Genomic DNA, 108,766 nt, shown 5'->3' with positions numbered 1-108,766 from the left:
CGTCTGTGTGACAGGCCTTATGCTATAAGCCCTGAGCATAGAGAGTAACTAGATACAAGGCCCATCTCCTAGGACTCTCTTTTCAGGGGCAAGAAGGAGTGTTAATATTGGGGCAGGGAGGATAAAAATTCAGTTCCTGCAATAACAGCAAGTGCTTCACTAGGGATGGGGCAGGGGGCCCAAGAGGGCTCTGATGGAAGGAGAGAGGGAGAGGGGGCTCTGGGAGGCAGAAGCAGCTGGCAGCCTTCAGGGGGTGGGATCGAGGCCTGGGCACTCTCAAAGCTGGAGCAGTGGATCCCAGAGGTTCAGGGCACAGGGCACTTCTGAGGAGCAGATAGAAGTGAGCATCTCTGGAGGACTGGGTGGCCCTGGACAGAGTTGCAGAGACCAGAACGTGGAACTGAGCCTCAGCTCTGACCCCCTGCTACCCCCCCACCCCCTACCACCTGGTGCCTGAGACATCCCACCTCAAACCCCTCCCTGTCTCATCTTCCAATCTTTTAATGCTACTCAGTCATTACCAACCATCTACTCTACACTTCCGCTGACAACCTGGCCCTCAAATGCCCTTCCAGGACTCCCTTTCCCAACCCTCCACTCTTGCCAGGCTGCCTGCCTACTCTTTTCCTCCAGGAGGCAGCAGGATGCTATGGGGAGGAACGGGTGAGGCCGTGGCCCTGGGGCAGAGGCCGAGGGTCACTCAGCAGCTCTGAGGTCTTGACCGAGTCCCCTACTTGGCACCTGCGTGGTGGCACATGTGGTCATAAGGCCCGAGTGAGATACTCTAAGTGCAGGGTGAGGAGCATGTTCCAAACCCACCCAAGTTCCACCTTTCCACCTGTCCTGGCAGGAACAGCACCCACCGTCCCCCACAGGATGTTTCTCTTTACAGAGTTGCAGCAACCTGGAGCCCTCTGTGGCCCCCAACCTGTGAGAGGCCTGCAGTCTGCTGGAAGAGGACATGTCCACATCCCACAACGGCTCCCTACCTGGGCCAACATGATGGCTCACCTGCATCTTCAGCAGGCAGATGCTGGAACCTCAGCCCCTTGGAAAGGGAAATCTTTTCTGTCCTCAGCACTCCTCCAGGAGGGGCTCCAGCCTGAAGGCCTCAGAGATGTGTTCGTTCACAGATCATACGTGGTCCCGGGCACTGCCCACCCCTCGAGCTCAACCCCGCCAAGGGAGGGAGGAGCCCAGGGATGTCTCTTCTCTCCAGCAGGTGGAGGCCAGGAACAAAGATGATGTCTCTTGTCATTTAAGAAGTGCTTTGTCATACAGAGTGAAGTAAGTCAATGAGAGAAAAATAAATGTCATATTAATGCATACATACGGAATCTAGAAAAACGGTACAGATGAACCTATTTGCAGGGCAGGAATAGAGACACAGGTGGAGAGAACAGACATGTAGACCTTGTCGGAGGGGAAGAGGGGGATGAACTGGGATTGACATATATATACACTACCACGTGTAAAATAGCTAGCTAGTGGGAAGCTGCCGTACAGCACACGGAGCTCAGCTCGGTGCTCTGTGACCTGGAGGGGTGGGATGAGGGGGTGGGGTGAGCCAAGAGGGAGGGGATATATGTGTATATACAGCTGATTCACTTCCTTGTATAGCAGAAACACAACACTGTAAAGTAACTATACCCCAGACAATTAAAAAACACAAAACAAAAACATTTTGCTTCTTACATCTTTTCTAAAGGACTGTAAGTTCCTCGAGGGGAAGTTTGGGTGCTTGGGGTTGTGTGTGGGAGGCCTGTATGGCCTGGGATCAAAAGACTGTGTCAGGTGGGGGAGTGGCCCCCTCCTTTATCAATATGAATCAGAAATGCTGAGACAGTTAGAAGGTCTCAGGCTGGGTGCAACGACGCAGAAATGGGGAATCGCAGAGTCCTGCACAGCACCACAGGGAAGAGAGTACAAGGCAGACAAGTGTGCTGTCATCCTTTGGGTACCATGTAATAGAACATCTACCAGACAGGGTGCTAAATACTATATGCAAGACCTCACCTGACCCCATTAAAGACAAACAAAAACCTTCCAAGGTCCTAAAGCTAATGCAAGTGCTTTCAAGAGTGAGGACAGTCGGGGAGGGGAGGTGAAGCCTCTGAACATCACACACCTAATAAATGAAAAGACCCATGATTTGAAACACAGTCTTTATGTTTTCATTTACTTCCTAGAAGAAGTAATTCACTTTCTGGAAAAGAAGCAATAAGAGACAGATGCAGAAGGAGACACCATGTTGTTTTTTCTTTTCCCCCAAATAATTATTTGTATACATTTCAAAGTAATCTCAAACATACAGAAATGTTGCAAGAACAAAGAACATTTTTTTCCTCTGAACTATCTGAGAGTAAACTGACATAATGTCGTATGGCTCTGACACATTTCAGTGTGTCTTCACTGAAAATAAGGACATTCTCCTACTTACCCACAATAAAACTGCTGACATCAGAAAATTACCATTGATCTCTTACTCCCATTTAAAAACTTTAGGTCCCATGCAATGAAGTTTTGCAAACTGTCCCAACAGTGTTTTTTCTTTTCTTTTTAATATATAACATCGAATCCAGAATCAGGTGTTACATTAAGTTGTTGTGTTCCCTCAAGTCTGGAATAAAATTTAATATAATGTAGGATAAAGAAAAATCAAGCCTTTGGAGGTCACTGGCTCTTCAAGCGTTCAGTGGAGAGGCCTGTGGTAAGTGGGCTGTTGCCTTGAATGTCTGGCCACAAAAAGCCACAGGGGCAGCCTCTGGAGCTTCTCCCTTGTGGTCCAAAGCAGACTGGGGACAACCAGTCATGATTTCCAGTGTAGGCCTTTCACTCAGCACTAGATAACCCCAGAGGAGGTTATTAAACCTTTTGACAAGGACCATCACAGTGGCTCACTGGCATACACAGGCAGAAATGCTTCTGGAAAATGGATTTCATCCATTGCCTACCGACTTTAGTCTTTTGTTTATTTTATGTTATGATGATGTTTAATAATCAGTAATACAGCCAATATTTATTGAGAAGATACCCTTTGTCAGGCACTGTGCTAAATGCTTTCATTTAATCATCCCATTCTTCCAACAATATGAGGTATGTATTATTATTAATCCTATCTTATGAAAGAGGACACTGAGACATGGAGAAATTAGATGAAGCTGTCCAAAATCACACAGATGGTAAGGCCTCCAGAGTTCACATACCTTATCACCTCGTATACATGCATGAACACTTTTGTTTAATTCCTAATGAAATAAAACGAGCTTCAATCTTCCAAAATCTGATCCTTCCCTCTCTAAAAGAAGCATCGGGAAAGTGGCTTTCAGTTTAACTGAGAGTGTGCATGTGTGCTACGTCGCTTCAGTTGTGTCTGACTCTTTGCGAACCATGGACTACAGCCCGCCAGGCTACTCTGTCCACGGGATTCACCAGGCAAGAATACTGGAGTGGACTGCCTTTTCCTTAGGAGAGGGAGACCCCCATCTCTAAAGTCTCTTGTGTTGGCAGATGGCTTCTTTACCACTAGTGCCACCTGGGAAGCCCTTGATTGAGAGGCTATGACCCGAGTCTACCTCAGGAGCATGTGAAGACTGTACCCCTCCTCCCCAACACACAGAGGTCAGGCCAGGCAAGATCATAAAGTGTGGGTAAAGTATTTCTTTTGAAAATTCATTTGGTGCTTAGATGATTAACAGGAATTACAAGCCAGTATCTTTTACTTTATCATTTTACTTATTATTTTTTAAGCTCTGGTAAACTTTTTACCAGAGCTTTATCAGATATACATTCATCAGATATAATTTCATATATGTGGACTTCTGAAACATGAAGTAACATTGTAAAATAAGACTAACAGAAACACTGGGCATGTTATTCTTGATTCTAGTAGCATGATTTACCTAGTTCTTGCTTAAGTGTTTCAGCATCTTATTGAGCATCTCCTGTATGCAAGGTACTTCAAAGCCCTGAGACCCAGCTCCTAACATTAGATTTCTAGAAGGCCTCTCCACACAGCTGCCAATAAGGACTTTATGTATGCAGCCTTCTGCCAATGGCTTATACATCTACTGGCCCCTTTCTGAGGCTGAGAGCACTGTTTGCCTGGATCTTGGCTCCTCCCCTCTGAGATGTCATTTGCTCTGATGTGGAAGCCAGGCCAAAGGATCATATCTCATTCGACATTCACCACTGGGTTGGCAGCATATCAGAGCTGAATCTTTCATCAGAGGGCTTTAGGTTTTGAGAAGAAGGACAACATCCCCTTGTCCTTATGAAATGATAACACCATGAGGGATTTCCTCCAGGAGGAAAAATGGAATGTTTCTATCTATCATCAACAATTTCTGCAGTCAGTGGGATTTACTGGCTAAGTAAATCCTAAGGTCCCAGGATTGAATCAATTTAGGGAAGGAAGCAATATTGTTAGCAAGCTCTAGGTCAGAGAACAAACTTCTTCGTTATTGGAACTCAAGGTGTCCGGAGAGGGTGAATTCACATAATTTAATGAGTGTTTTTTTTTGTTGTTGTTGTTCATTAGTAAAACAATTTCTTTCCAACTAACTGGAGAACTCATTTATGATGATCCTCTATTCAGCAATTTAAAGATGCCCTTTCAAAATATACTTCCTGGAAGATTTTCAGAAGAAAAGAATCATTAATGTAGCTAACAGTCTATCCTCAAGGTCTTTATAGTACTTGGCTCATTGCTGGTCTGCAGTGGAGTTTGACTGAAAAAAATCACAGTATGGGCAGTTGCCTGTGGCAGGTACGAGCTTCATCGAGGTCAGCTCAGTGTCACCCCATGCTGGTTCTGGAGAATGGAGGCCTGCAGGGAGCTCACCATCAGGACTTACTGGTTGGCTGTGGAGGAAGGTGTAGTCGAGATCCTTCAGTAATGCTTATTAGCTCTTAGTTGACCAGAGGAACGTCTGACGAGCTTTACTCGCTCATTACTGTGGGCACGTCTGGAAGTCACTCGCCTCAGTGCGCCCCCCCGCCCCTGGCTCTGCTGGGGCTTGTGCACCGGTGGCCAGACAGAAGGCTGACCTGGTGGTCTGAGACATGCTGCAAGGTAGTAAAAGGCAGGGTGTGCAGGCTGTCCTGGTATCCAGTCTGATTTTGGTGATTTCAGCCAAGATCTGTGCAAAGTTAGCTGGGCTGACCTTCAGCTTCTGTCCTTAAGACAGACCCGGGTCCACTGCCAAGCTCCACTGCTTGTTACTTCCTGGATGAGTGTATTCTTCTCATAATTTCACATGCTTCACATGTTTGACTATGCACTTGACATTCACTGGTCTTTTACATTTTCTAGTAGTTCTTTCATAATTTTCTCGGGGCGGGGGGCGATGCTATTCTACATTGTAAATTAAAACATTTAGATTTCCTTTTGTGCAATGATCTTGCCTATCAAAATTAAGTTGATGGTGCCACTGGGCATTTCGTGCACACGTGAAAGACTTTGTTTAGATTGCTGTGTTCCCTGAGTCTTGGGAATGTGTTGTTAATTCCAGGGAATATTGGTCAACTGTGTTTGTTGCAGTCTGTAGCATGGGGGAGCTGGGAACTGACAGTTTTTTAAGCCAAGAGGGTCTCACTTTTTTTCTCTTCTAACATCAAATATTAAAATTAGACAGTCACCTATTAAGTATACTACTTACTACTAAGAGGCTGTATACCTACTGCCTCTATGCACTAGCTGTTGGCACTTGCACCTTGTATCACTATTTACATTTTGGACAGATCATCCTTTAGCCAGTCAGCTACCATGTCGGCCATTTCCTGGAAAAAATCGAAGATAAAAGCATGAGGTATTTTTTTCTCACAGAGTCGAATATCTCCTTCTGGAAAATCTTTCTTCATGTCGTCATAGTACTCTTTTGGACACCAATTATCTGTAGTACCGTAGTAAAATATAAGCTAGAAGACAAGACAAAAACACTTTCTTAGAAAACACTCTCCCCTCCCAGCATGGATCTGACACAAGCAACCTACGATGCTTTGAAAACAGCCCCTGCACTTGGCCCTGTACACTAGTCCCAAAGCTTGCTGCAGAGGGCGGCTCTCTCAAGGCAGTGAGCCTTCATGGTTCATGGGAGTGAATCTTGGCATCTGAAGTTAAGAGACCCATGTAGGGAGAGCCTTGCGTGGTACATCACCCATGGTCCACTAAAAGGACTCGCCAGGAAAGTAGTGCACGTTGTGGTTGGGATGGACACTGGAAAGTGCACCGAAGGGGGCAAGGAAGAGTTATCGAGACATACGTGGTCACTGAGTGGCTTACAACCAGTCATTACGCATTCACGGTTTTCATACAGCCACATGGTAGGCACATGGGGCATGTTTATTGAGTGTACGCAAAGATGAACCAGATGGACTCAGGTTTCTCAGTGCAGCAGATGAACTGTGATCAGAACCCTGAGGGTGTCTATGACATTTCTACAAACAGGCTCCATGGAGCAGGGAGAGAATGCTGATTCGGGGGGAGGTGTTATAACCATCCTTCAGGTGACAGCAAGCAGGTGGGATGGAGAGAGAGCTTCCTTTGAGGACGCATTCCTAGGATGCTTACTGAATATTGATCTGCCCCAGCCTCTGATACACACACACACATGCATCCATGTATGTACACACATGCATGTGTGCAGTCATGGCCGACTCTTTGTGACCCCATGGACCGTAGTCCACCAGGCTCCTCTGTCCATGGAATTTTCCAGAATACTGGAGTGGGTTGCCATTTCCTTCTCCAACACATATGCATATACACATACATATGTGTATATATGCACACATATGTGCGTATGTTTACGGGCACTTAATCATATATACAGACATAAATATATATGTGTGTATGTATATGTATAGTCACATATACATTTATAAGTATATATATACACACATACATCTCTATCGTAACATCTAGCTCTAACCTGCTGTTCTTCACCAAAAAACTATATTCTACTTCTGCATTTTTGAAAAAAAAAAAAGCAACAAAAGTGAAATCTTATTCAGAAAGGTACATACAGGTAATTTCTACACACACACACACACACACACACACACACCCTAATTTTTTGGCCCCTCTGACATCTGTCATCACTGAAAAAAAAAGAGTTATGCCTCGCTCCAGCTCTTAAGTGGCTAGTTACAGTCACTTATATTTCCACACCAAATTTGCTCACTCATTCAAATGCTTAATCATTAATCTGTTGGGCAAATACTTATTGAGCCTCTTCTCTGTACTAGGAACCTGGAAAACAGGCAACGGGACGCAGTCTCTGGGGTAGGAAGGACTGGAGGCACCGTGCACACAAGGTGAGTAGCCCGAGTGAGGGCATCCGGTGGGAACCAGTGGGCAGGAAAGGTTCCCCAGGGCACTGATTCCCAAGCTGAGGCTTCAATCTGGGGGGGCACACTGTGCAGGGCACACCGAGCAAATAAAAAGGATGAAGGAGTATGGCACACTTGGAAATTGGAAGTAATTAGAAGTGGTTAGAATATGGGTGGTGGGAGAGGAGGTGGAGAGAAATGAAGTCCGGAACAGCCTCTGGGCCCCACTAAGGAGGTTGCACCTTGTTCTGAAGTCCACAGGAGCTAACAAAAGACTTCACACAATGAAGTGACATGACAGTCTGTGTGGTAGGAAACTTACTCTGGCTACGATGACGAAGAGAGACCTCTGGAGGGGATCAAGTAGAGGTGGGAGGAGGAAACGGGAAATAAGTGTTAGTGCCCACTGGGTTAATTTTCTCCTTGGACCATTAAATCCATTATCGGAATAAGGAGAGGTGAAGTCAATCTTATCAAAATACCAGCCTTTAGTAACTTTATGACATAACCAACATTCAAAGAGATGGTTAATTAAAAAACACTTTAAAGGGGAGAATATTTAATGTAGTACTCCAGAGAGTCAATTACTAACAACTCAACCTTGAGTTGTAGACTTATTCTGAATCACTTCACAGAGATTCTTCTGGCTGGGATTTAGTCTTGAAAGCTGCAGAGGATCTGTGGCTGATAGATTTCTCACTTAACTTACTTATCTTATTCTCCTATTTTTCTCACTATGACCATTTCTGGGCATGCCAAAGTACCAAAACCAGAATTCATTTTGCCAGGATTCTTAGCAGAGTATGAAGTGCTTTTTTTTTTTCCTAGAGAACAAGAGTTGCCAGGTTCATTTCCCCTGGTGCTGGTCTCTCTGTGGCTCTAAAATGCTGCACCTTCACAACCAGTGGGTGATGATTCTGGCCGGCTGTGGACAAATAAGTTCCTCAAAATTTCTCAGCAACCACCCTACCATAGCTTCCCCTTGAAATACTGTTGGGAGTACAAGCTGTCTGCAGGCATTAATGATCTACCAATATGGCTAATAACTTCAGGTTCTCTCTAAACCATTCCCTACTCTTAGCACCAAGAATCCTTTAAATTATATCCAGGAAACAGCATCTGGAACAGTCATTATGCACAGTTGTTCAGCACTTCCTCAGAGTATGAAACATACTTTTGTTAAACAGAGTATATTTAAACATACTGTGTTAAAAAATCTGGAAATTCAAAATTCAGGCTTGGGTTTGTGGCCATCAGGTCTGTCTGTTCCTCTGCTCCAGGGTGCTCTCTTCTCTCACCAAGAAGAGTACCTTGGGAGTCCTAATGCCAATGCAGGCTATGGTGGTGAGGTTGTGTGAAAAACCATAATACAAAAGGGTCAGTGAGAAGGAAAGCAAGGCAAAAAAGATCACTCCCAATGAAGTCTCTGACAAGGAGGACAGCATTACGGTGGCACCTGCTATTTGCTTTCCACCTAACTCTTCAAAGACTATTTCTATGATGCATTTACTTTTCAGTGAGGCAATTATAACTTGAAATGTCTCCATTGAGAAGTCCAGCACTGGGGAAACACCATCTCTTTCCTCATGCATGAAGGTGTCAGACCAGTTGAGCATAATAAATATGGGTTACAGGGACATACACCTACCTTCAGGTAGCAAGAGACAAGTCCTGTCCAAGTAGTTATGGAGCAAGCACTGTCCAAGGCATGTACTAGGAACCTCAACACAAAGTGATGTCAGTGTTGAAGACAGCGTTAACAATGAGGATCATAGATTCCTCATACGTTCATTTGATTTTATCTCTTAGTCCTCCATGACTATGATTATTTTGAGGGGGGTTGTATCTGGTTACATTTCTGAGTGATAGTGGGACAAGGTGTTTTTGCTTTTAAAGTTCTTCTCCAGGCTATATTCAATGAAGGGCTCTGTAAGAAAATCTTGGCTTATAAGTCAAACACATGGTTATTTGTAATGCCTTTACATATATTGGCTCAAGATACTTCCTGTTCCCTCTGGATTTTAAGTCACAGGCAATAGATCTGAACGGAGGACTCTGCACCTGTAGCCCTAAACAGGAAACTGGAAAAGTATGGGGTGTGTGAAGGTAGTACTGGGGGATGGGGAAGGACAGGTGAAGTAGAAAGAAAGAAATAACCAGACACCAAAGCATAGTGGTTAAGAGTGTATACCATTAATACACAGATATGTAAAAATGAATCGCAACAAGTAACGATGTCCTGAAGAAAACTGAGAATAATTTGCCAGGCTCTATGTTAAGTTTTGTGTTCAATGAGTTCTTACAATAATATTCTGAAGAAGGCATTTTAATCCTATTTTACAGAAAAGGAAATTTAGGCTTAGTGAGCCAACATGCTTAAGTTGAAACAATTAGTGAATATAACCCAATGAAAAATTCAGTTATAAATCCAGAGAGAGCATTACTAGTCAGAACCTTGTATCACTGTTTACGATTAAGAATAAAGAGAACCATGGTATGAAAACACAAACCTGAAAACTGAGAAATCTTAAACTGGTTATGAAAACTAACTGAATGTGGATGGTCTCCACAGGTTAAGTCTATGTAGGTCTTCTAGGGTGCTGCATGTCATGGGGGTGATTACCACTGTGAAAATACTGGAACTGTTAACTAAGAATCTCAGGCTATCACTAGGATATTTAAATCAAACGTTTACAAGAAAACACATTCTTTCCTATAGTATTCCTCCTTGGCACTTGCTTTGATATGCATAGGAATTGTTCAAGAGTATACATTATTATCCCCCATCTTCATTATTAGAGATGGAAATTATTATATTTCTAAATTGTTATGTTAAGTAGTCATTTCTCTATTAAATAGAAAGTTTAATTTTCTCAACTCTAGATTCTGATTGTCTAGGACTGTGCTTTTGCTTTTCTTTGGGTACCTTCCACAATAAGGTGGAATTATGGTTACTATCCGGAGAAGGCAATGGCACCCCACTCCAGAACTCTTGCCTGGAAAATCCCATGGATGGAGGAGCCTGGTAGGCTGCAGTCCATGGGGTCGCGAAGAGTTGGACACAACTGAGTGACTTCACTTTCACTTTTCCCTTTCATGCACTGGAGAAGGAAATGGCAACCCACTGCAGTGTTCTTGCCTGGAGAATCCCAGGGACGGGGGAGCCTGGTGGGCTGCCATCTATGGGGTCGCATAGAGTCGGACACGACTGAAGCGACTTAGCAGCGGCAGCAGCAGATGGTTACTGTCATTTCTGTACTCACAGACATATTTTCCTTTAACTCTTCTGTTGCCCCTAAGGAGATATGTTCCTGCTAAAATGTCCCTGTGAATTGTTGAAGCTTGCCCCCATATAGGAACCACAGTTGTCTTTTCTCATGTATTTTTTTCTTTTCACTTTTTGCTGCTGAATCTGACAGATTCGCAGCATTTCCACCCAAAATGACTCTAAATTTATATCCCACCTGGCACTGGCTAAGTGCTTGAAATTCAGAAGTAAGACAGCTCTGCCTTAGAGAAGTTTCAGAGTAGGGAAGAACACAGGCAGGTACAAGCTGCCCTTGAACATGACAGGCAGAGAGAGGCATGGACCAAGCACTGTAGGAGGAAAACCTGACTTCTGACCCGAGGGGTGCAGCAAAGTTTTGTTTTAGTATATAGGGAGATGCTGGCTTTTATGCATTACTAATAGAGGGGTTACTGTAAAAACAGAAGACATACGAAAAACCACCTTATGACACAAGTTTATATATCTAACTAAAAAAATCACTTGCAATGATATATCAACATCTTAAGATATTAAACACAAATAAAAGCCATACACACAAATCTCTATCTGGTGATAATAAATATTATTCAGCTATAAATAAAGAAGGAAATCCTGCCATTTGTGACAATATGGATGGACCCTGAGAGTATTATGCTAAGTGAAATCAGACATAGAAAGGCAAATATTGTATGATCTCACTTATATGTGGAGTCTGAAAAGGTTAGGAGCTGAAGGAAATGGGTGAAGGTTGTCAAAAGCTATAAACTTTAAGTTATAAGATAAACAAGTTGTGGGGATGTAATATACAACATGGTGACTACAGTTCACGCTATACTGTATATTTGAAAGTCAGTTGCCGGGGTCCAGCCCCGGTGGATCCAGGGAATTCGAAGGGTGGACGGCGTTGGCGTGGAAAGACTTGTTTGTTTATTAATGTAAGATTAGATTAAGAAACTATAGTGTAGTAAGAAGATTAAGTGGAGGAAGAGGGCTGAATAGCTTGGTTTATGCGGAAGGCCAATAAAATTCCAGACAAGGAATTTGCACCATCTACGTTGGGCCACCGGCGCCCGCTTGAATATCTAAGGGTGCCTCGCCTTAAGCTCCCTTTCGTGCGGGTCTTAACAGCCAGGGCAAGTAAGTAGACCTGGCGAGCCTCCGCGCCCCAGGTGGAGATTCAGCCTGAAGTTAAAGTAAAGAGAAGAGAGAGGGAAAGGGAGAGAAGAAGAAAGAGAGAGAAAGACACGGGGGGAGCCAGAGTCCCAAGAAACCAGGCCGAGAGACTAGTTCGAGAAGCTGGCCCGAGAAACTGGCCCCCGGCCCCTGGCCCCCGGCCCCCATCCTTTATTGTTCAGAAGGCCTTTTATACTTTTGATAAAATATGGAGATCAATGGGTAACACAGAATTATGTAGCGTTCGCAGCCCAGACTCTTTCTATACATCATTTTGTATACAAAAGGTCTCAGGTGATTTACATTATCTTCTGGCCAAGAGGCTTGTTAACACTTTTTGGCTCTCTTCTTTAATGAATGTTAATTTTGTTTCCCCTGAAGTGTTTTTCTTTAATCTGCATCTCCTTAAAGCATTAAAGTTACATCTCTATAGAACAAAGGTGCAGTGGGATATAACAAAGAAGGTACTTAACTCAAAGACCTAATGTTGCTAATACCAGGTCTACTACTTGTTTTTCTATATACCAACTATATCTAAAAATAAAGGATATGAAAATTTGGCAGCAAGCATTGACCCAAAAAATGAAACTTTTAATCAGTCCTATTCTAAAGATTTTGACTCCTCGGAAGCTCCTACATTCCTAGGATGTTTTAAGCTTCCTGTGCCTCCTGCGGTCAGGAGGCCTCAAACAATCACATGCACAGCTGTACGAGTCCTGCAGGCAGGCTAGAAAGCCATCAGAGGGTTTTTGGATTGAAACACTCTTTCAAATGCAGAAGACTAAAGCCCTGAATTGACTTTTTCCAGAAAATGTCAGAAGAGTGGAAAAGCAGAGCACAAAAGCCGGCAGATTTTTGTTGGGGTACATGCTTAGGAATTTCCAGAGGGGTCCCTGAAGTCTGAGCACGCCTTGCGTATGTCAGCTTCCTTCCTCATGACCTTGTCACGGGCGGGCTTCCTCACACTGGCTCCCGGCAGTCAGTTAGAGAGTAGACATTAAAAGCTCTCATCCCAAGAAAAAAACAGTAATTAAGGTAATGGATGTTAATGAAACCTGTGATAATCATTGTGCAATATATACATATATTAAATCATTATGTTGTACATTTTAATACAATGTTATGTGTCAATTCTATCTCAATAAAATCAGGAACAAAATCTATTCAAATTCCTTCTTTCTAAGCATTAATTCCCTAGGACTGCAGGCGTCATAGGAATTGCTGGACAAGAGCAACAGGCTCCTCTTTCTATCCTCCCTCCAAAGTCAGACACCTAAGCCTTGACCCTGCAGCGTTAAAGGAAACCTACTTTGTAATACAAGCATCTCCTTTCAGTTACTTAAAAATCCCATCCGTCTTGGGAACAGAAGAATAACAATCACAAAGGTTTAACTAATTCACTGTAGTCTTTCTGAGCAATAATTAAAAATTTTTTTCTAATTGGTGGAAAATTGCTTAAATATTGTGTTGGTTTCTGTCATACAAGAATGCAAATCACTCATAATTATTTATATATATATATATAACCCCCTCTCCCTTGAGCCTCCCTATCTTCCCCCCATCTCACCCCTCTAGGTCATCACAGAGTGCCAGGCTGTGTTATACAGCAGCTTCCCACCAACTAGCTATTTTGCATCTGACAGTGTATATATGTCAATGCTACTTTCCCAATTCATCTGACCCTCACCTTTCCCTGCTGAGTCCATAAGTCTATTCTCTACTAGGTTCATCAGTACCATTTTTCTAGGTTCCATATATATGCATTAATATACCATCCTTGTTTTCCTCTTTCTGACATATTTCACTCTGTATAAGAGGCTGAGCAACCGTTTTTAAGAACCTGAATAACCGCTGAAGAAAGGGAGAGTTTAGAAAATTCATTGTCCTATTTACCTTGTTTCCTTTCTTTCCTGCATCTAGAACTGGATCAATTATCATTCTTAAAAAAAATGAGAATTAAAATCCCTGAAGATTAAAAAATGTGGCCGAGGACAGAGGTGAACACACGATCCTTCAGGAGCACTGAGCCCTGCTCCCCCTGCAGGCACTGGAGGAGGTCCAAGCGGGTTATAGACTGGGCCACTCTCCAAGAAACTGGAAAAATCATGTGTCAAAAGCCCTGCAAAGTGGGGCTCTCTCCTCTCTGTATGACTCAGGTGTAAAGGGCCAGAGCCTGCTCGTTCCCAAGTGGAAGTCACTGGGGCATCGATATCTAGTTCCATCTTTTCCTTACGTGGGACTGGAGTGAGGAGCTGACCCAAGGCATCTATTTTCCTCTGGTGAAGCAACAGAGCATGCGGCACCAGCAGTAAACTTATCTCCCTGTGTGTCTGTTTCTCCCTGGTTATACAGCTCAGGAAACCGGCAGATGAGAAGGGTCTTGCTTAACTAACGGAGAGAACGGCCGAGGCCAGCTTACTTGAACCCTTGGCACCAGGGGACTGGAGGTTCTGGTAAGGATGAAGTAATACTGTGTTTTCCTTCACTGCTGCTCCCACACAGCACCTCCCTTAGGCATCTTTTAGGAAGAAATGGCCAGAATGGGACTGGCTACGTATTTAGTATTACAAAAATCTTTCATTACAGAATGAAAACATCTGAAGGGGTGGGTGAAAGTGAAAGTCACTCAGTCATGTCTGACTCTGTGACCCCATGGACTATACACAGTTCATGGAATTTTCTAGGTCAGAATACTGGAGTGGGTAGCCTTTCCCTCCTCCAGGGGATCTTCCCAACCCAGGGATTGAACCCAGGTCTCCCGCATTGCGGGTGGATTCTTACCAGCTGAGACACAAGGGAAGCCCAAGAATACTGGAGTTGATAGCTTATCCCTTCTGCAGCGGACCTTCCCAACCCAGGAACTGAACCGTGGTCTCCTGCACTGCAGCAGGATTCCTTACCAACTGAGCTATCAGGGAAGCCCTGAAGAGGGTGGGTAGGGAGAGGAAAAGTTAGGCAAAGTCTTTTTAAAGTACTCAGAGGCATACCTAGAAGATGACTAACTTTATAATAATAATACTTTTGTTCAATGCTTAGTACATGCTAGATACTCTTGCAAGGTCTTTATATGAATTATATGTAGCATTACAGGTTTGGAACAACTGTATGAGAATAGATACTATTATTAAACCATTTTATTGATGAAAAAAAGGGAACACAGTGAAGTCTAGTAACTTAACCAACGTCACCTAAGTAAGCAAGTGGTGGAGCTGGAGCATGAACCTCAGGCGGTGACTCTCAGGACTCTGCTTCCCATATGCTCATCCTCCTCTGGATCACGCTCCTCTAGAAAACTCCACCAGAAAAGCTCCAGGGTGTGCTGACAGAAAAGTGCTTCAGATGGAGGTCTCCAGGTCCAAATGACTGAGACCCAAACAGACTATCTATTTCTAGGATGATTATGGTATTCTGAACAGGCTTCAGACTGAACAGGCAGAACTAACACAATCAGTTTCAGGCCAAGGCTGGCGGAAAGGCAGTCTTGGTTAGCGGGGTCCAGGGAGAGCGTCCTATGCTTGGCTAAGCAGGACGTGGGCGTGTCTGAAGGATTTGCATGCCCAGGTCCACAGAGAACGGGCGCGAGGTTTGCTCCTTCCCAAAGGCAACATGCGCCTCTGGGCTTGGGCGGGTTAAGCAGGAGGGGGCGAGTGTAGCAGAGGTGGGTCCCTGTTCCTGAGGACCCTCTGCCCCTTTCCCAACCACATCGTGGCCCCAGGCTGGCCCTCTGGGGGCAGGGGCAGCCCCATTTGCAGGCAGTCCTCCCACCGCTGCCCACTGTGGTCAGAAAGCAGCATCTCGTGTGCTCTTGCTGGGAATGATTTCAGAGCCCTATTGACTGATAGTGATGCTCGAATTCTGTCTGGCAGTAGCACACACCAGCTGTTTCCATGAGCCTGGGCCAAGGATGGTCACGGCAGTTTAGAATTTCCCTCCTAAGTGAGTTTTAAATGAAAACTTCAAGTTTGTAAACCAAACACTAATTCACTTTTCTGTGAACGAGACATACATCCCCTTGTAGTTGAGAACAATGACAGAGCAAGGGAACTCTGACCTCCTGTTTGCCTCAGATACGCCAGGTGCCTCATAACGCAGAGCATACCCTGGGGGCTCCCAAAAGGATTGGGAGTGTGGTGGCAAAAATGTACAGTTGATGCTCTTGCTTTGGTTTACTCCATCCTGGCTCTCATTCCCGTCTCCCCCCACCACCACTCCCGTCTTAGTCATTAGCTCCTCTCTTTCCTCCCAGTTTTTTAGCTGTGTTCCCCAAGGATGAGCCTTTATATGTCTTTTCTTCTTATTCTACGTACTTCTTTGGGTTACTATTACCTGTGCTCATGACTCCAAAAATATCCTCATCATTCCCAAATCAAAGTTCAGCCCAGATTCCTCTTCTAGGCTTCCTATCTACATATATCCAGCTACCTGCCAGACACGTGTCCCCCAGATGTCCCACAGGTATATCAGACAAAAGGACCAGAAGGAACTACTTTCTCAAGCAGCTCTTGCAACTTGCTGGCACTTCTCCTCCCAATTCCCTATCTCGTTACAAAATCCAAATGCAGAGAAATAATCTTACTCCGTCGTCTCCATGCTTTCATGAACTATGAGCCCTAAGTGTCTTTGATTCTACTTCCTGGATCTTTCCAAATTCTACCCCCCTCTTTACCCCCAACTCCCTTGCCTTAGTTCTTATAAAAGTCTTCTAAACGGTTTTCCCACCTCAAATTTCATTCTTTTCCAACATTTTGATACGCATTTTTCCAAATAATTCCCCTCACTGGTTAATGTAGCCACATTCCTTGGGCTAACTGATATGAACCGGTACCTCTGAACTGACTCTTTGTTCACAGATGGCGTATGTTCTGATGGGTCAGTGGTTAAGGGATATGGTTGTTAAACCTCTTGAACATCACCTTGATTATTACCCTCCTTCTTAAACCCTTCAACTCCCCAACAACTCAAAATAGTCTCTTTAGTGTAGTACATCATGGCTTCCTGTTCACAGGCCAGTGCCCAAGCCAGAGTTAACACCATGTTGCCTAACCTTCTCCAGGACCTCAAAGCAAAACTTCTTCACCTGGGGTCCACGGGTCCACACACATTTATGGGTAGAGGCAGTGGCAGTTGTAGGGAGAGGGTAATGTGAACTTGGATAGGAAAAAGAATTTTTTGCTAACCTCTAACCATGATTTCAGAAGGATTAGAAATATCTATTGTTTGTCATCTATAAATTACTGAAATCTTCAAATTACAGTATACTGGTTGTAGGTAAACTAACAGTTTTTCTGCACATCACTACAAATTTACAACAGTAATTCTGACTGATGGTATATCACATTTATTTTGTTAGTAAAGATGCACATAATATACATCACAAATATGCTTTTATTGTATTTGGATAGTGATACTTCAATATAACTTTTTTGTGGTAAAAAATATACTTCACATACTTAAAAAAAGTATTATTCTGAGGAGTCCATCCATGACACAGTCAGAGAGATTCATGGCAGAAAAACGGCTTAGAATCTATACTCTCACAGCTTTCCTGTCCATCCATCTACTCTACATTAACTGATTGTTCACCAAATATGATGCACTGTGCTAGGCCAACTTCAGCTTCTTCAGCATTACTGGTTGGGGCATAGACTTGGATTACTGTGATATTGAATGGTTTGCCTTGGAAACGAACAGGGATCATTCTGTCGTTTTTGAGATTGCATCCAAGTACGGCATTTCAGACTCTTTCGTAGACCTACAAGACCTTTTAGAACTAATACCCAAAAAAGATGTCCTTTTCATTATAGGGGACTGGAATGCAAAAGTAGGAAGTCAAGAAACACCTGCAGTAACAGGCAAATTTGGCCTTGGAATGCGGAATGAAGCAGGGCAAAGACTAATAGAGTTTTGCCAAGAAAATGCACTGGTCATAGCAAACACCCTCTTCCAACAACACAAGAGAAGACTCTACACATGGACATCACCAGATGGTCAACACCAAAATCAGATTGATTATATTCTTTGCAGCCAAAGACGGAGAAGCTCTATACAGTCAACAAAAACAAGACCAGGAGCTGAGTGCGGCTCAGATCCTGAACTCCTTATTGCCAAATTCAGACTTAAATTGAAGAAAGTAGGGAAAACCACTAGACCATTCAGGTATGACCTAAATCAAATCCCTTATGATTATACAGTGGAAGTGAGAAATAGATTTAAGGGCCTAGATCTGATCGATAGAGTGCCTGATGAACTATGGAATGAGGTTCGTGACATTGTACAGGAGACAGGGATCAAGACCATCCCCATGGAAAAGAAATGCAAAAAAGCAAAATGGCTGTCTGGGGAGGCCTTACAAATAGCTGTGAAAAGAAGAGAGGTGAAAAGCAAAGGAGAAAAGGAAAGATAGAAGCATCTGAATGCAGAGTTCCAAAGAATAGCAAGAAGAGATAAGAAAGCCTTCTTCAGCGATTAATGCAAAGAAATAGAGGAAAAGAACAGAATGGGAAAGACTAGAGATCTCTTCAAGAAAATCAGAGATACCAAGGGAACATTTCATGCAAAGATGGGCTCGATAAAGGACAGAAATGGCCTGGACCTAACAGAAGCAAAAGATATTAAGAAGAGGTGGCAAGAATACACAGAAGAACTGTACAAAAAGATCTTCACGACCCAGATAATCACAATGGTGTAATCACTCATCTACAGCCAGACATCCTGGAATGTGAAGTCAAGTGGGCCTTAGAAAGCATCACTATGAACAAAGCTAGTGGAGGTGATGGAATTCCTACCGAGCTATTTCAAATCCTGAAAGATAATGCTGTGAAAGTGCTGCACTCAATATGCCAGCAAATTTGGAAAACTCAGCAGTGGCCACAGGACTGGAAAAGGTCAGTTTTCATTCCAATTCCAAAGAAAGGCAATGCCAAAGAATGCTCAAACTACCGCACAATTGCACTCATCTCACATGCTAGTAGTGTGGTGGGCTGCTGTCTATGGGGTCGCACAGAGTTGGACACGACTGAAGCGCCTGAGCAGCAGCAGCAGCAGCAGCACATGCTAGTAAAGTAATGCTCAAAATTCTCCAAGCCAGGCTTCAGCAATACGTGAACCATGAACTTCAGATGTTCAAGCTGGTTTTAGAAAAGGCAGAGGAACCAGAGATCAAACTGCCAACATCTGCTGGATCATCGAAAAAGCAAGAGAGTTCCAGAAAAACATCTATTTCTGCTTTATTGACTATGCCAAAGCCTTTGACTGTGTGGATCACAATAAACTGTGGAAAATTCTGAGATGGAGATACCAGACCACCTGACCTGTCTCTTGAGAAATCTGTATGCAGGTCAGGAAGCAAGAGTTAGAACTGGACATGGAACAACAGACTGGTTCCAAATAGGAAAAGGAGTACCTCAAGGCTATATATTGTCACCCTGCTTATTTAACTTATATGTAGAGTACATCATGAGAAACGCTGGACTGGAAGAAACACAAGCTGGAATCAAGATTGCCGGGAGAAATATCAGTAACCTCAGATATGCAGATGACACCACCCTTATGGCAGAAAGTGAAGAGGAGCTAAAAAGCCTCTTGATGAAAGTGAAAGTGGAGAGTGAAAAAGTTGGCTTAAAGCTCAACATTCAGAAAATGAAGATCATGGCATCTGGTCCCATCACTTCATGGGAAATAGATGGGGAAACAGTGTCAGACTTTATTTTTTGCGGCTCCAAAATCACTGCAGATGGTGACTGCAGCCATGAAATTAAAAGACGCTTACTCCTTGGAAGAAAAGTTATGACCAACCTAGATAGCATATTCAAAAGCAGAGACATTACTTTGCCGACTAAGGTCCGTCTAGTCAAGGTTATGGTTTCTCCTGCGGTCATGTATGGATGTGAGAGTTGGACTGTGAAGAAGGCTGAGCGCCGAATAATTGATGCTTTTGAACTGTGGTGATGGAGAAGACTCTTGAGAGTCCCTTGGACTGCAAGGTGATCCAGCCAGTCCATTCTGAAGGAGATCAGCCCTGATTTCTTTGGAAGGATTGATGCTGAAGCTGAAGCTCCAGTACTTTGGCCACCTCATGCGAAGAGGTGACTCATTGGAAAAGACTGATGCTGGGAGGGATTGCGGGCAGGAGAAGGGGACGACCGAGGATGAGATGGCTGGATGGCATCACTGACTCGATGGCCGTGAGTTTGAGTGAACTCTGGGAGATGGTGATGGACAGGGAGGCCTGGCGTGCTGCGATTTATGGGGTCGCAAAGAGTCACACACGATCGAGTGGCTGACCTGACCTGTGCTAGGCCACATGGACACCGAGATGAGAAAAACCTCCAAGGAGTGTGGGGGTGGGAACATACCATTTAAATACCATGTAAGAAATGCAGTATTATAGCTCTACATATGGAGCCAGGGGCGCTGAGGGGAGGGACTTCTAACCAGAATTTGGGTCTGGGGAAGGCCTCTTAAAGATGACAATGGGGCCAAGTCCTAAAGGGCAGGTAGAATTTAGTCAGGTGAGGAAAGAACACCACCTGTGATGCCACAGGCCCTGCTCCACTCTTTTGGAGACAACTGAGTCTGATATCTTTGCTTCAGGAAAAGGAAACCATCGTATGTAGTGCTGAAGCGCTGCTGACTCTGGGTGGAAAGTCTCCAGACCTTGGAAAGTAGGAAGACAGTCAGCTCTGGAGACTTTCAGAGTTTTAAACGCCCATTAGCTTCAAGAAGATTAAAAAGTTATCCTCATATGGAAATGCAGTGGTAAAAAGTTTGGATTTAGATACAAAGCCTGCTGATTATGACTGTTCTAGAGGAGGAGAAAGAATCCGAAGGCCGTCCACATGAGGCAGCAGAGTGACTGTTCTTAGACGACTGTGGCTTCCTGCCTGGATGGCACAAAGATATAATTTCCAGAACTGTTTTAAAAGTTGAATAACAGATAAATTGAATGATTTTTGCAACAAAATGTGTGGCTCAAAACACCCTCACAATGTGCAGTCCTGAACAGGAAAGAGGTTTCTGAATGCTTATGTTTGGGCTGAGATGGGACAGAGTATCTATGACTACCATTATCTAAAACAGGGGTATGGGGACTTCGCTGGTGGTTCAGCACTTAAGAATCCACCTTGCAATGCAGGGGATGCAGGTTCGATCCTTGGTCAGGTAACTAAGATCCCACGTGCCATGGAGCAACTAAAGCCCACATGCCATAACTAACAGAGTCTACATGCTGCAGTGAAAGATCCTGCCAAGTGTTGCAACTAAGATCTGATGCAGCCAAATAAACATTTAAAAAAATAAAATAGGGATATGTCTAGTCTTGGGAATTGATTTGGAAGGCGTGGGGAAATGCCCACTATTTTTCTAGAACCGTGTGCCCTTTCGTATCTTTACTTTCTCAAGCAGGCTGGGACATATGTTGATTCAGCTTTTTACCAATATTAAATTACAGCATGTTTCCTTTTTTTTTTCATTACAGAAACAAAAAATTGCAATAAACTTCTTGTCTTTTTATACCTTGTTTCACTTAGCAGTTGGAACTGTATTATTCTGGGGCAGAATTCAAATGTGGCTGGTAGAGAGGGTAGTCAATTAACTGCAGGTAGTCTTGCATCATTAAACTAAACATGCCTTGCTTTCCCAAGTTTCATGAATACATTCAATGCTATCTTAAAAACAAAATAAAACCATTCCCTCTAGCTGGAAAGGTTTAGCCCTGTGACTGTGCGTTAACATTAACCTTGAAATGCCTGCCATCTACCATACACCTCCATATTTCTCCCACAAAAGTTTCTGCAAAGTACAGTCCTGACACCGTTACCATGAGCGGCCCTCTATCTGGGAATGATTACACTTGCATATGGATTTAACTTAGGACAGGAATAAGTTAGCACCTTCCTTTGACCTCTCTCTGAGCACAACATACAAACAGAATCCAGGAATGATGAGTACTTCGCAGCAGCTGGCTTCCACAGGTGGTAAGACAGAATATGACACATGACGGGGCTAGTCATTCAGCAAGCGTCAATTTCGGAAATGAGCATCTGCCAGTCTTCTTAACTGGGAATTGGGTCGTTTTTATCAACTTCCAGCCTTGCGAACTTAAACGAGGCTTTGAAACTTTAATTTAATTTTCACTCACTTTAATTTAACTAAAACATAAAATACTGTTTTTCTTGCATTTTCACAGACATCAGGGACTGGAAACAGTTGCAAGCCCTGGAAAGTGGGTCCCTATGAGGCCCCAACCTCCCCACTCAGTTAGTGAGGGTATTCTCTGTCTTCAAAATTTCAATCTCCAGCCAACTGCTATTTTAGAAACATGATGACCACTGTGGTCATAAGACAAACACACTGGCACTTTCAAAAGTCCTCTCCGGGTGAAGCTACGATAGATCAATAGTCTAAAAATATTTTTTTAAGAATATATACATGTCTTGCTTTAAGATAACTTTATTGGGAGGTTATAGAAATATGAATTAACTATAGGCAAGTTTAAATCAAGTGTCTCAAAGATTCTAAACACAGCAGGGTATCTAAGGTTTTACTTGCAGATTGTAGGTTCCTGGGCCCTGTAAGAGTTGGTCACTCAGTGGGGCTCATTTCATTGCATCCAGCAGATGTCACAGTTCAGCACTGACTACAAAGTTCTATATTAGCACAGTCCAACAGAAATACAAAGGCACGCAGGTAATTACCAAAAAAACTCTTTAACTATATTTTACAAAAAAGTTTAGTGTATTTTCTAATAATTACATTTTTTAAACTGTCATATAAAGGAACGGATGAAATTACTTTTAATAATGTATTGGATTAGCCAAAATGTTCATTCGGCTTTTTCTGTGACATCACACGGAAAAATCTGAACAAAATTTTTGGCCAATCCAATATATTATTTAACCCAATGTATCTAAAATATTACCATTTTCAACATGTAATTAATACATAAACGTTAATGAAATATTTTACTTTTTTTTTTGGTACTAAATTTCTGAAATCCAATGTGTATTTTATACTTATGGCACAGGTCAATTCAGAGGAGCTGTGAATAAACCCCATGTGGCTAGTGGCTATAATGTTAGATGGCACAACTCTATCCTATTCAGAATGGACAGACAGGTAATCACTGCCATGGGAGTCCCAGGGCCACCTAAATTCTAGGGTGCTTTGACACATCCTAAACCATGGCCCCTCACAGTTTCAGAAACTGGTACTTCCAAATATGCTTGTATTAAGGTTTTATCACTTACAGCAGCAACTTAAAAGTGCTATTTCAATCGTTCTCTTTCTGCCCCTGCTTGTATAGAAAACTGGCCTTCATGTCAGAACTGGGCATTCCCACACTAATGCATTGGAGAATGAGAAAGATGGGCTCACTGAGTCATCAGATCACAGGAATGTCAGTTCTTTTCCAATGTTTTGCTTGTATTTTAAAATAACTTTTTTCCCCATAAATATTATTGTGAGTCTTTTCAGTACAGAGCTCTAAAGAAAAGTATTAATTCTAAAAATAAACCCAACAAAAACAGGTGGTAAAACATATTTAAGTAACTATGCAGTCAGCTTTACTTACTTTCTATGCAACTTTCAAGGACTATGTTAACGTTAACTAGAACATGATCTGAAATTTACAAACCCTTGAGGTCTTACAAATTCTAACCAACTCTAGCCTTTCATCCAGAGAAGGCGATGGCACCCCACTCCAGTCCTCTTGCCTGGAAAATCCCATGGACGGAGGAGCCTGGTGGGCTACAGTCCATGGGGTCGCAAAGAGTCAGACACGACTGAGCAACTTCCCTGTCACTTTTCACTTTCATGCATTGGAGAAGGCAATGGCAACCCACTCCAGTGTTCTTGCCTGGAGAATCCCAGGGACGGGGGAGCCTGGTGGGCTGCCATCTACGGGGTCACACAGAGTCAGACACGACTGAAGTGACTTAGCAGCAGCAGCAGCCTTTCATCCTCAGTAAGTACTGCAGCACTTAAGTGATTACCTTAGGTAAATGTTCTTTGATGGTTTCATTGTCTCTCTTCACTACCTCTCTCATTTCTTGGCTCCCAAGGTAGGCAGCGTTAACTACATTAAAAAAAAAAAAAAAGACAAACATTTAGAATATATAGAGCAAACACAAATGTCAAATTAATTGTAGCCAATTCCTGTTTCACCCTTTTCTTTTGGCAAGTGCTATGTGATGTAAGATGTCAGTGAGTCCAAGAGAGGCGTGTGAGTCAGTGACATGCAATGACTCTGGAAACAAGGGCATGCCCTATGTAAGGCGCTCTCTTACCTTCACCTGGCTTTCTCAGCAGCAACGTTTAGCTGTATGATGGCCTAATGTCAGATATCACAGCAGATGTGTGTCACTGTACCTGATCAAGGTATTTTTATGACTTAAGGATTAGAATCACACATTTTAACAGATAAATCATACATACCAGGGAAACCACACACAGTTGCAAACATTAAAACATCTTGGTAACCTGTTTTTTAGAAAGGACACAACTATAAAGAATGTCTATTTTAAAATAGGTTTAAATGATCTTGAAGAGTTAGTTGTTAATGAAGGTCAATCCTATTATACCTGTTATATGCAAAATAGGGAGAGTGACTCCCATTTTCAAGATGACAAATATCTGGAAAAGAGGAAGAAAGCCAGCGATAATCCAAATTTGTGGGCTTCCCTGGTAGCTCAGTGGTAAAGACTTTCTGGTACTGCTACACAAAATTTCATTTGATTCTCTGTGCCTTGAATTCCACTTTGGTTGGTATTATTACTGTTAATTTGCTTTCTTTTTGGCATCATCCTCCTATTTGTCTTTTATTTTTAATCTTTTGTCATTTTAAGTACGTCTCTTGAAATCATAAATGGGTCTTTTTAAAAACATAGTTTAAAGTCTCTCTCTCTTAAATATAGGACTTAACATACTTGTGTATATTGATATAAAAGATAGTTGGTCTGACTCCAATCAGTAGGCAGAATAAAGCAATAATAAGGTTCACAGCAGAAATTAATCAAATTGAGACCAGAAAAACAAATGAGAAACTAAATGAAACTAAAAACAAGTTCAATAAAGCTGATAAATCTCTATAGCCATACTGTTCAGAAAAAAATGTGAGAATACATAAAACATTACCAATATCAGGAATGAGAAATGATAACCCTTCAGATACTACCGACATCAAAAGGATCAGTTCAGTTCAGTCCCTCAGTCATGTCCAACTCTTTGCGACCCCATGGACCACAGCACGCCAGGCCTCCCTGTCCATCACTAACTCCCAGAGTTTACTCAAACTCATGTCCATCAAGTTGGTGATGCCATCCAACCATCTTATCCTCTGTCTTCCCGTTCTCCTCCTGCCCTCAATCTTTCCCAGCATCAGGGTCTTTTCAACGAGTCAGCTCTTTGCAGCAGATGGCTGAAGTATTGGAGTTTCAGCTTCAACATTAGTCCTTCCAATGAACACTCAAGACTGATCTCCTTTAGGATTGACTGGTTGGATCTCCTTGCTGTCCAAGGGACTCTCAAGAGTCTTCACCAACACCACAGTTCAAAAGCATCAATTCTGTGCTCAGCTATCTTTATAGTCCAACTCTCACATCCAAATATGACTACTGGAAAAACCATAGCCTTGACTAGACGGACCTTTGCTGGCAAAGTAATGATAATCAGGCAATTTTGTGGACTTTGCCATGAAATTTAAAAACTCAGATGAAACAGACAGTCTGTACACAGACACAAATTTGAAGCTCACTTGACAACAGATACAGGCTTCCCTGATGGCTCAGCAGTTAAGAATCTACCTGCAATGCAGGAGACGTGGGTTCGATCCCTGGGTTGGCAAGATCCCTTGGAGGAGAAAATGGCAACCCACTCCAGTATTCTTGCTTGGAAAAGAAATCCCATGGACAGAGGAGCCTGGCTGGCTACAGTCCAAGGGTTTGCAAAGAGTCAGACACGACTGAGTGACTAAGCATGCATGACAATAGGTAACCTCAATAGTTCTCCTATCTATTAAAGAAATTAAATTTGTAACTTAAAAGCCTCTCCACAAAGAAAACTCCAGGGCAAGATGAGTTCACTGGTCCATTCTATTAAATATTCAAAGAAGAAATAATATTGATTCTAAATAAATTCTTCCAGAAATGACTACACATATATGATTATTTAATTCTTGACAAAGGTGGCATTTCAGAACAGCAGAAAACAGGTGGTCTCTGGTAGGCAGAATTCTCAGATGACACAAACGATCCTTGCCCTTTTATAATCAATCCCCTCTGAGTGTGGGTGAAACCTGTGAGTAAGATGACATATTGCTCCCATGACTAGGTTATGTTATAAAATGGAGATGACTTTAAGGGAGATTATCCCAGTGGGCCTGACCTAATCACATGAGTCCTTAAAAATCTGAGTTCTCTCTGGCTAGTGGCAGAAAAGAAAGTCACAGATTCAAAGTCCTAAGAGGATGAAATGCACTGCTGTTGGTTTGAAGACAGAGCCCATGTGAGAAGGATATGAAACTAACCTCAAGGAGCTGAGAGGGACCCCTTGCTGACAAACAGCAAGAAGATAGGGACTACAATCAAAACGCCAAGTGAACTAGATTCAGCTGACAACCTGAATGAGCTCAGGAGTGGACTTGGGGTATGCAGGGGGCATAAAAGAGGCTTGTGATATCCAGGCAATGGTGATTCTTGAGCTGGGTGGAAGTTACATGGGAGTTTTCTTTCTGATCATTCATGGAGGTAAACATTTTTATATTTCCGGCACTTTTCTGCAGTGTTATTCTTGAATTAGTAAAATGTATAAAAATTCAAAAAACGTGTAAGGAATCTTTTATTTCTAAAAAGCAAAATTTTCATCGGGGGATGGGCTTCACCTTTATTCTCATTTTTGTTTTTCCTGGTAATTTCCCATCTAAGTACACTTTTTCATTGTTTGCTTTTAGAAAGTAGAATACAAGTTTCCTTTCCAGTAACTGCTCCAAGGAAGCCATCCTTTTCTTCCCTCAGAAATGCTTGTAACATAACACAGTGGTCAGAAACAATAATACCAGATAGAAGTGTAATTTCCTAAGGGGAAAACACATTTCTCCTGGCAATGACTGTTGACAGCATTCCTGGAAACCCAGCAGAAATCAGAGTTTCAAGCACCACAGTGAAGGAAATATCTAGCAGTAGGAGTAATGGAGAAGGACATGGCAACCCACTCCAGTGTTCTTGCCTGGAGAATCCCAGGGACGGGGGAGCCTGGTGGGCTGCCGTCTATGGGGCGCACAGAGTCGGACACGACTGAAGTGACTTAGCAGCAGCAGGAGTAATGGAAACAAAACATGAAGGGAAGAGAATGATTTAGAAGAATGGTACTTACTTACTTTCATTTCATAACAAATCTAAATACAGGTGTTAAAAAACCTCACTGAACCTAATGTTCTATTTTATTTGCTACCATCATCTTCTGAAATCTTCTTAGTGTTTAAGTATTATTACAGGACTTCAACTCACAGTGGAGTGGCAAAGGAATGAAATGAAGGCGGGCTAAAACCGGAAGACCAATAGGACATTCGTGTCACAGGCTAAATGCTATCACTAAATTCTCCAAGTAAACATAATCTACAACAGAAGGCTGCCTTCTGTTTAATTAACCTAATCACCTACCTTAATGCCATTTTGTCCATCTGGAAAATTCCCAAGTCATCTTCAAGTCCAAATTCATTTGTCTTCTCCCTTATTTACCTAGGTAGAACTAGTTTCTCCCTTTCTTGGTACCATTTCTGCCCTGTATCTGTGTTCATGTCAGTCTTAACTGTGATATATTAAAATTCCTCACACTGATTTCCTCTACCATGCTATATAAATATAAATGTAAATATAATGTTAGGGTGATTTTTTATATATATATATATATATCTCGACAGCTATATTACAATTATTATCTCCAGTGATTATCCAGGTCCTTGGTTCATGGCAAGTGTTAGTAAGGGTTGTTAAATAAAATAAATGGGTAGGGACTGAGCTGGTGTTTTTATTTTTAGGGGAAGGTTTGTGGGGAGGGTCAGGAGGAAAAACCTACTGCCTTCCTTGAGGTAGAGCAAGAGCTGGTGTCACAAGAGTCCAGACACTGACAAGGGGAAGCCAAGTTGGCAGATGATTCGTTGATCTGATTTGTAAACAGATAGTCTTATCAATGTGACAGAGTTCATCAAAGTAAAGCACACAACTCAAGGCATATGATTTTTAAAAAATAATACAACTTTTTAGAGGGGTAGATAATTTAAATACACACACACACACACACACACTTCCATAGAAAAAAATAACAAAACCTTCTTTGAGTCATTTAATTCTAAAGCAGAGGTGATATTCTATTATCATATCTAATTACCTTTTACCTAAATCCTAATACTGACCACACACACAAAAAATTTTTTTCCTTCACTGCTGAATTTAAGGCTAAACTTCCACGAATAATTAAAGCTGAAGTTGGCTTTTAATGGATTTTCCCAAGTTACACACAAAAATGAGAGACTAGGTAATGTGTGAGTCCAGTTTTGTCTTATTCAAAATATTATTCTGGGATTAAGTAAAAAATATTCTAAGAAGAATTTGTGATTCTTTAGTGAAGCTTATGTGTTATTGAATAGTTTTCAGTTCATATAACTGTACATGCTTTTAAAAGTTATTTCCATATTGATTAAGGAAAGGAAAGATTACAAAAGTCTCTTACAAGAACGCCTGCAACAAAAGTAATGTAATCTACCAGGAATGCCCTTTGTCTGCACTATGTTTTTCTAATTAGGTAAGTGAATGGAATTAAGACATCAATTTGGTCTAACTAACAAAAAGACTCTAGAATATTTTTTAATGTTAATTATCTTGACTTGTGATACTGCTAAGCTAAAATATATTTGCCTTTAGCTTTGATCAGAAAATCCAATTTAGCTGTCTCAGTGAGAAGTCTATTTCTCATGAAACAGAAGAACATCTATTATAAAGAAAATACATAGTAGCAACTATTACAGAATTAAAGGGAAAAAAAAAAACCCCATACATTTTCTTTAAAAGTAATATGCAAAACAATCTAGTTACATAAATTGAATTGATGAACACATGGTGAAGTTTATGAAGTACACTAACTGAATTAGGGCTACTCTACTCTATCTTGAATGCTGGATAGGAAAGGAGGTTTTACACAGTCTGGTAAAGAGGGCTAATACACAGACTCTAAGCCTATAAGAACTGCCATTTTTGCCAAAACGACAACAGCATTTGAAATATCTGAATAGTTTGGTTCCTTGAACTTTTCAGACCTTACTACCACAAAAAAATACATGTATAAACTAAAGGATACAGAAAATCTGTTTCTATCCAGATAGGTCAGGATTTATTATCCACCACTTGGACTGGCAAACTTCCTCCGTTTGTTTCCGTAAGATTTCTACTGAAGCACAGACATTACATAATGTGCAAACACTGCAAGTCCTCCTTTTAGGAGGTAAACTGGTCAGACTGGTATACTGGAGGTCATTGTCTGGATGATAGTCAAACCACAGAGAAGTAGGTCTGGAGGAGGGAGGTCTGCAGAGTATAGATTTCACCACTGTGAATGATCTCAGATCCGGTATTCCTTTCCCCCAATGAGCCCTCTCTTTCTGTAAAATGAAAATCATGTCATCAACTCAAGTGGTTGGTTGAAATATTGATTAACCTTCACTATTCATGGGGTAGAAGCTCAGGAGGAATACACTAATCATCTTCAAGGGCCAGGGATTTAAGAGTATCAGCCTCTCTCAGCTGGGACCTTCTTCCATTTGTCCTAAGCAAGGTAACAGGAATCACTAGTGGGATGGCCAGGGCAAGTCTGGGTAAAGGTACGTTCTGTGGTAGCCATTGCGAGAAGAGGCAAGGGTGAATTGGTATCCAAAGTGGAGAGGTAAAAAGATGCTGGCTAGGATGATGGAGATGCTTGGTTAAGGATTAGCCTACTGTCATGAGTAGAAGATTGAACATTCCTGTAGAGAATAAACCAAGAACACAAAGCAGAAAGAACACAGGTAATTCTTGCCTTCTTTCTCTTTACCCAAAGTTATTATAGATGGGGTGAGTAATGAGGGAAAAAAAGAGACTACTAAAGTATTGGTTACTTGGATGTTAGAAAGCCAGATCTATCAATAGAAGGAAGAGAACAGAAAATCAGAGAAGGAAGGGATGTCAGAGATACAAGGCCTGTGCTCCAAAAGTTTGTTTGCAAGTTGATTGTTTGGAGATGAAGCAACGTGGCTGAGTGTTTAGTCTGGTTTACAGTCTATTTTGTACATCGTGTAACTGTACTATGGGAAAGAAATTCCACAGCTCCCCCAAGCAACAACGCAGATGGAAGGCTCTGGTTGCCTTGAGTCACAGAGGGGAACATGTCCTGTGCCCAAACTGTCTTGCTCCTTGACGCCTGCATTCAGGGCTCCCAAAGACTCAGGAGGAGTCAATCACTGCAGCTGAAAGGAAGATTCCTTTCCCTTGAGCACAACGTATGGAGCCTACGTCTTCAAGAGGGAATTTATAATTCTGGTGTAGAAAAACTGAAAAAAATCTTTACATAAGTATCTGTTTTAATAGAAAAATATTAAACAGATCACATGTCATACGTAATGTGTTATACAATCACTAACTATATATATCGGAAAACAAAACTTTCTTAACATCCCATGTCTTGATTTGGGTTTAGAGAATACTGCTAAAGAGGCAGAAGGAAAGCACAAGTCTATCTAACGCCTATCAGAAACCCAGATGTTTGGGGTGAAGTGTTCTATGTGAGTGCATACTTAGCAGCTCAGTGTGTTAGTCATGTCCAACTTGTGGCAACCTCATGGACTGTAGCCCGCCAGACTCCCCTGCCCATGGGATTTCCCAGGCAAGAACACTGGAGTGAGTTGTCATTTTCTATAAATTAAATCCTGTTGGTTGATATGGTTGCTGAATTCACCTATATCCTTGCTAACTTTCTGTCCTATGATTCTACTGATTGTGGAGAAGGATATTTACGTATCCAGCTATAATTGTGGATCTGTCCATTACTCCTTTCAGTTGTATCAGTTTTTGCTTCATGTATTTTGCAGCACACTTGTTTTGTACATACACCTATTAGAATTACTATGACTCCTTAGTAGATTAACTCTTTTACTATTATCATTATGTAATGTCCCTTTCTGTTCCTGGTAATTTTCTCTGCTCTGAAGTCTACTTTATCTGATATTAATATAATCATTCCTGGTTCATTTTGATTAATATTTGCATGATATATCTTTTCATATTCTGTTACTTTCAACCTACCTATATGATAATGCTTTAACTACATTTTCTGAAGATAGCATATACTCAGGTTACGTTTTTAAATTCATGTTGTCAATCTTTATCTTTTAATTGGTGTATTTTGACCATTTACTTTAATGTAACTATTGGTAATGTTAGAGCTTGTTTGCCATTTTATTATTTGTTTTCTGATAGCTATCTGTTTTCTAGTTTTCTATGTTCTTTCTCTGACCTGTCTATGTGTTACTGAATGTTTTAGAATTCTATTTTGATTTACTTATAGTGTTTTTGTTTTTTTAAATATGTCTCCTTATGTAGATTTTAAAGTGGTAATTCTAGGTAATTCACTGAGGGTGTATGACTTACAGTCATTGCCATTTTCACTTACTAGGCTCTTTCTCTTCTATGAGGGGAAAAATAAGGGGCTGTACCAGCAGGTCCTCAAGGGACATCTCCAACTTCAGTCTTTGGTCATTTTTATGACTGTTCCAAGCCTGGCTTCCCTTCTCCCTATCTTATCTTCTTCCTCTCCCTTGCTAAGCCTATAATAAACAATAGGTGTTGGTAGAACATTGTTGAGGGGGAAGTCCATAAATACAGAAAATAGACTGAACTTTGTATTTGTGATGACTGCTTCTTGCTATTTAGAAAAACACGTCCTGCATAATCTGTGGCTGTATAACTATAAAGGCAGGGGTGTGACTTGTTTCTGAATTCACTATGCATATGAAATTGTGGGAATCAATGTAAGTGAGCACCATAAACTTTAGACAGTAGTCCTGCTTTTATGCTTGACTGGAGCAAAGAGACAGCAGCAGCAGCTACAGTAAAAGGAAGCTTAACACAGTGGCATACTGCTGGAATTTGAACACTACCCACTAGTTGTGTGACTTCAGGCAAACTATGTAACTTCTCTGAACCTCAGTATCTTCATCTGTAAAATGGGGACAGGAATACCTGAACTTCGTTAGTTCTTCTGAGGATTACAGGTAAAGCTTAGAACAGTGCTATTAGCTGCTGCTGCAACTGCTGCTATACCATTTATTGGAGGCTTATTATAAATAAAATACTAGATAGGCACTTTGCATAAATTATCACATTTAACCCTGTAATAATCTTTTGAGGTACAGGATATTATTATCTCCATTTTATAGACTATGGAGGTAGCATAATTTTATTATTAAAATCATTTATAAATATAGTATAAATTAGTACTAACTAAAAGATAAATTATATTTAAAAATAACATTTGAAGCCAAAAAGTAAAGTATCAAAAACATTCCCTGGCATATTCAGAAACTATAATTAGTAAAGCCTCCAATGTTATACTACCATGACTACTATTTATTACTTTTTAAAATCTCTCCAAAAACTTCTAAAGATCAAAGCAAAATCATAGTTTATTCACTCTATGGGGATATTAGGCCTGGTTTCCTTGTGCTGATTTTTGCAGTTTATACACTGAGCTTAACAGGGAACACTGTAGATTCCTGTAAGGGACTCCATATATAGTAGATAGAGAAGAATTCTTTCTCATTGTCCTACAGCTAGAGTAGAGAACCAGAAGGATAAGGTTTAAAATTAAAGCCTGATGAGCCTTCTCTGCCATTAAGAACATCCCTATTTTCATTTTGTTTCTAGTTTTAAACTTTTAGGAGAAAAATATAACAAATAATTACTTGTTTGAGACTCACCCACTGTCTGAGGTTATTTTCTTAACACTTTCTGATATAAGAATAAACATATACATTTTAAAATGTGCTTACCAAGGCAGAATGGTTCCAACATATTCAGACACAAAAATTCTCTTGGTATGTCCATCATTTGAAGGACCATTCTGGTCATCAAGGACTTGATTTTCTCAGGCCATGGTTTAAGCAATAAGTAGCAAGGAACATAGAGAGCATATCGAAGCCAGCACAAAAGAGGTGTGGCAAACTTGCCTTTGGGTGACTCAGATATTCGCTCAATTGTTGGAAAGAGCAGAATGGCGTGAATTACCTATAATGAAAAAAAAAATTTTGATGAGAAGTTTTCCTAAGGGATAAGTTACTGCTTTCTCATTTCTTCCATATAGTATCCACAAATGACTAGGTTTTAGAACATGGCTAATGATCTATTCAGACTGAGAAGTACCATCCACTGCCTTCTCAGCCCTCAACCAATCTGGGTAGGATATAAGGATGTCCCTCAAGTTGAAGGGGTTAATTTTCAGGATGAAGAGGAAATCAGATACATAAGTTTTTGAGTATGACAGCAACTCCCACTCCTTTTGAAAGATTGCTGAAAGTAGAAATGAATTTACCATGTTAGTGGATTACCAATTTGACTAATGATGCCCAAAGAGATTAAAACTACAAAAAATACTCTATTTCTAGTCAGAATTTCTTTTATTCATATTTGGAGATAGTTCACATTTGAAAAGCTCCTCTATTCTGTAACCTTACCAGCCAAAGATAATCTTTAACAGGACCATATGTATATATGCTGCTGCTGCTTCGTCACTTCAGTCATGTCCGACTCTGCACAACCCCATGGACTGTAGTCTGTCAGGTTCATATATGTGTGTGTGTGTATATATATATACACACACACACACACACACACATATAGGCTGTGCTGAGTCTTCTTGTTGCATGGATTTGTCTCTAGTTGTGGCACGTGGGGGCTACTCTCTAGTTGTGATGCGCAGGCTTCTCATTGTGGTGGCTTCTCTTGTTGCGGAGCACAGGCACTAGGGCACAAGGTTTCAATAGCTGAGGTTCCCCAGGCTCTAGAGCACCAGCCTAATAGCTGTGGCACAAGAACTCAGATGCTCCACAGCATATGGGATCTTCCCAGACCAGGGACCGAACCTGTGTCTCCTGCGTTGGCAGGTTGATTCTTTACCACTGAGTCACCAGGGCAGCCCAGGATGAAATGTATTCCTAACAACTGATTCAAAATCAATAAAGCATGCATGCTCAGTCATGTCTGACTCTTTGTTAGACATGGACTGTAGCCTGCCACACTCCTCTGTCCATGGAATTTTCCAGGCAAGAATACTGGAGCAAGCTGCCATTTCCTTCTCGAGGTGATCTTCCTGATCCAGGGATCGAACCTGTTTGTCTCCTGCACTGGCAGGCGGATTCTTTACCACTGAGCTCCTTGCAAAGCCATGGATAAGATTAGTGTCCTTATAAGGACAGACACCGGAGCTTGCACTCTTCCCAAGAGCACAAAGAAAAGAGCTCTGGAGAACACACAGAGAGAAGATGGCCATCTATAGGCCAGGAAGAAGTATCACCAGAAACTGACCATGTTAGAATGTTGATATTGGGCTTCCAAACTCCAGAAATAAGAAAATAAATGTCAATTGTTTAGGCCACCCAGTCTGTGACATTTTGTTAGGCAGTTCGAGCAGACTAATACCTATCTCTTAATACCATAGTTGATTTTTGTTTGTTAATGAATTTGATACAAATGTAATCATGCAGTGTGTTTTTATTTTACTTGCTTCAATCAATATTGTTTATAAGATCCATCCTTGTTGATGCATATAGAAATAGCTCATTACGTTTGCTATCTAGTTTTCCATTGTAAGAACACAACACAATTGATTTTATAGATAGATATCTGGGTTGTTACTACAAATATGCTGATATTTTTACACATGTCTCTTGTGCATGTATTTCTGTTGACTATGTCATCTCAAAGTAGAAATATGTGGACATATGGTTGCACATGTTAGCTGCAGTGTTAGTAGGTAGTTCCAAATAGTTTTCCAAAGAACTTGTACCAGTGTACTCCCCTACCATCAGACATGGGCTTCCCTGATAGCTCAGACGATAAAGAATCTGTCTGCAATGCAGGAGACCTGGGATCAATTCCTAGGATGGTAAGATCCCCTGGAGAAGGGAATGGCAACCCACTCCAATGTTCTTGCCTAGAGAATTCCATGGACAGAGGAACCTGTCAGGATACAGTCCATAGGGTAGCAGAGTCACACATGACTGAGGGACTAACTATACACACATACCATCAGACATTATGGTTCATAGTGTTATATATCCTCATACTTGGTTCTGGCAAACTTTGTAATTGTAATTGACTAACCTGTTATTTGGAGGTATTTCGTTATGGCTCTGACTTAAGGTTTTTATGTTTTGGGAACATTTTCTATACATCCTCTGAAAATGTCTTAAGTCTCACATTTTTCTATTAGAACTGTCTTTTAAATTATTGATTTGTAGAAGGTACTTTTTAGTCTAGATACCAGCCCTTTTTCATGTTGTAGTTCTTGACTTGCCTGTTCATTCCTTATTCTTATTTTTTTTTTTAATGGAGATAAACTCTTCTGTTTGATACAATTGAATTTAATAGTCTTTTCTTTTACAGCTATGGTTCTCTGTCCTTGGTTTAAGAAATTCGTCTACAACCTCAAATCATGCAGATATTATTTTTTTCATTTAAAAAATATTTTAGAAATTAGATTTTTCAGAAATTGGATAATGCTAACTTCTTATCTGTTCTACAATGTGGATTTAAGCCTTGGGCTGGGTTTAACTTTAGTTGTGAGTCTATTCCTTTGATTTCGGGCATCAGTGATTTACCATTTCCTGTAAGTATTTACATTCCTCCTTCTGGATGACCTGGATGTATTTCTCCCGGTAGGACCTGATAGCAAAGGTGGGGCTTTGTGGACTCAGTCTCTTTCTCACCTTCTACCATCGACGGTCCTTTTTCATAATAATCTATTTGATGGCACGGACCAAATGTTACATTGATCAGGTAACACCTGTCACTCTGCCTTCATGTCTCTCTCACTGATAGAGAACAGGGATTTGAGGGTAAAAACTGGGGAGGACCCTTCTTTCTAATCATATCTTCTTGTTCTTCCTTGGTCGTATCTAGCAGCTAAGGGCTTAGCTATTTCCTACAGGCTTTTCCTTTTCTCTCAACAATATCTGAGATCTTTTCGTTGTTTCTTTTTCAGTCACAATAATCTGATCTCTGCTACATGTCCTTCTCTGTCACGTAAGTAAGAATATACTGTTCCCTGAGGCCTGCATGATGACTAAATAAAAGACGTTCTTTGGGAGCTGAGAACCACAGCCTTTTCAGATGATTTTTAAAATGCTGGATTGGTAACAACACGTTGCAAAATGCTCATGATGTGCTTTCTGAATGAATGCTGAGTTTCTGCGACCTTGGCATCTTCTCAAGTACAAAGCAGAGGAGAAACTGGATGGACTGTACTGAATGAAGGCCTTATGGAGCATTCGTGGGTACTGGTGATGCAGATCATTGTGGGTTCCAGAACATCAGGGATGATCCAGAATCCTCCAGTCAGAGCCAGCTGCCTGCGTTTCAGTGAGATTACACAAAGGTTATATATAAAGAGTCACACAAAGGTTACGGGGTCTCTATGAAGTCTGACTGGACAAGAAAAGTCAGTTAATGGAATCATTCTCCCTGGATGCCACTTCCAGAGTGAATTCCAACTCAATGCATTTGAACACAGAGGAGGAATGAGATCAGCTTCGGAATCGCAGGGCTTTACGGGTGTTTGGTCACCTTCTTCGTCCCCTTCTAGCGTCACATAGGGATACAGCATTCCTGACCCACCCGTGATGACGATTCCATTGAAGACACAGGGTAAGCAGAGTACAGAGCACAAGCATCCCAGCGATAGTTACCATCAGTCTCGGGAAGCATCGGTAAAGAACCTGACAGCCTTCTGACATCTCCAGGGCTCCTGAACAGGTCTCCCTATTCTCACTGTTCACATATAGTAGGCAAGCTACTGCTTCACCTTCACTTTTCTGTCCAAAGATATTCTTCAGGACCGCTCCCAGTGGCTCAAACAGGGCTGCTGTCTCCCTTCGACATGTGGAAGATATCCTTCAGAGTGGCAAAAATTAAGAAATCTAACAATATACCAAGTACTACCAATGTGGATCAATAAGAACACTTATTATGGCATAATTGCTAGCCTTTCCGCTTCAGTTTTTGAAAGTACAGTCACTTTGGTGGGTGTCTGGAGCTCCACACAGAAAGTAAATTTGATCATGTTGTCTAACGTTAGCAGTTTGATTCAGGGCTCTAGCATTTCACTTGGATACCAAACAGCATGCTTTTTTAAGAGTCTGAGAGGGAGAAACAATAAAAAAATCTTTTAGCAACTGGAGAGGTGCTACAGTTAACCACTGACTTTATACCTTCAAATTCAGATTTCTTCCCCTGTCTTTTGGGTAATTTTAGTGTCATGAGTCCTTTAATTCCTGTAAGAGCTACAAATGTTCTGCTGGTCTTAGGACTTGAGCGATTTCACACAGGGGTGGGTTTATATGGAGCAATCTTTGGTACTGAGAGAGGAAGGGCTTCATACTGCCCTGCAGGGTCCTCCCCGCTGAAGGGCTATGAAGGACTTCATTCCCCATTGCACAGGAAAAGTTCTCCCTCGACAATGGAAAGCAGGTTTCTTTAGCAGCTGCAGTGGCAGCAAAGAAAATGATGAAGAAACCAACTTCTGAGCTTCAGCTGGGCTCTCTTTTGTTAGTCCCACCTGGAGCAAAAGGAACCCGATCTGGTAAGGAAGCCAGGTTGGCCACAGTACAGTCACTGCAGGCTCCTTGGCAGCCAATATTCTTCAATAATATCTCAAAGAGTTTGATGGCCTAGTCTTTCACTTTTTCAGTCCATAATCAACCTGAAACTGATTTTTACGTGTGGAATATGGGTCTAACAATTTTTCTGCATATGGAAACTCAATTGTTACAGCACTATTAACAGCAAAGGCAGTCTCCCCTGCTTCTCTGCTGTGACACTTCAGTAGCAAATCCTGTATGTGAAAGGTCCTTTCCTGGGCTCTCTAAGCTGTTCTATTGACCTCCTTTTCTAACTCTGTGCCAAGAGCACAATGTCTTATTTACTAAAACTTTAGATTTTGGTATTTGGTAGAGTAAGTTAAACCCCATTTTCTTGTTCTTCAAAAATGGCTTGAGTATGTTTGGCTTTCTGCATTGAATATGGATATGAGTTTCATTTATAAAAATATAATTATTAAGTAATTATGAGATGATACTAGTAAGTTTCAAGTCCTATGGTGGGGTAGGAAAGACAGAAGATAATGAAAAAAGACTGGAAACTGCTGGAAGTGGGGATGTAGCTCTAAACGAGGTGTTTTAGTGAAGGCTTCAGAGAAAGGTGACATTTATGCAAAGGCAGCTACGGAATGAACAGAAGATATTTGGAAAAAGAGGTTTTCTGGGAGAGGGAAGTGCAAGTGCATAAGCCGTAAGGTAGAACCTAATTTGGTGTTTAAGAGATTTCTCTGGTGGTCCAGTGGCAGAGACTCTGCGCTCCCACTGCAGGGGGCCTGGTCAGGGGACTAAATCCCACATGGCACAACTAAAGGTACTGAGTGCTGCAACGAAGACCCAGTGCAGCCAAATAAATAAATAAGTAAACATTTTACAAAAAGAGAGAAGCAGGCAGGGCAGTACAGCTGGAGCAGAGTGTGTGAAAGGAGAGCAGCTCAGTTGTGACCGTCATAATCACAGGGGCAGCAGCGGATGGATGGTCCAACGGGCCTTTGGTTTCTACTCTGAGTCACCGAAAAGCTTTTGAAGGGTTCTGAAAACAGGGATGATATGTTTGACTTCCATCTTAATAAGATTACTTTGGCTATTGCATCCTTACTAGTGTCCTAGAAGTACTGTATCAGTGAAATTTCACGAGTAAAAAAAAGTAAGAGAATTATTGGTGGCAAAGAGTCAGACATGAAAGCGACTGAACAACAGAAATATTGGAAGGTAAAATGACTTTTTGGTTTATGTTTAAAACATTAACAAAATTTCATGTATAAAAATAATAGCTAAACACCAACATAAAAAGAAATGTACTACACTTATCTAAAGAGAACTTTAAAATCCAAAGGGACATTTGTTCTTCCATGGCAAAGGAGATATAAATTCTCCCACTAAGTTAACAGATCAATTCAATTCATTCAATCCCAATTAAATACTAAATAAGATGATCCTTATTTTGAAATTTGACAAATTATATTAATGTTCATCTGGAAAATGAAATACATCAAACCTAGGAATTCTGAGGGGAGATCAGCTCTACTGACAGTACACATTATGAAGCCACAATAGTTAAAACTGTATGATCAGAAAAGGATCACACAGCTCAGTGGAACAGAAATGAGTCTAGAAACAGATCTGAACATATATGGGAATTAAATTTATGATAAAGGTATCAGTGGAGGAGAAAAAAAAAGCTGATACATAAATGCAGGCAAATAGATGGGGAAATAATGAAAACAGTGACAGACTTTATTTGTTTGGGCTCCAAAATCACTGCAGATGGTGACTGCAGCCATGAAATTAAAAGATGCTTGTTCCTTGGAAGAAAAGCCATGACCAACATAGACAGCATATTAAAAAGCAGAGACATTACTTTGCCAACAAAGGTCCATCCAATCATAGGTATGGTTTTTCCAATAGTCATGTATGGATGTGAGAGTTGGACTATAAAGAAAGCTGAGAGCCGAAGAATTGATGCTTTTGAACTGTGGTGTTGGAGAAGTCTCTTGAGAGTCCCTTGGACAGCAAGGAGATCCAAACAGTCTATCCTAAAGGAAATCAGTCCTGAATATTCATTGGAAGGACTGATGCTGAAGCTGAAACTCCAATACTCTGGCCACCTGATGCAAAGAACTGATGCTGGGAAAGACTGAAGGCGAGAGGAGAAGGGGATGACAGAGGATGAGATGGTTGGATGGTATCACCGACTCAATGGACATGAGTTTGAGTAAATTCTGGGAGTTGGTCATGGACAGGGAAGCCTGGCGTGCTGTAGTCCATGGGGTCACAAAGAGTTGGACACGACTGAGTGACTGAACTGAACTGAACTGAAATGCAGCTGGGAAAACTGGAGAACAGAATTATTTAGAATAGCAAAAGACTGGAGATGGAGGTCCATAATTACGACTGGTTACATAAACTGTGATATATCTGTCTAATGGAATATTATGGTATAGTGAATGTTAAGTAGGTCTGCATGTGCTAATAATGTGGGTGTTCTAATTCTGTTTATTCTTTGAAATAAACTGGTTGGAATTGTGAGTAAAAGGGAATTAGCAAGCTTCAAAGGAGACATTCTAAGCCTTGGGGCTCATATGTTCTCTGGACTTTTTATCCTGCAAGCACAAAGGTAATTTTGTTTGAAAATTAGACATCACTGAATAATGCAATCCCCACTAACTACAATTTAACAATTCAAATCCAAGCTAATTTTTCCCTCCAAGTAACGTTTAACCATGTTAGTAAATAACCAAACCAACTACTATCAGGGATTTGGTTAAAAAAAATGATTCTAGGGAATAATGTGAGGTCAGTACATTTAATCCTAACCCTCTAAACCTTCTGCATTTATAATGGCACCAGAGATAAGAGAAAATATTCAGAACTAGTCCTTTCAGGTGCTACAAATTCTTCAGGAAAGTAAAACTAAATTGTGTTCTATTGTACTCTGCTCATAAAAGCAGGAAAATATGCTAAAACACACGACAAACATTTAAAGTGGGAAAGTTAGAAAGAAATGCCCCCCGCCACCCCCCACTCCCCGGCCAATCCACAGTAAGCCAGAACAATCAACTAATGAAAATAATCTGTTTTCCAAGAAGTCTGGTAAATGTGCTCTGTAAGGTAACTCATTGTTCATTTTAGTTTCAAATTTATTCACTTCAAAATAATGGGCTTCCTTAAGTTTAGTAAAATGTCCTCAAAGATTTAGAGAATATAAATGGTTAATACAGTTACTGTCATACTAAAACATGTACCATACAGATTCCATACTAGTTATGTAACCCACAGCACCTAAGGAACTTTGGACTGATCAAATCAGCTGGCAGAAACGGGAAGCAATTCATTACTTTGTATAAACGGTCCATTACTGTGACCCGTGTTAAACAAAACTACATGCAAAGAAAAACTCTAAAAACACACGAGTGACTACAGGCTTACATTTGGTTGATCTGTATCAATAACAAACTGAGATTTAAAGTGCACTATGAAATCATGGGAATGTACCGAAACAATAAGGAAGTTCTAATGTGCACTCTGAATGCATCATTACCTCTTAAAAATATAAGAAGACCAAAGATTGTTTATCACAACTAATATTTAGTTGACTAGGCTAGTGTTCCTCTCTTGCCTTTGGAGAGCAACAGTTATTACCTGTTGGGTGAAACTTAGACTTTTCCTACAGATCATGATGATAATTTCAATGAAATTTATAGTCCAAATGTGATAGGGTAAGGCATAGTAATAAAAATTTCTTTTATTCATGTAGAAACCTATTGGCAAAAAAAAAAAAAAAAAAATCACTGAGGTCAAGGAAATATACCTGATTTTATAACACAGCTGTGCAGAGAAAGTTTCCAAATTTGTGTACATGACAAAACATTTTCTTATGTTACTGTCTTATTAAAGAAATAATTTCTAGGCTGGCCAATTCATTCTACTCTAAGGAAACAATTTCATATATTTCACATTCTCACTTGAAATCTAAGAGTCAACATTTGGTAATGAAGCACGAATATGTTTTCTTGACTAGTATAGGAAAGTAAATATACACACTGTGACTTTTTATCCAGGGTACCTTTGGGGGACTGGAGACAGTATTTTGATGTTTATTTTTCCTGAATTTATTATTATTATTAATGATCTTCCAGAAAGGAAGTTAGGAAACAATTTGAAGTATAGCCATAAGGTAAGGAGCACAAAGTTCAGGTGTGGTAAGTGTACAATTTGTTTCATAAAATAGGCATTTTACTTTTAAACAGAGTAAAATCTACAAAAGACACCTTCAATGTACTTATACTGTTCAGATAGCTTATGACAGATGCATGCATTTGTCTGGAGTGCAGCAATGATGTCTATCTGTTATGACTAAATGAAGCCATGATAACATCTTAAGAAGAAGAATGGCACCACTGCCACTTTCCCTATTTGCTTATCAGCTGAGCCCACCTGCTGTGATAATGGCAGGGTACTTCCTACAAGTTGAAAACAAGAACACATAGCACACAGCTTTTCCTTTCATATGACTGCCAACATCGTTAAGACATGTTAGAGAACATGCAATAAAAACCAGGCAGCATTCAAAGATAAAGTTGCTAGTAGTCAAAACACAGACCTAGGAATAATCCTCGTTTATCTCTTCTCCCCAAAGGCCATGTTTTCCTCTCCTTAGGATAAGGCTATTCAGCTTACTGAATTACATGTATGCAGTTTATGGCTTCTCAGGTGGCTCAGTGGTAAAGAATCCACTTGCCAAAGCAGGAGATGGAGGTTTGATCCCTCAGGAAGATCCCCTGGAGGAGGAAATGGCAACCCGCTCCAGTATTCTTGCCTGAAAAAAAATGGAGTCGCAAAGAGCTGGACATAACTGAGCGATTGAGCACAAGCATGCTGCAGCTGATAAGCTGAAAATTCCATTCTATTTTAACGATCAAGAGCTTGCTTTTGGAGATCTTATATTCTGTTTTAACAATTTCATACATCAGTAAGACAGGAATATGCCCCACAGCAGGAAAGTGCTTAGAATAACAGCAGTAACGGTAGTTTACTATCTTATAGGAACTATGCTAATGTATTTTATATACATAATCTCATTTAATGCGTAACCTTATCAAGTAAGTTTCTTTTTCCATAGATGAGAAAACTGAGATTTAGTTACAAAGTGATAAAGATGAATCCAAGCATGGTAACTTCAGAGCACATTGTTGTTATTGTTTAGTTGCTAAGTTGTGTCTGACTCTGTGAGACCCCATGCACTGTAAACTGCCAGGCTCCTCTGTCCATGGAATTTTCCAGGCAAGAATACTGGAGTGGGTTATCATTTCCTCCTCCAGGAGATCTTCTTGATCCTGGGATCGAAACTGCATCTCCTGCTTTGGTCCACTGAGCCACCTGGGAAGCCTATGCCATCCATTAATTACACCATATACTTGCAGACAAAAGAATTTCTTAATTATTATTGTTTCGTGACATAACTCTTTGTGGTTGAAACAACTGCTACCATTATTGTTAGAAATAGGCCAATATTTACAGTGTTCCAAATCATTCAACTTCAGAAAGAACCCTAAATCCTAAGAAGGAAGACCCTTCAAATTTGATACTGAAAAAAATTACGCCACTGCAATGTTTTGCATACGACAGATGACATTCATGAGACTGACCACTTTTACCATTTTTTATTTATGTGAATTATATTCAGATCTTCTAGGACAGACTTTTCTACACTTTAATTACCCAAATATATATTTTAAAAAAAGTAATTTCATGCTTTTAATCTACATTTCAGGGCTACAAATTACAAGGAACACTTGCATATCTGCGAGAAGGAAATGGCAACCCACTCCAGTATTCTTGCCTGGAGAATCCCATGGAGGGAGGAGCCTGGTAGGCTACAGTCCATGGGGTCGCAAAGAGTCGGACATGACTGAGTGACTTCACTTTCACACTTACACATTTGAAACATAGCTTCAAAATCTTCCTACAACCCATGCTTTTCAAGCTTTTGTCATTTTATACACTTCAGATTTATTTTATTTTGAATGTAAAACGTTCTTCTCCTCAGCTTAAAATCTCTTGGAATCTACTTCCTTTTGAGTCTTTCAGATTCAAAATAACTAAAAACTCAAACAGAAGACTAATGATGCTCAACTGCTCTGGAGTCCAGCCATCTATCACAGAGCCCCTGTTATTCTGAACTGAACAGTGTTTTCCAGGTAGCCCCAGAATTCAGTGAATGGTGACAATAGCAAAGCCACCCTCACGTCTACAGCTCTGATATTCTCACAACACCACCGTGGCCTCTGGCAACATCAGCTTTCTCTTGGTTAATAATAGCAAAGCTACACAGGATCTGAAAGAATGGCTTTGCTGACCAAAAATCTTACTTGGCAATTCCTTAAGCTTGGAGTTGGAATACCCTATGCAGGTCAGGAAGTAAAATCCTGAATTACTTGACGATGGAGTTGGGGCTTTTCTAAGTTAGAAACTCCAGTCTTTAAAATCTTGACCCATTGGAGAGGGAGGGAGTGAGGAGTCATTCATTGGGTTTATTGATTGTTTTCTGGCATGTTCACTTGTTCATTCATTAAAGACATATCAGCACCTACAATACACCAGATGCTGTGGTGAGAGCTGGAGGCAAAACAGTGAACAAGACAAAGAGTCTCTACTTTTAGAGGACCTGAAGTCTAATGGGAGAGAGATTACGGCAAACACACACTAGGCAGGCTAGCGGAAATGAAAGTACGTGAGAAGCATAAAATGGGCACGAGAAACCTCTTCTTCATCATGGCTTAGGAACCTTTGAAAAGGGCCATGGAAAGAGAAATTATCTGGCAAACATTCACTGAATACCTGCATAAGCAAAGTGCTGATGACGAGAACTCGGGGTCAGCCAGGGAGATCAGTAAAAAAGATTCTTCCCCATTTAACTTTGATGAAAGATGCTGTGAAACATGTACACTTCAGTTCCACACACTAAAATACCACTGTGTGCTTGTTTGAAGACAAGGCAATGGTATCCATCACAGGGTTTCAGACTAGGGAAGGCCCCATGGCAGGGCACACGCTGGGGGTAGCGCAAAGCACCAGACAACAAGGGATTTCTGCCACAGAAGCTGTCTCAGGAAACCCTCCGAGCTTCTCAGAAGTCAAAAGAAAGGCATGGATCATGGCAAAGCACGTCCCACTTTATCTGGCGGCAGGCAGATCCAACAGTTGGGGAAGCTAAGACCCCATGAGATAGAGGTTAAAACTTGGGAAAACAAGCTGTTACCTCGCAGCAAAAGGTTAGGACCAAATAACTGAAGGAAGTCTATAAACCCCAATATCAGCTTTGATCATAAAATAAGTAAGAATCTGTCCTCCTTTCAATTCAGGAAAAAATAACAATGTATCAGAGATGTACCTATCTTATCTTTTCCCTCACAGGTCTCCGAAGGGGGTGCTCTGGCTCCCATTGTCACCCAGACACACCAGCTCCCTGAGCGGACCAGCCCTCCTCGTGTAGCCACAGTATTTCCTAGGGTTAGCCACTCCCCACTCTGGCTCCTGAGTCTCACCTCGGCCTCACTGCACTTCTAAGGCTTCCACTCCTGCAGAGCACAGAGAAAGGCCAAGTGCCTCTGGGAAGGCCTTACCGCCCCTACCAGCCTGCATTCCCAAGCCTTTACACATTCCTGCCAGCTCTTACTATGCTGCACCTGACATCCAAATATCACTAATTTATCAATTAAAAATACCCCATGGTATCTGAAAATACTGCATGATGAAAATAGGAATCACATACTCTGTTACCAAGTTCAAATTTTAGTCACCAGCTTAAAAAAACTAATCGCTCACTTCAAAGGGCCATAATATATTTAACTAACTCTCAGTTAGTTCAGAGAGATATATACATTATATCTATGTACACACATGCACACACAGCACACATACACTGACTCTCCCCATTCCCCTCGTGTGTGTGTGTGTGTCTGTGTGTGTAGGGGGCAAATAACAAAGAAAATGAGGTAAAATGATAACAGTAAGTCAGGATAAAGTGTATATAGCGTTCTACGTACTATTCTTACTCTTGTAATTCTTCAGTAAGTTTGAAATGATTTCCACACCAGGTTATAAAAAATGAAGCACAGTCCACCACTGCCCTCTATCCCCCAGCCGTGGCACTTCTAATTCCTTTATCTTGCTGCACTGTTTTTATCAAGGTCGTCTCTCTCACCTTTGAACATAATAATTTCTGTGTTCATTATCATCTCCCCCTGGCAGACTGTGACCTCTAAGAGGGCAGGGCTTCTTTCCTGGTTCATGGGAGCCTTAAGTCCCCACCAGGTACTCCATGACAGTGCAAGGTCACAGCACGCTGAACAAATGGAAGGCTGACGGGCAGCGCCCCCAGGTCCACTGCCTCATCCAATACCCCCCAGCAACTCCCCTCCCCAGCCACAGTTCAGGGCTGCAGGTTCATTCTGTACACAAGTTGAAGGAGAGAGTAGGGAAAGGCAGGGGAAAGGGCCATTCATGGACAGGAGGTCTGAGGGAAAGCCCAGCATGAACGCTGACACTTTCACCAGCCTCTCACATTGCCTCACTTCAATGATGATGCTTTCGGGCAGGAGATTTGAAGACTTTAAGGGAGAAACTGAAGGGCTCTAGAGAAAGAACGCAGTGATAGTGACACTGGGAAATAACACCAAAAAAAAAAGAAAAAAAAAGTCAGGACACCTATCCCATCACGCTGCTGTGAAGCTGCTTAGTTGACAAGGCCCATACCCACACAAACCTCCTAGGATTTCGGGTGCTTCATTCCTAAATGTGAACAGATAACAAAGGAATGTCAGACACTTGAGGAAGCTTCTATTATAGATCAACATAAGCAAAAAGTGATAAAGAAAATTCAGAATGAATAGAGACAATGCATGATACAGCAAAACCCCCAAAATTTGCTTTCCTCAGAGAGAGAGAGAAACACCCACAAAGTTAAAAAAGACTCCACAAAAAGGGAACAAAGAACAAGAAATTATCTGTATGAAGGCTGAAATCAAAAGTTTAATTAGATGGATTCCAAGATAAGGCTGGGAAATTATCCATTTCGCATCATACAGAACTTTAAAAGACTGAAAGATGAACAATGGAAAATGAAATCCATCAGCAGAATCTTTTCTGAAGGTTTAACATGTAAACAATCAGAAACAAGCAGGAAAAAAATAGGAGAAAAGTTTTCAGGATGTAAGGATGCCAGTTTCCAGATTAAAAAGGATAAACAGCCCAAGGAATGTCATCACAAAACATAATAATGTGGATAAAGTGAAGATTCCAAAACTGTCCAGAGAAAAAACAGGTCACATGAAGGACAAAGAACTCGAAATGGCATATTGCTCAAGGCAAAGCTTGGAGAATGGGAAGCTAGGCAGAAGCAGTAATGGTGGTGATGGGGTTGGGGGATGGCACACTAGCCTACTGCAGAGCCATCTGCCGGCCAAGAACAATTAGAAAAGCTGGAAAAAGTTGCTTAGTTTTTTTTTTTTAAGTGTCTTTGGAAGTATCAAAGGCAGAAGAGACCTCAGTTCAGTTCAGTCGATCAGTCGTGTCCGACTCTTTGTGACCCCATGAATCGCAGCACGCCAGGCCTCCCTGTTCATCACCATCTCCTGGAGTTCACTCAGACTCATGTCCATCGAGTCCGTGATGCCATCCAGCCATCTCATCCTCGGTCGTCCCCTTCTCCTCCTGCCTCCACTCCCTCCCAGCATCAGAGTCTTTTCCAATAAGTCAACTCTTCACATGAGGTGGCCAAAGTACTGGAGCTTCAGCTTTAGCATCATTCCTTCCAAAGAAATCCCAGGGCTGATCTCCTTCAGAATGGACTGGTTGGATCTCCTTGCAGCCCAAGGGACCCTCAAGAGTCTTCTCCAACACCACAGTTCGAAAGAATCAATTCTTCGGCGCTCAGCCTTCTTCACAGTCCAACCACAGGAAAAACCATAGCCTTGACTAGATGGACCTTTGTTGGCAAAGTAATGTCTCTGCTTTTGAATATACTATCTAGGTAGGTCATAACTTTTCTTCCAAGGAGTAAGCGTCTTTTAATTTCATGGCTGCAGTCACCATCTGCAGTGATTTTGGAGCCCAAAAAAATAAAGTCTGACACTGTTTCCCCATCTATTTCCCATGAAGTGATGGGACCGGTCCCATGATCTTCGTTTTCTGAATGTTGAGCTTTAAGCCAACTTTTTCACTCTCCTCTTTCACTTTCATCAAGAGGCTCTTTAGCTCCTCTTCACTTTCTGCCATAAGGGTGGTGTCATCTGCATATCTGAGGTGATTGATATTTCTCCCGGCAATCTTGATTCCAGCTTGTGTTTCTTCCAGTCCAGCATTTCTCATGATGTATTCTGCATAGAAGTTAAATAAGCAGGGTGACAATATACAGCCTTGACGTACTCTTTTTCCTATTTGGAACCAGTCTGTTGTTCCATGTCCAGTTCTAACTGTTGCTTCCTGACCTGCATACAGATCTCTCAAGAGGCAGGTTAGGTGGTCTGGTATCCCCATCTCTTTCAGAATTGTCCACAGTTTATTGTGATCCACACAGTCAAAGGCTTTGGCATAGTCAATAAAGCAGAAGTAGATGTTTTTCTGGAACTCTCTTGCTTTTTCGATGATCCAGTGGATGTTGGCAATTTGGTCTCTGGTTCCTCTGCCTTTTCTAAGTCCAGCTTGAACATCTGAAAGTTCACGGTTCATGTATTGCTGAAGCCTGGCTTGGAGAATTTTGAGCATTACTTTACTAGCATGTGAGATGAGTGCAATTGTGTGGTAGTTTGAGCATTCTTTGGCATTGCCTTTCTTTGGGATTGGAATGAAAACTGACCTTTTCCAGTCCTGTGGCCACTGCTGAGTTTTCCAAATTTGCTGGCATATTGAGTGCAGCACATTCACAGCATCATCTTTCAGGATTTGAAACAGCTCCACTGGAATTCCATCACCTCCACTAGCTTTGTTTGTAGTGATGCTTTCTAAGGCCCACTTGACTTCACTTTCCAAGATGTCTGGCTCTAGATTAGTGATCACATCATCATGATTATCTGGGTTGTGAAGATCTTTTTTGTACAGTTCTTCTGTGTATTCTTGCCACCTCTTCTTAATATCTTCTGCTTCTGTTAGGTCCAGACCATTTCTGTCCTTTATCGAGCCCATCTTTGCATGACATGTTCCCTTGGAATCTCTATAATTTTCTTAAAGAGATCTCTAGTCTTTCCCATTCTGTTCTTTTCCTCTATTTCTTTACATTGATCACTGAAGAAGGCTTTCTTATCGCTTCTTGCTATTCTTTGGAACTCTGCATTCAGATGCTTATATCTTTCTTTTTCTCCTTTGCTTTTTGCCTCTCTTCTTTTCACAGCTATTTGTAAGGCCTCCCCAGACAGTCATTTTGGTTTTTTGCATTTCTTTTCCATGGGGATGGTCTTGATCCCTGTCTCCTGTACAATGTCACGAACCTCATTCCATAGTTCATCAGGCACTCTATCGATCAGATCTAGGCCCTTAAATCTATTTCTCACTTCCACTGTATAATCATAAGGGATTTGATTTAGGTCATACCTGAATGGTCTAGTGGTTTTCCCTACTTTCTTCAATTTAAGTCTGAATTTGGCAATAAGGAGTTCAGGATCTGAGCCGCACTCAGCTCCTGGTCTTGTTTTTGTTGACTGTATAGAGCTTCTCCGTCTTTGGCTGCAAAGAATATAATCAATCTGATTTTGGTGTTGACCATCTGGTGATGTCCATGTGTAGAGTCTTCTCTTGTGTTGTTGGAAGAGGGTGTTTGCTATGACCAGTGCATTTTCTTGGCAAAACTCTATTAGTCTTTGCCCTGCTTCATTCTGCATTCCAAGGCCAAATTTGCCTGTTACTCCAGGTGTTTCTTGACTTCCTACTTTTGCATTCCAGTCCTCTATAATGAAAAAGACATCTATTTTGGGTGTTAGTTCTAAAAGGTCTTGTAGGTCTTCATAAAACCGTTCAACTTCAGCTCCTTCAGTGTTACTGGTTGGGGCATAGACTTGGATAAGTGTGATATTGAATGGTTTGCCTTGGAGACGAACAGAGATCATTCTGTCATTTTTGAGATTGTATGCAAGTACTGCATTTCAGACTCTTTTGTTGACCATGATGGCTACTCCATTTCTTCTGAGGGATTCCTGCCCGCAGTAGTAGATATAATGGTCATCTGAGTTAAATTCACCCATTCCAGTCCATTTTAGTTTCTGATTCTTAGAATGTCGACGTTCACTCTTGCCATCTCTTGTTTGACCACTTCCAATCTGCCTTGATTCATAGACCTGACATTCCAGGTTCCTATGCAATATTGCTCTTTACAGCATCGGATCTTGCTTCTATCACCAGTCACATGCATAACTGGGTATTGTTTTTGCTTTGGCTCCATCCCTTCATTCTTTCTGGAGTTATTTCTCCACTGATCCAGTAGCATATTGGGCACCTAATGACCTGGGGAGTTCCTCTTTTGGTATCCTAATGCTAGAGACAAAGGAAACTCTGAGAAGTGTGCTGAAACAGTTCTTTTTAGTCATTTACCAATTTGCAGGCAATGGCTATATGGCCAAGAAATTGAAGAGTTTCTGGAAATCTTCTGTGGCTCAAGGGTCAAAACTTGGGCGTTTGGTGCCCATTAAAGAGAAGGCATGCTGGGCTCTCAGTGGGAACTACTAATTGGCTACCCCTTACAAGCAGCGATGTACCAGCCCTCACAAAGATAGCCCTCATTCAGCCCCATTCCTGATCGTATTAAAGTGATTGATCCTCATTATAACTGCTGTGCTAAGTCACTTCAGTCTCTTTGTGACTCTGTGGGCCACAGCCTGCCAGGCTCCTCTATCTATGGGATTCTCCAGGCAAGTACACTGGAGTGGGGTGCCATGCCCTCCTACAGGGGATCTTCCTGAGTCAGGGATGGAACCCACAATTCTTAAGTCTCCTGCATTGGCAGGCGGGTTCTTTACCTCTAGCGCCACCTGGGAAGCCTGACTATAACTGCTAGTCAAAAGCAAAAATAAACCTCTCTAGAGGAAGACAGAAGCCTCATATTGCCTTAATAATTTTTCATATATCAATATAATTAGGTATTCAACTGAAGAAAGCAGTGACGGTTTATTTCAGTGTCAACTTGTCTGGGTCATGGGGTTAGCAGGTATTTGGTCAAACATTATTCTGGGTGTGTCTAGGAGGGTGTTTTGGATGAGATTAACATTTGTGTCAGTAAGATCTAGTAAAGCAGACTGTCCTCCCCAATGTTAGTGGGCCTTACCCCATCAGTTGAAGGTCTGAGGAAAACAGAGGTTGAGTAAGAGAGAATTCCTTTGGCTTGCTGACTGTCTTTGAGGTGGGACACTGGTTTTTTTCCTGTCTTTGGACTCCAACTGAAATACTGGCTCTTCCTGGGTCTTGAGCTGGCCTATGTTTGGACTCAAAACTTACACCACCAGCTCTCCTGGGTCTCTAGTTTACTGACTCCAGTTTTTAGGACTTGTCAGCCTCCATAACTGTGTTAGCCAATTCCTTATAGTTAGTCACTTTCTATTGGTTCTGTTCCTCTGGAGAACCCTAACATACAAACATACTGAGGAACAAGACAATGTAACTGAAAACAAAGAAGGAGAAAGCAGAAAAGAAATGTATAAGACAAGACACTTAGACAGTGAAATTATTAGATACAGTTTTCATTTATTTTTATTTCAAATATGTCATCTCTGAATTTTTACTTTTTAAGAATAAAAATGTACTTTAAAACACTGTTGACAGTTCAAAGGAGAAAGTCAGACATGAACTTCAAAATAACCGTGATTAACATGATCACAAAATTAAGTGACATGATACAGCATTTTAGGAAATGGTAACTATGAAAACAATAAAATGGAAATTCTATAAGCAAAAAATAGAATGAATGAAACTGAGAATTCAACAGATGGATTTAAAAGAAGTATATTTATAGGTGAAGAGAGGGTTACTGAACTAGAAAATAGGGAAGAACAGCCAGATTGAAGCAGCGAGAGAAAAAAAGTTACTATGTGAAAGTTATATCTCAATATCAATTAAAAAAATAAGCTCAAAAATCTAATATGGAGAACATATAAATATGTAATACCTATAATGCAAGTTGGAATACACAAGAATTTTGAGAAAAAGGGTTATAAAGGAAGGACAGTAAAAATGACTGGGAAGAATTCACAAAGAAGTTTGCATTGAGATGACTTGAAATGGTGGACAGAAGCTATCTGTTAGGTGTGGTAGGAAAAACAGAAAGGAAGTGGACATATGAATTATTAATACGAGATAATAATAGGAGGGAGTACTAGGTGTATACAGGGCAGGCGTAGGGACTATGACTAAAGAGGACAAGTTGAGGCCACCTCCCTCAGAGGATCTTGAGAATTCCCCTGGCACCCTGATGATCAGAATCAGCCCCAAGATTTTATGAAATCACTTCTGAATCCACGTCAATCAGCATTCATACGACATGACTGCCCTCTGCAGTAGGCACTTTTCTGAGGGTAGCAAGTTATGAAAGAGGAAAAGGTTGACTCTCTAACACTCAGCTTGACTTACACAGAAGCGCCCACAACTATGTGGGTGAGGAGATACAATTATTGGTTGCAGTGGAGTTTCTGGACTGTCTACAGACTTCATTCGTGTGTTATTTCCCCTGGTCTCTTATGACTGACAATGGGAAATTATTTACTGTCTGGTTTCCGAGGAACGGGTTGTCAGAAACAATGCTGGCCTTCAGTCTTTATCCATTTGTCAGTATATCTCCCTGATACCTGATAAAATCTAGCTTCTTCCCAACCAAACACAATTGGTCTGAACTGGCTCAGATCGTCAGATCTCAAAGCAACCACATTTCGTTCTTGTGAAGCATCTTTCATTTAGTGCCTGCTAGGCATTTTCCACTTCAGGGAATTTTTTGAGGCCTACATTGCATATTGTTCACAGATTTTCCATAATAGCAAGAAGGGAGGGTAGACCAGCCTCATGCACACAGGGAAACCATATTAAACAGTCTTTTCCTTTCTTAACCTTCATATTCATAGTTCTCATCTCCACAAACTGACAGACTTGCAAAGAATCTTCTGGCTGGAATAAACAATAGCCACAAAAAACCAATTTCACAGAATTTTGCTCATCTGTTTCCACTTTCTGCTATGTTATCTCCTCACTGACTGCTATGCTCCATCCACTGGGGCTCAGAATCTGTTCTTCTGTGAACATCCAGTTCATTGGCATAATAAGGTCTGAATGTAGCAAGGCACGAGCTACGCTTTTCAGACCTGTATCCAACCAACTGCCAAGTTATTCACAAAGACAACAGCTTTGACTTAGCATGTGCCACTTGCTCGCTCACACCCCAGGGCCTCTTAAAGTCCTAGCCATTATGAAACTTGCAGTCTGATGAGATTTGAAATAGGTCCGCTTCACCCTAGCAGCAGGATTGAACAATGATGCTGATCCCAACCTGTGATTTTGTTATCACATTCAAAAATTAATAATCATGAGGCAAGCCAACAAGATATACACCGATTCACAACCCAAATTATCTTGTGAAGGGGGAGAAAGCAGGGTTTATTAACAACAACAACAAAAAAATTGCAAGGAATGGAAAAAGCCTAACTAATTGAGTGGAGTTCAGTTCAGCTCAGTTCAGTCGCTCAGTCATGTCTGACTCTTTATGACTCCAAGGACTGCAGCACGCCAGGCTTCCCTGTCCATCACCAACTCCTGGAGCTTGCTCAAATTGAATGGAGTAGGATGAGTTAAAAAGCTAGGATGGCTGCTATTGAGATGCTGCTACTGACTGTGAGCTGCTATTGGTTTCAGGGGTGGGTTTTCCTGCAGAGAAACCATGAAGTTGATGCTACCCTTTTTTACTCCCTGTGATTGTTATCTCTTGCTGTGGAACAAGTTACCAAAAACTTTACCTCTCCGAACCAACTTTCTGTTATGAAGTCATAAAATCAAACTGCTTTTTTAAAAAGGAAAGAAAACATATAACCATTAAGTTATTACAAAAATATGTGCCATTAAAAGAAAATTTTAAGGGTGAAAATCACTCCAAAACACAACATTCAAACACAACCTCTGTATTCATTTTATTTTCAAGTTTTTAAATGCATGCTATCTCTTGATATATAGTTGTGCTCTATATTCTCTTTATTATTATTATAGCATCCTTAATATTCTACAATTATTTTTCATGTCTTGGAATGTCTTTTGAAAATATACTTTTAATAATTGCACATTCCATATTCAAACTTTCCCTCATAGTTGGACATTAGGATGTTTACAACTTTTGATACAATAAATAGTATTTGCACATAAATGTGTTCTTTAGAGATTAGTTTCTTAATACACATTGCAAAGGAAGAATTAGTAGGCTCAAAGGCTATGAACACTTTTCATAGGAATTATTTTTTTCTGATAACACATGATCATTGTAAAAAGTAGAAACAATATAGTCTCCACTTCCTATACACCCTTACTTCTACCTCCCCCAGGGACAACCACTGTAAGCCACATGGTATTTACCTGTTCAGACTTTCTAAAAATGCATACAGAGGTAGACACACACAACACTGAACTTTTTCTTTAAAATACTGAAATAGCAGCAACTCATTTTGATAACGGTTGAGGTACATTCATCAAACATCGAGTACTACCATAGTCAATAGGGTCACTATTAACTACTACTGTACACTAGTTTATTAAGCACTGTGTCATACACTGTGCTAAGTACACCTTTCTGGATAGACTTTATTCTAACTCTCCCTCAGTGAATTATCTGTACATGTCCTTTGTACCTTTATCTGAGAAGCTGCTATTCTTTTTCCTGATGTCCACAAATTCTTTTTTAATAATAAGACTAGTTAGTGGCTGAGAACATGGACTCTGGAGTTAAACAAATGTGGGTTCAAATTCTAGCACATCCCCAATAAGCTGTCTAACCTTGAACAAGTTACTTCTGTCCTTCTAAGTCTCAGTTTCCTCATGTATAAAATGGGAAAAGAACAGCCTCCTTCAAGAGTTGTTGAAAGAATTAAGTAAGGTCCTTAAATTATAATTATAGTAATACGATAAATAATTATAGTAAAATGGCTAATAATAATTTAATCTTTAATTATACTAAATATCTACAAGAGAAGTAGATATCTTAAATACATCCTAATAAATGACAGTATACTTTTAAAAAAAAACTTTTTCCTTACCTTCCTGAAATTTAAAAATGTATTAACTTTTATGATTGGAAAGAAAAGCCTTTAATTTAAAGAAAGGACTCACAAACCAACCGTAAAACAACATTCTAGGGACTAAGAAAATCTGAATATGAACTATATTAGATAATACCATTAATTTTGTTAGGTGTGATGACATGGTAGTTATATAAGAAAAAAATCCTTAAAAGATGCACAGTGAAGTTTTTAAGGGTGAGATATGAGGGCTTTAATTTATCTGAAAATATCTGAAGAAAAAAATAGGTAAAGAGAAAATATTAGTAGCTATGTTACTTCAGATAATGGCTATCTGGATATTTATTATACATTTTTTTCATTCGAAATTTTTCATAATAAAACTTTTAAGTGATCAATTTTAAAAGACGTCTCTTTTTCCTTTCCATTAATATTAGTTTAGGTGATAATATTCACACTTCTACCAAAATGGACTGCAACTGAATAATATACCTTTAACTGCTTAAACACCCTTCCCAGGTTATGCCTAAGTTTCACCCGTACAAGCTGGGGCACCAATGATTAGATAAAGGTCCTCTTCTGTCACTAGGAGAATATTCTCAAAACTTGTTACAATGCCACATATATAATTACTTCATTGCCTAAACATATAAAAATATAGACAGTGGAGTTTGCTGGAATGCAGAAAGTCTCTGCGAAGCATATGACTGAGAACTTACACACAGAAAAACAGGGCTTAAATCAGCATCCACTGACAGACCTCTGCCACCTTGCTGCTTAAATCTTGGAACTTCACACTTCAAAGAAATGAGAATGAAATATAGTCCCATCCCAGGCCTGAATCATTGAAATGAGAAAATCTGTCTTGGTAATGCTGTTTAACTGTATCAACACCTTTACTCAAGGGGACTAGCTGTACCTGTGGATAAGATCCTAGGTGCAAAGAACTAGAACACATGAAATACAGACAAGAAGATGTTTATTTTAGATAACTTGATAAACATTCCTCTCGCTTCCAACAATGATATGAGAAGACAGAGATGACATGCCATGAAAAGACCAAGGACAGATTTAATTGTCCATAACATCTGGAACATTCTACATTCCAACCTTTTGGAGAAAGTTCTAGTTCTCAAACTAGAGCATGCAGCAGAATCACCTGCATGTGTGTGTGCTTAGTCGTGTCCAACTGTTTGTGACCCAAGGACTGTAGCCCACCAGGTTCCTCTGTCCATGGGATTGTCCAGGCAAGAATACTGGAGTGGTAGCCATTTCCTTCTCCACGGGATCTTCCTGACCCAAGGACTGAAACCAGGTCTCCTGCATTGTAGGCAGATTCTTTACCATCTGAGCTACCAGGGAAACCCCAGAATCACCTATAGTACTTGTTAAAAACACCGATTGGTGGGTCCCGGGCCTAGAGTTTAAGATTCTTAAGCGGTGCCGAATAATTTGCATTTCTCTCTGATCCCTGATGATGCTGATACTGCTTTGAGAACTACTGGCTCAGATGGATGAATCTAAAGCCTTATGTCATCAAATATATTCTACTCACAACTACTCCTGGACCAAGAAGAGTGCTTAGTTGCTCAGGAGCATCAGACTCTTTGCAACTCTATGGACTGTAGCAGCCAGGCTCCTCTCCCCATGGAATTTTCCAGGTAAGAATACTGTAGTGGGTTGCCATTTCCTCCTCCAGAGTATCTTCCCAACCCAGAGATCAAAACTGTATCTCCTGACTCTCCTGCATTGGCAGGCCAATTCTTTACCACTGAGCCACCTGGGAAGCCCCAGGAAGAGGTGGTGATAAAATGTGTTTAAGCAGGAAATGTAAGGCTTTCTCTGGCTAGTAGCCACTTCACTTCATCTGCCCTATCTGTAGTAAGATAGTAAACATATCTCACTAACTCCTAATATACACCGAACTTTTAAGAGGATGAGGAGAATTTTCCGTATCTGATAGTCTATCATGGACCACAAATACTAAAATGGCTCAATTTTTAAATCTGAAAAGTGTTCAGAAATTCTCAGATGAAATGCATTAGATAAAGTACTAAGTATTAACATGCATGAAGAATGTCCTATTATAAACTCCTGTTTTCACTTTCTTGCAGCTTTCCAAAAAATTAGCCCTTTGTGGTGAAATTTTCCATGCTTGGTTTCAGCCCAAAGGTGATTTTTTTTTTGCAAAGTTTGAGAAAAATATATTAAATAGTTTTTGAGTTATGAAAAGATGAAAAAAGCCCACACAATTTTTCCACTTTGAAAGCAATTTCAGGATTTTTTTTTCATATGTAGATAACTGAAAAAATGGCTGAAGCTGAAACTTTCCATGTGTCTAGTTTTCAACAAGGCAGTCTGTGGGTAATTCAGAAAAGACAACATGTGTGTGTGCACACATAAACAGACAACAAATATGTATTTAAAATATATTTACATGATTAGAAAAATAGCATTTCATCATAGTCTGCACAAACTTTCCCTAGAATAGGGGATTTATGAGAGTCTTTCACAAGCCAGAGTGGTTGTTGACTGCCTGACCCCTGTGGCTTTCTTGCACCGGGGTTCACTAATGGGTCATGTAGACACAACTGTAGAACTACTGTGCACTGTGTTTGCAGAATCTTCCAATTCCCTTCACATTCTATCCTTCCTTTTGCCCCAGCTCAATTCTAGGTTTCTGCTTCACTGTCTTTGGAATTTAATTTCTGCCCTTGCCTGTGCCTCAGTACCAACTCCCTTGATCTTCCATGATCCAGACATTCAGCCATGTTCTTGCTTCTCCCAGTTCTCTCTTCCCTCAAAAGCATCCACCCACTTCCCACTAAAACTCTCCTTGTGTATTTGAAGAACTCAAGTCTTAAATAATTAACAGTTGGAACCTTAAGTTTAGGTCAAATAGGTTTTGATGGTTTGTAAAAGCAACATGCTCTAATTATTTATAATCATAACTTTCCTAACTAACTCACGTGAAGGCCAATGATAGGAAAGCTAGAGAACAGAATATAAAGTCCTAGTTTTGCCATTTACTAGCTAACTAACATATAGATAAGATATAACTCCTTGGAACTTTGTTCTCCTTACCTGTAAAATGGGAAAAGATTAGGTGTTAATAACTTTGCTACACGTGAACATGTTTTGTAAATTTCAAATGAATGTTGGATAAACTGTATTAGTAATGATAATAACTTCAATTTTTAACTGTTTCAAGTTTCTGGGCTCATATGAAGAACCAAGCACAAGGCACAAAAACCCTTTTGCAAGGACATGAAGATTGAGAAAAATCCAAGTATTCAAGTGTGTAGGCTTAAAGGACAAAGAGGAAGAAATCTGTTCCAATAAACATTTCTATTTCATTTTCAGCATCTCTCTCTCTGCAAGGGCTATTCCCACCAGCAGAAGCTAAATTCTCTACCACTTACAGGGAAAAGATATTTCCTAGACCAACTTGTTCCTTAAGTTATCATCTTATCTTCTCCACTTCACTGGCCAATTCCTGGAGCACCTAACTTTCTTCAACCTCCTTCTCCTATTATTTCACTAAAAATGTTCTCTTCTAGGTTATCAATGATCTTCCGGTTACCAATACCAGAAGCTTTAAATTTTCCTTCTCTTCAACTGTAGTTACACTCAACTTCTTTACCTTATCCCAGTTATCTACTCCTACCTAACACACCATCCTCAAATGTATTGTTTCTGATTCTGTGGGTCAGGAATTCAAACAGTGCTCAGCTAGACTTTGGCTCCACATGGCACAGAATTGGGTCACTTACTTGGCTGCTTCCCATAGCAGATGGAAAGTTTAAGAAGGTTTCACTCACTTCTGGGGCCTCATGATCCCCTTCTGGGTGGCCAGCCTGGGCTTCTTCATAGTGTGGTGGTCTCAGGGTTGCTAAACTCTAATTTGGCATTTGGCTTCCAAGAGGGAGAAAATGCAAGCTCCCAGTCCCCTTAAGGCCTGGGCTTGGAAGTACCAGAACGTCATCTCCTCTGTATCCTACTGGTGAAACCAGATCACGTACCCAGCCCAAATTCAAAGGGGAAGGGAAGGAGACTCACCTCCTGAGAAAGGAATGGCAAAGAATCTGTGATTGTCTTTAATCTACCACATTCCTATGCCTTTCAAGACATTCTCCTTCCTCTTTCCTTCACTTCTGTGGCATACCCTAGTCGAGGTTAATGACCTTCAAGTTCCTTACCTTGACCTACAATAAGATATACATTCTATATTGTAACCTAGGATTTCAACACATACTCATAAAAACACATACTCAGAAAACATTCCGCAATACATACCTTTATAACAATAAAATTAATATTTTCCATTCTATTTTATTTTGCTTTATTTTACTTTTATTATTTTTAAATGCTGTTTTATTGTTTACAAACATGTTTCCCTCTCAGAAGAGGACTGTACTCCATGGCCTCCCTGCTGGTAGACTTGTTCATGTGAGTTTCTCTGTCCAGTGTAGTATGAGGACTGACAAATGTCACTTCCAAGCAGAGGTTTTAAAATGCAAAGTGTGGCTCACTATTTCCTCTTTATTCTCTGCCATGAAAAGCTATTTCATCAACCTGGGCTCTGGAATAAGAGTGCATGGAGAGAATTACACGAGGGCAGCCTATCCTCAAAGAGTGATAAACAAATCTTTATTGTTAAAAGCCACTGACACTGTGTTACCAAGGCATAGTATACCATATCTTGACTAATCCACAGGCTCCAACCCACTGAAGTGAATTCAAGACCCACTAATGGATTGCAGCCAATTGTCTGGAAAATTATTATAAATTTTGCCTTTTTCTCGGCTTCCTCCTCTCCATCCTCCTTTCCATCAAATGAAGTCACTTTCCTAATATACATCTATGATCTGTTTCTTTTCTCTCTTTAACAATGTCCCTGGGTGAATCCTGTCTATTGTCTTCATTATTTCTCATCTGAACTAGCCAACTTGCCTATTCACTTGGTTGTTTACTTTGATTCTATACTCTCTCTCCATTTCATCTCCTTTTCACTGAGAAGCTAATTTACCCAGTGCATGACTATTATTATCACAGGTCCTTCAGTGGCTCCATGCTGTCCAGAAAAGAGAGTCTAAACTCTCTTGCACCTGCACTCTATCAGCCTAGGTTCTCCTGCCCCACTGCTCCCTTCATGCACACTGTGCTGCTTCCCCTACAGTGCCCAGGGATAAAAACCGTCTCTCTCTCTCTCTCTCTCTTTTTTTCCATACATTTCCTACTGTTTAGAATAGATTGCAACTTCCACCTTGCCCAAAAAAATCCCCATCAAATTCTATTTCTAAATACTGACTCATCCTTCCTCTGCTCAAACACCTGCTCTTCAATGATGCTTTTGTCTGATCTTCTCAGTTAGAAGTCACCTCTCTTTTCAAAACACTCAGAGCCTCATGAGACTTCATTTTGCCTTCTGCTTCTTATCAATTAATCTAGGGACAGGACTCTTGACAACAGTTACTTTGAGAAATGAATTATCTCCTACCCTTTCCCCACCTCTGGATTATCTTGACTGTTGAACACAACTTAGTGTAATCATATAAATATTTCTCATGAGCATGTCTAACTCTGCAGACAAGTAGGTTCACCAGAATAGTGTAAGTATACCACAAGCCCAATGACCTCATTTCTTTCAGAGTATTTGAATTTATTTTTTTCCTAACGTAGATGAGATGTACTTCTGATTCAACACACAGATGAGATGATCCAACATGTTATTTTAACTCTTTCGGTAAAGTTTTTCAAGCTTCTTAGTTGTACTTGTGGTGTGTTTTGAGTATCTCGCTAAAATACTAAAATTTTGATTATCTACATACATCATGGGGATGCTCATAATAAACCGAAGAAAGTAAGCTATTATTTCTCTAAGAAATGTCAAAATCCATGTACTTCATTTTGCCAGTTTTACTTTTATATCTTCATTTAAGATGTGTTCATTTTTTACTTGAAAAGAAATTCTATGATTATCTGTTTTCTCTATTTGCAGCAAATCAGTAGCAGCAAAGTATAAGTAGGGAGGAGAAATGGTACCTAACACTGACAGAGGAGATGGAATAACTATAAAATAAACAGACATGAGAATTCTTTTTTAAAAAAGCACTGTCATCTAAGAAATTTCAGGACATGGGCAAAATCCCTTTAACTGTATTTTACTGTATAATAGTATCAAAATGACATCCTTGAATCATTAGGGAAAAGCTCTTCTATAATCAACATACATTGTTGAAGAATGCAGATAACTTAAAAATATGTTTTAGACAAGTTTTTACCCAAATGGATATAATGGTCTAGGGCTTTAAAGAGTAAGTTTAAGTAATCTGGAAATTTCATTTAGAGAGAAGGTATTTTTGCCAACCAGATAGACAAAGGAAGCTCTATGGTATTGTGCGTTTTCCCCAAGGAAGGCCAAATAATATAAAAAATTAAATTTTGAAGGATCTGGTACCCTTGGAAAGGGAGGAAGTGTTATCATTAAATGCCATATAAATTGTTAGAGAAAAACAAAAGCTAAATTACTTGAATTCACTTTATGACTTAGTGCCCAGTTAAGAATCGGGGGCTTTCAACTCTCAACCTTGAACTTTATGCAATTTTTTGGAAGAATCAGATGGCACATTTTGAACATACAGAAGACTGATTTAAAGGAAAGTTCTAGATAGTGAGATGATTACATTTTTATCCCCATGTCACCCCTTCTGCCCCACATTGATAGAGCAGTATTCATGTGCTTCAGATGGTAAAGAATCTGCCTGCAATGCAGGAGACTGGGGTTCGATCCCTGGGGTTGAGATCCCCTAGAGGAAAAGTATGGCACTCCACTCCAGTATTCTTGCCTGGAGAATGTAATGGACAGAGAAGCCTGGTGAGCTACAATCCATGGGGTTACAAAGAGTCAGACAGGACTGAGCAAATAATACTTTGGGGTCTAATCTACTACTCCATGAGCTACAATGAAATGAGTTGCATATAGCTGGTTGTGTACACTCCAGGAACATTCCATACTATCTGGAGGCTCTGCCACCATCCAGAGATTTAGAGAACCATCAGATATATTCTTTAGATTTTCTTTATACCCACAGCTGGGCTTCCCTGGTGGCTGAGTAGTAAGAATCTGCCTGCTAATGCAAGAGACATGGGTTTAATCCTTGGATCAGGAAGATCCTCTGGAGAAGGAAATGGTAACCCATTCCAGTATTCTTGCCTGGGAAATCCCACGGACAGAGGAGCCTGGCGGCCTACAGTCCGTGGGGTCACAAAAGAGTTGGACATGACTTAGTGACTAAACAACAACAACATATCTACAGTTATTGTAATCATATCTTACCCCTAGATTAAGACAGAGCCAAGGCTGAAACCTGGCAAGGCATTTTTCTCTCCATTTTTACCTATAAAATTAAAGATGGGACTTGACTGTCTCTAAAGATCCTACTCATTCATTGGGAAAGACTTTGATGCTGGGAGGGATTGGGGGCCAGGAGAAGAAGGGGACAACAGAGGATGAAATGGCTGGATGGCATCACTGACTCTATGGACATGAATCTGAGTGAATTCCGGGAGTTGGTGATGGACAGGGAGGCCTGACGTGCTGCGATTCATGGGGTCGCAAAGAGTCGGACATGACTGAGCAACTGAACTGAACTGAATGGAATCTGAAATTGTGTTTATTTTGAATCATGACAGTGCTATTGAACAATCTTCCAACTATCTATTTTCTCAAGTTTCTTTTAAAAATTCTTTATTCTGTACATTCATGTCAAAATATATGAAGACTTATATAATTCTTAAATTATAATTTCTATATATAGAAATTATATATAGATATAATTCTACCAAATTTGCTTAAAGAAACAAAATTTTTAATATGAGATTTTTAAGAGTGGGTCAATTATTTCCTTCAGTATATTAAAAAATAGGTCAGATATTATGTGTAAAATATATAGTAAGTCTCTTAAAATCATTTTATGACCATAGTTTCCTATCATTAGTTACAAAAATATTATAAAGAACTGAACCAAAATAAAACCAAATAAACCAGCTACTAAGCCACACATATGTCCTCAAAAATCTTATGGGAGTCAAATATTCCAGTAAAAATAACATAAGAGATGGAAACACAAGTTTCTTATTATCACACTTCATATGTTGTAAAACATAACAGCTAACTTATTTTTGGCAAAATGATTAGGGATTGCAACACTCTGGCTAATACAAACTTATTTGATTGTCAAATACATCTTAAATGGAGCGTATCATGCTAACTTCAGGCATGCAGGCACTGTGCCGTCTGAGATTAGGCCAGAGACACTGAAATTTCAACACTTCAGTAGGGATCACACCACCATTATTAGCTGGGCCAGGTGTTTAAAGAGGGGTGTGTATTGGGGGGAGGACTTCAACAGTGCAGTTAATTGAAACCAGATAAAGCTTTTGAATAATAATTAAAAAAAAATCATGCAGATGTTCACCCTCCTCCCCGGCTAACCTTTATGGACAATTTATTGCATGCGCTATTTTCTAGAGTACACCCTTTATAAGAAAACACAGCCTTTTGTGTTTCTCTGGAAACTCTATAATCACAGCGTGAGTTATGTCTCCACAATTAGACTAGGTTAAGCTCATGTTTCATCTGCCTTTTCTCTTTTCACTACTATTCCTGCAAGGGCAGGAACACCTGAAAGCAGATCCTTAATGAGAAAGTGACAGAGCTGAGGAAGCTGCAAGAAGCTACACTCACTGTAAGATGCATGGTACTACTTCTTTCCCAACAGATATGTGAACACAAGCCAAAAAGAGAGAGAGGTTCAAAACAAAAGTGCTCAACAACGATTTTCAAATATGCACAGCAGAAGTTAAACATTACATGCAGAATGGATGTGGAGCAAATGAACAAAAACTGAAAGGAAAGATCTCTAGGTTAACAAATCGAAGGACTCAGAAATGGATCTTTTCTTTCCTATGTTTACAGAATGGTGCATTTGTCAGGGTTCCCCAGCGAATCAGACTCCAAACATTTATTATAGGGATTGGCTCACACACTCAGAGAGGCTAAGAGGTCCCACACCACATGATACCTGCAAGCTGGAAACCAGGAAAGTGAGTTGTATAATTCAGTCCAAGTTCAAAAACGTGAGAACCAGGGGAATAGGTGAGGCCAAAGGCTTGAGACCTGGAACTACAATGTCACAGGGCAGGAAAAGATGGCTGTCTCAACTCTAGGAGAGAGAAAGAAAGAATCTGCCCTTCCTGGAATTTTTGCTCTATTTGTGCCCTCAACAGACTGGATGATGCCCACTCACCATGATCAGGGCAGATCTTTTTCACTCAGTCCAGTTCAAATGCTGATTTTCTCTGGTCCTCACAGACATACTCAGAAATGTTTTACTAACTATCTGAGTACCCCTTAGACCAATAAGGCTGACATGTAAAACTAACCATCACAAATAATAATGCTATTATTATTTCAAACATGCAAGTACACTTTCAAAAATGGTTTTAAAGCTTTTGAAACACTTGGAACAACTAATAACCAAAAATAATACTTCATATCAGTTTGCTACATTTTATTTGACAGGACCAAGTTACTTCCTATACTAGGAAATGTATTCAGTATTTTAATTTATATATCCACATGCTTGACAGTACATCACACAAGTGAAATACTAACTGGGATAGTGGTGGGGTGGGCAGCCTCTGACTCGGCCCCCAGTGACCCTCGCCTTTTAATATTCATGCTTTAGTATACTCCACTCCCCTTGAGTTTGTGCTGGATTTAGTAATTTGTTTCTAACAAAGAGAATACTGTAAAAGTAGTGAGATATCATTTCTGTAATTAAGTTACGGTCTGTGACTTCCATCTTGCCAGCAGACTCTTTCTCTGGCTCTTCTCCCAGACTTGCTCTGATGGGGCAAGTTAGAGAGGCCCACATTCTAACGAACTGAGGGTGGCCTCTACCCAACTGCCAGCGGTGAGCCGAGGCCCTCAGTCCAACAAACTTGAAGGAGTGAACTGAGGCAGATTCTCCTCAATTCAGTTCTTCACATGAGACCATGGCCCTGGAAGACACTTTGATTACAGTCTCGTGAGAGACCCTGAACCAGAGGACCCAGCCAAGTTATGACCAGATCCACAGAAACTGGGAGAGAATAAATGTGTAGTGCTTTACACTGTTAAGTTTTGACCTGAGATTACTAACACAGTAGTTAACCTAATGACTGAACCAGTGCTTCCAGTTATTCCCACTATGATAATAATAATAATAATAATAATACTTATATAAAACTTTTAAGTTCTAGGTATCATTCTTTATATGAAAGAAAGTGAAAGTGAAGTCGCTCAGTCATGTCCGACTCTTTGCTACTCCATGGACTGTAGCCTACTAGGCTCCTCCGTCCATGGGATTTTCCAGGCAAGAGTACTGGAGTGGGTTGCCATTTCCTTCTCCAGGGGCTCTTCCCAGCCCAGGGATCTAACCTGGGTCTCCTGCATTGTAGGCAGACACTTTTACCATCTGAGCCGCCATTCTTTACATAGTTTCTCACTAAAGTCCTTTGAAGAACATATTACTATCCCCTTTTACAGATGAGGACACAGAGGTAGAGGGAGGCTCAGTAACTCGCCCAAGGTCACACAAGCAAAGTTTGACAGGAACTGTCCGAGCCTAGGTGTCTTGTTTCCAGAGCAGGGAGTCGTAGCAACCGTGCAAAGAGAACTGCTAAGGGCTAGGACTAGATATTATGCAAACAGTAACCTCATAAAATGGTACCAGAGGAGCTTCAGAGGCATAACAGAGATTAGAAGCCATGTTAAATGCTAAAAAAAAAAAAGGGGGGGGGAGCCTGCTTTCTGATTGAAATGCCTTATCTAGGGGCGGGGGGAAATAGAGTAGAAGCAATACTATAGTGAATGGAATGTGATCTAGAATTGATTGAATTCACACTTAAAATGAAATATATACTTTCTTATACCCAATGTGAGAAATTAACAGCCCCCTTTTGGTATGAAACACCACACCCCAGGAGGTTACAGTTGTACTTTTCCCAGTGGCAATTATAAGTAAGAAGTTAAGTGTGTTAAGCCGGTGGGAAAAGGAGCAAATTTCTAGTGAGCTGTGAGGCTAAAGGAGATCAGTCCTGGGTGTTCATTGGAAGGACTGATGTTGAAGCTGAAACTCCAATACTTTGGCCACCTGATGCGAAGAGCTGACTCATTTGAAAAGACCCTGCTGCTGGGAAAGATTGAAAGCAGGAGGAGAAGGGGATGACAGAGGATGAGATGGTTCGATGGCATCACCGACTCAATGGACATGGATTTGGGTGGACTCTGGCAGTTGGTGATGGACAGGGAGGCCTGGCGTGATGCAGTTCATGGGGTTGCAAAGAGTCGGACACGACTGAGCGACTGAACTGAACTGAACTGAGACACCACTGAGGATGTTTTATCACATGGAGTGAAAATCTCCCAGGCTAGGGAGGTTCCAGGAAAGAATCATTCCTGTCTTGCCTTCAGATTACCAGGTTAAATAGCACTCCTTCATGCTCCCACACACTCTCTCTATTCATATAAGACATTAGGTACCCTACCTATGGGTTAGTCTGTGTTTTCCACTAGGCTTCAGGCTCTCTTGGCCCCACAGACTGTTTTATTTACTGGGATGTCATCAAAACGCAGCATGAGGCCTGTTACATGGCAAGTGCTGAATATGCAAGTTTGTTGAAGAAGGAAATAATTTATGTTGTGAATCACATTTAATGCATCATTTCAATGGTATATGTCAGTAAAGGTATGAGGTTTTGTTTTGTTCTGAAGTGTTATATAGTTCGCTAGCTTTCCTGGAACTTTAAACAGGTCTTTATGTCTCCAGTGTCTCACTTATTATCTGCTGCACAGTGGCCCGCAGTAAGTATTTATGAATGAGTGTCTCAAAAGGCTGCCAAGCTACAAAGCAGGAAGGATGCAGACTTATGACTAAATAACGATCTAGTGTTCCTTAAGCACAGCTGTTTTCCTGTCAACAAGGGTGATGATAAATCTTCCTCCTTTTGAGAGGAGGTATGAGAATTTACTGGACATGAATCTGAGCAAACTCCAGGAGATAGTAAAAGACAGGGAAGCCTGGCGTGTTGCAGTCCATAGAGTCGCAAAGGGTCGAACACGACTTAGCAACTAAACAAGAGCAAAAATGAATATTTATACAATTCTCTTCCTAGACAAGATTCTTGCCTCAGTCTTAGTTGGTGACTGCCTTTAAATAATCCTTTATGAACGACAGCAGGTTATATGTAACTTAAAAACTCCAGATCACCCTAGATTAAAAGACATTTGCTCAACTGAAATATTATAAATTAACTATCTGCTGTTGTTCAGTCATTCAGTTGTGTCCGACTCTTTGCAACCCCATGGACTGCAGCATACCGGGCTTCCCTGTCCTTCACTATTTCCTGGAGTTCACTCAAACTCATGTCCACTTAGTCAGTGATCCCATCTCAACCATCTCATCCTCATCCAACTCATCTCATCCTCACCCTCTTTTCCTCCTGTCCTCAATCTTTCCCAACATCAGGGTCTTTTCCAATGAGTCGGCTCTTTGCATCAGGTGGCCAAAGTATTTGAGCTTCCATTTCAGTTTTTTCAATGAATATTCAGGTCGATTTTCTTTAGGATTGACTGACTTGATCTCCCTGCAGTCCACGAGACTCTCAAGTCTCTCCAGCACTACAATTTGAAACCATCATTCCTTCGGCATTCTTTATGATCCAACTCACATTTGTACACGACAACTGGAAAAACCATAGCTTTGACTATGTGAACCTTTGTCACCAAAGTTATGTCTCTGCCTTTTAATATGCTGTCTAGGTTTGTCACAGTTTACCTTCCAAGGAGCAAGTGTCTTTTAATTTCATGGCTGCAGTCACCATCTTCAGTGATTCTGGAGCTCAAGGAAATAAAATCTATCACTGTTTCCACTTTTCCCCCTTCTACTTGCCACAAAGTGATGGGATCACATGCCATGATCTTAGTTTTATGAATTTACTATGCTTTAATTTTTTAAAACACAGGCATTTATTCAGAAAATTCCTACCTCCTTCAGCATTATTTCTGAAATACTGTGGGAAAGGTATGAACATACATTCAACATGGGCCCACAGTACTACAGAGATAGGGTAAAGGTAGCCACCAAGGATCCCCCTCTGTGTTCTACTTATCAATTAAAGAAGAGACAAAAGAGCAAAGGACATGTGAGAGGACTTGCGCAAGTGCACAGTCAAGTACCGACAGTCACCTCCGGAGGCATACTTACTGGGAGCTCAGGTGCGTGCTTCAGAATCTCAAGGGAAAAATAGGAGCCTATGGAATGGCCAATGACCACAAGCTTCATTTCCTTTGGCACTTGAGTTCTCAGGAAAGCTAATTTGTGTTCGACTTGACCATGGAGTCCATAGATGTCCTTAATTTCTTCAGCATTTGGATCTAGAAGAAAATATAGAAGTACTTTTCATTCAGTAAGTGAAAGCAATCATTTCACCAGGGAAAATATCTTAATGAAAAAAAAAGAAAAAACAATAGCAATAGCAGTAGCTATCATTTATTGAAAGCCTACCATGTGCAAGCCACAACGTTGGTGTTTTATTTAAATTATATCTATCAATCTTCACAACAACCCTGGAAAGGAATATTCTTATCTTCATTTTATAGAAGAAAATACCAAAGCTCAGATGTTAGGAAATAGATTGGCAGTTATACAGCTATGAAATGGGACCAGTGAGATTCAAACCCAGGTCTCTGTCCTTGAAGCCTATGACTCTCAATTATTCCCTGAACTATTGTAGTTTAGGCCAGTAGTTTTCAAATTTTAGCATGCATCAGGATCCTCCGGAAGACTTGTTAAAACACGGATTCCTAGGCCCCATTACCAGTCTCTGACTCAGTGGGTCTGGGCTGGAGCTGGATGCATTTCTAAGTTTCCAGAAAATGCTGATCCTGCTGGTCCCAGGACCACACATTGAAAACCACTGGTTAGGCTCAGTTATATGACTAGTAGACAGCCAAGAAAATCTATGACACTGCTTTGATAATCTTTGTTTGTTTAGAGAAATCAAGACTGAAACATTTAAGTAGAAATGTTTCAAACTTTCCTTTTAACCAGCACAGTCCTGACCCAAAATATTCTTTCTTCCTTTCACAAGGAAGAGCTGTCTTCTATTCTTCAAGATCTAGCTGTCTTCTAGTCTTCAAATTTTTATCTAGCTAATTTTTAGGAAAAGTGAATGAGCCTTCCTTTGTGTTTAACTCGTATCCCATTCTTATTTAGCATTTTATTATACTTGTATAACTATCTTTTCATTTCCTCCTTTAGACTGTGAGCTCCTTGAAGGCAAGGTCCATCTTTCATTTCTGCATCCTCTGTGAATAGCACCCAGTAAATATCATTGTTGAATGAAAATATGAACTGACTAGACAATCTCAGAGCATGCTGCCAGCTCTGATACTCTATGAGCAGAGAAAACTTCAATAGGTTTTTCCTGTGGTGTTGGAGAAGACTCTTGAGAGTCCCTTGGACTGCAAGGAGATCTAACCAGTCCATTCTAAAGGAGATCAGTCCTGGGTATTCTTTGGAAGGAATGATGCTAAAGCTGAAACTCCAGTACTTTGGCCACCTCATGTGAAGAGTTGACTCACTGGAAGACTCTGATGCTGGGAGGGATTGGGGGCAGGAGGAGAAGGGGACGACAGAGGATGAGATGGCTGGATGGCATCAGCGACTCGATGGACATGAATTTGGGTAAACTCCGGGAGTTGGTGATGGACAGGGAGGCTGGGGTCGCAAAGAGTTGGGCATGACTGAGCAACTGAACTGAACTGAATGAACATGTATTGGGGTTTTAACCTCAATGACAGGGTGTAGTATATTTCAAAATTTCACAAGGTAGTCAATGTCTTTCTAAAATTTGAATCATTGGAATACTAAAGTTCTTGCCTTCATGACTCCTATAAGGTACTGATGCAAACTATAATAAAAGTATCTAAAACTCATTTTGAAGAACTGCTCTTCAGTTTCATCTATACATGCTGGTTTTTCTTCCTTCAGTGCTCAGTGCCCTCTTAATCTAGTTAACTAACTCCTTTTTATCCTTCAAACTCTCAACCAGTGTTACCTCCCTCCTCTGAGAAGCCTTTTCGTGGTTCAGTCTATGAGGAGTAAGGCAGCCCTCTCTCTTTCAGTTTCTGCAACATCCCATGTCTGTCTCACTACATGATTCCTAATTTACTACTGCTGTACTATTCATGTCTTGCTTATCTTTTTCTCCAATGACTGGCATACAGTTACTGAAAAGCCTTTTGCTGGATCACTGAGGCTTAGTTCCCTATTTCAGCGGTACTATGGAAATAGGCCATTTCCCCGGTGACCCGTGTTCTGCTCTGATCCTTCTTTCCAGGTCAGTCTAGAATTCATTCTCCATTTAACAAGGAAGTTCAACATAAAACAGAATTGGGAAGAGACAGAATTTGATTTTCATAGGGCCTCTGATGTCTCCAAATCCAAATTTGGATTTAGTTAATATTCTATTTGAGTTCTTTACACTCACTATGCTCATAAATTTTCTCTGATCACTCTACCCAGGAGTGATCACATTGTTCTGATACCCCAAAACAAATACCTATAATATGTGTGACCAAGTTCTTTATTTTTCAAAATAGACAACTTTTGAAAATGTTGAAGTTGTCCTTTCATTGGGACAGTATGGTATAGTACAAAGATCAGGAGCACCAGAGACAAGATAATCTGGTTCTAAATTCCAGCTAAGCCCCTCACTAAGTGACTCATGCAAATCCTTCAACCTCTGGTTGAAGTCTCTTTACATATAAACAGGAGATAGCAGTTTTAGCCTCTGAGGAATGTTGCTTGCATAACACTTTAGAGCACAGAGGAAGGGTCTGGCACAAACTATGTCAGAAATGAAACTTATGATTGCTATCATTCCAATTCCCGTCATTTAAGGCCTCCCTCAAATAGACACCAAAAATATTTACATGGTTAGAGCAAAGAGAAAGAAAATGAGCTAAATACAATAAACATTTAAAAACTTCATTGATCCTACAAATAAGGCCCTATAACATATTTAAGGATGCTGCTGCTGTTGCTGCTGCTAAGTCGCTTCAGTCATGTCAGACTCTGTGCGACCCCACAGATGGAAGCCCACCAGGCTCCCCCATCCCTGGGATTCTCCAGGCAAGAACACTGGAGTGGGTTGCCATTTCCTTCTCCAATGCAGGAAAGTGAAAAGTGAAATTGAAGTCACTCAGTCGTGTCCGACTCTTAGTGACCCCATGGACTGCAGCCTACCAAGCTTCTCCGTCCATGGGATTTTCCAGGCAAGAGTACTGGAGTGGGTCGCCATTGCCTTCTCTGTATTTAAGGATGATTATAATTCAAATCATTACTGAAATGAATATTTCAGAGGTAAGTCTGTCTTTAACTCTGGGAATTGCTCAAGGATTGCCAAGATAAACACACCATTTAGTGTTTTCTGAAGTAATGAGATTAATGGGGAAAGTACTTTGTATAAATAAACAATCAATAATAAAAAATTTCAATGTGCTCTCTGGATATTACTTTACTAGCAAAACCTAAAAGCCAAAAGAGTATCTATATACTTGACTGTATACTTTCTCTATTATTAATATACTCTGAAAAAATTCTAGGAATCATTAGCTTACTCTCCATAAAACACTGCAAAAAAATCACATTCAACTGTATCAAAATCAGGATAACATGGAAATGATTTATAGCATTCTTATTACAGGGAAAATGTCCTCCAAGTTACAGTCAACTAAGTATATTTGGAACAAACTGTTTCTAAATTGAAGACTGCCTGAATTAATGGATGGGATCACTCACCTAGAGCCAGACATCCTGGAATGTGAAGTCAAGTGGGCCTTAGAAAGCATCATTATGAACAAAGCTACTGGAGGTGACGGAATTCCAGTGGAGCTATTTCAAATCCTAAAAGATGATGCTGTGAATGTGCTGCACTCAATATGCCAGCAAATTTGGAAAACTCAGCAGTGGCCACAGAACTGGAAAAGGTCAGTTTTCATTCCAATCCCAAAGAAAGGCAATGCCAAAGAATGCTCAAACTACTGCACAACTGCACTCATCTCACATGCTAGCAAACTAATGCTCAAAGTTCTCTAAGGAAGGCTTCAACAGTACGTGAACCGTGAAATTCCAGATGTTCAGGCTGGGTTTAGAAAAGGCAGAGGAACCAGAGATCAAATTGCCAACATCCACTGGATCATTGGAAAAGCAACAGAGTTCCAGAAAAGCATCTCTTTCTGCTTTATTGACTATGCCAAAGCCTTTGACTGTGTGGATCACAATAAACTGTGGAAAATTCCGAAAGAGATGGGAATACCAGGCCACCTGACCTGCCTCTTGAGAAATCTGTATGCAGGTCAGGAAGCAACAGTTAGAACTGGACATGGAACAACAGACTGGTTCCAAATAAGAAAAGGAGTTCGTCAAGGCTGTATATTGTCACTCTGCTTATTTAATTTATAAGCAGAGCACATCATGAGAAACGCTGGGCTGGATGAAGCACAAGCTGGAGTCAAGATTGCCGGGAGAATTATCAATAACCTCAGATATGCAGATGATACCACCCTTATGGCGGAAAGTGAAGAACTAAAGAGCCTCTTGATGAAAGTGAAAGAGGAGAGTGAAAAAGTTGGCTTAAAACTCAACATTCAGAAAACTAAGATCATGGTCCCATCACTTCATGGCAGATAGATGGGGAAACAATGGAAACACTGACAGACTATTTTGGGGGGCTCCAAAATCACTGCAGATAGTGACTGCAGCCATGAAATTAAAAGACACTTATTCCTCGGAAGTAAAGCTATGACCAACCTAGACAGCATATTCAAAAGCAGAGACATTACTTTGCCAACAAAGGTCTGTCTAGTCAAAGCTATGGTTTTTCCAGTAGTCACGTATGGATGTGAGAGTTGGACTATAAAGAAAGCTGAGCACCGATGAATTGATGCTTTTGAACTGTGGTGTTGGAGAAGACTCTTGAGAGTCCTTTGGACTGCAAGAAGATCCAACCAGCCCACCTTAAAGGAAATCAGTCCTAAATATTCATTGAAACGACTGATGCTGAAGCTGAAACTCCAATACTTTGGCCACCTGATGTGAAGAACTGACTCATTGGAAAAGACCCTGATGCTGGGAAAGACTGAAGGTGGGAAGAGAAGGGGACGACTGAAGATGAGATGGTTGGATGACATCACCAACTCAATGGTCATGAGTTTGAGTAAACTCTGGGAGTTGGTGATGGACAGAGAGGTCTGGCGTGCTGCAGTCCATGGGGTTGCAAAGAGCTAGACACGACTGAGCAACTGAACTGAACTGAATCCAATTTACTAATTCTTTATCAATATATGGCCCTGAATAGGATATTGACAACTACCTTTTAAAACCTGAGCCTCTTTCTTAGACCCATCTCAATGAAATCCACTTCATAGCTCATTTACTGATTTATAGAGTTTATTTCAAAAGGTATGTATAATGTGTTCTTTGAGAAATTAAGTAATATCAATACTTCACCTTTACTTTTCATCTATTTGTTCAAATTGATTGATCCAGTTACTAAAATTCTGTCAATTTTGGATCAAAATTGACATTGTATATCTTCAGGTACACTGGTAACTATTATTTTCTTGCATTTCACATGAACTAAATTGACTATTCTGGCAGAAAACAGTGACTAACTGGCCCATGAAAATATTGAAAACACAGATGTCAATACAATACATTCCCTTGTCTTCAAGGAGCTCATAGTCTAATAAGAGGAAACAGAAGTAGATGAGAATACCATTACAAAATATTGAAGTAAGTATAGCTCAAGCATTTCCTTAAGAAAATAGAGTTTTATTGGATCACAATAGGAAAGTAACACCCTCTTGAATTCATAAAAAGTACTATGCCTTTCTCCATGGAAACCAAGAGAGATACCTGGAAAATACATTTATTATATTCACACTACTATAGCTGTAATTTTAACTACACATTTGAACACTATCACAATGGTCTAAATTTAACAATATATATTTTAACAACACATCCACATACATATTTATCTTGATACACACTGAATATAAATGCACACGTTTTGCTATATATTGTCACACAAACAGTATTTACAAGTCACCAATGACCACAGAACTAACAAGTCCAAAGATTAGTGCTACATGAGCCTTCTGCTAGGACTGAGCCTGCAGACAGAAACTCTAAATCTTACACCAGAAATTTCTCAACCAGTGAAGTCTCCTATCCTGGCCCCATCATGTACTCCAAATCTATACCTTAATAATAACTTTAATTAAATTAAACAGTTTACACATGGAGATTAAGGGCTAAAAACAGCACTTCATATTTTAAAGAATACTTTGAAGCAAGATGAATGTACAGCTTGCTCTTTAGGTCAAGCTTTAAAAAACACACAAAACAATATCGTGTGTTGCTTAGCATTATCTATACATAACTAAAAAGAGAAATGAAATTTACTCTAAATTCATGATAGTATAACACAAAGGCATAAAAGTGTGAGTATAATTTTGGACACCACGATGAGTTCTGTGTCTGTTTGTGGTTATGGGAAAGGTAGAATGTATAAGGTTAGAAAGGAGGGTTGAGACGAGATCAAGTAGGACCCTGAACATCCCCTGGAGTCTGGACTCCACTGTGTAAGCAGTGAGAAGAGACCCAGGGATCTCAAAGGGAAGGACAAAGATTCCATCTGTGTTACAGGACCTCAGCTACAATGCTTGGCCCCCTGCTCCTGTCTGCTGCTTTCTCTGTCTTCCATGAGAATCTAAGAATTTGCTTGATTCTCAACATTGCTTCTTGCTCTACCCTTTGGTTTTCTGCTCCTTTCTACCACTGACTCACTTGTTTATTTCTTGTGAACCCTGAGACCTGACTGACCGTCCCTGCCTTGAGAGCATGTAGTCGTTTCTTGTAACCTCCATGTTCCTCTGCCAATCAGTCCTGGCAAGAGAAGGCCTACTGGTTTTTCTGTTTCTCTCAGTTTTGGGTGCTGGAATGGGAGTGGTTTAATGATTCTCTGGATAAACATCACCCAAATTCATCATTCGTTGAAAGACTGTGTAATTTTTTTAGTTCATGTTTTATCAGGTGAAACTAAACCATGATTTCTAGCTTTTATGTTACACGTTTCGAACAAATGACTTAAAATAGTTGATAATGAATCTGCCATCAAGTAAGTTGACTCCATACTAAATCAAAGCCAGAAAGAGTTTATACTCCTAATTCCTCAAATTTTCTTTTCACACTTTTTTTCCCCCTTGAATCACCTCCTTCTGACATTGGTGAACATCTGTTCTCCCAATTATACTCAATTTATGACTGTGATAATGTAGCACAACTAGAATATTATTTCCAACTGTTCATAATTTTAACATGTGCTAATATGAAGCAAAACATACTTTCAACATTTGATGTGTGGTTAGAGCTTATGTCTTTTCTCTCAGTAGTTATGTATTTTTCACACCATATTTTGCATGTCAGAAAACCTGTACTTTAGAACAATAATCTTGGATGATGAATAATATATCTGTCTAAATCAATCGACTGTAGTGTGCGTTTATAAATACAGCCTCCAGTACTTAAAATGGATGAAAGCACAACTGCTCTGGTTGAATGGCGGGGCGTGGGTTGGGGGGCGACTGGTGAAGCTCAGACCCCCATCTGCCCTTTATAGAACTTTTGGGTTACTCACAACATGGGTGGAAATTCACTAAAAGGTGGCATTCTCATTTCTTTGCATACCTCTGTAGCACCACACACAATAATCTAGTAGGCTGTTGATAAATTCTTGAGGATGGAGGAATTGCTCTTGCACCCTCCTCTAGAAACCAGTTTCCTTTGGCCCTGTGGTGGCCCTTTGGGCTAATGCCTCTAGATGGCACTGTTCTCATTAGTAGCAAAGGACCCAGGCTCTAATTACTGTCATTAACTCCAAGAGCACACAAGCAGGATAAGCCAAGGAAATTCAAACATAACAACAGATACTTTCTACTGGTTTCCCCCACCAAGACATCTTTATTGGTGGAAGATCTGTGGCAGGACTTCTGAAAATGTGGTACCAGGATAGACAGTACTTAGGAGTTTGTTAGAAATGCGGAAGATTCTCAGGTCCCACCCCACAAACACTGAATCAACAGCTCAGGAGGCACCCAGTAATTTGTGTTCCAATAAATCCTCCAAGTGATTCTGATAACTGCCAAAGATTTAGCACCATTGATGGAGGGTTATCCTTTGAGTCTATTTTCAACTTTCAAAGTTGCTATTCACATTCTGTTCAATGTTTTTGTCTTCAAGTATGACTTAAGGGCTTACTGTGATAGCTGAGCTGGCTACTCTTCTCAATAGGTAAGTCAATACAGAGTTTCTATTATGATGGTATTTCTCACTGAGGTCTGAATGTAGGAATATAACACACTAGCTAATCATCATTAAGTTTCAACACCATGAAAGAAGAGTACTATGAGGTATTTTCACTACTTCCTATCTCCTCCTGTCTGTGGTTATCTCTTCTCCTTCCAGACTTAAGATAACAGGTCAGTTGGCAGCTTTCCAAGATTTAGTATGTAAAGCAAGCCTGTTTCCTAAGAATTCTTTTAACACCTCTGTGTTCCAACACAACACAAAGATAGTCAAAGCACATTTTAAGCAGACATATCAATTTCCTGACAGGAAAAACTGCTGTAATAAACCCCCAACTTTCTTTGAGTATGTAGGAAGAAATAACTTAGAACAATGAAATACGTATCTTTTAAACTATTTCAAGGTAAAGCAAGTGTATACCACACATTTGATTCACTTTCAGTCACATTTGAAGGTGATAGTTGTGGAAATAGATGTTTTTAATCAAGGCAATGAAATTTATATATTCAATTTCACTTCACAAAATCTCTCATTGCTAGGTAATCCATAGTTACTTGCCGTTTAAAGCATACCCTAGTATTTAAGCAAAGTGTAAAAGGCTCACAAGTAAATTGCATTCACAGAAAATTATATACACACATACATGTAAAAAGAGAAAGACACTATGAAAAATAACACTTTAAGGGATTTAGGCAAGCATTTGCCGAGTTGCATAATCTCCCCAATACTCCATTTACCCAGTCCCCCTTACAAGTCACAGCAGGAAAAGGATGGCAGACCAGGATACAATCTGTGACCACGGAAGGGCTATTTGCTGCACCAGCCACCTGGGATGAGCTATACCACAGGACTAAAAGCACTGACCTCAGGATCAGCGGTGCTGGCTTCCTGTCCCCATTCTACCATTCACCAACACAAGGTCATTTAGCCCTGTTGGGCCTTACTTTCCTTCCTTGAAAAATAAGGGTTTAAGATGGAATTTAATGAAGATACTTTTAGCTTTAGGGGTTTCCCATGTGGCACAACGGTAAAGAATCTGCCTGCCAATGCAGGGGACTCAAGAGATGTGGATTTGATCCCCAGGTCAGGAAGGTTCTCCAGAGGTACAAATGACAACCCACTCCAGTATTCTTGCCTAGAAAATCCCATAAACAGAGGCGCCTGGAGGGTTACAGTCCATGGGGTCGCAAAGAGTCGGCATGCCTGAGCAACTGAGCATGAGCACCCACTTTTAGCTTTAAGGTTCTATATTTCTTTTTCTTTCTTTAAACTCTTTTTTTTAAGAGTGGTAGTTTTCGAACGTGCACAAGTCCACAGAATAGTATAATAGATCTCTATGTATCCATGGTCCAGCTTCAACAATTATTTTTTTTTCTTTCCAGCTTTACTGAAGTATGACTGACAAAATTTGCATATAGTTATGTTGTACAACATTACTGTTGTTAAAAGTGTACAAGGTGATGACTTAACATGCATACAGACTGTGAAATGATCACAACTAGACCAAGTAATACATCCATCACCTCGCACAGTAAGTATACATGCCTGCCATTAAGTTTTTGACTGATGAGACATCCACTTTGAATAAACATATTGCTAGCTGCAATGACCCAGCTACTAGCAAAAAAAACCAGGTAAGAACTAGGTCACCTCTACCCACGAAGCCTTGCATAACCTAGACAACTGCTTGAGTGACCTTTTCTCCACATCCTCCAAGACTTGCTAACTTTAGTCTTTCTGAGCAATGCCATCCTAACGGGTGTGATGTGATGTATCCTTGTGCTCTTGGCTTGCATCTCCCTGATGATTGATGAGGTTGAGCATTTTTCATAAACCTGTTGGCTATCTGTCTGTCTTCTCTGGGAAAATTTGCCTGTTTGAACTTCCTGATGTTCAAGCTGGTTTTAGAAAAGGCAGAGGAACCAGAGATCAAATTGCCAACATCTGCTGGATCATGGAAAAAGCAAGAGAGTTCCAGAAAAACATCTCTTTCTGCTTTATTTACTATGCCAAAGCCTTTGACTGTGTGGATCACAATAAACTGTGGAAAATTCTGAAAGAGATGGGAATACCAGAACACCTAACCTGCCTCTTGAGAAATCTGTATGCAGGTCAGGAAGCAACAGTTAGAACTGGACATGGAACAACAGACTGGTTCCAAATAGGAAAAGGAGTACGTCAAGGCTGTATATTGTGACCCTGCTTATTTAACTTCTATGCAGAGTACATCATGAGAAACGCTGGGCTGGAAGAAACACAAGCTGGAATCAAGACTGCTGGGAGAAATATCAATCACCTCAGATATGCAGATGACACCACCCTTATGGCAGAAAGTAAAGAGGAGCTAAAAAGCCTCTTGATGAAAGTGAAAGAGGAGAGTGAAAAAGTTGGCTTAAAGCTCAACATTCAGAAAACTAAGATCATGGCATCCGGTCCCATCACTTCATGGGAAATAGATGGGGAAACAGTGGAAACAGTGTCAGACTTGGGGCTCCAAAACCACTGCAGATGGTGACTGCAGCCATGAAATTAAAAGACGCTTACGCCTTGGAAGAAAAGTTATGACCAACCTAGATAGCATATTCAACAGCAGAGACATTACTTTGCCAACTAAGGTCCGTCTAGTCAAGGCTATGGTTTTTCCTGTGGTCATGTATAGATGTGAGAGTTGGACTGTGAAGAAGGCTGAGCACTGAAGAATTGATGCCTTTGAACTGTGGTGTTGGAGAACACTCTTGAGAGTCCCTTGGACTGCAAGCAGATCCAACCAATCCATTCTGAAGGAGATCAGCCCTGGGATTTCTTTGGAAGGAATGATGCTAAAGCTGAAACTCCAGTACTTTGGCCACCTCATGCGAAGAGTTGACTCATTGGAAAAGACTTTGATTCTGGGAGGGTTGGGGGCAGGAGGAGAAGGGGACGACAGAGGATGAGATGGCTGGATGGCATCACTGACTCGATGGACATGAATCTGAGTGAACTCTGGGAGTTGGTGATGGACAGGGAGGCCTGGCGTGCTGCGATTCATGGGGTCACAAAGAGTTAGACACAACTGAGTGACTGAACTGAACTGAAAATAAGGTTATCAGTGCTTTTGCTATTGAGTTTTATTAGTTTCTTATATACTGTAGAAATTATCTCCTTACCTTTTATAGGTAAGGAGATAATTACTTTTATAGGTAAATATTTCCTTCCATTTTATAGGTGCCTTTTCATTTGGTTGACTGTTCTCTGTGCTTTCAGTTTGATACGGTCCCAAATGTTTACTTTTGCCTTTGTTACTGATGTTTTTGGAGTCATAACCAAAAAAATCACTGCCAAGACCAATGTCAAGGAGTTTTTCTCCTATGTTTTCCTCCAGGAGTTTAATGGTTTCAGGTTTAAACTTAATCCATTTGAGTTCATTTTTGTGTATGGTATAAGATACGGGTTCTCTTTTATTCTTTTGTATGTGGATATCCAGTTTTCCCAATACCATTTATTGAAGATACCATTCTTTTCCCATTGTGTGTTCCTGGTGCCCCTGTCAAAGATTAGTTGAGCCTTTATTCATGGTTTTTTCCTGGGCTCTCTGTTCTTATGACACTGCCACACTGTTTTGACTACTAGCTTTATAATATAGCTTGAAATCAGGGAGTGTGATACTTTAACTTTGAACCTGAACTTCAATCCTCTTCCTCCAGATTATTTTGCCTATTTGGTATCATTTGTGGCCCCATACAAATTTTAGGATTTTTTTCTGTTCCTATGAAAAAAATGCAATTAGAATTTTTGAAGGAATAGAGGGACTACATTTAATCTATAAATTTATCATTCTAAACAGAACATGATTAGGGAAATAAAAAATATAAAGTAGGTGAAAACGGTAATAGAAGAAATCTGAGCAACTGAAGAGCTGAAACAGTCTGGATGTTCTTGCTTATCAAGGACCTGATCACTACTGAGTGTGGAAACTGTTTTTGAAGAGAGTAGGACATTAGCCAAGATAAGGGTAATCTTACAGGTAATGCTTTAAAAAGGGAGTCTGGGTGGTGAGATAATACTAATACTAAAAATGTAAAGTACATTAAGCACAAAGGTATTTTTCTGTAGGTGCTAGCAAAGAGGCAGGCTCAAAGATACTCAAAGGCAGGTACTCAAAAGATTTAGTGAGTAAATGGAATTAGGAAAAAAGAAATCTCAGAGTGCACTCTCAAGGGTTGGCATCTGGCTTCCATGGTGCCTCAGTGGTAAAGAATCTACCTGCCAATGCGTGAGATACAGTTCAATCCCTGATCCAAGAAGATCCCACATGATGCACAGCAACTAAGCCTGTGCGCCACAACTGCTGAGCCTGTGCTCTAGAGCCAGGGAGCTACAACTACTGAGCCCTTGTATTCTAGAGCCTGTTGTCTGCAATAAAAGCACCTGCCATAATCAGAAGCCCATGCACTGCAACTAGAGAAAAGCCTGAGCGGCAATGAAGAAGGCCCAGCACAGCCAAAATAAGTAAATACAATTATTTTTAAACAGAGTTGGAATTACAGTAGAGGAAGCTCAAGGAGCCAAGGCTGCCTCCTCCTCCTTCCTTGTAGATCCTGCACCCTAGGAAATATAGGGTCTGACTTTATCTTCTTCTGTGACCCTGACAGCCATCTGGAGAACTTTCTTTTCCCAGAGCACAATGTCAGCCCTTAAAGAAAAACTGCCACCAGCTGCAGAAGAGGCAACAGTCCCAAACAATAAATTACTGTAGTGGGTGTTGGACAAGTTGGTATTGCATGTGGCATTAGAATTATGGGAAAGTCTCTGATAAGCTTGCTCTTGTGGGTGTTTTGGAAGATAAACTCAAAGGAGAAATGCTGCACTTGCAGCACAGAAGCTTTTTCCTTCAGACACCAAAAACTGTGGCAGACAAAGATTACTCTGTCACTGCCAATTTCAAGATTGCGGCGGTAACTGCAGGAGTTCGCCAGCAACAGGGAGAGAGTCGTCTGAATCTACTGCAAAGGAACATTAATGTCTTTAAGTTCATCATTCCTCAGATCATCAAGTACAGTCCTGACTGGTGGTTCCAACCCAGTGGATATTCTCATGTATGTTACCTGGAAACTAAGTGGATTACCCAAGCACTGTGTGGTTGGCAGTGGATGTAATCTGGATTCTGCTAGACTTCACTATTTTATGGCTGAAAAACTTGGCATTCATCCCAGCAGCTGCCACGGATGGATTCTAGGAGAACATGATGACTCAAGTGTGGCTGTGTGGAGTGAAGTGAATGTGGCAGGCATTTCTCTCCAGGAACTGAATCCAGAAATGGGAACATATAATCATAGCAAAAATTGGAAGGAAGTGCATAAGATGGTGGTTGAAAGTGCCTATAAGTCATCAAGCTCAAAGGCGACATCATCTGGGCTATTCGATTAAGTGTGGCTGATCTTATTGAATCCATGATGAAAAGTCTATCTAGGATTCAACTGGTGTCAACAACTGTGAAGGGGATGTATGGCTTTGAGAATGAAGTGTTCCTGAGTCTTCCATGTATCCTGAACGCTTGGGAGTTAACCAGTGATATCAACCAGAAGCTGAAGGATGAAGAGGTTGCCTAACTCAGGAAAAGTGCAGATACCCTCTCGGGCATCCAGAAGGACCTAAAGGACCTGTGGCTTCTGGCTGCTAGGCTATAGCAACTTAAAATTACAGTGTGACTAACCATGAGCCTTTAGTTTTCACCCATGTACATGGAGCACAGTTTGCTTTTATCTTCCTAAGTATGCGAACCTGGACTCCCAGAATCAAAGCCCATGCTTGCAAGACGAGTTCTTGAACAAATAAAATAAACTAGTGTAGCGTGGTGGGGGCGGGCGGGGGGCGGGGGGGAAGAGATGGCATCTGATGCTAAAGTCAATTTAAAATTAACACAGTATTCTGGAAGACTAACATTTCAGGAAGCTGATCTATACTACAAAATGTAGGAATTCATAGGAGAGGTCAAGAGCCAGGGAGTTGTGATGTTTACAGTGAGATGACCCATGAATAGTTTGATCTATGAATAAAGAAAAGAGAACCAAATTCCACACTAACTACAGAACCAGAGTATCTACTCTGTATGCACAAGGGTAATTTTGTTTCTCAAATTTTGCAATAACTACCCTGTGTCTTGACCATATGTATCAGTTAAAAGCCAAATACAGGACATGGATAAAAATATGACCTCTTAACTGTCACCCACTTCTTCAAATAAAAACAATTTAGCATGCCTGCCGATATTCATGAATGTGGAAAGAATTTCCACTTATAAGAGAAACTTATCCTTTGCTATTCAACAGGAGTGAGACTTCAAAGGGTCTGCTTCTAACATCTATAAGGTAATAGTTCTGAGGATGGACTGAAGAGTAGCTACTAAAACTTGAACAAATATTTAGTAAAAATGTTTTAAGAGATAATTTTTATGTTCTGCTATTGCTTTGGTATAATGTTATATATATACCCTGACCAATACTTGTGATCGAATTAATATGTGGATACATAACATTCCCATTCATGACTGTGTAGACTGAATATTTGTGTCCCCTAAAATTTTTATGCTGAACAACTACATGCCCACAGTGTGATGGTGTTTGGAAATGGGGACTTTGGGAGGTAACTAGGGTTAGAGGAGGTTACGAGGGTGGGGCCCTCATGAAGGGATTGGTGTTCGTATTAGAAGAGATACCAGAGAGCTTGTTGGCTTGCTCTCACTCTTGCTTTCTCATCCTTCCTCTCACACTCTCTCCCTCCCTCCCTGCCCCTCTGTCATGTGAGGACAAAAAGAGAAGGTGGTCACCTGAAAGCCAGGAAGAGGGCTCTCATTAGACCACAGTTATGCTGAAACTCTAATTTTGGACTTACAGTCTCCAGACTATGAGAAAATAAACTCCTGCTATTTAAGCTACCTAAGTTTATGGATTTTGTTATGGGAGTCTGAACTAATACAATGAAAAAACTATAATGCAAATATTAAATAATTTTAAAACTCTAGTATTTGTTTAAGAGATTTTATTTTTTGAATGGTTTAGAGTTTTAGAAAATTTAAGCAGATTAGCCCAGAGAGTTCCCATATCACCTATCCTTCATCCCTCCCCTACCACACATGGTTTCCTCTATCATTAGATGCTTGATAAGTACAAGAAAATGCTCACACCATAGAAGAAGCATACCAGAAACAGGGGCAAACTAGGCAATGAAGCCAGACCACCTCTCTCCCAGTTGAGATTAACAAATCGGTACCCTTAGGAATAGGCTTCCCAGGTAGCTCAGTGGTAAAGAATCTGCCTGGCAATGCAGGAGATGTGGGTTCAGTCCCTGGGTGGGGAAGATCTCCTGGAGGAGGAAATGGTTATCTACTCCAGTATTCCTGCCTGAAAATTTCCATGGCCAGAGAGGCCTGGCTTGCTATATATAGTCCCTGGGTTCGCAATGACGGAGTGCGCACACACACCCTTAGGGAATGCCCACAGAGAAACTGTTTATCCGGTTTCTACTCATTTTTTTTTTTTTTTAGAAGAGTGAATATGCTAGAATACTCATGAATTAAAAGCAGGTAATTTGTAGCTCTCTGATCTACTTCCTCCATTTAAGGCTTCCAGCAATCTACCACACAGGTCTACCCTCAGCTTTCAAGGCTCCTCCGAATCTGGCCCTACTCAGCCCTCAAGTACCTAGTGAATCTCTCTTCCTGCCCCCATGTTAATCCTTCTGCCTGTTACACCTCTGAACCTACCTCCACCCTTCAAATTCCAATTCTACTCAACTGTTAAAATTTTTACTCTCTCCTTTGTTTACTCTTTAAGTATCCACATGATCACAGGCCAGGGAATATCACTTAGTCACTCTCCAAATGTGGGAATGAGAGCTTCTCTAGTTAAGAACCATGGCTAAGGACCATGTCTTGTAATACCTCCCCATTCCTCTTAATACAATCTTGCAACTACAGTACATGACTAATAAATATATAGCTGATTACTAGTTGGTAAACAGAGATGGTAAGTCCTAGACAAACTGTTTAATTTGCCCAAACTTTAAAAAAATTACCTGCAGAATAATTAAAATGACCCCCCAAATCCTAAAATTACTGGAATGTGGCATCATGGGTGTAATGCCACAAGCAGAGGTTTCCACTGGTGTAACTCTTAACCCCAGCAGGCTTTCTAGAAATATGAACACCCATTCACCATAAAAGAAAGCAAATGTTAACAAAGACATACCTTCTGAGCTTTTAAGAACCTTCTTGCCTCTGGGGGCTAAGGCATGTCCAGCATGACTGATAATCCAAACTGGAAAGCGTCTTTTTGTTGTAGAATACAAAGCCTTTGCAAATGGCACATAAAGAGGAGAAAAACCTGGGTTACCTATGAAAAGAAACATAGACTTTTAGATTAACCAAAATAATAAACTTACACAAGACAAAGTACAGACTGAGAAAGAAAGGTATCTCCTTATACTTTCCTATACAAATTTAGTAACAATTACCTGTACAACTCAATTTTCATATCCTTTATACCTTAAGTCTGGGAATTATCATTTAGAAAATTTCTCCTACTTCTCTGTTCTCCAGTGGCTTCAAATAAACTCATCCTCCATGTTCCTCTACTTAATAAGTGGAACCACCAATCATAAACCAAGTCCTAACAGCACAAGTCTTTCTTGGTTCCTCCCTGCTCATGACATCCAATTCACCAAGAGGTCCTGTTGACTTTGCTTCCAAAATACACCTCAATTTTGTCCAATTCCGTTAGTGTTACCACTTCCCACTGTGTTTCCCATGACAGCCTCCTAAAGGCTCTTCTATCTACTCTTGTCCCCCTGGAATCTATGCTTCAGGGTACTTGGATAGATTTCTCCAAACCTCAAATCGAATCAGAGCAGCACCCTACTTAAACACCTTTGAGTGTCTTTGCATCGCCTAAAATCATTAATACTCCCTGTAAGCCCCTTCAACATTTGCCTGTGAGCAGTTACCAAGCTACATAAAAACCAATCAGTGTCAGAATCATTCACAATGAGAATGTTAAAGAGTCTACTAAGTGTTTTCTGGTCTTTTATCACAAGTGCTTATATTGTAAAGAGATGTATGATTTGATCTCTGGAGGAAAAGACCACCAACTAATATACATAGATTTTTCTTGTGTATGTACAGAACATATTTTTGACATGGGTTTGCTATAAAGAAACAGAATAAGTAATTTAAAAAAAACAGTAGATCTGATACATCTTTAGGGGCAAAAGAGTGAAATGGGGTTTTCATCTTACAGTCATCATCTGTATGATGCCTTTGTAAATACTAGACCGTTTCCATCAATATCTGTTTGTCCTCTCAATGTATCTATTTCTTCATGCTACGAGGTTTTCTCCTCTTTGTGATTATATGACAGGGTTTTGCTGCACTGATGTAACCTCTGTCATCCTTGTCAAATTTTACTGGTTTCTTCTTCATTATCTATATGTTTTAGTTCCCTACACTAAGCAGTGTAGCAAAGTGTTTAAGGGTATAGACTCTGGAGCCAGATTACCTGCGATGGTATCCTGGCTTTGCCACTGGCCAACTGTATGACCTTTGGCAAGTTATTTAACCCCTCTGGGCCTTGGTGTCCTCGCCCATAAAGTGAGGATAAGAAGCATACTACCTCATGTGAGAACTAAATGAAGTAAAATGTGTAAAGTACTTAAACACTGCTCAATACATTGTTTGCTGTATGTTAGGTATGCAAATTCATCATCAGTGTCCAGCCATGATAGTAACATATGATGGCCTTATCATGGCTACTGTTGCACTCTGACCTAGTGACTCAAGGTCCAGATTCCTTTTTGTGATGGTGCTAGTGTCATCTTTGTGCTCTTTGGTCAGCTGATTAACTGTCTGCTGTGCAGCAAGAGGAGAAAGAAGGGAAGAGGGGTGTATCCGAACAGAGTTATTGTAACATCAGTGTTGGATGTGATGACACTGTTTCATGTTTTATTCTTGTTTTATGTTTAAATCTTCAGTAAGGTTGGAATATTTTTGAATGCAAAGTACAAAGTAGCAATCCAACTTCTTTCCAAGTTAATGGCAGTGTCCCAAGACCATTTATTACATAACTCATTCCTTCTACATAGATATGAAATGTCTTCTGATCCAATGCTGAATTCTTACATTCATTCAGTGAGTCAGTACAGTTGTTCAGTCGTGTCTGACTCTTGCGACCCCATAGCATGCCAGGCTCCCTGTACATCACAACTCCTGGAGCTTGCTCAAACTTATGTCCATAGAGTCGGTGATGCCACCCAACCATCTCTCCCTCTGTAATCCCCTTCTCCTCCTGCCTTTAATCTTTCCTAGCATCAAGGGCTTTTCCAATGAGTCAGTTCTTTGCATCAGGTGACCAAAGTATTGGAGTTTCAGCTTCAGCATCAGTCCTTCCAATGAATATTCAGGACTGATTTCCTTTAGGATGGACTGGTTGAACCTCCTTGCAGTCCAAGGGGCTCTCAAGAGTCTTCTCCAACACCACAGTTCAAAAGCATCAACTCTTCAGTGCTCAGCTTTCTTTATGATCCAACTCAACATCCACACATGACTACTGGAAAAACCATAGCTTTGACTAGAAAGACCTTTGTCAGCAAAGTGATATTTCTGCATTTTAATATTACATTCATTAGCTAATTCTAATTTCAAATAATTTCACTTATTTTTTCACTTTCTTCTCTGCCAGCACCATATTGTCTTGATTACCACATTGGGTTTTTTTTTTTTTAATGTTTCAGTAACTGGTAGGTCCTTAGAATTGTTTTCACTAGTTTAAATTGTTAAAACTCTTCTTGGAATTCTGATTGAATTTTATCTCATTTATATACAAACAGAAATATTTTATATTTTCTACATTACTGAGTATAACCTTCTAGAAGTATCATGTATAATATTCAAATATTTCATGTCTTTCAGAAAACAAAGTTTTGGACTTCCCTGACGGTCCAGTAGTTAAGACTTAACCGTTTAATACAGAGGGTACAAGTTCAACCCCTGGTCAGGGAGCTAGGATCCCACATGCCTTGCAGCCAAAAAAAATCAAAATATAAAACAGAAGTAGTATTGTAACAAATTCAATAAAGACTTTCAAAATGGTCCACATCAAAAAAGTCTTAAACAAACCAACAAACAAACAAACAAAGCAAAGCTTTATAGGTTTCTTCACAGGGCAAGACAATAATAATCAACATTTTAAAGTGCTATAACTTTTTACATGGCAGGCAATATTTAAGTGTTTTACATATATTAACTCATTTAGTGCTATTATTATTTCAATGTTATGGGATTAGGCAACTGAAGTTGAGAGGTTAAATAGCTTGCCCAAGGTGTTACTGGTGTTATCTATCACACAGATGATAAATGCTTAGATAAATAAATATCTGAAAATTGAAAGAACATGCAGAAGAAATAATAATACTGATTTTTAAAAAGAACATAAAATTACCTAGTCTAGGATCTTCTGCATACCTTGTTTTAGTTAATCTCACAACAGCTCTATAAAGCAGCTGACATTATCATTAAGGGTAATGAATGGACAGTCACTATTATTTTTATTACTACTACTTTTATTACTACAATTATTATTACTTTTTAAATTTTCTAAGTCAAATAGATTAACATGCAGCATTCTGTAACTTTAGGATGTAGAGAATGTTAAACTGGTTTAACTTTAAAGAAAATCCAAAGATACAACTACATGATTTAGACACAATAATCGCAATAATGGGATAGATAACACCAGAATGAATGAGTACTAATAATGGAACTACTAGAAAACAATTTTTTCTCCCTATCTCCAGGTTTAAGTCTCAGTTCTTTCCCTTAATGACTGTAAAATCTTACGCAAATCCCCTTAATCTTTCTGACTTACTATTTTATCTCCAGCAAGTGAGTGATAATGCCAGCCACTCTATGTCCATTCATTCTATTCAGTACATAGCGCTTTTTTGTATATTCTTTCATAGTTATTTTTTGTACTTTATATTCTAGTAGGCAAATATATTCATATAAGTAAGCAGGAAAATAGACAGCTCAAGAGTATAACTTCTATGAAGGAATAAATGGGATCATATGACAGAGGAGATTAGGATGGCCTGAGAAAAATGTCTGAGGAGGTGGCATTTAGCTAAAACACAAAATATGAGAAGAAATTCACCATGTAAAGATTTGAGGAAAAGAATACTAGGATGTAGGAATAGGTGCAAAGGCCCTCAAGCAATAAAGAACTTGGCTCCTAAAGGGTACACAATGGCCAGTAACACAAAGATCTAACTTAGAGACGGAGGTAGAAAATACAATGCAAAATGTTTAGATGTCATTGCATACTTACCACTTCAATGTTATGGCTTAGGTCACATTTTATGAACCATGAAATAAACTTCCTGGTTAGGAAACCACAGAGAAAATTAAAAGGGTCTTGTTTCTACAACTAAAATCAGATATATATATATATATATGTGTATATATATATATATATGTGTATGTGTCTGTGTGTGTGTGTGCGTGTGTGTGTGTATCCATCTCCAGGTGTAAGAATGCTCAAAAACATTTCAATACAGAAATGAAAGTCATAAATTTTATCAAAGGATATCAAAATGTGAACATATACAGTGAAATGCCTGAGCAACATATAACAGAGGCTGTGGTGATTATCTCTAGACTCCAGTTGCCAAAAAACCCTTAGCTACTTAACACTGCAATTGTAGATTTATGCCTTCTATTAACAGTTAACCTTGTAGGGGACAAAACCCACCATATATCAAGTTAATGTGGCACAGCATCTAGAGAACGTTGTCATGTGGACAGAACTTTGGGCTTTGAGTTTTCCATAAAGTCTTGTCTTCTCCAACTCCAGTCTGTGTACTCACAACACAGAACATGCCACATGATTCCACTACCCCCATATGACCACTTGAAAACTATAATGATTCAATACATTCTATGTGAACACTCACACTGTCTCCTTTTGCTTATTTCACTACTTAAAGTCTAAGTATGTTAGTAGCAGAAATTCTACAACAAAAGTTCATTGGAAAAGATGAAACTAAATTAAAAGGTCCTCAGTCTGTGGATTCCAATAAAAAATTCCTGATTATCATCATTACTAACTTAAAAGTCATGGACAAATTTTGCTATGTGTGTAAGCAAAGTGATTCAAAATAAAAGGTTTATGTCAGTCTATCTGAGATGGACTAAACATGAGGTCTATAGAGGCTTAACAATCTTTGAAAACCTGTCATCCTAATTTTCCCCACAGTACAAACAGACTTAGCCCCCAGATAAAATACAATTCTGAACTCCACAAACTAAAGTGCAGCACCAGTCTACAGCCTGCACAAAGTCCAAGGAAAAGGGCCAAGGGTGGAAAGGAGAATAGAAGGGCAAATATAAAAGACCACCAGGAAATGAAATGATCTGAAAATGATCAAAGCACTAGAAAACAAATGAGACGATTAAAAAACAAATGTTTTAAGCTTCCCTTTCTCCACAGTGTCTTCAATGAATGCTCCTTCTATCTTTTCACCGTATCTTAAACCTGGCTCTCTCTAAACGGCCTCTCTTCCTCTCAGTTCAGTTCAGTCATTCAGTCGTGTCTGACTCTTTGCAACCCCATGGACTGTAGCACGCCAGGCCTCCCTGTCCATCACCAACTCTCAGAGTTTACTCAAACTCATGTCCGTTGAGTTGGTGATGTCATCCAACCATCTCATCTTCTGTTGTACCCTTCTCCTCCTGCCCTCAATCTTTCCCAGCATCAGGGTCTTTTCCAATGAGTCAGTTCTTCACATCAGGTGGCCAAAGTATTGGAGTTTCAGCTTCAACATCAGTCCTTCCAATGAATATTCAGGACTGATTTCCTTTAAGATGGACTGTTTGGATCTCCTTGCAGTCCAAGGGACTCTCAAGAGTCTTCTCCAACAGCACAGTTCAAAGGCATCATTCTTCAGTGCTCAGCTTTCTTTATAGTCCAACTCTCACATCCATACATGACCACTGGAAAAGCCTTGACTAGACGGACCTTTGTTGGCAAAGTAATGTCTATGCTTTTGAATATGCTGTCTAGGTTGGTCATAACTTTTCTTCCAAGGAATAAGTGTCTTTTAATTTCATGGCTGCAGTCACCATCTGCAGTGATTTTGGAGCCCTCCCAAAAAAAGTCTGTAACTGTTTCCACTGTTTCCCCATCTATTTGCCATTAAGCGATGGGACCAGATGCCATGATCTTCGTTTTCTGAATGTTGAGCTTTAAGCCAACTTTTTCACTCTCCTCTTCCACTTTCATCAAGAGGCTCTTTAGTTCTTCACTTTCTGCCATAAGGGTGGTGTCATCTGCATATCTGAGGTTATTGATAATTCTCCCGGCAATCGTGATTTCAGTTTGTGCTTCCTCCAGCCCAGCGTCTCTCATAATGTACTCTGCATAGAAGTTAAATAAGCAGGGTGACAGTATACAGCCTTGACGTACACCTGTCTCTATTTGGAACCAGTCTCTTGTTGTGTGTCCAGTTCTAATTGTTGCTTCCTGACCTGCACACAGATTTCTCAAGAGGCAGGTCAGGTGGCCTGGTATTCCCATCTCTTTCAGAATTTTCCACAGTCTATTGTGATCCACACAATAAAAGCCTTTGGCATAGTCAATAAAGCAGAAACAGATGCTTTTCTGGAACTCTCTTGTTTTTTTGATGATCCAATGGATGTTGCCAATTTGATCTCTGGTTCCTCTGCCTTTTCTAAAACCAGCTTGAACATCTGGAAGTTCACAGTTCACATACTGTTGAAGCCTGGCTTGGAGAATTTTGAGCATTACTTTATTAGCGTGTGAAATGAGTGTAATTGTGTGGTAGTTTGAACATTCTTTAGCATTGCCTTTCTTTGAGATTGGAATGAAAAAAAAAAAAAACTAACCTTTTCCAGTCCTGTGGCCACTGCTGAGTTTTCCAAATTTGCTGGCATATTGAGTATAGCACTTTCACAGTGTCATCTTTCAGGATTTGAAATCACTCAACTGGAATTCCATCACCTCTACTAGCTTCGTTTGTAGTGATGTCTCCTAAGGCCCACTTGACTTCTCATTCCAGGATGTCTCGCTCTAGGTGGGTGATCACACCATTGTGGTTATCTGGGTCATGAAGATTTTTTTGGATAGTTCTGTGTATTCTTGCCACCTCTTCTTAATATCTTCTGCTTCTTTTAAGTCTATACCATTTCTGTCCTTTATTCTGCCCATCTTTGCATGAAATGTTCCGTTGGTATCTCTAATTTTCTTGAGGAGATCTCTAGTCTTTCCCATTCTATTGTTTTCCTCTATTTCTTTGCACTGATCACTGAGGAAGACTTTCTTATCTTCCTTGCTAGTCTTTGGAACTCTGTATTCAGATGGGTATATCTTTCCTTTTCTCCTTTGCCTTTAGCTTCTCTTCTTTTCTCAGTTATTCGTAAGGTCTTCTCAGACAACCATTTTGCCTTGTTGCATTTCTTTTTCTTGGAGATGGTCTTGATCCCTACCTCCTGTAGAATGTCATGAACTTCTGTCCATAGTTCTTCAGGCACTCTGTCTATTAGATTTAATCCCTTGAATCTATTTGTCACTTCCACTGTATAATTGCAAGGAATTTGATTTAGGTCATACCTGAATGGTCTAATGGTTTTCCCTACTTTCTTCAATTTAAGTCTGAATTTGGCAATAAGGAATTCATGATCTGAGCCACAGCCAGCTCCTGGTCTTGTTTTTGCTGACTGTATAGAGCTTTTCCATCTCTGGCTGCAAAGAATATAATCAATCTGACTTCAGTACGGACCATCTGGTGATGTCCATATGTAGTAGAGACCTCACCATTCTCTAACACTTCCTATGCCTCAATAACAGCAAAGGCTTTTGCAACACAGTATTCCTGGCATCTCATACCAGTGAGTGAGTGAATGAACATCTCTGAGTGGGTAAGTAGAGAGTAAGCTGTTTCCCCATTACTAGTTCATCCTACTGAAACAACCGCTCTTCCTCTAAGGTTGAAGCCATCTACTGCCATCCATCAACTTTTTAGTCACTCTTACACATTCCCTGAAAACCCTGACCCTTAAAAGAAATGTCAGTTTCACTTATCATTCCATAGACTTAAGTGATTTCAAAATCTTGGTAGACTGAGCCAAGACCTTTGTCTCATAATTCATTAATCTGACCATATCCAAAGAATTTCACCTATATCCGACTTAAGCAACCAATTCAAGTAGCCACAGCCTAGACTAGTGGTGTGCATAAACTAAAAGCTGATGCTCTGTGACAACCTAGAGGGGTAGGGTGGGGAGGGAGGTGAGAGGGAGGTTTAAGAGGGAGAATACATACGTATACCTGTGGCTGATTCATGCTGATATATGGCAGAAACCATCGCAATATTGTAAAGCAATTATCCTTCAACTAAAAATTAAATTTAAAAAATCCACTAGAGGACTTCTTAAGGATTGCCCCACTCCCAGAGTTTCTGGTTCATTAGATTTAGGACAGGGCCCCCAAGTTTGCATTTTTAACAAGTTATTAGATGATACTGTTCCTTCTGAGAATTTTAAGAATCACAGGTCTGTGTCTCTTCATTACCCAGAAATGGTTTACATTCAAAGCATCCCAACTCTGATAGCCATTTTCCAGTTCGACCTTCGGCCCTTTTAGACTTCACACCCAATATACCTGTGGGAGTATATTTGATCACAGCCCTACTCAAAATCTACCTACTTGTTTTTGGTCAATAATTCCTCTCATCCTGCATATTCGCTATTTTTAATACTGACCACTTTCCTTAAGGCCACAATCACCCTCTGCCATCCTTACTCCCCACAGATCACCTCAACTCTTAACAGAGAAAACAGAGGTCAAAAGGCAGGAACTACTTTATTTCCTCTGAACACGCCTTCACACTTTTCCATTTCAGTAACCAACTTCACCTCCTTCATTCTAGCCTCAGAAAGATATACCTTCTAAAGTCCAAGACAATATTTCTAATTATTTTCTCAATCCTACACTCTACCATGGCTTTCCAAATCTCTGCTTCATCAAAAGAACACTTCTTATGCCTATAATTTCAAACTGTCCCTCACTACAGGCAAAGTAAATATATTTTTAATTTTAATAGAAAGCTGACAAACTGCTTTTCAAAAAGACTGTTACATTGTGGCAGAACACTAGAAGTTTATTTTCAGAAAAGGTTAAACCAAAGAGAGATTCTGGATCAGAAATCATAGCCCAGCTGAGAACAAAAGCATTCAACTGAGAAGAAACACTGAAATCCCAACCTCTTTTCCCCTGTTCAGCTCTAACACCAGCAGCCAGGCATCCATGCCTCAAATGGGATTCTAGGAAGAGTCCTTCCTGGGAAAAGTGAACAATTCAAAAAACAGGTACAGATACTGAAAGCTACAAATCCTCCAGTGAAAGCTAGGTCCCTACCAAATTACCTTAAGAAGAGGATAACATACGGTGACCAACCATTCTGTTTTGCCCAGCCTGTTGTCATGGTTTTAGTACTGAAAGTGGTGTGTCCTAGAAAACCCCTCAGACTAGGATAGTTGGCCATCTGTGGATAAGCCCCACCCCTGAATACAAACTTCCAATCAACTGTTTATGTCTTCCTCTTAAAAATGAAAGGGTAGTCAAGGATTATCAAACATTTGAGAAAAAACACAAACACTAGTGGAAACAGAAAACAGAATGCAGCAACAACTAATAATGCAAGAAGCCAAAAAAAAAAGGTTATGCACCGACAAAACATGAAACAGAAGACTATTAAAAAAGAAAAAACACAGAGGTTTGAGAATTGAAGTAAAATTTCTGGTTTAAAAAGGTCCACCAAAATCCAAATACAATGCATGAAAAACACCCACACCTTGGGGCTTGATTGTAAAATTTCAGAACCTTGGAACAAAGAAAAGATCTAAAGTATTTTTTTCCCAGAAGAGGGGGAGAACTTCACACATAAAAGGTAAAAAAAGAAATCAGAAAAATACCAAGACTTCTCAAAAACAGTCCAAACCCTGGAAGACAATGAAAATTTACTCCAAGTTCTAAGGAAACTACCATCTCTAACTCTAAGACATTTTCTGACATGCTAGACCTTTAAAAGATGAATTCCCAGGAACCTCTTCTCAGGAAGTTCCTAGCAGGTGTGGTCTACCGAAAACAGGGAAATAAACCAAGAAAAATATGGGATTGGGAAACAAGGAATCCAACCCAAGAGAAAAGTGAAAGGAGTCCTCAGGATGGCCTGTGTAGGAGGCCCAGAGAGCAACCAGTCTAGATCAGAATGGAAGAACACAGAATTCTGGGCACAGTAGTGCCAAAAAATGAACTAAAACAAAACAGAAAACTGATTACTCCGAATATGAGAAGATTTTTTCACTTCTAGAGAATAATTTTAGGATAAATTATTGATTGAAACATAGACAACTAAGCAAATAAAAGAGACAACTATTAACACAGGGAAAACAAACAAAAATGTACAAGAAAAAAATGTAACAATACTCCATAGGCCTAGCTGTGTACATGATATGTTGTGCTATAAAATGATACATATTTTCAGTTTCATTTTTAATCTTTGAGGCTGATATATATATATATTTTTTTTCAAGCTCATAACTTTAAAAAGTGCAAAAAAGTATCTTTCCCTAACATTCTATTGACACTGATTCAGCAAAGATCACATGTCACCCAGATGACAAATCCCAGAATAAATGTTCTACCATAGACTTATAATCATCTTGAAATGAGACAGTAAAAATTATTTAGAAATACTTGATAAGGTTCTAATTATTCTAACTATTGCTAAAAATTTTTAAAAGCAGGTTATAAAATAATATGTATGGTATACATCATGATTTTTAAAATGTGTATATTATATATATTATTAATGAACAGAAGATAAACAAAAAGTCCAGCCACTAAAGTATTAAGGGTGGTTATTATCAATGGTTTGAGTGATTCTATTTCCTTCCACAAGGATTTTTATATTTATCAAATTCTCTTTAAAATCAGAAATAGACACATGTATCTGTATACAGTCATCTTATCCAGATTTTTAAACTTACCAGGAATAATGAAAATAAGCAGCTTAGGCCTCGTGCCACTTTGATTATTAATGAGGTCAGTCCAGGGCCCACACTTTAGAACCTGGGTTTCAACTCCACAACATAAAATAAATTCCTCATGAACAGGAATTTCTTCCTTGATTTCTGAGTCCATTTCTAAATAAGGGGAGAAGAACAATATGAAGAGTCACTAAAATATAAAACTTTGAGCCAAAGGCAATATTCGAGAATAAAGAAGACAAAATTCAATATACCTAGAAGGAAATGTCACAAAGAGTTATGGGAAATAGATGACTATTTAGCTACCCTAGATTTTTGGATTACAAAAAAAAATTAAACCACAAGAGTAGGGAGATAGAGGGACATGTCTGGTGAAATTAAAGATGATAGAGGAGTGTGAATCAAAACAAAAATCCCACCACTCTCCTCTCCAGTCTAAACTGACAATATCCACAGCTAACTTTTATTTTCCCTCTGCTGGAATTCTCCTATAGCTACATTCTCTACCAGTGAGACCTGGTGAACTCTGGTGAAGAAACAGAGGCTCTCACTGCACTTGTATTCTCCCAGATAAGAAGGTAAAGAAGGACAGTGAACTCCTTGATGAGCTCTGAGTTTTTCCTTTATTTTATATTTTTATGATATTAAAGCATTATATTATTAAATTATGAAATGGGTAGGTAGAAAAAAACAGAATATCAGATAGCATCACAAACAATTTTCTGAACAACCATAAAACAATTTTCTGAATAATCAAGATATGTGCAAAAATGCAGTCCCAAATTACTTCTATCAGCCCTCCATCTCTGTCTCTGCCTCTATCAACAGGACCATGTCCCAGACTTTCATTGGTCTTTCTATCCTCCTCTTTAACTATCCTCCTTTCATTCAAAGCCCTCCAGAGTCTAGTCTAGACATTCAAAGCCCTCCAGAGTCTAGTCTAGACATTCAAAGCCCTCCAGAGTCTAGTCTAGACATTCAAAGCCCTCAAGCTTTTTCTCCTCTTACTGCTTTACCATTAACTTTGCACTCGGGTCTGTCTTGTTCCTGCAGTTAGTCAGTTGTCTTCATGCTTTTCTGCTCCTAGAGCTTTGCCAATGTTTTACTCCCCCACCATTTTTCAGATGCTTTCCTCGTGCCAGTTATCAATGTACTGCCTCCAAATTCACTCTTCATTGCCTTCTCTGGACAAATGGATCTGAGATTTTAGAATATTTTCCCTCTGCCAACTGACATGATGTTAACCTTGAAGAATGGGCTAGAAGAGAGACACTGCAGAAGAAGGGATTTTTTTCTCCCCTGGTTTCAGTATACTCTCCCAGAAGATTTCTCGAGGACTTGTCCCTCCCACTTCCATGCTCAGGCTGTGAGGTTTCTCTAGAGCAGTGACTTCCAAGTGGAGATAATTTTGTCCCCCAGAAGACATATGGCAAAAAATAAAAACAGTTTTTATTGTCACTTGGTATCAGGGGAGGTATTACTACCAGAATCTAGTGAGTAGAGGCCAGGGATACTGCTTAACACCCTACACTGTACAGTACAGGCCCCCACAACAAAGAATCAGTAGCCCAAACAGTCAATAGTGGAAAACTATCTGGAATGAAAATTTTTCACTTATGAAGTGGGGACTCCTTTCAAAATTATATTAAAATCTGTTGACTAAGTAAATAAAAATATCATCTCAGCTTTTCAATTGATTTTTAGTTCACTAATAAATGTCACTGTAGCCCAATCTCTAAAACTATCACAAAATACAATATATTTATAAAGGTCTTCTGACATTTATAAAGTGTTAGAAACAATTAGATTTAACTGTTATACACAGTACTAAATTAGAGTGCTGACAGAGAGGACACTGGCTAAATTTAAGATTTGCACCAGAAAGAGAATCCAAAGTTATTAACTATATTCAACTCATAAACACTTAACTTCAAAGTAAATGACATCTTAGGAGTTTAGCCACAGAATTAACAAGAATGCAAGCAGATATGAAACTCAAACAGTCTATGAAAATTGGAAAACAAGCAAAACACTAACTCTAAACAATTCAAGTAAAATACCACTGAGAAACCTGGAGTTAATGTACATATTGTAAAGCATCTTTTTATTTTACTTCACTCTTATGTTTCTGAATCTTACACAGCCTAATTTAAAAAAAAAAAAATTAAGAAAAACTTTACTTTCTTCCTTACCTAAGAACCCAGGGTAATTCAGTGCTGCAAACAATGGGCAGATTAACAGGAGACAATGTGTTCTAATATATATTATTAAAGGCTGATGGCCCCACAGGCACCACCTACAAGCAATCTTTAATGATCAGTTTTAGCAAGCAGCACGACTTATGCTGGATTAAAATCCAGGTACACAGTGTAGCTACAATCTGCACAATTTAGGTGAGCTTTACTCAGCTAAGCATAGGTGTTTATCTGCTTATATTAATTGGATTCTAACTTTATTTAGGTCAAAAGAAAGAAAAAGAAAACTACACACTAACACCTTTCATATCTATACCTTAACAAAATATTAATAAATAGAATCTAGCAACATAGACGGAGATGGCAATGCCACCCCACTCCAGTACTCTTGCCTGGAAAATCCATGGACGGAGGAGCCTGGTAGGCTGTAGTCCATGGGGTCGCTAAGAGTCGGACACGACTGAGCGACTTCACTTTCACTTTTTACTTTCACATGCATTGGAGAAGGAAATGGCAACCCACTCCAGTTTCTTGCCTGGAGAATCCCAGGGACGGGGAGGCCTGATGGGCTGCCCTCTATGGGGTCGCAGAGAGTTGGACACGACTGAAGCGACTTAGCAGCAGCAGTAGCAGCAACATAGAAGATGAGTTATGTGGGATCTATTCCAGGTATATTTAACATTCAAAAGTCAATCAATGTAGTTCATCTGTTAAGATATTAAAGGAAAAAAAACACATAATCACATGAGTTAACTAAATGCACATCCTGTTACCCAACAATTGTATTACTGGGTATTTGTCCTAGAGGTATAAAAACATATTCATTCAAAAACATTCAAGTAAAGATTCACAGTTCTATTCGTAACAGCCTATAACTGGACTCTACAAAAAAGTGAAAGGCTAAACCAACTATGATAAGCCATACCACAGAATACTCCTCAGCAAGAAAAAGGAACAAACTATTGAGTCACTCAACAGTTTGCATGGATCTCAAAGGAATCACACATCCTGTCTGGTGTGCAAAAATAAAAAAACTCAAAGGTGAGAGATTACAGTAAACTCCCAGTGAAAGTGAAATCGCTCAGTCTTGCCCGACTCTTTGTGATCCCCTGGACTGTAGCCCACCAGGCTCCTCCGTCCAGGGGATTCTTCAGGCAAGAATACTGGAGTGGGTTGCCATTCCCTTGTCCAGGAGATCTTCCCCACCCAGGCATCGAACCTGGCTCTCCCACATTGTAGGCAGATGCTTTACCGTCTGAGCCACCAGGAAGTTTTGGGCTTACCTGCTCCAGTATTCTTGCCTTCCTCAACGACCACTCCCCTCCCCACCCCCCCAAACTCCCTCCCCTCCTGCAAAACGCGGGCTCAAAGAAAACTCCCCGTAGACTGCAGCAAAGAACTTCAAGAGAGCTATGAAATCGGTGCAGGGGTGTGGGCAGGTCATGCTTTAAGAGTTGACACTTACTGAGTGCTTATTACCTGCAAAGTACTGTTCCAAGTGTTACATGAAGTATCTCAGTTAAGAAAACAATCTTATCAAGTGGCTACTAATGTACCCCATTTTATACATAAGACAAAATGCTGCTGCTGCTATGTCACTTCGTGTCTGACCCTGTGCAACCCCATAGACGGCAACCCACCAGGCTACCCAGTCCCTGGGATTCTCCAGGCAAGAATACTGGAGTGTGTTGAAACACGGACTATTTCCGAAAAATACCATGATGCATCACACGCGGTAGAGGCAACAAAAGTCACAACTGTTTTCCCAAAATGCTCCACTCTTTAAGTTCAAGGCAGCAAGTGCCATTTTGACTTTGGCGTCACAGAGAACTATTAGACCAACTAGAGTGAACCTCAAACAAAGGGTGGATACCTGGTATAACAAATTTGAGAGAGGCGGCGGGAAGGCGGTTGATCCTGAGGAGAAACTTGATTCCAAACCAAAAGAGGCCTTCAGTGGACAAGGTGGGAAACTGACACCCAGGGCGGCAAAAGAACTGACTCGCTCAGGGCTAGAGGCCTAAGTTGGTTCAAGAACTCAGACCTTTGGACTCCCTAGTCCAGACTTTGGCCACTTCTAGTCACTTGTTCCCAACCAGCCGCCCAAAATCCGGGCCCCCTACTCCCCAAAGGAGCCGCCATAAGACTCCCTACAGGCAGGCTGCCCTTAACGGTCCACATGGTACGTTCCCTCTGGGCCGGCAGCCAAAGGGGCTCCGGGCCCCCAAGCGGTCGCAGCACCGTTATTCACGCTCCTATCGGCCGTCTGGATAAGGGCGGCACGGGTTCTGCGAGAGCCATTAAAAGAAAGGGCTTCAGCTCCCACGTGCCTGTCCCGCCGTCCTTCCTCCTACGACGGCACCCCCAGAACGTGGTAGGGAGCTCCTCACCTGTCCACCCGGAAGGCACCACCTTCTGCCAAAACCTGAGTTAGGCGTCACCGGGACCAGAAGTCCCGCCCCTTTGACGTCATAGCGCCGCGCCGCGCGCCGCGCTGGGGAACCGGGCCCCTCTGGGTCACCGGGTGTGGCGAGTTTTGCAAGTTGCTTGACCCTGGTTTGGACCGGGTGGACCGGATCCAGGGAGAGCGCTGGAAAGCTTTATCTGTGCTGGAACTTTCTTTCCTCCTTCATTTGAATTTCACCCGCCTTTTATTTTAATCATCCTTGATACACTTGAAGCTTCCCTTTCTCCAAGTCTTCCCCGGTGTTTTCCTCTGCCCGTGTTTCCTTCTCCTCCCTTACTGGTTGCATCTCTTTCTTTAGTTTGCCCACATTCATGGGACAGTTAGGTCTCAGCTGACCTGTTTGTTAGCGTTAATATACCCAGACTCTGCTAGTCGGCCCTGTAGCAAAATGATGAAGATCCCTATTTCAGAGATATTTTAAGCTGTGGACTGAAAAAAGGATGCACAACTTGAGAGTTGCCTGTTACGTTTATTTGGGGGAAAAATGAGGACTGCAGCCTGGGAGGCAGTCGCCTCAGCTCTGAGAGATTGCTCCAAAGAGTCAATAGTGGAAGGTCGATATATAAGATTTTGGTGAAGGGGGGTGGGGATTCAATACAATTAGGCACTCCTTTTTACAAAAGGTTTTCTGTTTGTCAGGAGCCTCTGACTTCACCATGAAGGGATTTGGTGCTTTTATAAGAGCTTGCCTGATAGCTCAGTTGGTAAAGAATCCACTTGCAATGCAGGAGATCCTGGTTTGATTCCTGGGTCAGGAAGATCTGCTGGAGAAGGGATAAGCTGCCCACTCCAGTATTCTTGGGCTTCTCTTGTAGCTCAGGAGACCTGGGTTGGGAAGATCCCGTGGAGAAGGCTACCCATTCCAGTATTCTGGCCTGGAGAATTCCGTGAACTGTATAGTTAATGGTTCGCAAAGAGTTGGCTGACATGACTGAGCGACTTTCATTTTCACTTCTGTTGTCACAAGGCTCCAATGTCACCATGAAGGGATTTAGTGCTTTTCTAGATATGAGGAGATGCAAGGATTGAGATCATAAACTCTGTTCCTAAAAACATCCAACCACATAAAAACGTGTCCCACCAGATTTCCTGGAGCACAGAGTGCTTCACTCCACCCTGAACTCCCTTGGGTTGTTGAAGGTCAAAAACTGCAACATTATAGGGTTCAACCTCCACAGAGGCAGATGGCCAATTCCCTTATTGTTGTTCAGTTGTTGGCGAATGCTCTTGGCAAGTGCCAATTTGTAGTTAGCAGAGCTTACATACCTAAACTCCATGAAGACAAAAGTCATATTCATTTTGTGAACTGTTGATATCCTCAGCACCTGGCATATAGGTGAGTGGCATATGTCTGTCCAAAAATGCAGTAGAGAAAACGAAATAGTTTTCTAGCACCAGGGAGAAGCAGACAAGCAGGCTGGCGAATCAGTAATCTCCCCCACACATAGAAAAGAAGACTTGATCCTTTTGTATTTAATATCTCAGTGGAGGCACCATCTTCTAGCCGGTGGTTGGAAGTTGACTGGTACATCTTCATTACCTTCTCTGCTTTTGGTTTACTTCTAAATATAATAATTAACCCAATGAGTTTAGAAAAGGCCACTCCTTGTGCTTAGAGCTTCTCATGGATCAACATTTTGAATCCTCACACAACCCCAATGAGGTCAATTATGCAGGTCAGGAAGCAACAGTTAAAACTGGACATGGAACAACAGACTGGTTCCAAATAGGAAAAGGAGTATGTCAAGGCTGTATATCGTCACCCTGTTTATTTAACTTATATGCAGAGTACACCATGAGAAACACTGGACTGGAAGAAGCACAAGCTGGAATCAAGATTGCCAGGAGAAATATCAATAACCTCAGATATGCAGATGACACCACCCTTATGGCAGAAAGTGAAGAGGAGCTAAAAAGTCTCTTGATGAAAGTGAAAGAGGAGAGCAAAAAAAGTTAGCTTAAAGCTCAACATTCAGAAAACGAAGATCATGGCATCTGGTCCCATCACTTCATGGGAAATAGATGGGGCAACAGTGGAAACAGTGTCAGACTTTATTTTTGGGGGCTCCAAAATCACTGCAGATGGTGACTGCAGCCATGAAATTAAAAGATGCTTACTCCTTGGAAGAAAAGTTATGACCAACCTAGATAGCATATTCAAAAGCAGAGACATTACTTTGCCAACAAATGTCCATCTAGTCAAGGCTATGGTTTTTCCTGTGGTCATGTATGGATGTAAGAGTTGGACTATGAAGAAAGCTGAGCGCCAAGGAATTGATGCTTTTGAACTGTGGTATTGGAGAAGACTCTTGAGATTCCCTTGGACTGCAAGGAGATCCAACCAGTCCATTCTGAAGATCAGCCCTGGGATTTCTTTGGAGGGAATGATGCTGAAGCTGAAACTCCAGTACTTTGGCCACCTCATGCGAAGAGTTGACTCATTGGAAAAGACTCTGATGCTGGGAGGGATTGGGGGCAGGAGGAGAAGGGGACAACAGAGGATGAGATGGCTGGATGGCATCACGGACTCAATGGACGTGAGTCTGAGTGAACTCCAGGAGTTGGTGATGGACAGGGAGGCCTGGCGTGCTGCAGTTCATGGGGTTGCAAAGAGTCGGACACGACTGAGCGACTGAACTGAACTGAACTGAGAGTCTGGAAACCGACAAATGGACAAAATAAGTGAATAATTACAATGCAATCACACTACATGGGGGCTTCCCAGGTGGCGCTGGTGGTAAAGAATCTGTCTGCCAGTGCAGGAGATTTAAGAGATGTGGGTTCGATCCCTGGGTCTGAAGGTCCCCTGGAGGAGGGCATGGCAACCTACAACAGTATTCTTGCCTGAAGAATCCCATGGACAGAGGACCCTGGACGACTACAGTCCATAGGGTTGCACAGAGTCAGACATGACTGTAGCAATTTAGCACACATGCATGGCACTACATGACTTGTTCAAGGTGTTGTTGTCCCTCGTTACTAATGCACAGCTATATGTGTGCAAAATTCCAGTGAGTGTGGTTAAAGTGCAGCAGTTCTTTCAGTTCTTGCATATGCATTTGTGGTGCATTGCTCAAGTGATTTTTGTCTCCAATTTCATTAAATAATTAAGTCTGTGCCAGAAAAAGTAACCGCAGGGGTTCCTTTTTTTTTTTCTTTAATCTATCTTTCCAAATCTTTGGCCAGTCTATGTTATCCCCATATTATTTGCTGTTTAAATAGTTTCTCCTTTTGACCTTCAAGGCATTTGTTAGGATTGCACTTCTCTTATAGGCCAGGGGTGGGAGAGTCCTAGGAAGGGAGCTGCCAAGGGGATGTGAGTATTTTTGGCCAATGAACTGTGGGGAGAAATACTGCTTCACTTCCAGGCTGAGCAGTTGATACTTCTTGTGTGAAATCCTCCGAAATGTCACTGTATCATTTGGTGAGATGATGGCAACATTTGAATGATGTCTGTCCGAACAGCCTGTGTCCTTGAGTAGCTGCTGCTACATAAAACCTATTGACCATCCTGTGATGACTATTGAAGAAAGAAACCTCTGTTGCTATTTTTGGTTCTGTTACAATGTAGCCTGTCTGCATTGATACAAAGGGATAGCCTGCACAGAGGCTCTTTTTTCTCACTCTCTTGATTTAAATTCCAAATACTCAGGGGAGACTTTCTGATTGGCTGGGCTTGGGTCTGGTTGTCAGCAGTTGTCCAATCATCAGTGACAAGCATTAGGGGTCATACTGTACCTGGAGAAGGAAATTCTTGCCTGGAGAATCCCATGGACAGAGGAGCTTGGTGGGCTACAGTCCACGGGTCGCAAATAGTTGGACACAACTGAGCGACTTCACGTTCGCTGTACCTTGTAGACAAGGACCCTCTGCTCCAGTTAAGGGATTTAGTGAGCAGACAAACGTTCCACAAAGGTGTCCATTACAAGCACACTTGGCTATAAAATTAGACCATTGTATACTGATTTAAAAAACAATAAATGAAACTGAAACACTTTCACCTTTTACATAAAAAATTTAGACTGCTATTACTCATTCAGTGTTTACTGAGTACCTGCTACATTCCAAACATTCTTCCAGGCACTGAGGACACGAAGGCAGACTAGAGAGAAAAACACTTGCTCCCACTGCATGGAAAATAAACAAATTTAAATAGATTAATATAATAAGGACAGTGGAAGGGGAACTAAAAGATGGGGTAACAGAGAGTGAGGAGTGCATTTAATACCAACTGCTGCTTTACAAATTACTCCAAAACATAGCAGCCTAAAGCAAACATTTATTATATTGCACAGTTTCTGAGGGTCAGGAAAGCCAGAGAGCCTACGTGGAGCTCAAAGTCTTTTATCAGATTCCAGCCAAGCTGGCTGGTCAGGGCTAAAGACATCTCAAGCTCCACTGAGGCTGGGAAATCCACCTCTAAGCTCATCTTCGTGATTGCTGGCCAGCCATTGTTCCTCGCTGGCTGTTGGCCAGAAGCTGACCTCCTCCAGTGGCACCTGGGGACTCATTATAAAAGCATTCAGGGCTGACTCCACATTTCATTAATCCAGCAGTGTCCACAAAAAAGATGCAATTCAGGGTCTTCTGATTGTTTGACTTTGTGACTATTCATCACTATTGTGGATCCTCCATTCCTTCTGCAAAGTGTCCCCAACAACTGTTGCCGTTTTTATGTGTTACTTTTAAAGATCTCTGCATACCTGATTTGGACCATATCAGAAATGCAAGCTTTTTTTTTTTTTTTTCCTCTCTCTCTCTCTTCCTCTTTAATGATATTGCCCATGAAATGGCAGGAAGCTGAGATACTATCTCCACTGCAACTTCCTCCCTGTCAGTTCTGTATATGGTTGACAGTCTCCTTAAATCATTTTGTGTCCATGGGACACTGCACGAAGATGTCTCTGCTCAACAGGCACTCTGTTACAGTGGTTCCTGAGAGTGAGACAGAGAAGTTGGTAACACTTAGATATTTATGATAGTAAAGAATATTGCTTCATGCAGCTCCATTAAGATGGCTCTGATGTATCCAGAGATCCCTGTAAATATCTTTTTTCAAACATTTTAGGTCAAGAAAATAGATCCACATAATAATTCATCTTAAACATAAATTAGAAACCAGTAGCTAAAAGTTGACACAAGCTGGAATCAAGATTGCTGGGAGAAATATCAGTAACCTCAGATATGCAGATGACACCACCCTTATGGCAGAAAGTGAAGAGGAGCTAAAAAGTCTCTTGATGAAAGTGAAAGAGGAGAGCAAAAAAGTTGGCTTAAAGCTCAATATTCAGAAAACGAAGATCATGGCATCTGGTCCCATCTCTTCATGGGAAATAGGTGGGGAAACAGTAGAAACAGTGTCAGACTTTATTTTTGGGGGGCTCCAAAATCACTGCAGATGGTGACTGCAGCCATGAAATTAAAAGACGCTTACTCCTTGGAAGAAAAGTTATGACCAACCTAGATAGTATATTCAAAAGCAGAGACATTACGTTGCCGACTAAGGTCCGTCTAGTCAAGGCTATGGTTTTTCCAGTGGTCATGTATGGATATGAGAGTTGGACTGTGAAGAAGGCTGAGTGCCGAATAATTGATGCTTTTGAACTGTGGTATTGGAGAAGACTCTCGAGAGTCCCTTGGACAGCAAGGAGATCCAACCAGTCCATTCTGAAGGAGATCAGCCCTGGGATTTCTTTGGAAGGAATGATGCTAAAGCTGAAGCTCCAGTACTTTGGCCACCTCATGGGAAGAGTTGACTCATTCGAAAAGACTCTGATGCTGGGAGGGATTGGGGGCAGGAGGAGAAGGGGACGACCGAGGATGAGATGGCTGGATGGCATCACGGACTCGATGGACGTGAGTCTGAGTGAACTCCGGGAGATGGTGATGGACAGGGAGGCCTGGCGTGCTGAGATTCATGGGGTCGCGATGAGTCAGACATGACTGAGCGACTGAACTGAACTGAACTGAAAAGTTGACAAAGTCACATTTAACTCCTATATTACAATTATACTGTTCCTCTTGGCATTTAATTACACAGAAACCCAAAGAAATGAATGGTCCTAAAAGCTAGCACACTTAAACTTTGAGACTTGGAGTGTCTCACTATGGGAGTGTTCACTGATAGCGTTGCCTTCATGGAGGCACTTGGCTTGTAAAAGAAATGAACTAAAAAATATCTGACAAACATCAACATTTAGATGTTCAGGTCATCAAAAGATACATGCACACACACACATACACACACACACGCACACATATATATGAGAGAGACTAGAATAGTATTTTTATTTTAGGACTCTCAAGGTTATTCACCATATGCTATGTAACTGCAACTCCAAAGGCTTTGTTGTAATCCACTGATGTGATTCATTAGTCCCCCTCAATGAAGATATACCATAAAGATGTTTTTAGTGGTAGAGCAGGGTGCTGTAAGGATAAGAGAAATATGGGAAATGTAGTTCAACTACCTCTATAAATTAAGAAATAAGTAGAGATTGGAACTAGCTTCAAGGAGATCAAACCCGTCAATCCTAAAGGAAACTAGTCTTGAATATTCATTGGAAGGACTGATGCTTTGGCCACCTGATGCGAAGAACTGACTCATTGGAAAAGATCCTGATGCTGGGAAAGACTGAAAGCGGGAGGAGAAGAGGGAGACAGAGGATGAGATGGCTGGATGGCATCACTGACTCGATGGACATGAGTTTTAAGCGCACTCTGGGAGTTGGTGCTGGACAGGGAGGCCTGGCATGCTGCAGTCCATGGGGTCCCAAAGAGTCGGACAGGACTGAGTGACTGAACTGAACTGAACTGAAAATAAGAATGGAATTTGTCATAAACCAAAATGTCTATCTGTATTGTCCAACTGTTCAACTGTCATAGACTGAGTAATGGTCCTCTGAAGATGTCCTCGTCTTAATCCATGAAGCCTGTGACTATTCTCCATTACATGACAGAAAGGGTTTTGCAGATGTGATTGACATGTGTTATGGATCTTGAGATGGGGAGAGTAGCCTGGTTTGTGCAGGTGGGCCCAATGTAATCACAAGGGGTCATAGAAGAGGGAAATAGATCAGAGTCAGAGAAGATATGTGATGATGGAAGCTGAAATAGAGAAGAAAAGGTGATGGTGCAAGTAACAGTCATAGTCAGAGAGACAGAGATTGAAAGATACTATACTGCTGTCTTAAGAATAGAGGAAGGGGCCACAACAAATATGCAGGTAGCCAATAGCTGGAAAACTCAAGGAAATGGATTCCCCTCTGCCCCCCAGGTCTTCCAGCAGGAACGCAGACCTGCCATCACCTTGATTTTAGCCCAGTGAAGTTGATTTTCAAGTTCTTCCCTCCAGGACTGTAAGATTGTACATTTGTGTTGTTTTAAGCCAATGTATTTGTGGTAATTAATTTCAGCAGCTATAGGAAACTAATATACCAACTAAATAAAGGCTTAGATATTTCTGTTGTGTAAGCAAGTGAATACTATTAGCCAGGTAGACTAAGACTTCTTTTAGCCAAGACTTTTAGTCAAGACTTTTTTTGTTTTGTTTTGGAAGAAGGAGTTCTTAGATTTATGCAATAGTTTTACATGTTTTTTTTCTTTTCAAATTCATTATTGAATACTTTTAATTTTATGATCCTTCCCTTCTGCTTTCCTAGACATTTTTTTCCCTACTTTGAGATTCATTTGTAAATATAAACTTTGCAGCTATGAATCTTCTTCTGAGCTTTGCTTTGCTTCTATTCCACATTTCTGAAGTACTGATGGCTAAAACAAGCATTTGATAAGCAGATTTGCCCAGTTGAGAGATCTATTGTCCTGTGAAGAAGAGAACTGAACAGTCTGTTGTTTGGATAAACATGTTTCCAAGTAGTCTCTTAAGCAATAAAGTTGTTCCCAATAATTTTCTGCCCTTCCCACTGAGAAGTTGTATTTTGTGTCCCATTGGTATCAAATTAGGACATGTGGCTTGTTTTGGACAATGAAATGTTAACAGATGGTCCAGTGCAGGTTGCTAGCCTTGTGGAATTCTATCATTCCTCTTATCTCTCTGCCCTAAGATCAATATATCCTAGATGGGGGTTGTTTGTTTATCCAGGGTCCCAGAATGAGGAAGACATGGAATAGAGGTGGAAGCAACCAGTGAATGACATGTAATGGGAGCAAGAAAGAGATCTTTGTTGTTGTAAACTGCTGAGATTTATGGGTTATCATTGCATGAGCAACTAACAAAACTGTTTGATACAGCATATATTGAATATATTTATGTATATATTTCTTTATATATGCTTTTATATACTAAATTATATATACATATAATATATCATGCATTCTCAGATATGACATAGTATTGGGTTGACCAAAAAGTTTGTTGAGGTTTTTCCATAAGCATCTAAGGAAAACCCAAACAAACTTTTGGCCAACCAATAACGTCTTTTGAACAAATAATGGATAAGTATATTTTATGGAACTTAAGATATAATTTTGCTAATTAACTTTTATAAAGATTTATCATTGTGTCTTTGCTTTTATGAGACATTTATGGTCATAGTCATAATTTGTTTGATGCCAAGCCTTTGGTTCTAAGGAGTTTTTTCTCAAAAAGAACTCTCAAGAAAATCC

General features: G+C 40.5%; 1 protein-coding gene and 1 pseudogene across 5 annotated transcripts; one reads left to right on the top strand and one right to left on the bottom strand.

The window, feature by feature from the left end:
• Window positions 2,166-100,169, bottom strand: LDAH (lipid droplet associated hydrolase). 5 transcript variants are annotated; one of them, XM_005686967.3, is made up of 7 exons: window positions 100,065-100,169; window positions 95,480-95,635; window positions 84,612-84,755; window positions 68,215-68,384; window positions 32,838-33,072; window positions 23,761-23,843; window positions 2,166-5,919 (listed from the first exon to the last, which is right to left on the bottom strand). In XM_005686967.3, the coding sequence occupies exons 2-7, from the start codon at window positions 95,631-95,633 to the stop codon at window positions 5,728-5,730; spliced, it is 978 nt and encodes a 325-aa protein (XP_005687024.2). In that variant the 5' UTR covers window positions 95,634-95,635; window positions 100,065-100,169; the 3' UTR covers window positions 2,166-5,727. The 5 variants fall into 5 exon arrangements, with proteins under 5 accessions (XP_005687024.2, XP_017911080.1, XP_005687026.2 ...); XM_018055591.1 differs by having other exon boundaries at window positions 2,166-5,781; XM_005686969.3 differs by having other exon boundaries at window positions 33,015-33,072.
• Window positions 81,050-82,052, top strand: LOC102171719 (annotated as a pseudogene).

The sequence above is a fragment of the Capra hircus genome, chromosome 11 (assembly GCF_001704415.2).
Source record: "Capra hircus breed San Clemente chromosome 11, ASM170441v1, whole genome shotgun sequence".
Lineage (NCBI taxonomy): Eukaryota > Metazoa > Chordata > Mammalia > Artiodactyla > Bovidae > Capra > Capra hircus.
Note: the sequence above shows the minus strand (reverse complement) of the source record. Positions and strands in the feature narration are given on the sequence as shown.

Coding starts and splice junctions, on each gene's coding strand:
- LDAH (XM_005686967.3), bottom strand. CDS start 95,633: ATGGACTCAGAAATCAAGGAAGAAATTCCTGTTCATGAGGAATTTATT. Junction 84,756..95,479: donor GCTTATTTTCATTATTCCTG/GTAAGTTTAAAA, acceptor TTCTTTTCATAG/GTAACCCAGGTTTTTCTCCT. Junction 5,920..23,760: donor TCAAAGAACATTTACCTAAG/GTAATCACTTAA, acceptor CTTGTCTTCTAG/CTTATATTTTACTACGGTAC.